General features: G+C 46.1%; 3 protein-coding genes, 2 long non-coding RNA genes and 1 pseudogene across 14 annotated transcripts; 4 read left to right on the top strand and 2 right to left on the bottom strand.

The window, feature by feature from the left end:
• Positions 1-51725: 51725 nt before the first annotated feature.
• On the bottom strand, positions 51726-86115 carry LOC148135515 (uncharacterized). Its single transcript, XR_015755298.1, has 3 exons — positions 85979-86115; positions 66738-66848; positions 51726-52811 (listed from the first exon to the last, which is right to left on the bottom strand). It is a non-coding gene; the product is annotated as an uncharacterized LOC148135515 (long non-coding RNA).
• Positions 86005-117046, top strand: LOC148135514 (uncharacterized). Of its 10 annotated transcripts, none has more exons than XR_015755293.1 (6): positions 86005-86145; positions 94365-94453; positions 98421-98533; positions 102041-102122; positions 107427-107502; positions 114250-116222. XR_015755293.1 is itself a non-coding variant. In XM_087984895.1 (6 exons), the coding sequence occupies exons 3-6, from the start codon at positions 98437-98439 to the stop codon at positions 116263-116265; spliced, it is 318 nt and encodes a 105-aa protein (XP_087841021.1). In that variant the 5' UTR covers positions 86006-86145; positions 94365-94453; positions 98421-98436; the 3' UTR covers positions 116266-117046. The 10 variants fall into 10 exon arrangements, 3 of the variants coding, with proteins under 3 accessions (XP_087841021.1, XP_087841019.1, XP_087841020.1); XM_087984895.1 differs by lacking the exon at positions 114250-116222 and adding an exon at positions 116229-117046 and having other exon boundaries at positions 86006-86145; positions 107401-107502; XR_015755290.1 differs by having other exon boundaries at positions 86007-86145; positions 107401-107502.
• A 180-nt stretch (positions 117047-117226) lies between these two features.
• On the top strand, positions 117227-119247 carry LOC148135513 (histone H2B 1/2-like). The gene has a single exon (XM_087984896.1). The coding sequence runs from the start codon at positions 118193-118195 to the stop codon at positions 118571-118573; it is 381 nt and encodes a 126-aa protein (XP_087841022.1). The 5' UTR covers positions 117227-118192; the 3' UTR covers positions 118574-119247.
• Positions 119248-119465: 218 nt separating this feature from the next.
• LOC122548160 (histone H2A-like) lies at positions 119466-120264 on the top strand (annotated as a pseudogene).
• Positions 120265-121020: 756 nt separating this feature from the next.
• On the bottom strand, positions 121021-122086 carry LOC148135512 (histone H4). The gene has a single exon (XM_087984539.1). The coding sequence runs from the start codon at positions 122084-122086 to the stop codon at positions 121775-121777; it is 312 nt and encodes a 103-aa protein (XP_087840665.1). The 3' UTR covers positions 121021-121774.
• A 3419-nt stretch (positions 122087-125505) lies between these two features.
• Positions 125506-142265, top strand: LOC122544651 (uncharacterized). The gene is made up of 4 exons (XR_015755195.1): positions 125506-125675; positions 127672-127755; positions 133952-134033; positions 140599-142265. It is a non-coding gene; the product is annotated as an uncharacterized LOC122544651 (long non-coding RNA).
• Positions 142266-143145: the final 880 nt, after the last annotated feature.

Raw genomic sequence — 143145 nt, 5'->3', positions numbered from 1 at the left:
TTAGTGTGAGGCCCAGTTTGGAATGTGTCCCAGTTTAGGGTGAGGCTCAGTTTGGAATGTCGCCCAGTTTAGGGTGAGGCCCAGTTTGGAATGTGGCGCTGTTTAGGCTGAGACCCAGTTTGGAATGTGGCCCAGTTAAGGGTGAGGCCCAGTTTGGAATGTCACCCAGTAAAGGGTGAGGCCAAGTTTGGAATATGGCCCAGTTTAGGGTGAGGCGCAGCTGGGAATGTGTCCCAGTTTAGAGTGAGCCACAGTTTGGAATGTGGCCAAGTTTAGGGTGAGGCCCAGTTTGGAATGTGGCCCAGTTTACAGTGAGCCACATTTTGGAATGTTACCCAGTTTAGGGTGAGGTCCAGTTTGGAATGTGGCCCAATTTAGAGTGAGGCCCAGTTTGGAATGTGACCCAGTTTCGGGTGAAGTCCAGTTTGAAATGTGTCTCAGTTTAGTGTGAGGCCCAGTTTGGAATGTGTCCCAGTTTCGGGTGAGGCCCAGTTTGGAATGTAGCCCAGTTTAGGGTGAAGCCCAGTTTGGAATGTGGCGCTGTTTTGGCTGAGACCCAGTTTGGAATGTGGCCCAGTTATGGGTGAGGCCCAGTTTGGAATGACACCCAGTAAAGGGTGAGGCCAAGTTTGGAATATGGCCCAGTTTAGGGTGAGGCGCAGCTGGGAATGTGTCCCAGTTTAGAGTGAGCCACAGTTTGGAATGTGGCCACCGTAGGGTGAGGCCCAGTTTGGAATGTGGCCCAGTTTACGGTGAGCCACGTTTTGGAATGTCACCCAGTTTAGGGTGAGGCCCAGTTTGGAATGTGGCCCAGTTAAGGGTGAGCCACGTTTTGGAATGTCACCCAGTTTAGGGTGAGGCCCAGTTTGGAATGTGTCCCAGTTTAGGGTGAGGCCCAGTTTGGAATGTGTCCCAGTTTCGGATGAGTTCCAGTTTGGAATGTGTCCCTGTTTAGGGTGAGCCCCAGTTTGGAATGTGGCCCAGTTTAGGGTGAGGCTCAGTTTGGAATGTGACCCAGTTTAGGGTGAGGCCCAGTTTGGAATGTGACCCTGTTTCGGGTGTGGTCCAGTTTGGAATGTGACCCTGTTTAGGGTGAGGCACAGTTTGGAATGTGTCCCAGTTTAGGGTGAGGCTCAGTTTGTAATGTCGCCCAATTTAGGGTGAGGCCCAGTTTGGAATGTGACCCAGTTTCGGGTGAGGTCCAGTTTGGAATGTGTCCCTGTTTAAGGTGAGGCCCAGTTTGGAATGTGTCCCAGTTTAGGGTGAGGCCCAGTTTGGAATATGACCCAGTTTAGGGTGAGGCCCAGTTTGGAATGTGACTCAGTTTCGCTTGAGGCCCAGTTTGGTATGTGACCCAGTTTCGGATGAGATCCAATTTGGAATGTGGCCCAGTTTAGGATGAGGCCCAGTTAGGAATGTTACCCAGTTTAGGGTGAGGCCCAGTTTGGAATGTGACCCTGTTTCGGGTGAGGTCCAGTTTGGATAGTCGCCCAGATTAGGGTGAGGCTCAGTTTGGAATGTGTCCCAGTTTAGGGTGAGGCCCAGTTTGGAATGTGTCCCAGTTTAGGGTGAGGCCCAGTTTGGAATGTGTCCCAGTTTCGGGTGAGGTCCAGTTTGGAATGTGTCCCTGTTTAGGGTGAGCCCCAGTTTAGAATGTGGCCCAGTTTAGGGTGAGCCCCAGTTTAGAATGTGGCCCAGTTTAGGGTGAGGCCCATTTTGGAATGTGGCCCAGTTTAGGGTGAGGCCCATTTTGGAATGTGGCCCAGTTAAGGGTGAGGCCCAGTTTGGAATGTCACCCAGTAAAGGGTGAGGCCAAGTTTGGAATATGGCCCAGTTTAGGGTGCGGCGCAACTGGGAATGTGTCCCAGTTTAGAGTGAGCCACAGTTTGGAATGTGGCCAAGCTTCGGATGATGTCCAGTTTGGAATGTGACCCAGTTTAGATTACTTTACAGTGTGGAAACAGGCCCTTCGGCCCAACAAGTCCACACCGACCCGCCGAAGCGCAACCCATCCATACCCCTACATTTACCCCTCACCTAACACTACGGACAATTTAACATGGCCAATTCACCTGACCTGCACATCTTTGGACTGTGGGAGGAAACCGGAGCACCCGGAGGAAACCCACGCAGACACGGGGAGAATGTGCAAACTCCACACAGTCAGTCGCCTGAGGCGGGAATTGAACCCGGGTCTCTGGCGCTGCAAGGCAGCAGTGCTAACCACTGTGCCACCGTGCCGCCCACCCGTTCAGGGTGAGGCCCAGTTTGGAATGTGACCCTGTTTCGGGTGAGGTCCAGTTTGGAATGTGACCCTGTTTAGGGTGAGGCACAGTTTGGAATGTGTCCCAGTTTAGGGTGAGGCTCAGTTTGGAATGTCGCCCAATTTAGGGTGAGGCCCAGTTTGGAATGTGACCCAGTTTCGGGTGAGGTCCAGTTTGGAATGTGTCACTGTTTAAGGTGAGGCCCAATTTGGAATGTGTCCCAGTTTCGGGTGAGGCCCATTTTGGAATGTCGCCCAGTTTAGGGTGAGGCTCAGTTTGGAATTTGTCCCAGTTTAGGGTGCGCCCCAGTTTGGAATGTGTCCCAGTTTAGGGTGAGGCCCAGTTTGGAATGTGTCCCAGTTTCGGGTGAGGTCCAGTTTGGAATGTGTCCCTGTTTAGGGTGAGCCCCAGTTTGGAATATGGCCCAGTTTAGGGTGTGGCTCAGTTTGGAATGTGTCGCAGTTTAGGGTGAGGCTCAGTTTGGAATGTGGCCCAGTTTAGGGTGAGGCTCAGTTTGGAATGTGGCGCAGTTAAGGGTGAGGCCCAGTTTGGAATGTGGCCTAGTTTAGGGTGAGGCCCATTTTGGAATGTGGCCCAGTTTAGGGTGAGGCCCAGTTTGGAATGTGGCGCTGTTTAGGCTGAGACCCAGTTTGGAATGTGGCCCAGTTAAAGGTGAGGCCCAGTTTGGAATGTCACCCAGTAAAGGGTGAGGCCAAGTTTGGAATATAGCCCAGTTTAGGGTGAGGCGCAGCTGGGAATGTGTCCCAGTTTACGGTGAGCCGCATTTGGGAATGTCACCCAGTTTAGGGAGAGGCCCAGTTTGGAATGTGGCCCAATTTAGAGTGAGGCCCAGTTTGGAATGTCGCCCAGTTAATGGTGAGGCCCAGTTTGAAATGTGGCCCAATTTGGAGTGAGGCCCAGTTTGGAATGTGGCCCAGTTTAGGGTGAGGCCCAGTTTGCAATGTGTCCCAGTTTCAGGTGAGATCCAGTTTGGAATGTGACCCAGTTTCGGAAGAGGTCCAGTTTGGAATGTGACCCAGTTTAGGGTGAGGCCCAGTTTGGAATGTCGCCCAGTTAATGGTGAGGCCCAGTTTGAAATGTGGCCCAATTTGGAGTGAGGCCCGGTTTGGAATGTGGCCCAGTTTAGGGTGAGGCCCAGTTTGGAATGTGGCCCAGTTTAGGGTGAGGCCCAGTTTGCAATGTGTCCCAGTTTCAGGTGAGATCTAGTTTGGAATGTGACCCAATTTCGGATGATGTCCAGTTTGGAATGTGACCCAGTTTAGGGTTTGGGCCAGTTTGGAATATGACCCAGTTTAGGGTGAGGCCCAGTTTGGAATGTGACCCAGTTTCGCGTGAGGCCAAGTTTGGTATGTGACCCAGTTTCGGATGAGATCCAATTTGGAATGTGGCCCAGTTTAGGATGAGGCCCAGTTAGGAATGTTACCCAGTTTAGGGTGAGGCCCAGTTTGGAATGTGAACCTGTTTCGTGTGAGGTCCAGTTTGGAATGTGAACCTGTTTCGGGTGAGGCCCAGTTTAGAATGTGTCCCAGTTTCGGGTGAGGCCCAGTTTGGATAGTCGCCCAGTTTAGAGTGAGGCTCAGTTTGGAATGTGTCCCAGTTTAGGGTGAGGCCCAGTTTGGAATGTGTCCCAGTTTAGGGTGAGGCTCAGTTTGGAATGTGTCCCAGTTTAGGGTGAGGCTCAGTTTGGAATGTGTCCCTGTTTAGGGTGAGCCCCAGTTTAGAATGTGGCCCAGTTTAGGGTGAGCCCCAGTTTAGAATGTGGCCCAGTTTAGGGTGAGGCCCAGTTTGGAATGTGGCGCTGTTTAGGCTGAGACCCAGTTTGGAATGTGGCCCAGTTAAAGGTGAGGCCCAGTTTGGAATGTCACCCAGTAAAGGGTGAGGCCAAGTTTGGAATATAGCCCAGTTTAGGGTGAGGCGCAGCTGGGAATGTGTCCCAGTTTACGGTGAGCCGCATTTGGGAATGTCACCCAGTTTAGGGAGAGGCCCAGTTTGGAATGTGGCCCAATTTAGAGTGAGGCCCAGTTTGGAATGTCGCCCAGTTACTGGTGAGGCCCAGTTTGAAATGTGGCCCAATTTGGAGTGAGGCCCAGTTTGGAATGTGGCCCAGTTTAGGGTGAGGCCCAGTTTGGAATGTGGCCCAGTTTAGGGTGAGGCCCAGTTTGCAATGTGTCCCACTTTCAGGTGAGATCCAGTTTGGAATGTGACCCAGTTTCGGAAGAGGTCCAGTTTGGAATGTGACCCAGTTTAGGGTGAGGCCCAGTTTGGAATGTCGCCCAGTTAATGGTGAGGCCCAGTTTGAAATGTGGCCCAATTTGGAGCGAGGCCCGGTTTGGAATGTGGCCCAGTTTAGGGTGAGGCCCAGTTTGGAATGTGGCCCAGTTTAGGGTGAGGCCCAGTTTGCAATGTGTCCCACTTTCAGGTGAGATCCAGTTTGGAATGTGACCCAGTTTAGGGTTTGGGCCAGTTTGGAATATGACCCAGTTTAGGGTGAGGCCCAGTTTGGAATGTGACCCAGTTTCGCGTGAGGCCCAGTTTGGTATGTGACCCAGTTTCGGATGAGATCCAATTTGGAATGTGGCCCAGTTTAGGATGAGGCCCAGTTAGAAATGTGACCCAGTTTAGGGTGAGGCCCAGTTTGGAATGTGAACCTGATTCGTGTGAGGTCCAGTTTGGAATGTGAACCTGTTTAGGGTGAGGCCCAGTTTAGAATGTGTCCCAGTTTCGGGTGAGGCCCAGTTTGGATAGTCGCCCAGTTTAGGGTGAGGCTCAGTTTGGAATGTGTCCCAGTTTAGGGTGAGGCCCAGTTTGGAATGTGTCCCAGTTTAGGGTGAGGCTCAGTTTGGAATGTGTCCCAGTTTAGGGTGAGGCTCAGTTTGGAATGTGTCCCTGTTTAGGGTGAGCCCCAGTTTTGAATGTGGCCCAGTTTAGGGTGAGCCCCAGTTTAGAATGTGGCCCAGTTTAGGGTGAGGCTCAGTTTGGAATGTGTCCCAGTTTAGGGTGAGGCCCAGTTTTGAATGTGTCCCAGTTTAGGGTGAGGCCCAGTTTGGAATGTGTCCCAGTTTCGGGTGAGACCCAATTTGGAATGTGGCCCAGTTAAGGGTGAGGCCCAGTTTGGAATATGGCCCAGTTTAGGGTGAGGCGCAGCTGGGAATGTGTCCCAGTTTAGAGTGAGCCACAGTTTGGAATGTGGCCAAGTTTAGGGTGAGGCCCAGTTTGGAACGTGGCCCAGTTTCCGGCGAGCCACATTTTGGAATGTTACCCAGTTTGGGGTGAGGTCCAGTTTGGAATGTGGCCCAATTTCGAGTGAGGCCCAGTTTGGAATGTGACCCAGTTTCGGGTGAGGTCCAGTTTGAAATGTGTCTCAGTTTAGTGTGAGGCCCAGTTTGGAATGTGTCCCAGTTTAGGGTGAGGCTCAGTTTGGAATGTCGCCCAGTTTAGGGTGAGGCCCAGTTTGGAATGTGGCGCTGTTTAGGCTGAGACCCAGTTTGGAATGTGGCCCAGTTAAGGGTGAGGCCCAGTTTGGAATGTCACCCAGTAAAGGGTGAGGCCAAGTTTGGAATATGGCCCAGTTTAGGGTGAGGCGCAGCTGGGAATGTGTCCCAGTTTAGAGTGAGCCACAGTTTGGAATGTGGCCAAGTTTAGGGTGAGGCCCAGTTTGGAATGTGGCCCAGTTTACAGTGAGCCACATTTTGGAATGTTACCCAGTTTAGGGTGAGGTCCAGTTTGGAATGTGGCCCAATTTAGAGTGAGGCCCAGTTTGGAATGTGACCCAGTTTCGGGTGAAGTCCAGTTTGAAATGTGTCTCAGTTTAGTGTGAGGCCCAGTTTGGAATGTGTCCCAGTTTCGGGTGAGGCCCAGTTTGGAATGTAGCCCAGTTTAGGGTGAAGCCCAGTTTGGAATGTGGCGCTGTTTTGGCTGAGACCCAGTTTGGAATGTGGCCCAGTTATGGGTGAGGCCCAGTTTGGAATGACACCCAGTAAAGGGTGAGGCCAAGTTTGGAATATGGCCCAGTTTAGGGTGAGGCGCAGCTGGGAATGTGTCCCAGTTTAGAGTGAGCCACAGTTTGGAATGTGGCCACCGTAGGGTGAGGCCCAGTTTGGAATGTGGCCCAGTTTACGGTGAGCCACGTTTTGGAATGTCACCCAGTTTAGGGTGAGGCCCAGTTTGGAATGTGGCCCAGTTAAGGGTGAGCCACGTTTTGGAATGTCACCCAGTTTAGGGTGAGGCCCAGTTTGGAATGTGTCCCAGTTTAGGGTGAGGCCCAGTTTGGAATGTGTCCCAGTTTCGGATGAGTTCCAGTTTGGAATGTGTCCCTGTTTAGGGTGAGCCCCAGTTTGGAATGTGGCCCAGTTTAGGGTGAGGCTCAGTTTGGAATGTGACCCAGTTTAGGGTGAGGCCCAGTTTGGAATGTGACCCTGTTTCGGGTGTGGTCCAGTTTGGAATGTGACCCTGTTTAGGGTGAGGCACAGTTTGGAATGTGTCCCAGTTTAGGGTGAGGCTCAGTTTGTAATGTCGCCCAATTTAGGGTGAGGCCCAGTTTGGAATGTGACCCAGTTTCGGGTGAGGTCCAGTTTGGAATGTGTCCCTGTTTAAGGTGAGGCCCAGTTTGGAATGTGTCCCAGTTTAGGGTGAGGCCCAGTTTGGAATATGACCCAGTTTAGGGTGAGGCCCAGTTTGGAATGTGACTCAGTTTCGCTTGAGGCCCAGTTTGGTATGTGACCCAGTTTCGGATGAGATCCAATTTGGAATGTGGCCCAGTTTAGGATGAGGCCCAGTTAGGAATGTTACCCAGTTTAGGGTGAGGCCCAGTTTGGAATGTGACCCTGTTTCGGGTGAGGTCCAGTTTGGATAGTCGCCCAGATTAGGGTGAGGCTCAGTTTGGAATGTGTCCCAGTTTAGGGTGAGGCCCAGTTTGGAATGTGTCCCAGTTTAGGGTGAGGCCCAGTTTGGAATGTGTCCCAGTTTCGGGTGAGGTCCAGTTTGGAATGTGTCCCTGTTTAGGGTGAGCCCCAGTTTAGAATGTGGCCCAGTTTAGGGTGAGCCCCAGTTTAGAATGTGGCCCAGTTTAGGGTGAGGCCCATTTTGGAATGTGGCCCAGTTTAGGGTGAGGCCCATTTTGGAATGTGGCCCAGTTAAGGGTGAGGCCCAGTTTGGAATGTCACCCAGTAAAGGGTGAGGCCAAGTTTGGAATATGGCCCAGTTTAGGGTGCGGCGCAACTGGGAATGTGTCCCAGTTTAGAGTGAGCCACAGTTTGGAATGTGGCCAAGCTTCGGATGATGTCCAGTTTGGAATGTGACCCAGTTTAGATTACTTTACAGTGTGGAAACAGGCCCTTCGGCCCAACAAGTCCACACCGACCCGCCGAAGCGCAACCCATCCATACCCCTACATTTACCCCTCACCTAACACTACGGACAATTTAACATGGCCAATTCACCTGACCTGCACATCTTTGGACTGTGGGAGGAAACCGGAGCACCCGGAGGAAACCCACGCAGACACGGGGAGAATGTGCAAACTCCACACAGTCAGTCGCCTGAGGCGGGAATTGAACCCGGGTCTCTGGCGCTGCAAGGCAGCAGTGCTAACCACTGTGCCACCGTGCCGCCCACCCGTTCAGGGTGAGGCCCAGTTTGGAATGTGACCCTGTTTCGGGTGAGGTCCAGTTTGGAATGTGACCCTGTTTAGGGTGAGGCACAGTTTGGAATGTGTCCCAGTTTAGGGTGAGGCTCAGTTTGGAATGTCGCCCAATTTAGGGTGAGGCCCAGTTTGGAATGTGACCCAGTTTCGGGTGAGGTCCAGTTTGGAATGTGTCACTGTTTAAGGTGAGGCCCAATTTGGAATGTGTCCCAGTTTCGGGTGAGGCCCATTTTGGAATGTCGCCCAGTTTAGGGTGAGGCTCAGTTTGGAATTTGTCCCAGTTTAGGGTGCGCCCCAGTTTGGAATGTGTCCCAGTTTAGGGTGAGGCCCAGTTTGGAATGTGTCCCAGTTTCGGGTGAGGTCCAGTTTGGAATGTGTCCCTGTTTAGGGTGAGCCCCAGTTTGGAATATGGCCCAGTTTAGGGTGTGGCTCAGTTTGGAATGTGTCGCAGTTTAGGGTGAGGCTCAGTTTGGAATGTGGCCCAGTTTAGGGTGAGGCTCAGTTTGGAATGTGGCGCAGTTAAGGGTGAGGCCCAGTTTGGAATGTGGCCTAGTTTAGGGTGAGGCCCATTTTGGAATGTGGCCCAGTTTAGGGTGAGGCCCAGTTTGGAATGTGGCGCTGTTTAGGCTGAGACCCAGTTTGGAATGTGGCCCAGTTAAAGGTGAGGCCCAGTTTGGAATGTCACCCAGTAAAGGGTGAGGCCAAGTTTGGAATATAGCCCAGTTTAGGGTGAGGCGCAGCTGGGAATGTGTCCCAGTTTACGGTGAGCCGCATTTGGGAATGTCACCCAGTTTAGGGAGAGGCCCAGTTTGGAATGTGGCCCAATTTAGAGTGAGGCCCAGTTTGGAATGTCGCCCAGTTAATGGTGAGGCCCAGTTTGAAATGTGGCCCAATTTGGAGTGAGGCCCAGTTTGGAATGTGGCCCAGTTTAGGGTGAGGCCCAGTTTGCAATGTGTCCCAGTTTCAGGTGAGATCCAGTTTGGAATGTGACCCAGTTTCGGAAGAGGTCCAGTTTGGAATGTGACCCAGTTTAGGGTGAGGCCCAGTTTGGAATGTCGCCCAGTTAATGGTGAGGCCCAGTTTGAAATGTGGCCCAATTTGGAGTGAGGCCCGGTTTGGAATGTGGCCCAGTTTAGGGTGAGGCCCAGTTTGGAATGTGGCCCAGTTTAGGGTGAGGCCCAGTTTGCAATGTGTCCCAGTTTCAGGTGAGATCTAGTTTGGAATGTGACCCAATTTCGGATGATGTCCAGTTTGGAATGTGACCCAGTTTAGGGTTTGGGCCAGTTTGGAATATGACCCAGTTTAGGGTGAGGCCCAGTTTGGAATGTGACCCAGTTTCGCGTGAGGCCAAGTTTGGTATGTGACCCAGTTTCGGATGAGATCCAATTTGGAATGTGGCCCAGTTTAGGATGAGGCCCAGTTAGGAATGTTACCCAGTTTAGGGTGAGGCCCAGTTTGGAATGTGAACCTGTTTCGTGTGAGGTCCAGTTTGGAATGTGAACCTGTTTCGGGTGAGGCCCAGTTTAGAATGTGTCCCAGTTTCGGGTGAGGCCCAGTTTGGATAGTCGCCCAGTTTAGGGTGAGGCTCAGTTTGGAATGTGTCCCAGTTTAGGGTGAGGCCCAGTTTGGAATGTGTCCCAGTTTAGGGTGAGGCTCAGTTTGGAATGTGTCCCAGTTTAGGGTGAGGCTCAGTTTGGAATGTGTCCCTGTTTAGGGTGAGCCCCAGTTTAGAATGTGGCCCAGTTTAGGGTGAGCCCCAGTTTAGAATGTGGCCCAGTTTAGGGTGAGGCCCAGTTTGGAATGTGGCGCTGTTTAGGCTGAGACCCAGTTTGGAATGTGGCCCAGTTAAAGGTGAGGCCCAGTTTGGAATGTCACCCAGTAAAGGGTGAGGCCAAGTTTGGAATATAGCCCAGTTTAGGGTGAGGCGCAGCTGGGAATGTGTCCCAGTTTACGGTGAGCCGCATTTGGGAATGTCACCCAGTTTAGGGAGAGGCCCAGTTTGGAATGTGGCCCAATTTAGAGTGAGGCCCAGTTTGGAATGTCGCCCAGTTACTGGTGAGGCCCAGTTTGAAATGTGGCCCAATTTGGAGTGAGGCCCAGTTTGGAATGTGGCCCAGTTTAGGGTGAGGCCCAGTTTGGAATGTGGCCCAGTTTAGGGTGAGGCCCAGTTTGCAATGTGTCCCACTTTCAGGTGAGATCCAGTTTGGAATGTGACCCAGTTTCGGAAGAGGTCCAGTTTGGAATGTGACCCAGTTTAGGGTGAGGCCCAGTTTGGAATGTCGCCCAGTTAATGGTGAGGCCCAGTTTGAAATGTGGCCCAATTTGGAGCGAGGCCCGGTTTGGAATGTGGCCCAGTTTAGGGTGAGGCCCAGTTTGGAATGTGGCCCAGTTTAGGGTGAGGCCCAGTTTGCAATGTGTCCCACTTTCAGGTGAGATCCAGTTTGGAATGTGACCCAGTTTAGGGTTTGGGCCAGTTTGGAATATGACCCAGTTTAGGGTGAGGCCCAGTTTGGAATGTGACCCAGTTTCGCGTGAGGCCCAGTTTGGTATGTGACCCAGTTTCGGATGAGATCCAATTTGGAATGTGGCCCAGTTTAGGATGAGGCCCAGTTAGAAATGTTACCCAGTTTAGGGTGAGGCCCAGTTTGGAATGTGAACCTGATTCGTGTGAGGTCCAGTTTGGAATGTGAACCTGTTTAGGGTGAGGCCCAGTTTAGAATGTGTCCCAGTTTCGGGTGAGGCCCAGTTTGGATAGTCGCCCAGTTTAGGGTGAGGTTCAGTTTGGAATGTGTCCCAGTTTAGGGTGAGGCCCAGTTTGGAATGTGTCCCAGTTTAGGGTGAGGCTCAGTTTGGAATGTGTCCCAGTTTAGGGTGAGGCTCAGTTTGGAATGTGTCCCTGTTTAGGGTGAGCCCCAGTTTAGAATGTGGCCCAGTTTAGGGTGAGCCCCAGTTTAGAATGTGGCCCAGTTTAGGGTGAGGCTCAGTTTGGAATGTGTCCCAGTTTAGGGTGAGGCCCAGTTTTGAATGTGTCCCAGTTTAGGGTGAGGCCCAGTTTGGAATGTGTCCCAGTTTCGGGTGATACCCAATTTGGAATGTGGCCCAGTTAAGGGTGAGGCCCAGTTTGGAATATGGCCCAGTTTAGGGTGAGGCGCAGCTGGGAATGTGTCCCAGTTTAGAGTGAGCCACAGTTTGGAATGTGGCCAAGTTTAGGGTGAGGCCCAGTTTGGAACGTGGCCCAGTTTCCGGCGAGCCACATTTTGGAATGTTACCCAGTTTGGGGTGAGGTCCAGTTTGGAATGTGGCCCAATTTCGAGTGAGGCCCAGTTTGGAATGTGACCCAGTTTCGGGTGAGGTCCAGTTTGAAATGTGTCTCAGTTTAGTGTGAGGCCCAGTTTGGAATGTGTCCCAGTTTAGGGTGAGGCTCAGTTTGGAATGTGGCCCAGTTTAGGGTGAGGCCCAGTTTGGAATGTGGCGCTGTTTAGGCTGAGACCCAGTTTGGAATGTGGACCAGTTAAGGGTGAGGCCCAGTTTGGAATGTCACCCAGTAAAGGGTGAGGCCAAGTTTGGAATATGGCCCAGTTTAGGGTGAGGCGCAGCTGGGAATGTGTCCCAGTTTAGAGTGAGCCACAGTTTGGAATGTGGCCAAGTTTAGGGTGAGGCCCAGTTTGGAATGTGGCCCAGTTTACAGTGAGCCACATTTTGGAATGTTACCCAGTTTAGGCTGAGGTCCAGTTTGGAATGTGGCCCAATTTAGAGTGAGGCCCAGTTTGGAATGTGACCCAATTTCGGGTGAAGTCCAGTTTGAAATGTGTCTCAGTTTAGTGTGAGGCCCAGTTTGGAATGTAGCCCAGTTTAGGGTGAAGCCCAGTTTGGAATGTGGCGCTGTTTTGGCTGAGACCCAGTTTGGAATGTGGCCCAGTTATGGGTGAGGCCCAGTTTGGAATGACACCCAGTAAAGGGTGAGGCCAAGTTTGGAATATGGCCCAGTTTAGGGTGAGGCGCAGCTGGGAATGTGTCCCAGTTTAGAGTGAGCCACAGTTTGGAATGTGGCCAAGCGTAGGGTGAGGCCCAGTTTGGAATGTATCCCAGTTTACGGTGAGCCACGTTTTGGAATGTCACCCAGTTTAGGGTGAGGCCCAGTTTGGAATGTGGCCCAGTTAAGGGTGAGGCCCAGTTTGGAATGTCACCCAGTAAAGGGTGAGGCCAAGTTTGGAATATGGCCCAGTTTAGGGTGAGGCGCAGCTGGGAATGTGTCCCAGTTTAGAGTGAGCCACAGTTTGGAATGTGGCCAAGCTTAGGGTGAGGCCCAGTTTGGAATGTGGCCCAGTTTACGGTGAGCCACATTTTGGAATGTCACCCAGTTTAGGGTGAGGCCCAGTTTGGAATGTGGCCCAATTTAGAGTGAGGCCCAGTTTGGAATGTCACCCAGTTTCGGTTGAGACCCAGTTTGGAATGTGACCCAGTTTCGGATGAGGTTCAGTTTGAAATGTGTCTCAGTTTAGTGTGAGGCCCAGTTTGGAATGTGTCCCAGTTTAGGGTGAGGCTCAGTTTGGAATGTCGCCCAGTTTAGGGTGTGGCCCAGTTTGGAATGCGTCCCAGTTTTGGGTGAGGCCCAGTTTGGAATGTGGCCCAATTTAGAGTGAGGCCCAGTTTGGAATGTCACCCAGTTTCGGTTGAGACCCAGTTTGGAATGTGACCCAGTTTCGGATGAGGTCCAGTTTGAAATGTGTCTCAGTTTAGTGTGAGGCCCAGTTTGGAATGTGTCCCAGTTTAGGGTGAGGCTCAGTTTGGAATGTCGCCCAGTTTAGGGTGAGGCCCAGTTTGGAATGCGTCCCAGTTTTGGGTGAGGCCCAGTTTGGAATGTGACCCAGTTTCGGGTGAGGTCCAGTTTGGAATGTGGCCCAGTTTAGGGTAAGGCCCATTTTGGAATGTGACCCAGTTTAGGGTGAGGCCCAGTTTGGAATGTGGCGCTGTTTAGGCTGAGACCCAGTTTGGAATGTGGCCCAGTTAAGGGTGAGGATCAGTTTGGAATTTGGCCCAGTTTAGGGTAAGGCCCATTTTGGAATGTGTCCCAGGTAGGGTGAGGCCAAGTTTGGAGTATGGCCCAGTTTAGGGTGAGGCGCAGCTGGGAATGTGTCCCAGTTTACGGTGAGCCGCATTTGGGAATGTCACCTAGTTTGGGGTGAGGCCCAGTTTGGAATGTGGCCCAATTTAGAGTGAGCCACAGTTTGGTATGTCGCCCAGTTAATGGTGAGGCCCAGTTTGAAATATGGCCCAATTTGGAGTGAGGCCCAGTTTGGAATGTGGCCCAGTTTAGGGTGAGGCCCAGTTTGGAATGTGGCCCAGTTTAGGGTGAGGCCCAGTTTGCAATGTGTCCCAGTTTCAGGTGAGATCCAGTTTGGAATGTGACCCAGTTTCGGAAGAGGTCCAGTTTGGAATGTGACCCAGTTTAGGGTGAGGCCCAGTTTGGAATGTGACCCGGTTTCGTGTGAGGTCCAGTTTGGAATGTGACCCTGTTTAGGGTGTGGCCCAGTTTGGAATGTGACCCAGTTTCGGGTGAGGTCCAGTTTGGAATGTGTCTCTGTTTAGGGTGAGCCCCAGTTTGGAATGTGGCCCAATTTAGGGTGAGGCTCAGTTTGGAATGTGGCCCAGTTTACGGTGAGCCACATTTTGGAATGTCACCCAGTTTAGGGTGAGGCCCAGTTTGGAATGTGGCCCAGTTAAGGGTGAGGCCCAGTTTGGAATGTCACCCAGTAAAGGGTGAGGCCAAGTTTGGAATGTGTCCCAGTTTAGGGTGAGGCGCAGCTGGGAATGTGTCCCAGTTTAGAGTGAGCCACAGTTTGGAATGTGGCCAAGCTTAGGGTGAGGCCCAGTTTGGAATGTGGCCCAGTTTACGGTGAGCCACATTTTGGAATGTCACCCAGTTTAGGGTGAGGCCCAGTTTGGAATGTGACCCAATTTAGAGTGAGGCCCAGTTTGGAATGTCACCCAGTTTCGGTTGAGACCCAGTTTGGAATGTGACCCAGTTTCGGATGAGGTCCAGTTTGAAATGTGTCTCAGTTTAGTGTGAGGCCCAGTTTGGAATGTGTCCCAGTTTCGGGTGAGGCTCAGTTTGGAATGTCGCCCAGTTTAGGGTGAGGCCTAGTTTGGAATGCGTCCCAGTTTTGGGTGAAGCCCAGTTTGGAATGTGACCCAGTTTCGGGTGAGGTCCAGTTTGGAATGTGGCCCAGTTTAGGTTAAGGCCCATTTTGGAATGTGGCCCAGTTTAGGGTGAGGCCCAGTTTGGAATGTGGCGCTGTTTAGTCTGAGACCCAGTTTGGAATGTGGCCCAGTTAAGGGTGAGGATCAGTTTGGAATGTCACCCAGTAAAGGGTGAGGCCAAGTTTGGAATATGGCCCAGTTTAGGGTGAGGCCCAGTTTGGAATGTGTCCCTGTTTAGGGTGAGCCCCAGTTTAGAATGTGGCCCAGTTTAGGGTGAGCCCCAGTTTAGAATGTGGCCCAGTTTAGGGTGAGGCTCAGTTTGGAATGTGTCCCAGTTTAGGGTGAGGCCCAGTTTGGAATGTGACCCTGTTTCAGGTGAGATCCAGTTTGGAATGTGACCCTGTTTAGGGTGAGGCCCAGTTTGGAATGTGTCCCAGTTTCGGGTGAGGCCCAGTTTGGATAGTCGCCCAGTTTCGGGTGAGGCTCAGTTTGGAATGTGTCCCAGTTTAGGGTGAGGCCCAGTTTGGAATGTGTCCCAGTTTAGGGTGAGCCCCAGTTTAGAATGTGGCCCAGTTTATGGTGAGCCCCAGTTTAGAATGTGGCCCAGTTTAGGGTGAGGCTCAGTTTGGAATGTGGCCCAGTTTAGGGTGAGGCCCAGTTTGGAATGTGGCGCTGTTTAGGCTGAGACCCAGTTTGAAATGTGGCCCAGTTAATGGTGAGGCCCAGTTTGGATAGTCGCCCAGTTTCGGGTGAGGCTCAGTTTGGAATGTGTCCCAGTTTAGGGTGAGGCCCAGTTTGGAATGTGTCCCAGTTTAGGGTGAGGTCCAGTTTGGAATGTGTCCCTGTTTAGGGTGAGCCCCAGTTTAGAATGTGGCTCAGTTTAGTGTGAGGCCCAGTTTGGAATGTGTCCCAGTTTAGGGTGAGGCTCAGTTTGGAATGTCGCCCAGTTTAGGGTGAGGCCCAGTTTGGAATGTGGCGCTGTTTAGGCTGAGACCCAGTTTGGAATGTGGACCAGTTAAGGGTGAGGCCCAGTTTGGAATGTCACCCAGTAAAGGGTGAGGCCAAGGTTGGAATATGGCCCAGTTTAGGGTGAGGCGCAGCTGGGAATGTGTCCCAGTTTAGAGTGAGCCACAGTTTGGAATGTGGCCAAGTTTAGGGTGAGGCCCAGTTTGGAATGTGGCCCAGTTTACAGTGAGCCACATTTTGGAATGTTACCCAGTTTAGGGTGAGTCCAGTTTGGAATGTGGCCCAATTTAGAGTGAGGCCCAGTTTGGAATGTGACCCAGTTTCGGGTGAGGTCCAGTTTGAAATGTGTCTCAGTTTAGTGTGAGGCCCAGTTTGGAATGTGTCCCAGTTTCGGGTGAGGCCCAGTTTGGAATGTCGCCCAGTTTAGGGTGAGGCCCAGTTTGGAATGTGGCGCTGTTTAGGCTGAGACCCAGTTTGGAATGTGGCCCAGTTAAGGGTGAGGCCCAGTTTGGAATGTCACCCAGTAAAGGGTGAGGCCAAGTTTGGAATATGGCCCAGTTTAGGGTGAGGCGCAGCTGGGAATGTGTCCCAGTTTAGAGTGAGCCACAGTTTGGAATGTGGCCAAGCTTAGGGTGAGGCCCAGTTTGGAATGTGGCCCAGTTTACGGTGAGCCACATTTTGAAATGTCACCCAGTTTAGGGTGAGGCCCAGTTTGGAATGTGGCCCAATTTAGAGTGAGGCCCAGTTTGGAATGTCACCCAGTTTCGGTTGAGACCCAGTTTGGAATGTGACCCAGTTTCGGATGAGGTCCAGTTTGAAATGTGTCTCAGTTTAGTGTGAGGCCCAGTTTGGAATGTGTCCCAGTTTAGGGTGAGGCTCAGTTTGGAATGTTGCCCATTTAGGGTGAGGCCCAGTTTGGAATGCGTCCCAGTTTTGGGTGAGGCCCAGTTTGGAATGTGACCCAGTTTCGGGTGAGGTCCAGTTTGGAATGTGGCCCAGTTTAGTGTAAGGCCCATTTTGGAATGTGACCCAGTTTAGGGTGAGGCCCAGTTTGGAATGTGGCGCTGTTTAGGCTGAGACCCAGTTTGGAATGTGGCCCAGTTAAGGGTGAGGATCAGTTTGGAATTTGGCCCAGTTTAGGGTAAGGCCCATTTTGGAATGTGTTCCAGTTTAGGGTGAGGCCAAGTTTGGAATATGGCCCAGTTTAGGGTGAGGCGCAGCTGGGAATGTGTCCCAGTTTACGGTGAGCCGCATTTTGGAATGCCACCTAGTTTGGGGTGAGGCCCAGTTTGGAATGTGGCCCAATTTAGAGTGAGGCCCAGTTTGGAATGTGGCCCAGTTTAGGGTGAGGCCCAGTTTGGAATGTGGCCCAGTTTAGGGTGAGGCCCAGTTTGCAATGTGTCCCAGTTTCAGGTGAGATCCAGTTTGGAATGTGACCCAGTTTCGGAAGAGGTCCAGTTTGGAATGTGACCCAGTTTAGGGTGAGGCCTAGTTTGGAATGTGACCCAGTTTCAGGTGAGATCCAGTTTGGAATGTGACCCAGTTTCGGATGATGTCCAGTTTGGAATGTGACCCAGTTTAGGGTGAGGCCCAGTTTGGAATGTGACCCAGTTTAGGGTGAGGCCCAGTTTGGAATGTGACCCAGTTTCGGGTGAGGCCCAGTTTGGTATGTGACACAGTTTCGGATGAGGTCCAATTTGGAATGTGGCCCAGTTTAGGATGAGGCCCAATTTGGAATGTGACCCAGTTTAGGGTGAGGCCCAGTTTGGAATGTGACCCGGTTTCGGGTGAGGTCTAGTTTGGAATGTGACCCTGTTTAGGGTGAGGCCCAGTTTGGAATGTGTCCCAGTTTAGGGTGAGGCTCACTTTGGAATGTCGCCCAATTTAGGGTGAGGCCCAGTTTGGAATGTGACCCAGTTTCGGGTGAGGTCCAGTTTGGAATGTGTCCCTGCTTAAGGTGAGGCCCAGTTTGGAATGTGTCCCAGTTTCGGGTGAGGCCCAGTTTGGAATGTCGCCCAGTTTAGGGTGAGGCTCAGTTTGGAATGTGTCTCAGTTTAGGGTGCGCACCAGTTTGGAATGTGTCCCAGTTTAGGGTGAGGCCCAGTTTGGAATGTTTCCCAGTTTCAGGTGTGGCCCAGTTTGGAATGTGACCCAGTTTCGGGTGAGGTCCAGTTTGGAATGTGTCTATGTTTAGGGTGAGCCCCAGTTTGGAATGTGGCCCAATTTAGGGTGAGGCTCAGTTTGGAATGTGTCCCAGTTTAGTGTAAGGCCCATTTTGGAATGTGACCCAGTTTAGGGTGAGGCCCAGTTTGGAATGTGGCGCTGTTTAGGCTGAGACCCAGTTTGGAATGTGGCCCAGTTAAGGGTGAGGATCAGTTTGGAATTTGGCCCAGTTTAGGGTAAGGCCCATTTTGGAATGTGTCCCAGTTTAGGGTGAGGCCAAGTTTGGAATATGGCCCAGTTTAGGGTGAGGCGCAGCTGGGAATGTGTCCCAGTTTACGGTGAGCCGCATTTTGGAATGCCACCTAGTTTGGGGTGAGGCCCAGTTTGGAATGTGGCCCAATTTAGAGTGAGGCCCAGTTTGGAATGTGGCCCAGTTTAGGGTGAGGCCCAGTTTGGAATGTGCCCCGTTTAGGGTGAGGCCCAGTTTGCAATGTGTCCCAGTTTCAGGTGAGATCCAGTTTGGAATGTGACCCAGTTTCGGAAGAGGTCCAGTTTGGAATGTGACCCAGTTTAGGGTGAGGCCTAGTTTGGAATGTGACCCAGTTTCAGGTGAGATCCAGTTTTGAATGTGACCCAGTTTCGGATGATGTCCAGTTTGGAATGTGACCCAGTTTAGGGTGAGGCCCAGTTTGGAATGTGACCCAGTTTAGGGTGAGGCCCAGTTTGGAATGTGACCCAGTTTCGGGTGAGGCCCAGTTTGGTATGTGACACAGTTTCGGATGAGGTCCAATTTGGAATGTGGCCCAGTTTAGGATGAGGCCCAATTTGGAATGTGACCCAGTTTAGGGTGAGGCCCAGTTTGGAATGTGACCCGGTTTCGGGTGAGGTCCAGTTTGGAATGTGACCCTGTTTAGGGTGAGGCCCAGTTTGGAATGTGTCCCAGTTTCGGGTGAGGCCCAGTTTGGAATGTCGCCCAGTTTAGGGTGAGGCTCAGTTTGGAATGTGTCTCAGTTTAGGGTGCGCACCAGTTTGGAATGTGTCCCAGTTTAGGGTGAGGCCCAGTTTGGAATGTTTCCCAGTTTCAGGTGTGGCCCAGTTTGGAATGTGACCCAGTTTCGGGTGAGGTCCAGTTTGGAATGTGTCTATGTTTAGGGTGAGCCCCAGTTTGGAATGTGGCCCAATTTAGGGTGAGGCTCAGTTTGGAATGTGTCCCAGTTTAGGGTGAGCCCCAGTTTGGAATGTGACCCAGTTTCGGATGAGATCCAATTTGGAATGTGGCCCAGTTTAGGATGAGGCCCAGTTAGGAATGTTACCCAGTTTAGGGTGAGGCCCAGTTTGGAATGTGACCCTGTTTCAGGTGAGGTCCCGTTTGGAATGTGACCCTGTTTCGGGTGAGGCCCAGTTTGGAATGTGTCCCAGGTTCGGGTGAGGCCCAGTTTGGATAGTCGCCCAGTTTCGGGTGAGGCTCAGTTTGGAATGTGTCCCAATTTAGGGTGAGGCCCAGTTTGGAATGTGTCCCAGTTTAGGGTGAGGCCCAGTTTGGAATGTATCCCAGTTTCGGGTGAGGTCCAGTTTGGAATGTGTCCCTGTTTAGTGTGAGCCCCAGTTTAGAATGTGGCCCAGTTTAGGGTGAGCCCCAGTTTATAATGTGGCCCAGTTTAGGGTGAGGCTCAGTTTGGAATGTGGCCCAGTTTAGGGTGAGGCCCATTTTGGAATGTGGCCCAGTTTAGGGTGAGGCCCAGTTTGGAATGTGGCGCTGTTTAGGCTGAGACCCAGTTTGGAATGTGGCCCAGTTAAGGGTGAGGCCCAGTTTGGAAAGTCACCCAGTAAAGGGTGAGGCAAAGTTTGGAATATGGCCCAGTTTAGGGTGAGGCGCAGCTGGGAATGTGACCCAGTTTAGAGTGAGCCACAGTTTGGAATGTGGCCAAGTTTACGGTGAGCCACATTTTGGAATGTTACCCAGTTTAGGGTGAGGTCCAGTTTGGAATGTGGCCCAATTTAGAGTGAGGCCCAGTTTGGAATGTGACCCATTTTCGGGTGAGGTCCAGATTGAAATGTGTCTCAGTTTAGTGTGAGGCCCAGTTTGGAATGTGTCCCAGTTTAGGGTGAGGCTCAGTTTGGAATGTCGTCCAGTTTAGGGTGAGGTCCAGTTTGGAATGTGGACCAGTTAAGGGTGAGGCCCAGTTTGGAATGTCACCCAGAAAAGGGTGAGGCCAAGTTTGGAATATGGCCCAGTTTAGGGTGAGGTGCAGCTGGGAATGTGTCCCAGTTTAGAGTGAGCCACAATTTGGAATGTGGCCAAGCTTAGGGTGAGGCCCAGTTTGGAATGTGGCCCAGTTTACGGTGAGCCACATTTTGGAATGTCACCCAGTTTAGGGTGAGGCATAGTTTGGAATGTGGCCCACTTTAGGGTGAGGCCCAGTTTGCAATGTGTCCCAGTTTCAGGTGAGATCCAGTTTGGAATGTGACCCAGTTTCGGAAGAGGTCCAGTTTGGAATGTGAACCAGTTTAGGGTGAGGCCCAGTTTGGAATGTCACCCAGTTTCAGGTGAGATCCAGTTTGGAATGTGACCCAGTTTCGGATGATGTCCATTTTGGAATGTGACCCAGTTTAGATTACTTTACAGTGTGGAAACAGGCCCTTCAGCCCAACAAGTCCACACCGACCCGCCGAAGCGCAACCCACCCATACCCCTACATTTAACCCTTACCTAACACTACGGACAATTTAACATGGCCAATTCACCTGACCTGCACATCTTTGGACTGTGGGAGGAAACCGGAGCACCCGGAGGAAACCCACGCAGACACGGCGAGAATGTGCAAACTCCACACAGTCAGTCGCCTGAGGCGGGAATTGAACCCGGGTCTCTGGCGCTGCGAGGCAGCAGTGCTAACCACTGTGCCACCGTGCCGCCCACCCGTTTAGGGTGACGCCCACTTTGGAATATGACCCAGTTTAGGGTGAGGCCCAATTTGGAATGTGACCCAGTTTAGGGTGAGGCCCAGTTTGGAATGTGACCCGGTTTCGGGTGAGGTCCAGTTTGGAATGTGACCCTGTTTAGGGTGAGGCCCAGTTTGGAATGTGTCCCAGTTTAGGGTGAGGCTCACTTTGGAATGTCGCCCAATTTAGGGTGAGGCCCAGTTTGGAATGTGACCCAGTTTCGGGTGAGGTCCAGTTTGGAATGTGTCCCTGCTTAAGGTGAGGCCCAGTTTGGAATGTGTCCCAGTTTCGGGTGAGGCCCAGTTTGGAATGTCGCCCAGTTTAGGGTGAGGCTCAGTTTGGAATGTGTCTCAGTTTAGGGTGCGCACCAGTTTGGAATGTGTCCCAGTTTAGGGTGAGGCCCAGTTTGGAATGTTTCCCAGTTTCAGGTGTGGCCCAGTTTGGAATGTGACCCAGTTTCGGGTGAGGTCCAGTTTGGAATGTGTCTATGTTTAGGGTGAGCCCCAGTTTGGAATGTGGCCCAATTTAGGGTGAGGCTCAGTTTGGAATGTGTCCCAGTTTAGGGTGAGCCCCAGTTTGGAATGTGACCCAGTTTCGGATGAGATCCAATTTGGAATGTGGCCCAGTTTAGGATGAGGCCCAGTTAGGAATGTTACCCAGTTTAGGGTGAGGCCCAGTTTGGAATGTGACCCTGTTTCAGGTGAGGTCCAGTTTGGAATGTGACCCTGTTTAGGGTGAGGCCCAGTTTGGAATGTGTCCCAGGTTCGGGTGAGGCCCAGTTTGGATAGTCGCCCAGTTTCGGGTGAGGCTCAGTTTGGAATGTGTCCCAATTTAGGGTGAGGCCCAGTTTGGAATGTGTCCCAGTTTAGGGTGAGGCCCAGTTTGGAATGTATCCCAGTTTCGGGTGAGGTCCAGTTTGGAATGTGTCCCTGTTTAGAGTGAGCCCCAGTTTAGAATGTGGCCCAGTTTAGGGTGAGCCCCAGTTTATAATGTGGCCCAGTTTAGGGTGAGGCTCAGTTTGGAATGTGGCCCAGTTTAGGGTGAGGCCCATTTTGGAATGTGGCCCAGTTTAGGGTGAGGCCCAGTTTGGAATGTGGCGCTGTTCAGGCTGAGACCCAGTTTGGAATGTGGCCCAGTTAAGGGTGAGGCCCAGTTTGGAAAGTCACCCAGTAAAGGGTGAGGCAAAGTTTGGAATATGGCCCAGTTTAGGGTGAGGCGCAGCTGGGAATGTGACCCAGTTTAGAGTGAGCCACAGTTTGGAATGTGGCCAAGTTTACTGTGAGCCACATTTTGGAATGTTACCCAGTTTAGGGTGAGGTCCAGTTTGGAATGTGGCCCAATTTAGAGTGAGGCCCAGTTTGGAATGTGACCCAGTTTCGGATGAGGTCCAGATTGAAATGTGTCTCAGTTTAGTGTGAGGCCCAGTTTGGAATGTGTCCCAGTTTAGGGTGAGGCTCAGTTTGGAATGTCGTCCAGTTTAGGGTGAGGTCCAGTTTGGAATGTGGACCAGTTAAGGGTGAGGCCCAGTTTGGAATGTCACCCAGAAAAGGGTGAGGCCAAGTTTGGAATATGGCCCAGTTTAGGGTGAGGTGCAGCTGGGAATGTGTCCCAGTTTAGAGTGAGCCACAATTTGGAATGTGGCCAAGCTTAGGGTGAGGCCCAGTTTGGAATGTGGCCCAGTTTACGGTGAGCCACATTTTGGAATGTCACCCAGTTTAGGGTGAGGCATAGTTTGGAATGTGGCCCACTTTAGGGTGAGGCCCAGTTTGCAATGTGTCCCAGTTTCAGGTGAGATCCAGTTTGGAATGTGACCCAGTTTCGGAAGAGGTCCAGTTTGGAATGTGAACCAGTTTAGGGTGAGGCCCAGTTTGGAATGTCACCCAGTTTCAGGTGAGATCCAGTTTGGAATGTGACCCAGTTTCGGATGATGTCCATTTTGGAATGTGACCCAGTTTAGATTACTTTACAGTGTGGAAACAGGCCCTTCAGCCCAACAAGTCCACACCGACCCGCCGAAGCGCAACCCACCCATACCCCTACATTTAACCCTTACCTAACACTACGGACAATTTAACATGGCCAATTCACCTGACCTGCACATCTTTGGACTGTGGGAGGAAACCGGAGCACCCGGAGGAAACCCACGCAGACACGGCGAGAATGTGCAAACTCCACACAGTCAGTCGCCTGAGGCGGGAATTGAACCCGGGTCTCTGGCGCTGCGAGGCAGCAGTGCTAACCACTGTGCCACCGTGCCGCCCACCCGTTTACGGTGACGCCCACTTTGGAATATGACCCAGTTTAGGGTGAGGCCCAGTTTGGAATGTGACCCAGTTTCGGGTGAGGCCCAGTTTGGTATGTGACCCAGTTTCGGATGAGATCCAATTTGGAATGTGGCCCAGTTTAGGATGAGGCCCAGTTTGGAATGTGATCCAGTTTAGGGTGAGGCCCAGTTTGGAATGGGACCCTGTTTCGGGTGAGGTCCAGTTTGGAATGTGACCCTGTTTAGGGTGAGGCACAGTTTGGAATGTGTCCCAGTTTAGGGTGAGGCTCAGTTTGGAATGTCGCCCAATTTAGGGTGAGGCCCAGTTTGGAATGTGACCCAGTTTCGGGTGAGGTCCAGTTTGGAATGCGTCCCTGTTTAAGGTGAGGCCCAGTTTGGAATGTGTCCCAGTTTCGGGTGAGGCCCAGTTTGGAATGTCGCCCAGTTTAGGGTGAGGCTCAGTTTGGAATTTGTCCCAGTTTAGGGTGCGCCCCAGTTTGGAATGTGTCCCAGTTTAGGGTGAGGCCCAGTTTGGAATGTGTCCCAGTTTCGGGTGAGGTCCAGTTTGGAATGTTTCCCTGTTTAGGGTGAGCCCCAGTTTGGAATGTGGCCCAGTTTAGGGTGAGGCTCAGTTTGGAATGTGTCCCAGTTTAGGGTGAGGCTCAGTTTGGAATGTGGCCCAGTTTAGGGTGAGGCCCAGTTTGGAATGTGGCGCAGTTTAGTCTGAGACCCAGTTTGGAATGTTGCCCAGTTAAGGGTGAGGCCCAGTTTCGAATGTGGCCCAGTTTAGGGTGAGGCCCATTTTGGAATGTGGCCCAGTTTAGGGTGAGGCCCAGTTTGGAATGTGACCCAGTAAAGGGTGATGCCAAGTTTGGAATGTGACCCGGTTTCGGGTGAGGTCCAGTTTGGAATGTGACCCTGTTTAGGGTGAGGCCCAGTTTGGAATGTGTCCCAGTTTAGGGTGAGGCTCAGTTTGGAATGTCGCCCAATTTAGGGTGAAGCCCAGTTTGGAATGTGACCCAGTTTCGGGTGAGGTCCAGTTTGGAATGTGTCCCTGTTTAAGGTGAGGCACAGTTTGGAATGTGTCCCAGTTTCGGGTGAGGCCCAGTTTGGAATGTAGCCCAGTTTAGGGTGAGGCTCAGTTTGGAATGTGTCTCAGTTTAGGGTGCGCACCAGTTTGGAATGTGTCCCAGTTTAGGGTGAGGCCCAGTTTGGAATGTGTCCCAGTGTCAGGTGTGGCCCAGTTTGGAATGTGACCCAGTTTCGGGTGAGGTCCAGTTTGGAATGTGTCTCTGTTTAGGCTGAGCCCCAGTTTGGAATGTGGCCCAATTTAGGGTGAGGTTCAGTTTGAAATGTGTCCCAGTTTAGGGTGAGGCTCAGTTTGGAATGTGGCCTAGTTTAGGATGAGGCCCAGTTTGGAATGTGGCGCTGTTTAGGCTGAGACCCAGTTTGGAATGTGGCCCAGTTAAGGGTGAGGCCCAGTTTGGAATGTGGCCCAGTTTAGGGTGAGGCCCATTTTGGAATGTGGCCCAGTTTAGGGTGAGGCCCAGTTTGGAATGTGGCGCTGTTTAGGCTGAGACCCAGTTTGGAATGTGGCCCAGTTAAGGGTGAGGCCCAGTTTGGAATGTCACCCAGTAAAGGGTGAGGCCAAGTTTGGAATATAGCCCAGTTTAGGGTGAGGCGCAGCTGGGAATGTGTCCCAGTTTACGGTGAGCCGCAGTTGGGAATGTCACCCAGTTTAGGGAGAGGCCCAGTTTGGAATGTGGCCCAATTTAGAGTGAGGCCCAGTTTGGAATATGGCCCAGTTGAGGGTGAGGCGCAGCTGGGAATGTGTCTCAGTTTAGAGTGAGCCACAATTTGGAATGTGGCCCAATTTAGAGTGAGGCCCAGTTTGGAATGTGGTCCAGTTTAGGGTGAGGCCCAGTTTGGAATGTTACCCAGTTTGAGCTGAGATCCAGTTTGGAATGTGACCCAGTTTCGGATGAGGACCAGTTTGGAATGTGACCCAGTTTACGGTGAGGCCCAGTGTGGAATGTGACCCAGTTTCGGGTGAGGCCCAGTTTGGAATGTGACCCAGTTTAGGGTGAGGCCCAGTTTGGAATGTGTCCCAGTTTAGGGTGAGGCTCAGTTTGGAATGTGACCCAGTTTCGCGTGAGGCCCAGTTTGGTATGTGACCCCGTTTCGGATGAGATCCAATTTGGAATGTGGCCCTGTTTAGGATGAGGCCCAGTTTGGAATGTGGCCCAGTTTAGGATGAGGCCCAGTTTGGAATGTGACCCAGTTTAGGGTGAGGCACAGTTTGAAATGTGACCCTGTTTCGGGTGAGGTCCAGTTTGGAATGTGACCCTGTTTGGGTGAGGCACAGTTTGGAATGTGTCCCACTTTAGGGTGAGGCTCAGTTTGGAATGTCGCCCAATTTAGGGTGAGACCCAGTTTGGAATGTGACCCAGTTTCGGGTGAGGTCCAGTTTGGAATGTGTCCCTGTTTAAGGTGAGGCCCAGTTTGGAATGTGTCCCACTTTCGGGTGAGGCCCAGTTTGCAAGGTCGCCCAGTTTAGGGTGAGGCTCAGTTTGGAATTTGTCCCAGTTTAGGGTGCGCCCCAGTTTGGAATGTGTCCCAGTTTAGGGTGAGGCCCAGTTTGGAATGTGTCCCAGTTTCGGGTGAGGTCCAGTTTGGAATGTGTCCCTGTTTAGGGTGAGCCCCAGTTTGGAATGTGGCCCAGTTTAGGGTGAGGCTCAGTTTGGAATGTGTCCCAGTTTAGGGTGAGGCTCAGTTTGGAATGTGGCCCAGTTTAGGGTGAGGCCCAGTTTGGAATGTGGCGCAGTTTAGTCTGAGACCCAGTTTGGATTGTTGCCCAGTTAAGGGTGAGGCCCAGTTTGGAATGTGGCCCAGTTTAGGGTGAGGCCCATTTTGGAATGTGGCCCAGTTTAGGGTGAGGCCCAGTTTGGAATATGGCGCTGTTTAGGCTGAGACCCAGTTTGGAATGTGGCCCAGTTAAAGGTGAGACCCAGTTTGGAATGTCACCCAGTAAAGGGTGAGGCCAAGTTTGGAATATGGCCCAGTTTAGGGTGAGGCGCAGCTGGGAATGTGTCCCAGTTTACGGTGAGCTGCATTTGGGAATGTCACCCAGTTTAGGGAGAGCCCCAGTTTGGAATGTGGCCCAATTTAGAGTGAGGCCCAGTTTGGAATGTCGCCCAGTTAATGGTGAGGCCCAGTTTGAAATGTGGCCCAATTTGGAGTGAGGCCCAGTTTGGAATGTGGCCCAGATTAGGGTGAGGCCCAGTTTGGAATGTGGCCCAGTTTAGGGTGAGGCCCAGTTTGCAATGTGTCCCAGTTTCAGGTGAGATCCAGTTTGGAATGTGACCCAGTTTCGGAAGAGGTCCAGTTTGGAATGTGACCCAGTTTAGGGTGAGGCCCAGTTTGGAATGTGGCGCTGTTTAGGCTGAGATCCAGTTTGGAATGTGACCCAGTTTCGGAGGATGTCCAGTTTGGAATGTGACCCAGTTTAGGGTGAGGCCCAGTTTGGAATATGACCCAGTTTAGGTTGAGGCCCCGTTTGGAATGTGACCCAGTTTCGCGTGAGGCCCAGTTTGGTATGTGACCCAGTTTCGGATGAGATCCAATTTGGAATGTGGCCCAGTTTAGGATGAGGCCCAGTTAGGAATGTTACCCAGTTTAGGGTGAGGCCCAGTTTGGAATGGGACCCTGTTTCGGGTGAGGTCCAGTTTGGAATGTGACCCTGTTTAGGGTGAGGCCCAATTTGGAATGTGTCCCAGTTTCGGGTGAGGCCCAGTTTGGATAGTCGCCCAGTTTCGGGTGAGGCTCAGTTTGGAATGTGTCCCAGTTTAGGGTGAGGCCCAGTTTGGAATGTGTCCCAGTTTAGGGTGAGGCCCAGTTTGGAATGTGTCCCAGTTTCGGGTGAGGTCCAGTTTGGAATGTGTCCCTGTTTAGGATGAGACCCAGTTTAGAATGTGGCCCAGTTTAGGGTGAGCTCCAGTTTAGAATGTGGCCCAGTTTAGGGTGAGGCTCAGTTTGGAATGTGGCCCAGTTTAGTGTGAGGCCCATTTTGGAATGTGGCCCAGTTTAGGGTGAGGCCCAGTTTGGAATGTGGCGCTGTTTAGGCTGAGACCCAGTTTGGAATGTGGTCCAGTTAAGGGTGAGGCCCAGTTTGGAATGTCACCCAGTAAATGGTGAGGCCAAGTTTGGAATATGGCCCAGTTTAGGGTGAGGCGCAGCTGGGAATGTGACCCAGTTTAGAGTGAGCCACAGTTTGGAATGTGGCCAAGTTTAGGGTGAGGCCCAGTTTGGAATGTGGCCCAGTTTACGGTGAGCCACATTTTGGAATGTTACCCAGTTTAGGGTGAGGTCCAGTTTGGAATGTGGCCCAATTTAGAGTGAGGCCCAGTTTGGAATGTAACCCAGTTTAGGGTCCGGTCCAGTTTGAAATGTGTCTCAGTTTAGTGTGAGGCCCAGTTTGGAATGTGTCCCAGTTTAGGGTGATGCTCCGTTTGGAATGTCGCCCAGTTTAGGGTGAGGCCCAGTTTGGAATGTGGCGCTGTTTAGGCTGAGACCCAGTTTGGAATGTGGCCCAGTTAAGGGTGAGGCCCAGTTTGGAATGTCACCCAGTAAAGGGTGAGGCCAAGTTTGGAATATGGCCCAGTTTAGGGTGAGGCACAGCTGGGAATGTGTCCCAGTTTAGAGTGAGCCACAGTTTGGAATGTGGCCAAGCTTCGGGTGAGGCCCAGTTTGGAATGTGGCCCAGTTTACGGTGAGCCACATTTTGGAATGTCACCCAGTTTAGGGTGAGGCCCAGTTTGGAATGTGGCCCAGTTTAGGGTGAGGCCCAGTTTGGAATGTGTCCCAGTTTCGGGTGAGGTCCAGTTTGGAATGTGTCCCTGTTTAGGATGAGACCCAGTTTAGAATGTGGCCCAGTTTAGGGTGAGCTCCAGTTTAGAATGTGGCCCAGTTTAGGGTGAGGCTCAGTTTGGAATGTGGCCCAGTTTAGGGTGAGGCCCATTTTGGAATGTGGCCCAGTTTAGGGTGAGGCCCAGTTTGGAATGTGGCGCTGTTTAGGCTGAGACCCAGTTTGGAATGTGGTCCAGTTAAGGGTGAGGCCCAGTTTGGAATGTCACCCAGTAAATGGTGAGGCCAGGTTTGGAATATGGCCCAGTTTAGGGTGAGGCGCAGCTGGGAATGTGACCCAGTTTAGAGTGAGCCACAGTTTGGAATGTGGCCAAGTTTAGGGTGAGGCCCAGTTTGGAATGTGGCCCAGTTTACGGTGAGCCACATTTTGGAATGTTACCCAGTTTAGGGTGAGGTCCAGTTTGGAATGTGGCCCAATTTAGAGTGAGGCCCAGTTTGGAATGTAACCCAGTTTAGGGTCCGGTCCAGTTTGAAATGTGTCTCAGTTTAGTGTGAGGCCCAGTTTGGAATGTGTCCCAGTTTAGGGTGAGGCTCAGTTTGGAATGTGGCGCTGTTTAGGGTGAGACCCAGTTTGGAATGTGGCCCAGTTAAGGGTGAGGCCCAGTTTGGAATGTCACCCAGGAAAGGGTGAGGCCAAGTTTGGAATATGGCCCAGTTTAGGGTGAGGCGCAGCTGGGAATGTGTCCCAGTTTAGAGTGAGCCACAGTTTGGAATGTGGCCAAGCTTCGGGTGAGGCCCAGTTTGGAATGTGGCCCAGTTTACGGTGAGCCACATTTTGGAATGTCACCCAGTTTAGGGTGAGGCCCAGTTTGGAATGTGGCCCAGTTTAGGGTGAGGCCCAGTTTGCAATGTGTCCCAGTTTCAGGTGAGATCCAGTTTGGAATGTGACCCAGTTTCGGAAGAGGTCCAGTTTGGAATGTGAACCAGTTTAGAGTGAGGCCCAGTTTGGAATGTCACCCAGTTTCAGGTGAGATCCAGTTTGGAATGTGACCCAGTTTTGGATGATGTCCAGTTTGGAATGTGACCCAGTTTAGATTACTTTACAGTGTGGAAACAGGCCCTTCGGCCCAACAAGTCCACACCGACCCGCCGAAGCGCAACCCACCCATACCCCTACATTTACCCCTTACCTAACACTACGGACAATTTAACATGGCCAATTCACCTGACCTGCACATCTTTGGACTGTGGGAGGAAAACGGAGCACCCGGAGGAAATCCACGCAGACACGGGGAGAATGTGCAAACTCCACACAGTCAGTCGCCTGAGGCGGGAATTGAACCCGGGTCTCTGGCGCTGCGAGGCAGCAGTGCTAACCACTGTGCCACCGTGCCGCCCACCCGTTTCGGGTGACGCCCACTTTGGAATATGACCCAGTTTCGGGTGAGGCCCAGTTTGGTATGTGACCCAGTTTCGGATGAGATCCAATTTGGAATGTGGCCCAGTTTAGGATGAGGCCCAGTTTGGAATGTGACCCAGTTTAGGGTGAGGCCCAGTTTGGAATGGGACCCTGTTTTGGGTGAGGTCCAGTTTGGAATGTGACCCTGTTTAGGGTGAGGCACAGTTTGGAATGTGTCCCAGTTTAGGGTGAGGCTCAGTTTGGAATGTCGCCCAATTTAGGGTGAGGCCCAGTTTGGAATGTGACCCAGTTTCGGGTGAGGTCCAGTTTGGAATGTGTCCCTGTTTAAGGTGAGGCCCAGTTTGGAATGTGTCCCAGTTTCGGGTGAGGCCCAGTTTGGAATGTCGCCCAGTTTAGGGTGAGGCTCAGTTTGGAATTTGTCCCAGTTTAGGGTGCGCCCCAGTTTGGAATGTGTCCCAGTTTAGGATGAGGCCCAGTTTGGAATGTGACCCAGTTTAGGGTGAGGCCCAGTTTGGAATGGGACCCTGTTTTGGGTGAGGTCCAGTTTGGAATGTGACCCTGTTTAGGGTGAGGCACAGTTTGGAATGTGTCCCAGTTTAGGGTGAAGCTCAGTTTGGAATGTCGCCCAATTTAGGGTGAGGCCCAGTTTGGAATGTGACCCAGTTTCGGGTGAGGTCCAGTTTGGAATGTGTCCCTGTTTAAGGTGAGGCCCAGTTTGGAATGTGTCCCAGTTTCGGGTGAGGCCCAGTTTGGAATGTCGCCCAGTTTAGGGTGAGGCTCAGTTTGGAATTTGTCCCAGTTTAGGGTGCGCCCCAGTTTGGAATGTGTCCCAGTTTAGGGTGAGGCCCAGTTTGGAATGTGTCCCAGTTTCGGGTGAGGTCCAGTTTGGAATGTGTCCCTGTTTAGGGTGAGCCCCAGTTTGGAATGTGGCCCAGTTTAGGGTGAGGCTCAGTTTGGAATGTGTCCCAGTTTAGGGTGAGGCTCAGTTTGGAATGTGGCCCAGTTTCGGGTGAGGCCCAGTTTGGAATGTGGCGCAGTTTAGTCTGAGACCCAGTTTGGAATGTTGCCCAGTTAAGGGTGAGGCACAGTTTGGAATGTGGCCCAGTTTAGGGTGAGGCCCATTTTGGAATGTGGCCCAGTTTAGGGTGAGGCCCAGTTTGGAATGTGGCGCTGTTTAGGCTGAGACCCAGTTTGGAATGTGGCCCAGTTAAGGGTGAGGCCCAGTTTGGAATGTCACCCAGTAAAGGGTGAGGCCAAGGTTGGAATATAGCCCAGTTTAGGGTGAGGCGCAGCTGGGAATGTGTCCCAGTTTACGGTGAGCCGCATTTGGGAATGTCACCCAGTTTAGGGAGAGGCCCAGTTTGGAATGTGGCCCAATTTAGAGTGAGGCCCAGTTTGGAATGTCGCCCAGTTAATGGTGAGGCCCAGTTTGAAATGTGGCCCAATTTGGAATGAGGCCCAGTTTGGAATGTGACCCAGTTTAGGGTGAGGCCCAGTTTGGAATATGACCCAGTTTAGGGTGAGGCCCAGTTTGGAATGTGACCCAGTTTCGCGTGAGGCCCAGTTTGGTATGTGACCCAGTTTCGGATGAGATCCAATTTGGAATGTGGCCCAGTTTAGGATGAGGCCCAGTTAGGAATGTTACCCAGTTTAGGGTGAGGCCCAGTTTGGAATGTGACCCTGTTTCGTGTGAGGTCCAGTTTGGAATGTGACCCTGTTTAGGGTGAGGCCCAGTTTGGATAGTCGCCCAGTTTAGGGTGAGGCTCAGTTTGGAATGTGTCCCAGTTTAGGGTGAGGCCCAGTTTTGAATGTGTCACAGTTTAGGGTGAGCCTCAGTTTGGAATGTGTCCCAGTTTAGGGTGAGGCTCAGTTTGGAATGTGTCCCTGTTTAGGGTGAGCCCCAGTTTAGAATGTGGCCCAGTTTAGGGTGAGCCCCAGTTTAGAATGTGTCCCAGTTTAGGGTGAGGCCCAGTTTGGAATGTGTCCCAGTTTCGGGTCAGGTCCAGTTTGGAATGTGTCCCTGTTTAGGGTGAGCCCCAGTTTAGAATGTGGCCCAGTTTAGGGTGAGCCCCAGTTTAGAATGTGGCCCAGTTAAGGGTGAGGCTCAGTTTGGAATGTGGCCCAGTTTAGGGTGAGGCCCATTTTGGAATGTGGCCAAGTTTAGGGTGAGGCCCAGTTTGGAATGTGGCGCTGTTTAGGCTGAGACCCAGTTTGGAATGTGGCCCAGTTAAGGGTGAGGCCCAGTTTGGAATGTCACCCAGTAAAGGGTGAGGCCAAGTTTGGAATATGGCCCAGTTTAGGGTGAGGCGCAGCTGGGAATGTGTCCCAGTTTAGAGTGAGCCACAGTTTGGAATGTGGCCAAGTTAAGGGTGAGGCCCAGTTTGGAATGTGGCCCAGTTTACGGTGAGCCACATTTTGGAATGTTACCCAGTTTAGGGTGAGGTCCAGTTTGGAATGTGGCCCAATTTAGAGTGAGGCCCAGTTTGGAATGTGACCCAGTTTCGGGTGAGGTCCAGTTTGAAATGTGTCTCAGTTTAGTGTGAGGCCCAGTTTGGAATGTGTCCCAGTTTAGGGTGAGGCTCAGTTTGGAATGTCGCCCAGTTTAGGGTGAGGCCCAGTTTGGAATGTGGCGCTGTTTAGGCTGAGACCCAGTTTGGAATGTGGCCCAGTTAAGGGTGAGGCCCAGTTTGCAATGTGTCCCAGTTTCAGGTGAGATCCAGTTTGGAATGTGACCCAGTTTCGGAAGAGGTCCAGTTTGGAATGTGACCCAGTTTAGGGTGAGGCCCAGTTTGGAATGTGACCCAGTTTCAGGTGAGATCCAGTTTGGAATGTGACCCAGTTTCGGATGATGTCCAGTTTGGAATGTGACCCAGTTTAGATTACTTTACAGTGTGGAAACAGGCCCTTCGGCCCAACAAGTCCACACCGACCCGCCCATACCCCTACATTTACCCCTTACCTAACACTACGGACAATTTAACATGGCCAATTCACCTGACCTGCACATCTTTGGACTGTGGGAGGAAACCGGAGCACCCGGAGGAAACCCACGCAGACACGGGGAGAATGTGCAAACTCCACACAGTCAGTCGCCTGAGGCGGGAATTGAACCCGGGTCTCTGGCGCTGCGAGGCAGCAGTGCTAACCACTGTGCCACCGTGCCGCCCACCCGTTTAGGGTGACGCCCACTTTGGAATATGACCCAGTTTAGGGTGAGGCCCAGTTTGGAATGTGACCCAGTTTCGGGTGAGGCCCAGTTTGGTATGTGACCCAGTTTCGGATGAGATCCAATTTGGAATGTGGCCCAGTTTAGGATGAGGCCCAGTTTGGAATATGACCCATTTTAGGCTGAGGCCCAGTTTGGAATGTGACCCAGTTTCGGGTGAGGCCCAGTTTGGTATGTGACCCAGTTTCGGATGAGATCCAATTTGGAATGTGGCCCAGTTTAGGAAGAGGCCCAGTTTGAAATGTGACCCAGTTTAGGGTGAGGCCCAGTTTGGAATGGGACCCTGTTTCGGGTGAGGTCCAGTTTGGAATGTGACCCTGTTTAGGGTGAGGCACAGTTTGGAATGTGTACCAGTTTAGGGTGAGGCTCAATTTGGAATGTCGCCCAATTTACGGTGAGGCCCAGTTTGGAATGTGACCCAGTTTCGGGTGAGGTCCAGTTTGGAATGTGTCCCTGTTTAAGGTGAGGCTCAGTTTGGAATGTGTCCCAGTTTCGGGTGAGGCCCAGTTTGGAATGTCGCCCAGTTTAGGGTGAGGCTCAGTTTGGAATTTGTCCCAGTTTAGGGTGCGCCCCAGTTTGGAATGTGTCCCAGTTTAGGGTGAGGCCCAGTTTGGAATGTGGCTCAGTTTTGGGGTGAGGCCCAGTTAGGAATGTGGCGCTGTTTAGGCTGAGACCCAGTTTGGAATGTGGCCCAGTTAAAGGTGAGGCCCAGTTTTGAATGTCACCCAGTAAAGGGTGAGGCCAAGTTTGGAATATAGCCCAGTTTAGGGTGAGGCGCAGCTGGGAATGTCACCCAGTTTAGGGAGAGGCCCAGTTTGGAATGTGTCCCAGTTTAGGGTGAGGCTCAGTTTGGAATGTAGCCCAGTTTAGGGTGAGGCTCAGTTTGGAATGTCACCCAGTAAAGGGTGAGGACCCATTTGGAATGTGTCCCAGTTTAGGGTGAGGCCAAGTTTGGAATATAGCCCAGTTTAGGGTGAGGCGCAGCTGGGAACGTGTCCCAGTTTACGGTGAGCCGCATTTTGGAATGTCACCTAGTTTGGGGTGAGGCCCAGTTTGGAATGTGGCCCAATTTAGAGTGAGGCCCAGTTTGAAATGTCGCCCAGTTAATGGTGAGGCCCAGTTTGCAATGTGTCCCAGTTTCAGGTGAGGCCCAGTTTGGAATGTGACCCAGTTTCGGAAGAGGTCCAGTTTGGAATGTGACCCAGTTTAGGGTGAGGCCCAGTTTGGAATGTGACCCAGTTTCAGGTGAGATCCAGTGTGGAATGTGACCCAGTTTCGGATGATGTCCAGTTTGGAATGTGACCCAGTTTAGGGTGAGGCCCAGTTTGGAATGTGACCCAGTTTAGGGTGAGGCCCAGTTTGGAATGTGACCCAGTTTCGGGTGAGGCCCAGTTTGGTATGTGACACAGTTTCGGATGAGGTCCAGTTTGGAATGTGTCTCTGTTTAGGGTGAGGCCCAGTTTGGAATGTGTCCCAGTTTAGGGTGAGGCTCAGTTTGGAATGTCGCCCAATTTAGGGTGAGGCCCAGTTTGGAATGTGACCCAGTTTCGGGTGAGGTCCAGTTTGGAATGTCGCCCAGTTTAGGGTGAGGCCCAGTTTGGAATGTGGCGCTGTTTAGGCTGAGACCCAGTTTGGAATGTGGCCCAGTTAACGGTGAGGCCCATTTTGGAATGTGGCCCAGTTTAGGGTGAGGCCCAGTTTGGAATGTGGCGACGTTTAGGCTGAGACTCAGTTTGGAATGTGGCCCAGTTAAGGGTGAGGCCCAGTTTGGAATGTCACCCAGTAAAGGGTGAGGCCAAATTTGGAATATTGCCCAGTTTAGGGTGAGGCGCAGCTGGGAATGTGTCCCAGTTAAGAGTGAGCCACAGTTTGGAATGTGGCCAAGTTTAGGGTGAGGCCCAGTTTGGAATGTGGCCCAGTTTACGGTGAGCCACATTTTGGAATGTCACCCAGTTTAGGGTGAGGCCCAGTTTGGAATGTGGCCCAATTTAGAGTGAGGCCCAGTTTGGAATGAGGCCCAGTTTAGGGTGAGGCCCAGTTTGGAATGTTACCCAGTTTGAGCTGAGATCCAGTTTGGAATGTGACCCAGTTTAGGGTGAGGCCCAGTTTGGAATATGACCCAGTTTAGGGTGAGGCCCAGTTTGGAATGTGACCCAGTTTCGCGTGAGGCCCAGATTGGTATGTGACCCAGTTTCGGATGAGATCCAATTTGGAATGTGGCCCAGTTTAGGATGAGGCCCAGTTAGGAATGTTACCCAGTTTAGGATGAGGCCCAGTTTGGAATGTGACCCTGTTTCTGGTGAGGTCCAGTTTGGAATGTGACCCTGTTTAGGGTGAGGCCCAGTTTGGATTGTGTCCCAGTTTCGGGTGAGGCTCAGTTTAGATAGTTGCCCAGTTTAGGGTGAGGCTCAGTTTGGAATTTGTCCCAGTTTAGGGTGAGGCCCAGTTTGGAATGTGTCCCAGTTTAGGGTGAGGCCCAGTTTGGAATGTGTCCCAGTTTCGGGTCAGGTCCAGTTTGGAATGTGTCCCTGTTTAGGGTGAGCCCCAGTTTAGAATGTGGCCCAGTTTAGGGTGAGCCCCAGTTTAGAATGTGGCCCAGTTAAGGGTGAGGCTCAGTTTGGAATCTGGCCCAGTTTAGGGTGAGGCCCATTTTGGAATGTGGCCCAGTTTAGGGTGAGGCCCAGTTTGGAATGTGGCGCTGTTTAGGCTGAGACCCAGTTTGGAATGTGGCCCAGTTAAGGGTGAGGCCCAGTTTGGAATGTCACCCAGTAAAGGGTGAGGCCAAGTTTGGAATTTGGCCCAGTTTAGGGTGAGGCGCAGCTGGGAATGTGTCCCAGTTTAGAGTGAGCCACAGTTTGGAATGTGGCCAAGTTAAGGGTGAGGCCCAGTTTGGAATGTGGCCCAGTTTCAGGTGAGATCCAGTTTGGAATGTGACCCAGTTTCGGAAAAGGTCCAGTTTGGAATGTGACCCAGTTTAGGGTGAGGCCCAGTTTGGAATGTGACCCAGTTTCAGGTGAGATCCAGTTTGGAATGTGACCCAGTTTCGGATGATGTCCAGTTTGGAATGTGACCCAGTTTAGGGTGAGGCCCAGTTTGGAATGTGACCCAGTTTAGGGTGAGGCCCAGTTTGGAATGTGACCCAGTTTCGGGTGAGGCCCAGTTTGGTATGTGACACAGTTTCGGATGAGATCCAATTTGGAATGTGGCCCAGTTTAGGATGAGGCCCAATTTGGAATGTGACCCAGTTTAGGGTGAGGCCCAGTTTGGAATGTGACCCGGTTTTGGGTGAGGTCCAGTTTGGAATTTGACCCTGTTTAGGGTGAGGCCCAGTTTGGAATGTCGCCCAATTTAGGGTGAGGCCCAGTTTGGAATGTGACCCAGTTTCGGGTGAGGTCCAGTTTGGAATGTGGCCCAGTTTCGGGTGAGGCCCAGTTTGGAATGTGTCTCAGTTTAGGGTGCGCACCAGTTTGGAATGTGTCCCTGTTTAGCATGAGGCCCAGTTTGGAATGTGTCCCAGTTTAGGGTGAGCCCCAGTTTGGAATGTGACCCAGTTTCGGGTGAGGCCCAGTTTGGAATGTGTCCCAGTTTCTGGTGGGGCCCAGTTTGGAATGTGTCCCAGTTTAGAGCGTGGCCCAGGCTGGAATGTCACCCAGTTTAGGGTGAGGCACAGTATGGAATGTGTCCCAGTTTAGGGTGAGCCCCAGTTTGGAATGTGTCCCACTTTAGGCTGAGGCCCAGTTTGGAATGTCGCCCAGTTTAGGGTGAGGCTCAGTTTGGAATGTGTCTCAGTTTAGGGTGCGCACCAGTTTGGAATGTGTCCCAGTTTAGGGTGAGGCCCAGTTTAGAATGTGACAGTTTCAGGTGTGGCCCAGTTTGGAATGTGACCCAGTTTCGGGTGAGGTCCAGTTTGGAATGTGTCCATGTTTAGGGTGAGCCCCAGTTTGGAATGTGGCCCAATTTAGGGTGAGGCTCAGTTTGGAATGTGTCCCACTTTAGGGTGAGGCTCAGTTTGGAATGTGGCCCAGTTTAGGGTGAGGCCCAGTTTGGAATGTGGCGCTGTTTAGGCTGAGACCCAGTTTTGAATGTGTCCCAGTTTAGGGTGAGGCCAAGTTTGGAATATAGCCCAGTTTAGGGTGAGGCGCAGCTGGGAATGTGTCCCAGTTTACGGTGAGCCGCATTTTGGAATGTCACCTAGTTTGGGGTGAGGCCCAGTTTGGAATGTGGCCCAATTTAGAGTGAGGCCCAGTTTGGAATGTCGCCCAGTTAATGGTGAGGCCCAGTTTGAAATATGGCCCAATTTGGAGTGAGGCCCAGTTTGGAATGTGGCCCAGTTTAGGGTGAGGCCCAGTTTGGAATGTGGCCCAGTTTAGGGTGAGGCCCAGTTTGCAATGTGTCCCAGTTTCAGGTGAGATCCAGTTTGGAATGTGACCCAGTTTCGGAAAAGGTCCAGTTTGGAATGTGACCCAGTTTAGGGTGAGGCCCAGTTTGGAATGTGACCCAGTTTCAGGTGAGATCCAGTTTGGAATGTGACCCAGTTTCGGATGATGTCCAGTTTGGAATGTGACCCAGTTTAGGGTGAGGCCCAGTTTGGAATGTGACCCAGTTTAGGGTGAGGCCCAGTTTGGAATGTGACCCAGTTTCGGGTGAGGCCCAGTTTGGTATGTGACACAGTTTCGGATGAGATCCAATTTGGAATGTGGCCCAGTTTAGGATGAGGCCCAATTTGGAATGTGTCCCAGTTTAGGGTGAGGCCCAGTTTGGAATGTGACCCGGTTTTGGGTGAGGTCCAGTTTGGAATTTGACCCTGTTTAGGGTGAGGCCCAGTTTGGAATGTCGCCCAATTTAGGGTGAGGCCCAGTTTGGAATGTGACCCAGTTTCGGGTGAGGTCCAGTTTGGAATGTGGCCCAGTTTCGGTTGAGGCCCAGTTTGGAATGTCGCCCAGTTTAGGGTGAGGCTCAGTTTGGAATGTGTCTCAGTTTAGGGTGCGCACCAGTTTGGAATGTGTCCCAGTTTAGGGTGAGGCCCAGTTTAGAATGTGACAGTTTCAGATGTGGCCCAGTTTGGAATGTGACCCAGTTTCGGGTGAGGTCCAGTTTGGAATGTGTCTCTGTTTAGGGTGAGCCCCAGTTTGGAATGTGGCCCAATTTAGGGTGAGGCTCAGTTTGGAATGTGTCCCAGTTTAGGGTGAGGCTCAGTTTGGAATGTGGCCCAGTTTAGGGTGAGGCCCAGTTTGGAATGTGGCGCTGTTTAGGCTGAGACCCAGTTTTGAATGTGGCCCAGTATAGGGTGAGGCCCATTTTGGAATGTGGCCCAGTTTAGGGTGAGGCCCAGTTTGGAATGTGGCGACGTTTAGGCTGAGACTCAGTTTGGAATGTGGCCCAGTTAAGGGTGAGGCCCAGTTTGGAATGTCACCCAGTAAAGGGTGAGGCCAAATTTGGAATGTGTCCCAGTTTAGGGTGAGGCTCAGTTTGGCATGTCGCCCAGTTTAGGGTGAGGCCCAGTTTGGAATGTGACCCAGTTTCGGGTGAGGCCCAGTTTGGAATGTGTCCCAGATTCTGGTGGGGCTCAGTATGGAATGTGTCCCAGTTTAGAACGAGGCCCAGGTTGGAATGTCGCCCAGTTTAGGGTGAGGCTCAGTTTGGAATGTGTCCCAGTTTAGGGTGAGCCCCAGTTTGGAATGTGTCCCACTTTAGGGTGAGGCCCAGTTTGGAATGTGTCCCTGTTTAGGGTGAGGCCCAGTTTGGAATGTGTCCCAGTTTAGGGTGAGCCCCAGTTTGGAATGTGACCCAGTTTCGGGTGAGGCCCAGTTTGGAATGTGTCCCAGTTTCTGGTGGGGCCCAGTTTGGAATGTGTCCCAGTTTAGAGCGTGGCCCAGGCTGGAATGTCACCCAGTTTAGGGTGAGGCACAGTATGGAATGTGTCCCAGTTTAGGGTGAGCCCCAGTTTGGAATGTGTCCCACTTTAGGGTGAGGCCCAGTTTGGAATGCGTCCCAGTTTAGGGTGAGCCCCAGTTTGGAATGTGTCCCAGTTGAGGGTGAGGCCCAGTTTGGAATGTGTCCCAGTTTAGGATGAGCCCCAGTTTGGAATGTCTCCCAGTTTAGGGTGAGGCCCAGTTTGGAATGTGTCCCAGTTTAGGGTGAGGCCCAGTTTGGAAAGCGTCCCAGTTTAGGGTGAGCCCCACTTTGGAATGGGTCCCAGTTTAGGGTGAGGCCCAGTTTGGAATGTGTCCCAGTTTAGGGTGAGCCCCAGTTTGGAATGTGTCCCAATTTTGGGTGAGGCCCAGTTTGGAATGTGTCTCAGTTTTGGGTGAGGCCCAGTTTGGAATGTGACCCAGTTTCGGTTGAGGTCCAGTTTGAAATGTGTCCCTGTTTAGGGTGAGCCCCAGTTTGGAATGTGGCCCAGTTTAGGGTGAGGCCCAGTTTTGAATGTGACCCAGTTTCGTGTGAGGCCCAGTTTTGAATGTGACCCAGTTTCGGTTGAGGTCCAGTTTGGAATGTGTCCCAGTTTAGGGTGAGGCCCAGTTTGGAATGTGGCCCAGTTTAGGGTGAGCCCCAGTTTGGAATGTTTCCCAGTTAAGGGTGAGACCCAGTTTGGAATGTGGCCCAGTTTACATAGAACATAGAACAATACAGCGCAGTACAGGCCCTTTGGCCCTCGATGTTGCGCCGATCCAAGCCCACCTAACCTATACTAACCCACTATCCTCCATATACCTATCCAATGCCCGCTTAAATGCCCATAAACAGGGAGAGTCCACCACTGCTACTGGCAGGGCATTCCATGAACTTACAACTCGCTGAGTGAAGAACCTACCCCTAACTTCAGTCCTATATCTACCCCCCCTTAATTTAAAGCTATGCCCCCTTGTAATACCCGACTCCATACGCGGGAAAAGGTTCACACTGTCAACCCTATCTAACCCCCTAATCATCTTGTACACCTCAATCAAGTCACCCCTAAACCTTCTTTTCTCTCATGAAAACAGCCCCAAGTGTCTCAGTCTTTCCTCATACGATCTTCCTTCCATACCAGGCAACATCCTGGTAAACCTCCTCTGCACCCGTTCCAGTGCCTCCACATCCTTCCTATAGTATGGCGACCAAAACTGCACACAATATTCCAGATGCGGCCGCACCAGAGTCTTATACAACTGCATCATGACCTCAGGACTCCGGAACTCAATTCCTCTACCAATAGAAGCCAGTACGCCATATGCCTTCCTCACCGCACTATTTACCTGGGTGGCAACTTTCAGAGATCTGTGTACATGGACACCAAGATCCCTCTGCTCATCCACACTACCAAGTATCCAACCATTAGCCCAGTACCCCATCTTTTTGTTATTCTTCCCAAAGTGAATCACCTCACACTTAGCTACATTGAATTCCATTTGCCACCTTTCTGCCCAGCTCTGCAGCTTCTCTATATCCTGCTGTAACCTGCCACATCCTTCCTCACTGTCAACAACTCCTCCGACTTTCGTATCATCCGCAAACTTGCTCACCCAACCTTCTAACCCCTCTTCCAGGTCATTTATAAAAATGACAAACAGCAATGGTCCCAAAACAGATCCTTGCGGAACACCGCTAGTGACGGCACTCCATGAAGAAACTTTGCCATCAACTACTACCCTCTGTCTTCTTCCATCCAGCCAATTCCTAATCCAAACCTCCAACTCACCCTCAATGCCATATCTCCGTATTTTCTGCAGTAGCCTACCATGGGGAACCTTATCGAACACCTTACTAAAATCCATATATACCACATCTACCGCTTTCCCCTCATCAACCTCCTTCGTCACCTTTTCAAAGAATTCAATAAGGTTTGTGAGGGCACGACCTGCCCTTCACAAAACCATGCTGACTATCCTTGATCACATTATTCCTATCCAGATGTGCATAAATCCTATCCCTTACAATTCTCTCTAAGACTTTGCCCACAACATAAGTGAGACTCACCGGCCTATAGTTACTAGGGTTATCCCTACTCCCGTTTTTGAACAAGGGAACCACATTTGCTATCCTCCAGTCTTCTGGCACTACTCCTGTAGACAAAGAGGACATAAAAATCAAGGCTAATGGCTCTGCAATCTCTTCCCTTGCTTCCCAGAGAATCCTAGGATAAATGCCATCAGGCCCAGGGGACTTATCTATTTTCACCTTTTCCAGGATTTCCAACACCTCTTCTCTACATACCTCAAAGCCATCCATTCTACTTATTTGTGTTTAGGGTGACACCCAGTTTGGAATGTGGCCCAGTTTCGGGTGAGGCCCAGTTTGGAATGTGACCCAGTTTCGGGTGAGGTTCAGTTTGGAATTTGGCCCAGTTTAGGGTGAGGCCCAGTTTGGAATGTGTCCCAGTTTAGGGTGAGGCCCAGTTTGGAATGTGACCCAGTTTAGGGTGAGACCCAGTTTGGAATGTGTCCCAGTTTCGGGTGAGGTCCAGTTTGGAATGTGTCCCAGTTTCGGGTGAGGCCCAGTTTGGAATGTGACCCAGTTTCGGGTGAGGTCCAGTTTGGAATGTGGCCCAGTTTAGGGTGAGCCCCCGTTTGGAATGTGTCCCAGTTTAGTGTGAGGCCCAGTTTGGAATGTGTCCCAGTTTCGGGTGAGGTCCAGTTTGGAATGTGGCCCAGTTTAGTGTGAGGTCCAGTTTGGAATGTGGCCCAGTTTCGGGTGAGGCCCAGTTTGGAATGTGACCCAGTTTCGGGTGAGGTCCAGTTTGGAATGTGGCCCAGTTTAGGGTGAGGCCCAGTTTGGAATGCGTCCCAGTTTAGGGTGAGCCCCCGTTTGGAATGTGTCTCATTTTAGGGTGAGGCCTAATTTGGATTGTGACCCAGTTTCGGGTGAGGCCCAGTTTGGAATGTGACCCAGTTTCGGTTGAGGTCCAGTTTGGAATGTGTCCCAGTTTAGATGAGGCCCAGTTTGGAATGTGTCCCAGTTTACGGTGAGGCCTAGTTTGGAATCTGTCCCAGTTTAGAGTGAGGCCCAGTTTGGAATGTGTCCCAGTTTAGATGAGGCCCAGTTTGGAATGTGTCCCAGTTTAGGGTGAGGCCCAGTTTGGAATGTCGCCCAGTTTAGGGTGATGCCCAATTTAGAATGTGTCCCAGTTTAGGGTGAGCCCCAGTTTGGAATGTGTCCCAGTTTAGGGTGAGGTCCAGTTTGGAATGTCTCCCAGTTTAGGGTGAGGCTCAGTTTGGAATGTCGCCCAGTTTAGGGTGATGCCCAGCCTTGTAACCAATGCGGGTAATCTTTCTGCATCCGTTGTGTCCTGAAACCCATTCACAGATTAGTTGTTTAACTGACTGAAATGTGGACCGGATCAAAGGACTGAATGGCCTTTTTTTTTCAATATCTTCTGGTCCTGATGGCAGCATTAAAATCTGGGAAGCCCGAGAATTCCCTTCCTTCGTGCATTGCAGTGTGCATCGTCATGCCCCTTGGGACTTGATGAATCGATGAGCGTGGAGTACGATATATTGTGTGGTCTCTCTGCAAAAGGAATTTTGTTCGACACAGAGTACATCCATCAACATTTATGTACCAATGGTCACCATGTCCAATGGCTGACATGAAAAAGCATTCCCAATTTGTCACTTGTATAATCCCTCAGTTTTACTGCCAACTCTTCCATTAAAGTTGTAAGATTTAATCTTGTAAAGTTGTTCTTTTACCAGGAAGCCTTTATAAATCTGTTGTTGCACTGACACTTCAGAGTGAACCACTCCCCTTCTTTGCTGACACCATCCCTGGGATTAGTTATGATGACCTCTGCAGATTGGCCTGCAGAACAACAATAACAGTCGTTTCTAATGAGTGAAACTTCACTGAAGCCTTTCACTCTTAATCATAGTTCAGGCCTTTGGTTTTTGTGCCCGATGCAAAATCTGCATTTGGTAGTTTAATCAATGTTTCTCCTCCCCAAAGCCTGAACATCATTGATAAAGCACAACTCAGGAGCCAGGGGAATACTCCCCACTTGCCTGGATGGGTGCAGCTCCAACAATATTCGAAACACTAAACACCATCCAGGGAAAAAGCAGTTCCCACACCACATCCATGAACATCCATTGCCTCCTCCACTGATACTCAGTAGCAACAGCATGTACCATTGACAAGGTGTACTGCAGAAATTCACCCAAGATCCTGAGACAGCACCTTCCAAACCCATAGCAACTTCCATCCAGAAGGATACAGTATACAGATACATGGGAACACCATCCCCTGCAAATACCCATCTGAGCCACTCACTATTCTGACTTGGAAATACATCAGCTGATCGTTCAGTGTCGCTGGGTCAAAATCATAGAATACCCTCTTTAAGGGAATTGTGGGTCCATCTATAGCACTGTGAACTGTGGTGGTTAAAGAAGACAGCTCACCATCACCTTCTCAAGGGGGCAACCAGGGAAGGGAACAATAAATGATGTGCCCAGCCAGTGACACCCATATCCCATTAGCAGAAATGATTTTCAATGGGACTCCATTTCCACAAGGACTGTGCAGGGGTCATTCTTACCAATATGGTCAGGGGCAGATGCATCTACAACTGGAAGGTTGGTAAGGATGAGGTCACGTTGTTATTCCCTCTTGTTGGTTCCCACACCACCTGCTGCAGACCCAGTCTTTAAGACCCAACCAGTTCGATCAGTAATGCTTCTGCCGAGCCACTCGTAGTGGTGGACACAGAAATCCTCCACCCAAGTTAGATTTTGTGCCCTTGCCATCCTCAGAAATTCCTTAAAGTGTTGTTTATCTGGAGGAATACCGATTCATCAGCTGAGGGAGGATGATATGTGGCATTCAGCAGGAGGTTTCCTTGCCCATGTTTAACCTGAAGCCATGAGACCTCATGTTGTCCAGAGTCAATGTTGAGGACTCGCCGTGTAACTCCCTCCGGACTGTATCCCATTGTGCAGCCACCTCTGCTGGGTGTGTCCCACTGCGAGACAGGACATATCCAGGGATGGTGCTGGTGGTGTCTGGGACATTGTCTGTAAGGTATGATTAAGTGAGTACAATGATGACTCTCCCAGTTCTAGTACTAGCCCCCAGATGTTAGTGAGGAGCTCTCTGCAGGGTCGATAGGGTTGTATCTGCCATTGTCTTTTCCTGTTTCCAGGTTGATACTGGGTGATCCGTCTGATTTCATTTCATTGTTGATACTTCAGAGCGATGAATACAACTAAATGGTTGGCTCAGCCATTTCAAAGGGCAGTTAAAGGTCAACTGATAAACGGTTACAGGACTCAACATCTAAATGCTGTTTTTTTCTCTCTCTCTCCACAGATACTGTCAGACCTACTGAGTTCCTCCAGTACTTTCTGTGTTTATAACCTGTATCATTAACTTTTCTCTCTCTCTCCAAAGATGCCGCGAGACCTGCAGAGTTTCTCTAGTATATTCTATATTTATAATCTGTAACGTTAGCTCTGTCTTTTTCTCTCTCTCTCTCCATAGATGATGCTGGACCTGCTGAGTTCCTCCAGTATTTTCTGTGTTTAGAAACTGTAACTTTAAATCTATTCCACTTTCTTTGGCCCCTATCCCGTTAATAACTTAGCAAATTTCTCTTAGATTGAAAACTAACATCTGTGGTTTGTTGGTGAGAGTTCCAAACATCTCCCTCCCTTTGTGTGTAAATCGTGCAACGTGACATTTTAAACATACCGTGTACCTCCAGATGTGAAACCCTTCTTACTGTTAAAAGAAACGAGAGAGAATTGGCCGTCACGCCGACAAAAGTTCTCATTTTCAATTTTAAACTCTGTGAGATGATGCACATACCCGTGCGATCATGTGTCATTTGCTTAGAGAGGAATCTGCTGTTTGAAATCCTGCAGCCATGGGTTTTGGGGCAGCATTCCTGTTTATCAAAGGGATACACCGTGTGTTTTTACCCTGAGTTTGTACGTTTGCATTGGAAGCACCACAGCCCGTGAGAAAATGATGCATTCTATTTCAGGGACTCCACAGACTGATGTCCAAATGGAAAGCTGAGACCAGAATGTCAGAATGGAGCCGGGGAGTACTTTATAATGGAGAATAGAAGAGGAAGTGGGAGAGTTCAGCCAAGAAGTGGTAGGGAAGGGTCCTGGGGACACTGCTTCTTTGAATGGAGATCTCTGTTCAGTCTGCTCAGATGGAGAGCTCAGGGCATCTCACAATAGAGTCATAGGATCACCCAGCACAGAAACAGGCACTTCAGCCCAACGTGTCCATGCCAACCAGGTTTCCCAAATTAAAGTAGTCCCATCTGCCTGCAGTTTGGCCCATAACGCTCTAAACCGTTCCAATCCATGTCCTTGTCCAAATATCTTTTAAATGTAGTAGTTGTATCCATCTCTGCCAATTCCCCCAGCAGGTTGCTCCTTATACAAACCACCCTCTGTTTGAAAAAGTTCCTCCTCAGGTACCTTTTAACCATTTGCCCTCTCACCCTAAACTGATGCCCTTTAGTTTTGGAGAAAGGCAACATAGAAATCTGAGTGACAGTATGTGATAAGGAATGTACATCTTAATGCGATTGACTCTGACAGTAAAGGAGAAGCCCATCGACACATCCAGACTGTACCTGCCAACACTAAAGGATGTTTCCAATCACCGGGTGGAGGTAACCAGAACCAGGGGGTCACAGTTTAAAGGAGACAGGGCAGCACTGAGATGGGGAGAAATGTCTTCATCCAGAGAGTGGGGAATTCTCTGCCACAGAAAGCAGTCAGGGCCAGATATCTCTCTCTCTGTCTCTATCTATCTCTCTCTTTCTATCTATCTAACTCTTTCTATCTAGCTCTCTCTTTCTATCTCTCTCTTTCTCTCTCTCTCTTAATCCTGCCCCCACACTCTTTCTCTCCCCTCCCTCAATCCTGCCCAAACACTCTTTCTCTCTCTCTCTCTCTCTCTCACTCACTCTCTCAATCCTGCCCCCACACTCATCCTCTCCCAATCCTGCCCCCACGCTCTTTCTCTCCCCTCCCTCAATCCTGCCCCCATAACCACTTACAGAAAACAAGCAGGCAAAACACCTTCATATGCATCATCGAATAGAATCCAAACACAAAGTCGACCTCTCTCTCTCTGGGAGGGTAAATACTTCAGGGAGGCTAATCATTTCTCCTGTGGCCTTCCTGAATAAAAGAAATAAATGAGTATGTGGCTTCATTGAGCAGGGAATGAGGTCACTCGATCCACCTAGCAGCAGTGGAAACTTGTAATCTGTGACTATCTGTCTCCCTGAGTGGGTTACAAACTGGTTTCTCCCCACCTACCCCTTTTTCCATAATTTTCTCCCTTAAACTGCGGTGAGTAAAGGGAACTCAGCAAACGTAGAGTCATACAGCACAGAAATAGGCTCTTCGGCCCAACTCGTCCATGCTGACCAGGATTCCCAAACTGAACTAGCCCCCTATCCTGCTCAACCTGTCCAATCGAATCCAAACCAATCCAGTACCAATGTCTTTTAAATGTTGCAATTTTAGCTATCACTATCACTTTCTCTGGCAGCTCATTCCAATATTGCACCATCATGTTTGAGAAAACGATACCCCTCAGATCCCTTATAAATCTTTCCCAGCTCACCTAAAACATATGCCCTCCAGCTTTGGACTCCCCTCCCCTGAGGTAAAGACTTTGGCTATTCACCCTATCCATGTCCCTCATGATCTTACAAACTTTTATACATTTGTAAGGTTACCCTTCAGCCTCCTACACTCCAGTGTTAGAAAGCCCCAGCCTATCCAGCCTCTACCTCCAACTCAAATTCTCCAGTCCTTGTCAATCTTTATTGCACCCTTACCAGTTTAATGACATCCTTCCTGTAGCATCTCAGGCATTGCTATTTCATTCCCTGGAGACTTCTCACCAGGATCAATCTCTCCAATGGATTCTTCAAAGAGAGCGAATTGCCTCCAGTTTTCCCTCCCCTTTCTCTCCCATCAGTAAGCCGGACAAACATGTCTGACAAACATGCACAGCCTTTCCAATGGGTACATGACCCTGGAGGGATTGAGCGCCACATCTCCCACCCCAGGAACCAGGGGAGACAATCTAAAGGGGGAGATCAGGATCTGGCTTCTGCAGATCAGTCTGCAGTTCTGAATCATCAGCTGTGGGGTCACAGGGAAACTCTAGCAGTGTCTGTGGGATGACCTTGGGTTAGAGAGAACAGGAACTTTTACTAACCACCCAGACACAAGTCTAATGGACTGCCTGCAACTGATACACAAAAAAGGGAAGTAAGCCTCAGCAGTTGACAGCGAGCTCCTTATCTGACAGAAGCACTTGCCAACAAGGCAAGCAGATTGATGTGAGTCAACAGACTCAAAATGAAATTCTCTCTCTTTGCACAAATGTTGCCATACAGGTTACAAGATGCCACCAGAACTGCTGAGTTTCTCCAGTGCTCTGTGTTGGTTTCAGATCTCGAGAATCCTGCACTATGTTGTTTTTGGAACCTGACAAAGTGTATTCTTTGTATCAGACGACAATGGCCCCACTCCTGGTGAAAGTGTGTCCGCTGATGTTCAAGCAAAGAAGAAAGAAGGGGGTGACACATTTCAAAATAACTTTGCATCGCTCTGTCAGAATAGAAACACAGGATTACCTAACTACACCCTTTGTGAATCGGATCCATACAACTATAGGACTAGGTGTAGGCCATTTAGCCCATCGAGTCTATTCTGCCATTCAAAGAGATAGTGACTGATCTGATCACCCTCAACTCCACTTTGCCACCTTTCCCCTATAACTCTCGATTCCCTTTCTATTTAAAAACCTCTCTGTCTCAGCTTTGAATATCCTGAAAGAGGAGAAAGTGAGGTCTGCAGATGCTGGAGATCAAAGTTGAAACTTTATTGCTGGAACAGCACAGCAGGTCAGGCAGCATCCAGGGAACAGGAGATTCGACGTTTTGGGCACAGGCCTGAAGAAGGGCCTGTGCCCGAAACGTCGAATCTCCTGTTCCCTGGATGCTGCCTGATATCCTGAAAGACCCAGCCTTGACAGCCCTCTGTCATAAAGAATTTCACAGATTCAATCCCTTCTGAACGAACAAATTCCTCTTTATCTCCGTCTTCAATTGGCGACCACTCCTTTATTCTTAGATGATATCTCTCTGGTCCCATGTGCTCCCTCACAAGGGGAAACAACCTCTCTCCACATCTCCCCTGTCAAATCCCTCTAAGAACTTGCAATAAGCTTCAAAGAATACCTCTCATTCTTCTAAACTCCAATGAGGACAGGCCCAATCTACCCAACCTCTCCTCGTCAGACAGTCCCTCCATACTCCGGAACAGCTGAGTGAAACTTCTCTGGACTGCCTCCAATGCCCAGATCCATCTTTCAGATAGGAATCCCCAAAACTATTCACAGTCTCTTAGCTGTGGTCTGACAAGTGTCTTGTATAGTCTTTAAACAAAACGTCTGAATGTTTATCCACCATTCCCTTTGAAATAAAGACTGCTTGGCCTCCCTATGACCAGCTGAACAGTGGTGCTCTTGTTTGTTGTTCACTGACAATGTCTTCCCGATCCCCCTGACAAGGACATTCTCAATGGGAGTGTGTTCCATTCGGCCCAACACGTCCACACCGACCCTTCAAAGAGCTAACCACCCAGACCCATTCCCCTGCATTTACCCCTTCACCTAACACCACGGGCAATTTAGCATGGCCAATTCACCTAACCTGCACATCTTTGCAATGTGGGAGGAAACCCACGCAGACACGGGGCGAATGTACAAACTCCACACAGACAATTACCCGAGGCAGGAATTGAACCTGGGTCCCTGGTGCTGTGAGGCAGCAATGCTAGCCTCTGTGCCACTGTGAAGTTGCTTCCGCCTCTGTAATCCAACCTACACCTGCATCGTAAGAACTAGTTTCCTCAACTGCTTGAGGACCTCGAAGTGCAGTTGGTGTTTTTGAAGGCGTTCCTCATGTACCACAACATCAGACAGCATTGCAGAGTGTCACGGTATGATTTGGGATCTCCAGTGGGCAGATCTTATGTTAATTCTACGCAGTGAGCGATATCTTCTCCCTGAGGAACAAGATAATCTATTCCCTCCCCTCTGTAAATCAGCATTCACCACAAATCTGCATTAGCTGTCCCCTCTTTCTATCCCTAATCTGTCCCTGCCTCGATTCAATTCTCCTTTTCTATTTATGTTCAAAACAAACAAAACATTTGCTCTTCCCTTTTCTGTTGACTTGTTAAAAGTTTTGCTAATCTGTTCATCACACTCTTTGCAACTTATCCATTTGGCTGTTACTTTAGCCCTCTGTTTTCTGTACTTGGGCAGTTTAACAGTTGACTGCACAGCAAGTCAATTTTCACCCTCATTTCCAGTGGTTGTATCTCCAGCTGGCTTGTTTCTGATAAAAGATTTGAAATGCCTTTGTGAATGAATAGGACGTGTGAGAGAGAGGGTGTGCGAGAAAGAGTGGTGGGAGATAGATCACAGACTTCTGAGAGAGGGTGTGTGTGAGTGTGTGTGTATGTGTGTGTGTGTGTGTGAGAGAGAGAGAGAGTTTGTTGTTGAGGGAGTGTGTGAGACAGAGTCTCTGTGTGAGAGTGTATGTGAGACAGAAAGAGAGAGTTGATGAAAGTGTGTGCGTGTGAGGGTGAGAGGGAGACTGTGGTGGGAGAAAAGAGTGTGTGTGGGAGAGAGAGAGAGCGTTTGTGTGGGTGAGAAAGAGTCTGTGTGTGTGTGACAGTGTGTGTGTATATGGGTGAGAGAGTGTGCGTGACAGAGCGAGAGAGAGACTGTTTGTGTGATAGGGAGAGATAGTGGGTGACAATATGTGTGTGTGAGAGAGTGTGGGTGAGAGACAGTGTGAGTGTGAGACAGAGTGTGTGTGAGACAGTGTGTGTGAGAGTGGCTGTGTTTGTGTGGATGTGAGAGAGTGTGTGAGACAGTGTGTGTGACAGTGTGTGTGAGAGAGTGTGTGAGACAGTGTGTGTGAGTGAGTGTGTGTGAGACAGAATGAGAATGTGTGCGAGAGAGTCTATGTGAAAGAGTGTGTGTGTGAGAGAGTGCTTGTGAGACACAGTGTGTGTCTGTGTGAAAGTGTGTGAGAGACAGAAAGAGGGAGACAGTTGATGAGAGTAAGTGTGTGTGTGTACACGTGTGAGAGTGAGAGGAAAAGTGTGGGAGAGACGAAAAAGTGTGTGTGTGTTTGAGAGACAGTTTATGTGTGAAAGAGAGAACGTGTGTGAGACGGTGTGTGTTTATGTGAGTGTGAGTATGTGAAAGAGACAGTGTGTGTGTTTGAAACAGTGTGAGAGCGAGATTGTGTGTGTGTGTGAGAGAGAGAATGCGCGAGAGTAGAGACAGTGTCAAACATTTCTACAGTATGGAAACAGTCCATCTGGGCCAACATATCAGTGGTGCCCGGTTTTCACAATTAAAACTAGTCCCATGTGTTTGTGTTTGATCCGTATCCTTCCATACCAATCCTATCCATGTACCTGCTTAAACGTTTCTGAAATTACAAAACTGTACAGTCTTCCTTCACTACCTCGGGCAGCCGGTTCCAGACATTCAACACCCTTTGTGTGAAAATTTGCACCACCGGACTCTTTTGTATCTCTCCCCTCCCACCTTGCTGAAACCCTCACAAACCTGAAGAAGGTTGTAGGTGTGCACTTGTGATGACAAGGCTATGTGCCAAGTGCTGGGGAAATGGGATTAGACAATAGTGAGGTGGTTACTTTTGACCAGCGCAGACGCAATGTGCTGATGGATTTTTATTCTGTGCTGTGGACTCTCTGCCATTGACTCTTAACTGTCCTCTGGGGCAATTAGGAATTGGGGCAATAAACGCTAACCCAGTCAGTGAGCCCACATCACATGAGCGAATGTAAAAAATTGTGATTTTTTTAAACATGAATTGAGTTGATGACCACATTCTCGTGGTTGCAAAGGATTTGGCCTTTGGAGTGGTGGAGAAGGGAAAACATGGAACGAGGCCCTTCAGCCCAATGCCTCTGTGCCTGACAGTTTTGAGTGACAGTTCAATCTTGACTGATCGATCTCTGCTTTGATTCATCTGGGTGAGCTCCTCCCCTTACAGTAACCGGCGTGCTGTGAAATATGTGAGCGACAGCCGGGTTAAGCTGAACTCTAAAGGCACCGTGTGATGTGAGGCAGCTTGGTGTGGAAATGACGGTGGGTAATGTCACCAAATTGCTTCCCAGTCACGGGTTAACCTGGTGGGTGTTGTGGGTATGTGCACGCTAACCAGTCTGTGGGGTATGAGACTACACAACGGAATTCCCATATTCTCTCCATCACAGCCACAACGCCAAAGTAATGGGGAACAGGAATGTTGTTTCTGTGTAAAGTTACCTCACCTGGCCGCAAGAAATTACAGACACATCACAAGTAGGAGCAGGAGTAGTCCCTTTCATCCTGCTCCCCTCCCGTCCCACATTCAACAGGTTCGAATCCGGGTCCCTGACGCTGTACGGCAGCAGTGCTAACCATTGATCCACCGTGCTGCCCACAAATAGACGATAGAGTGGGGTGTAGGGGAAACGGGAGCGGGTAGAGCGGGGCTCAACAGTAATGGGAAAATGATAGAGATGGGAGGAGAGGAAATTGGAGAGGGCAATAGAGTAGGGGGGGGAGCAAGGTTCAGAGGTTGGTTAATGAGGAGAAATGTGGGAGGGGAATAGAGTTGCGGGAGATCGAGGGGACATGGGGTGGAGAGAGATGGAATGAGGGGGGGATAGATTGTCCCTCTTCCCTGTTTCCTGTTCACCCCACTCTATAGCACCCTCCCCTGTTTGCCCTGCCATCACCATATCCCCCTCCCCTGTTAACCTGGTCCCCATTTTATTTCACTCCCTTGCTCCCCCTGTCCCCTTACTCTATCTCCCTCTCCCACTACATTTATGTGAAATGTAACTGTCACCATTGTTAAGCCTCCATGATTATTCCTGGAGCATAGTTGGGAAGTCACGTACTCTACTTGATGCAGAGTTGAACCGCAGGAGGTGGCAGAATTTGAGGTGTGAATTGTAGAAGGTAATTTTCTCATTTACTGACTAGCAGCAGAAACACTGCCGCTAAGCATGATAATGTCGCTTTAAAAGGATTATACATTAAAATTCATAGAGTAACATATGAATTCAATAATTTCAAATAGGGGGGTACTTTCAAACAGCTATTGTCACATAAGTAACAGTGGATCTTCACTGTCACGTTGATACCGAGTGACAAATTCCTCATTCTAAATGGGCAATAAACAATAAAACAATAAAAAAAATGCTGGCAATTCATGGGCAAATGTGCAATTTGTGGAATTCAATGCGATTAGACAAGAGCAGATAGTACCATTAACGTGAACAACTTAGTTATGTGAAGAAACCATGTACAGAAGAGTTGGCGTCATGCTGGTAAAGGGAGAACATGTGACACTAAGAAGAAAAAGCAGTAAAAACTGATACAGTAAAAGTAGGAAGTACGTCAACTCAAAGACGAGTACGTGACTGTTTTTCTTTTAAAAGATAAGCTGTCGCTTTAAAATGAAACAAACATATGCGGCAGTGAGTCAGTAAAACTGTGATTACCTCAAACAGTGACCAACTGCTTTGATTTACCTGGAAGTCCAATCACTGCAACCATAGGATAGTAAATAGCAGACACGAGGTATTCCGAGTATTTCTTCAGAAATGTGAGCTCTGCAGTTCATGGAAATATTGCAACATATATACTGAATGCCAAACACAAGGGAGATTTTTTTTCAACATGAATGATTCTAATTGAATCAAACATATTTATGAAGTTGCTGACAATTTCATGATTATTGTTTTGAAAAAAAAAACATTTGGCTTTTAAAAAGTCGCGCGTGCATTTACGACAGAGGCTGATAGTCCATCCCATGGCATCAGATACGTTTCGTTAATATTTATAATATAAGAACAAAAAATGATTGGTTCAACTAGCATTTGTTCAATACAAACTTATTAACATAAGGACCTTCCTGCTGAGTTAAGTGGTTTGAGCATAATGTGTAACTGACCAGAGATATCTGGTTGCTCAATGAAAGACGGTCTTTCCTGAAGAAGGGCCTGTGCCCGAAACGTCGAATCTCCTGTTCCCTGGATGCTGCCTGACCTGCTGTGCTGTTCCAGCAATAAAGTTTCAACGAAAGACGGTCTTTGCTGACATCCGAAACGCTGCGTGCGCACTCATTCAGGGATGTCCTTGAACAGAGCTCCATTCCCGCTAAGTGACGGGAAATTTCGATGAAGATACACAAAAGAGGAACTACACAACTGCCGAGAAGTTGCGATGTCACTGAGCAAGTCATCCAAAACCTTGACTTGATGATGCTGTACTGGTTTGTGTCTAAACGCTATCATGAGAAGTAGGGAAATTTGAATTCAATAAAAATCCAAAGTCGAAAGCCAGCAGAACGTTGATTTTCTTTTAAATAAATCTGATTCACTCATGTATTTCCAGGAAAGATTTTTTTGTTGTTGTTCTGATCACTGATTTTTACATGCAAGAAGATGTAATCGAGGTTTGCATCCGTAACTCCCACTGCTTTGTCGACCATCTAGATGAAATGTTAATTCATGACCTATACTTCCTGTTCACCTCCAAGGAAAAGTCCGTCTGGTACAATAAACAGCGTAAAATCAGAATATCCAATCAACAACATGGATTTTGTCTTCTTTGTTTGCAAACTGTTTCTCACGGTTTCCAGCACTATAACAATGATATAATTTCAAAACTGTCTCATTGACAGCAAAGATCTATGTAGCACCGATAGCTGTGAAAGGTGCAATGCCCTCGCGGCAACTTCTCATTCTTTCTTCCTTGATTATCATTGCCTATAAAATAATAGTGTAACACCAGTTTATCAGCGAGTGTTACATCATTCTCTGCCACAATCTCCACCAATATTCAAATCATTCATTCCACAAATGCTAATCGAATAACGACACTTTTCTTTTAAAAAAAAGTTGGAAAGCAAATACTAGCACTGCGTTAATTTCGTGTACTTCAGACAAAGCAATTTGTTGAATTTGCAGAAAAGAATATTGGGCGTTGAGTTGAATTGCTTTCAAGGAAGCACCTATTGGGAGACAACAAGATAATCCAGAATCCACCTGCTACCATCAGTACTTTTTGGCACTGACAGTAAGAGCCAATTCAGATTATTAAACCGGTTGTTTTCTTGGTTCAGTTATTGTTTGTTTTTTTCTTCCCCATTGTTTCATGAAATTGTAGGTTCTCAGTTTAATTACTGATCGAGACGTCACAAGGTACTGTTGTAAATTGTTGTTACAGAAATACTCAGTTGAAATAGAAGTCTGTTCAGAAAAAGGCATGAGCCATATCACTCACTCATGTTATGGATCAGGCCAGAACACGTCAAAACATTTCAAGAAAGTAGCTTAGGCTCTAACTTTGCTCGTTGTTTTAAGCAGGTGTAGTGTGGGTGTTCCTGGAGTGATGCAGCTGGCCAAACCATTTAGTTTCAAATGAATCAGAATGTATTTGCACATTTATCGAAAGAAACACAGACACAAGAGAACAGGACATAGACTAACTCAACTATTTAAAAACTCAACAGACTATCCCAATTTATTGATGTTGTTCCGAATTCCTGCAACAATCCCCATTAGCACCCCTCAGCAAGAAAGGTTAAACCAAACATAGGGTATTTCAGGAGAGTGAGATGTCAAAGCGATTCAGCATGGAACACCTTCCATGTAACAGTTTCTTTTGGATTCAAAGCTAACAAGTGACCAATAGTTCTGAACAGTCAGATTGCTAAAGAAAAATTAAATCAATCCAAACCAGGGAAAAGCTGAGCTAGGAGAACTTAAAACTGAAAGGCTTCTTCAAGTAGACAATCCCAGACATTTCAGAATCTATGCGTTTACGATCCCTCTAAACAAAAGGACAACGTAAGATTGTTAACACAGCAGCATGGTCGCACTGAGAACATACAGCATTGAACATGCCCGATAAAAGAGTAATTTCTGCAACTAGTCATCAAAGCCGAGCAACTTTAGTTTTGAAAACAAAAACAGCTTCCCAGAAAAAGACCACATTCGAAACATTTCATAAAATGAAGCATACGAAGAATGGTACAAACATATAAAATAATGGATTATGGCTGATGCCTGTTCCAATTAAAAAAATTGTCTATGTGACAAAACAAAAGGTTATGTATGCCCCTGGTCGGATAGGGCGGTACACATGATTGGATATTATCACACAGTTTCCAGGGGAAATAAAAGTTCACTGGCTCGAGGACATGACGCATCAAGAAAGAGGAAAAAGTGTGCGCATTAGAATAACATACAGGCGTGGAGTCCGCATGATAAACAAATAGGGACCAGTTGTCATTTTATTTGACATGATGAGGTGGCATGTTATCATCATACTCTGGCTCGTTATAAAGATTTCCCCGCTACAATTGTAAAGACAAACGTTCAAAACGTTACATAGTAGCCATGGGGGTTTACACTCAAGTAATAAAATTAGTTGTTCCTCTCTGAAATACGAACAAAAAGCTATCGCCAATTACTGTGAAGCACAATTCTGGCCCATGAATGCTCTATCATCAAGGCAACCTGCCATGCACAATTCTGGCTCATGAATGCTCTATCATCAAGGCAACCTGCCATGCTTACATCTTCTGTGTGCAAATGATTGCTGACCAACGTCAACTTAATTGAAGGTAATCATTCATATGAAAAGGCTTAGGAAAGCATTGAGTCGATGGGCAATTAGATATGGAAAATAATCCTAACTTTAACAGCGACACCGACATAGGAGGAAAAAGTGAGGAAAACAATTAGAGGGAAAGTTGATAAGAAAATACCCATCGTGACAAAAATCGTGTTTTGTGTTTTATTTTATCAGAAACAAACTAATTCAGATATAGCGACATTAATTATTTAACAGCCGTTTGAATACTTAATTAGTTGTGGATTAGAAACAATAAATGTAAAACATCCGGCTAATACCTGCTAAGGCTATTAACTTTGTTGACTGTTCAGAAACAATTAGTCCCTTCCATGACGGCATTCCTGCGAATGCAGTCTCCATCCTTTTCCGGCCCACGCCAACGAAGTTAGATGACGCGCAATTACCTTGTCCACGTTTTTTCCAAATGGGTCATCCGAATGAGTAACAGAAACCGCCTTTGACACTTCTCAATATATCCTGCAAGGTTGTCATGTTTTCTACTTAAAGACAAGATTGTACTTTGCATTGAAAATCTGGCGTGAGACCAAAGGAACATATCCGTATGTGTTTCTCTCTGAAAGAGACAGATGAGATGGGGATTGTGACCTTGTCTTGGATTGCGGCAGTGTGGTGAGAAATTGGATTTAATTATCGGGGGAGAGACTGCATGTTGATCTGGAGTGCACTGCTTTTGTCTCCAACAGATGCTTTGAAAAATCTGTTAATTTGTGAGATGCGTGCATCGCTGCTTTGCAGTCCCCACTTTCACGGTAATGTCTAACAGTCATTGGATGGCAATCCATCGGGACCGCAACGACTTTCTGTTCTGATTCTGTGAGACGGAGTAAAGTATTTTGGTTCCTGTTTCAATATGTTTTCAGCATCAGTAGGACTGGATGAGGGAGCCGAATGTTGCAGCGCACTGAGTGTGGAGCCTGAAACAGTTATATGGCCTTGAAACAGGAATTCACGACGTGCGGGGCCTGTACACAAGTCAGTGTGCAGCTGATGCTACTACCATGGAGAAACCCGAGGAATGTCACCCCGTGGACAAACCTTGGAAGTGTGGCAACTTGCATGCCCCGTCTGCCTTGGAGACTTATGGTTGCAATCACACGAGGGAGAGACCGTTCTCCTGCACCGAGTGTGGGAAGAGCTTTCCCCAAGCCTCCCACCTGGTTTACCACTGGCAGGTCCACAGCAGGTACTGGCGGTCTACATGCCCCGTGTGCAGGAAGGGCTTTACTCAAGCCTCCTACTTGCTGTCCCACCAGCAGGCCCACACTGGGACTGGTGGCCCACCTGCTCCATGTGCAGGAAGGGCTTTACCCAAGCCTCCTACTTGCTTTACCACCAGCAGTTCCACACTGGGACTGGCGATACACCTGCTCCATGTGCAGAAAGGACTTTACCCACTGCTCCCACCTGCTAGATCACTGGCTGTTCCACACTGGTGAGCGGCCGTTCACCCACTCGATGTGTGGCAATAGCCTGAACTACTCTGCCCACCTTGTGGCCCACCAGCGGGTCCACACCGGGAAATGACATTTCTCATGCTCGAGATGCAGCAAGGGCTTCACTCAGGCCTTCCACCTCCAGATGCCCTGCTGTGTCCACAAGGGGGAGAGCCTGTTCTTGTGCCCCAAGTGCTGGAGAAGCTTCACTCTCTCTTCCCACTTGCTGATCCACCGGTGACTCCACATTGGGGAGAGGTCCTTCAGCTGTCCCGAGTATGGAAAGAGTTGACCCACTCCTACCACCTGCTGATCCATTGGCGGGTCCATGTTGGCGAGAGGCTGTTCGCCTGCCTCGAGTATTGGCATATGTTAACTTCCAGAGGCACCAAGAGGGGCACTAGGGCTCCCAACAATCAGATTCCACCGGTGTCGCTGCTGTGGGTCTCTCCAAGGATTGAAATTTCTGCCCATTCTGACAGTGGGTGCAGTGTGAGAGTTGGTGGGCATTTTGTTTTGTTTTCTGTAAGACCCCATGGTGCTCAGGGTGGCAGAGTGACTCAATGGTTGGCACTGCTGTCTCACAGTGTCAGGGACGCAGTTCGATTCCACCCTCAGGCTGAATGTCTATGTGGAGTTTGCATGTTCTCCCTCAGTGTCTGCGTGGCTTTCTTTTGGGTGCACTGTTTTCCTCCCATAGACCACAGAGGCATAGGTTAGGGTGAACTGGCCAAGTCAAATTGCCCACAGTATTCAGGGATGCGCAGGTGTGGTGCATCATTCAGGGGCAAATGTCGGGTAATAGGGTAGGAGAATGGGTCTGGGTGGGTTAATGTTCGGACAGTCAGTGTAGACATGTTGGGCCAAAGGGCCTGTTTCCACACTGTCAGAATTCTATGATTCTATGTATTTTGCTTTCAGTTGGCGCTGCTGCTCGTTGACCCCAGGACTGCATGTCCCCGCTGAAACTATCTGCAGAAACTTGAGACCACAAGACCATCAGAGCAGAAGTTAGGACATTAGGCCCATCGAATCTGCTCTGTCATTCATTGGAGACGAAAAGAAAACTGCAGATGTTGGAATCCAAAATAGGCAGGTGGGAGGCTGGGAGAACACAGCAAGCCAGGCAGCACAAGCAGGTGGAGAAGTCAGAGTTTCCAGTATGAACCATTTTTCAGGACTGAAGGAGGGTTCTACCAGAAACGTTGACTTTTCTATCAGCAAAGATTTACCACGATGTTGCCGGGGACAGGAGGGTTTGAGCTAGAGGGAGAGGTTGAATAGGTTGGGGCTTTTTTCACTGGAGTGTCAGAAGCTGAGAGTTGACATTATGGAGGTTTATGAAATCATGAGGGGCATGGGTAGGGCAAATAGACAAGGGTAGGAGACATCCAGAACTAGAGAGAATAGACTTCTGGTGAGAGGGATGAGATTTAAAAGAGATTTAAGGCACAACATTTTCAAGCAAAGAGTGGTGTATGTATGGAATGAACTGCCAGAGGAAGTGGTGGATGCTGGTATAATTACAACGTTTAAAAGGCATATGAGTAGGAAGAGATGGGAGGGATATGGTCCAACTGCTGACAAATGGAACTAGATGAGGTTAGGATATCGGTTCGGGAGGGGTGAGTTGGACCAAAAGGTCTGTTACCGTGCTAAACATCTCCCTGACTCTATGACCCTACCACCATTCAATCATAGCTGATAATTTCTCAACCCCAGCATCCTGCTTTCTCCTTGTAACCTTGGATCCAGAATCAAGAACGTGGGCGGCACGGTGGCACAGTGGTTAGCACTGCTGCCTCACCGCGCCAGTGAGGGTGCTCTAGTTAGTTCAGTTATCGAGTTTAACCTTTCCCTAGTAAATTTGCAGTATTTACTATTGCCAAAAGGGTTCAATTCCTGCCTTAGGGCGACTGACTGTATGGAGTTTGCACATTCTCCCCGTGTCTGCGTAGGTTTGCTCTGGTTTCCTCCCACAGTCCAAAAATGTGCAGGTTAGGTGACTTGGCCTTGCTAAATTGCCCGTAGTGTTAGGTGAAGGGGTAAATGTAGGGGAATGGGTTTGGGTGGGTTGCGCTTCGGCGGGTCGGTGTGGACTTGTTGGGCCGAAGGGCCTGTTTCCTCACTGTAAGTAATCTAATCTAATCTATCCGCCTCCACCTTCAATGTACTCAATGTGACTTATCCAGGGCTGGCAGCTAGTTGTTTTTTGGGCTTTTGCCCGATACGTTGATTTTCAGATTCTGCCTGACCTGCTGTGCTTTTCCAGCAGCACTCTAATCTCCAGCATCTGCAGTCCCCACCTCCACTTTGTTGACTTGGTCAGTCGAGAGAGGACTGTTTTTAAACAGCTAGTCACAGAGACTGTTAATTCTCTTTTTAAACAAAGAGAGGAAAATTGCTGCTGACCGGCTGCTGATTTTGGAAGCTCTGGCAACCGCTGTTTGACTCGAGTATTTTTCTATCCGTTAAAGAATTATTGTCTCTTTCTGGGAATGAGTCCCAGGTTGTAAGAAATAGGTGAATACTTCGAGGCATCCATTCACATTCAGCAATGACTTCGGAGTTTGATATAGAGTTATGTGCCTGTAAAAACTCATCATCCAAGAATTGCCAAAAGGGTTGGCAATCCATTGTTGGAAACTGTTTCATTGAATGGGTAATTCTGTTTTTATTTTCTCTTTTAATTTGCCCCTTGAGTCTCTGTCTATGAGACCATGGGGGCCATGATCAAAAAGCTGAACCTGTTGCTATTAATTCAGTTATCTAGTTTAAACTTGCCCAAGTAAATTTGCGGTATTTACTATTGTTAATTTTTGTTCAAATTACAATTTTTGTGTGCAATATCTGTTTGTCATCAAGTCTGGTTTGGAATAGTTGAAAAATTTTGAGGGATATTGCATGTTTTAATTTCACTGTGTTGTGAATCAGGTGACAGTGACACTTATTCACGTTGGCTTGCTTCCCCTTGGTTGTAATGCCTTTCACCCCGACCACTCACTGTGGTAGTGATTTCCACACACTCACCACACGCTGAGGTTTCTCATGCAATTCTCAGTACAGACTTGGAAGGGAAAATGTTGACCAGGTCAGAACATAAGGAGCTAACTGCAAAAAGCCAGGAAGACATGTGACAAACGAAACCTTGACGATGTGAGACAAATAAGGAACTTCGACAACAATGAAGAGGTCACAAGTCCGTGTTCAAGTTCATAAAAAAGTACTATGTAGACATTGAATGTTGTAATTAGGCAAGTGTCTAGATGCTGTGGTCGGTTGAATATGACCAGATAAGACAAATGAAATAACCAAATTCATCAATTGTAATTGAGTGTTGGTAACCTTAAAACAAGTGCATACTATTGATTGGTATATGCAAACTGCTCTTCAATTTACACAACTTTATATAAAACTGATATATTTTATGATTTTGGGGAGCTTGTTGCCATCTTATGGAAATGTTTTGCAAGCTTGAATAAAAGAGTGTAAGAAGAAAGTGCCCACGTGTCACCTGGTCAGTCACAGACACCAGGCAGTTCCCGAATCCCTACAGAGTGCAAGCAGGCCATTCAGCCCGTCGAGTTGACACTGACTGACTGACGGCCCCACCCCAATATCCCATCCCTGTAACCCTACATCTCCGACAGCCAATCCACCGTAACCCACATATTTTTTGGAATATGAGAGGAAGCCAGAGCCCCCGGAGAAAACCCATACAGACACAGGGAAGCAGAATGCGCAAATACCACATAGACAGTCGCCCAAGGCTGAAATCGTACCCAAGTCACTGATGCTGTGAGACAGCAGTGCTAACGACAGTGCCACCACCCCACGCTATTCACTGAAGAAGTGAATTCCAAAGACTCAGGAACTCCTGAGAGAAAAGCAAAACTCTCCTACATTAAATGAGAGGACACCTATTTGTTAACTGTGTCCACTCATTTCTCGTGTCTGGCACAAGGGGATTTATACATTCACATTGTTTAGACCTCTCGGGATGTTGCACACCTCTATCAGATCGTTTGATTCTTCTAAGCTCTAACTGATGTAAGCCCAACCCGGCATCTCCTTGTCCCCAATTGTAAGTTGAGTAAATCAGCTCTGAACCACTTTGAATGTACTTACATCCTTTCTTAAGTGAAGAGACCAAGTCTGGTGGTCTTCCCAAAACCACTGACAAATGGAGGAAAACATCCTGACTTTATGTTCCACTCCCTTACCACAAACGACAGTATTTTATTTTCTGCCTTAATCCCTTGCCTTTATGCCTTTATGCTAACTTTATCATCTGCCTGAATCCTTCTGTACTTCTGGGATTTTGCAGCCTCTCTCCGTGCTGCTTTTCCATTGATCCTACTAAGTTGGACAGGTTTTCCTTCATTAAACTCCTACCGAGCATGTTCCCAACCTGCTTGACCTGTCAATGACACTTTACAGATTCCTTATGCCCTGTTTGTACTTGAGTTTCCTACCCAGTTTTGGGCCACCACCAAATTTAAAACTTTTACATATGCTTCCTTCATCAAGGCTGTGAACAGATATTGAAAAACAAAACGGAAGCACTTGCATTGTATCCCATTCATCACCTCTTGACAATTTTAAACGTTTTGACGACTTTCTTTCCTGTTCATTCAATAATGCTGTTAATGTTAATTCAACATTAATATTGTTAAATGATCTGAACATTTGAAATGATGACTATCAATGTGGGACAATCCGACTTCTGGAATAGAAGGGCAACCATGGGTTCCTCCATTCCATAAGAACTAGGAGCAATTGTGGGCGGTCTGGCCCTTCGAGCCAATTTTACCATTCAAATTGTTGTGGCTGATCCTTTCATGGCCTAAGCTCCACTTGCGCACCCTCTCGCCATAACCCTTCATTCCATCATTGTTTTAAAACGTATCTATCTTAGCTTTAAAAACAGTTACTGAGGAAGTCTCAAGTACTTCACTGGGCAAGGAATTCCACAGATTCACAACCCTCTGGGCAAAGAAGTTCTTTCTCATTTCTGTCATAAACCTGCTACCCCTAATTTTGAGGCTATGCACTCTTGTCCCAGTTTCACCCACAAGTGGCAAAATCCTCTCTACGCCTGTCTTATCTATTCCCTTCATAACTTTATATGTTTCTATAAGATCCTACCTCAAACTTCTAAACTCCCAATGAATATAATCACTGTCTACTCAGATTTCTTCATCAGCCAACTACCTCAACCCTGGAATCAACTAGTGATCCTCCTCTGCACACCCTCCAGTTTCAGCACATGCTTTCTTCAGCAAGGAGACTAAAACTGCACGCAGTACTCGGGTGAAAGTGAGGACTGCAGATGCTGGAGATCAGAGCCCTCCGCTTCTTCCTTTCCCGCCGTACCAACCAGTACCCTTCCACTGACACCCTCCTTCGACTGACTGAACTGGTCCTCACCCTGAACAACTTCTCTTTCCAATCCTCCCACTTCCTCCAAACCAAAGGAGTAGCCATGGGCACCCGCATGGGCCCCAGCTGTGCCTGCCTCTTCGTAGGATATGTGGAACAGTCCATCTTCCGCAGCTACACTGGCACCACCCCCCACCTTTTCCTCTGCTACATCGATGACTGTATCAGCGCTGCCTCGTGCTCCCACGAGGAGATTGAACAGTTCATCCACTTTACCAACACCTTCCACCCTGACCTCAAATTTATCTGGACCGTCTCAGACTCCTCCCTCCCCTTCCTAGACCTTTCCATTTCTATCTCGGGCGACCGAATCAACACGGACATTTACTATAAACCGACCGACTCCCACAGCTACCTAGACTACACCTCCTCCCACCCTGCCCCCTGTAAAAACGCCATCCCATATTCCCAATTCCTTCGTCTCCACAGCATCTGCTCCCAGGAGGACCAGTTCCAAATCCGTACTACCTAGATGGCCTCCTTCTTCAAGGACCGTAAATTCCCCCCAGACGTGATCGACGATGCCCTCCACCGCATCTCTTCCACTTCCCGCTCCTCCGCCCTTGAGCCCCGCCCCTCCAACCGCCACCAGGACAGAACCCCACTGGTCCTCACCTACCACCCCACCAACCTCCATGTACAGCGGATCATCCACCGTAATTTCCGCCACCTCCAAATGGACCCCACCACCAGGGATATATTTCTCTTCCCTCCCCTATTAGCGTTCCGAAAAGACCACTCCCTCCGTGACTCCCTCGTCAGGTCCACACCCTCCACCAACCCATCCTCCACTCCCGGCACCTTCCCCTGCAACCGCAAGAAATACAAAACTTGCGCCCACACCTCCCCCCTTACTTCCCTCCAAGGCTCCAAAGGATACTTCCATATCCGCCACAAATTCACTTGCACCTCCACACACATCATCTATTGCATCCATTGCACCCAATGTGGCCTCCTCTATATTGGGGAGACAGGCCGCCTACTTGCGGAACAGTTCAGAGAACACCTTCAACTCCCCCTCCCACTCCACCAAGGACATGCAGGTCCTTGGACTCCTCCATCGCCAGACCATAGCAACACGACGGTTGGATGAAGAGCGCCTCATCTTTCGCCTAGGAACCCTCCAACCACAAGGGATGAACTCAGATTTCTCCAGTTTTCTAATTTCCCCTCACCCCACCTTGTCTCAGTCAAATCCCTCGAAATCAGCACCGCCTTCCTAACCTGCAATCTTCTTCCTGACCTCTCGCCCCCACCCCACTCCGGCCTATCACCCTCACCTTGACCTCCTTCCACCTATCGCATTTGCACAGCCCCTCCCCCAAGTCCCTCCTCCCTACCTTTTATCTTAGCCTGCTGGGCACACTTTCCTCATTCCTGAAGAAGGGCTTATGCCCGAAACGTCGATTCTCCTGCTCCTTGGATGCTGCCTGACCTGCTGCGCTTTTCGAGCAACACATTTTCAGTACTGAGGGGTGGCCGAGCTAGCAGCCTATACAGCTATAACATACCCTCCCTGCTTCTAAACTTTATCCCTTTCGCAACGAATGACAACATTCTATTTGCCTTCTTAATTACCTTTTGTACCTGCATACCAACCTTCTGTGATTCATGCACAAGGATACCCAGGTCCCTCTACACACTAGCATGCTACAATTTTTTACCGTTCAAGTAATTGTCCTTTTTACTCTTATTCCTACTTAAATGGATGACTTCACATTTATTAACATTGTACTCCAAATGTCAGACCTTCGATCACTCACTTATCCTAGCTCAGGAGGCTAAGGAGGTTCAGCATATCTGTAAAGACTCTTCCGAATTTAAAAGATGCACCGAAGAAAGAATTCTATCCAGATATCGTGGCTTAGTATGGCAACTGCTGTGCCGAGGACCATAAGAAACTACAGAGAGTTCTAAACACAGCCCAGTCCATCACACAAGCCAAGCTGCCATCCATTGACTCAACGTGTACTTCCTGCTGCCTCAGGAAAGCAGCCAACATTATCAAAAACCCCTCCCACCCCGGTTATCATCTCTTTCATCGGGCAGAAGATACAGAAGCGTAAACAGATGGACCGATAGATTCATGAACACCTTTTTCCGTTTTGCTATTGAACTTCAGAATGGACACTTCAAATTTCAAATTTAATATCGATCTCACCCTTTCTGGACCCTCTCTGCAGCCTTAACATTCATTCTTCACTCTGTTCTATTACCCTAATGCATATTGTATTACATAACCTGCCTGCACTTTCACTGTACAGAGGTACACGCAACAAGAATAAAGCAAAACAAATCAAATTGAATGATTCACGTTATTTTTTTTATCAAAATAAAACTCCCATTAAGTGGGTCTCTTTCGCAAAGCAATGTCGACTCTGCCTGATTGGAACTGGATTTTATTAGTGTCACATTTGTCTTCCTTCACGACTGATCGCAGCATTTTCCCCCGTGACTGATGTTAAACCAAGCAGCCTATACAACCCTGCCTTTTTTATCTCTGCTTCCATGAAGAGAGGAATATCCTGCAGTTTGCTGTGGCCATTTTGAAAGATTAAAACTCGTGATCCGGCTACTTCCTTTTTGAAGATGGGATGATGAACTCTCTTGTAGCATTGCATGACTCACAGAAAGAACATGCACATTTCGGGCAGGTGGATCACCTCACACTGTGTGACATTCCACTGCAAAGGCTCTTCCTTCACCTCAGTAGTCAGAGTGCAATGTGTGGACACGCAGTCAGCCTCAAATCATGTTATACTCATGTGATGCATCAATAAGCACAGAACTCACATGTGTCTCAGCCTGAGGTCTTGCAATATTGAGTGTTGTTAATAAACTTCAAGACATCTGTCTCAACAACATCACAGGCTGCATGCTATTGGGACAATTCTGCCTCTGTAGCAGTGTTATGTTGTCCCTGTTTTATTTTTTTCAAAAGGGTTTGTAAAGACAGTGGTGCCGAAATAGTGAATAGACACAGCCATTCCCTATAGTCTGCATGGACTATATGATTCTCTCTTGAGAAATGATTGCCCAAAGTCTGCTGTGACAGGAGTGGATTCCAGTTCATGGGACTCTGACACCAGTCCTGAAGAAGGTGGGATTTGTGCTGTCTCTCCCCCCACCCTCTGTCCACCCCCATCTATTCTGTCTCTCCTCACACTCTGCACACTGCATTATCTCTCTCTGCTTCACCATTCTCTTCCCCCACCATCAGTCCCCCCAGTATTTCTCTTTCCCTCATCCTCTGTTCCCCTGTCCATTTTCTCTCTTTCCCCCACCATCCTTTTTCATTCCTCAAGCCCTCGTTGATCACTGTATCAAGTCCTTCTAAGAAGAGAGAGAGAATGGACTGGTGATGACTCTACCTGGGAGACTGGGGTGCATGAGAAATGGCTGATATTTAAAATTGAGAATACTTAAAATGTATTCAGAAGCATCATTAAAGTCTGAAAGCGTGTTCAATTCCTTTAAAAAAGCTGTAGGCATCTTTCTGAAACTTGTATTGAAATATGCACAGTTAGGCCACAATTAAGGACAGGCTGTAAGGGGTGAATGGCCTATTCCTCGTCTTGTGAAATTGGTTCCTACTATGTAGGAATAGTGTCATTGGGTTGAAAAGAATGGAAGCAAACATTTTGATCTGTGCCAATCAGATATCCTAAATTAATCTACTCCCATTTGCCTAAATTTGGTCCATATCCCTCTAAGTCCTTCTTATTCAGATATGCATCCTGACGCCTTTTAAATGTTGGAATTGTATCAACCTCCACCACTTCCTCTGGCAGCTCATTCCAAACACCTACCACCCTCTGTGTGAAAAAGTTACCCCTTAGGTTTTTTTTAAAGTTTTCCCCTTTCTTTCTCAACCTATGCCCCTCCAGTTTTAGACTTCCTCTAACTTGGGGAAAAGAGCTACAAAAGTTGAGCAAGAGACAAAGTGCAAAATGAGTAAAATATCGACCCACAAGGGGAGATTAATTGTGGGTCCAACCATTCTTTTTCTGCTATTGGCATTTGGACACTTAAATCTGTCAGGAACACTAGCATCGTCACATCACCCTTTCTTTAGCTTTGACAAAGGGTCAGTTAGACTCGAAACGTCAGCTCTTTTCTCTCCTTACAGATGCTGCCGGACCTGCTGAGACTTTCCAGCATTTTCTCTTTTCGTCACATCACATATTGCGCATGCTTCTCGGTGTCAGGAAGCACTGCGCAAGTTCACCGGTGTCAACAAAATAGTACGCACACTCACTCTCAGCTGAAATGTCCCGAGACCTTCTCTCTCTGGACCAATGGGAAGATTTGGACGACCGGAAGGAATCTGGTCCTGACAATCAGAGACACCCCATAGTACATGAATGTGGAAGTTCGCCATAAGCTTGGAAAGTTGCTGCTCCTGTCTCTGAATGAAGATTGAGTTTCAGCAGATTGCAGCTTCCTTCCTCTGTCTAAACATCTGTGAGTACAGCAGTCTATTTTCAATTTATTTATTTTCATTCTGGGGTTCGGTTGTTAACTTGCAGCAACTGAAAGGAAAGAGAGTGAATCCAGGGAGGGAACAGATTGGAAAAGTTGGTCCAGGTCTGTGTCTCAATTGGCAAACACATGGCAATTGAAGTTCCACTGTGAGAACTTGTTTCCTTTGCTGTAGAAAACAAAAGGCAGAACGGAGGTGTATTGTTTAAATGGTGATACATTGGGATGTGGAGAAAGTGAGGACGGCAGATCAGAGTCAAAAAGTGTGGTTCTGGAAAGCGCAGCATATCAGGCAGCATCTGAGGAGCAGGCGAGTCAACGTTTCGGGCATGAGCATTTCATCAGGAATGATGTGTGGGTGTACAAATGTGCCTCAGCATCCTGCTACTCCAGTCAGTCAGTTGTCAGACAGGTGGAGCAAGCAATGAGCGAGGCAAGAGGAATTGAGTTCAGAAGTGGAGATGTCTTCCTGCAGTTATGGGGTTATTGAATGTATTCAAGGCTGAGTTAATCAGATTTTCGAACAATAACGAAGTGGATGGTTCGAGGGGAAGGCAAGACAATGATTTTAAGACCCGTACAGAACAGTTACACAGTCATACATCACAGAAACAGACAATTTGTTGCAACTTGTCCATGCTGACTATGTTCTCAGGCTAATCTAGTCCGACTTACCAGTGTTTGACTCATATCCCTCTGAGTACTTATCCAATGTCTTTTAAATGTTGTAACTGTATCTGCATCCACCACTTCCTCTGGACATTCATTGCACACACCAACCACTTTCTGTGTAAAAAGAAAAAAACTGGTGCTTAAAATCTTTCTCCTCTCACCTTCAAAATTTGCTGCTTAATCTTGAAACCCCCACCTTAGGGAAAGGACACCCACTGTTCAACTCACCTATAATCCTCATAATTTTATAGACTTCTGTAAGGTCACTGCTCAACCTCCTATTCTCCAGTGAAAAGAGTCCCAGTGTATTCACCTAAATGTAGGTATATTCATATCCAATAATGATGTGTTCAATGCTGGTGAAGGCTTGAAAGACCAAATGGCTCATTCCCATTTCCAATTTCTAATACTATGACCAGGACAGCAAGAGACCATAAGACATAGGAGCATAAATTAGGCCATTCTGCCCATTACGTCTGCTCCACCATTCAATCATAGCTGATGAGTTTCTCAACTCCATTCTCTCGATTTCTCCCTATAACCCTCGATCCCCTTGACACTCAAGAACCTGTCTCAGTCTTAAATATACTCAGTGACTGGCCTCCAAAGCCTTTTGTGGCAATGAATTCCATAGATTCACCACTGTCTGGCTGAAGAAGATACCCCTTGTCTCTGTTCTGAAAGGTCTTCACTTTACTCTAAGACTGTGCTCTTGGGTCCTAGTGTCTCCTACCAATGGAAACATTTTCCCAATGTCCATTCTGTTGAGGCCATTCAGTATTCAGTCAGTTTCAATTAGCTCCCTCCTGAGAGTGGACCTGTTAATGAGCATGAACCAGAGCCTTCAGGATGAGATATAGCAGGGATTAGGTGAGCAAGTTGAGAATGGAGGCAGTGTGTGTGGGATGGAGATTTTCAGCATTTAGGCAATGGTAGAGGAAAGAACGTTTGATTATATATTAGAATTGATCAGATGGCTGAGGAATGGCAGATGAGTTTAGTTTAGATAAATATGAGGTTTTGTGTTTTGGTAAGGCAGGGCTTTCCAGTTAATGGGGAATGTTGCAGAACAAAGAGACCTTGCAATGCATATTCATAGTTCCTTGAAAGTGGAAGCACTGTTAAACAGGATAGTGAAGAAGGTGTTTGGTATGCTTGCCTTTATTGGTTAGTGCATTCAGTACAGTGGTTGGGAGGTCATGTTACGACTGTACAGGGCATTGATTAGGCCACTTTTGGAATACTGCTTTCAGTTCTGGTCTTTCTGAAGCAGGAAGGATGTTGCGAAACATTGAAAGGATTAAGAAAGATGTACAAGGCTGTTGCCAGCATTGGAAGCTTTAAGCTGTAGGGAGAGGCTGAATAAGCTGAGACTGCTCTCCCTGGAGTATTAGAGGCTGAGGGGTAGGGAGCTTACTGAAGTTCATAAGGGGCAGGGATGGGATAAGTAGCCAAGATCTTTTCCCCAGGGTAGGAGAGTTCAAAACTAGAGGGCACAGGTTTGAGGTGAGAGGGGAACGATTTAAAAGGAACCTGAGGGGCAACTCTTTTATGCAGAGGATGGTGCATGTATGGAATCAGCTGCCAGAGGAAGTGGTGGAGGCTGGTACAATCATAACATTTTAAAAGACATCTGGGGACGTAAACAGAAAGGGTTTAGAGGGCCAAATGCTGGCAAATGGGACTGGACTAATTTAGGATATCGTTTTGTCACTGACAAGTTGGACCAAAGGATCTGTTTCTGTGCTGTCTGACTCTAATTGTCTTCGGTGAAAGAAGTGTCATTGTGAAGACTGGACTTGCAGAGCAGCTTTCAAAGATGTTTTGCCCGACCTGGGAGCAGAAAAAGCTACAATGAAATCTTTTGTTTGAGACAGCAACTGCGTGAATGAGTAGATCTGGGATTTTGGTGAAAAGTAGGAATTCATTACACTATAGGGATGAAGTGCTTTCAGATTTAGCGGCAGTAAGTGAAGTTTTAGGTGGGTTTTTGTTTTAAAATGCTAATTTCTTTCAGCCTGCGACGTTGTATTTCCAATGCTATGCAGCAGAAGAAGCAGTGAATCAATAACTGGTATTGTTAAAAGAGTTATGATTTTCAATACTGCAGGTATTGCATTGTTTCATCAGCATTGTAAAGTTTACTGGCAGCAGCGGGAGGTGTGGGCTGTATTCACTAGAAACGATTAAGCAGTTAGGTAACACAAAAATGAGAGGGCAGGGTGGGATTGTCTTTTGATTTGCAGACGGTGGGAGGTTCTGGGTGCTATGACCCAGAGCAAACACAACTGCAGTAAATTATAGAAGCCATACAGTGTGGAATCAGGCCACTTGGCACATCAAGTCTACACTGACTCCTACAAAGAAAATGCCAAGCTCACCGTTTCCTACTCTATCCAATTGTTTCTGCTGGTGGGCGAGACTGTTCCAGGACACATGGCCTCAAGGTAAGGGGGAACAGATTTAGGATAAAGATGGGGAGGAACTGCTTTTCCCAGGCAGCAGTGAATCTATGGAATCCTCTGCTCAAGGAAGCAATATAGGCAGCTTCATTAAGTATATTCAAGACACAGTTGGATGGGTTTTTGCTTGGTAGAGGAATCAAGGATAGTCGGGATAATGCCGGTAGGAGGAGCTGAGACTATGGATAGATCAGCCATGATCTTAATGAATGGCTGAGCAGGCTCGACAGGTCAAATGGCCTACTCCTGCATCGATTATTATGAAACTATAACCCTGCATTTCCCATGGCTAACCCCTGCACATCCCTGGATAGTATTGGCAATTTAGCATGGCCAATCCAATTCAAGGCAGGTGAGCGAGTAGTGATGTGGAAAATAAACGTCAGAGAAAGATAGACAGGGACAAGGAGAATAAATGTACCAGGAATCAAAGCTGGATTCAAAAGGTTACGAAAATTGAAATTAAAAGCTGTATTGTCACACAAGTGAGTGAATTGACTGCACCCATTAAAGAGAATAGTTTTGATCTGAGACTCCTTACAGAGACATGGCTTCAGGATGACACGGATTGAATTCTGAATATCGAATGGGTATATGGCATTCAGGTTGAATGAGAAGCTCAGGATTGGCACTAATAATCAAAGCACTGATAACATAGTGGTCTGCTATTGGCTCAGATTTCAGGTGCTGTTTTCTCTGTCCTCTGTTGATCTGCCTATTCCCACAAAGTGAGATGGTGTCAGTTCTCAGCTCTGCTGAATCTTTGACCCCCTTTTACACCTTCTGATTCAAGGCCCAACCCACAATCTTCCAGCCTGTCAAAACATCCAGACATAGAATGTCATCATAGCAGGGAATAAAACAAGAAAAGTGAGGAAAAAAAAAATGTACAGTTGGTGCTTGTAGTTAATGTTTGTTCATTAGAAAGTAAACCAGAAATAGGGGACTCCAGGATTCTTATAGTGCCCTTCTTGAGGAATTCTGTCTCCCTTATATTTAAATATTAGTACCTTGCTCTGATTTGTAACAATACTCACGTCAACTGAAATAAAGCATCTGTTATCAAATAGACATAGATGTACAGCACGGAAAAAAAACATCTTTTCGATCCAACACGCCCGTGCTGACAAGATATCCGATGCAACTCTAGTTCCATTTGCCAGCATTTGGCCCATATCGCTCCAACCCCTTCCTATTCATATACCCATCCAGATTCCTTTTAAATGTTGTAATTGTGTCTGCCTCCATCACTTTCGCTGGCAGCTCACTCCATACACACACCACCCACTGCGTGACCTTCAGGTCCCTTTTAAATCTTTCCCTTCACTCTAAACCTTTTGTACCCCCACGCTGGGGAAAATGACTTTCCAATTTTCCCTACCATGCCCCTCATGATTTTAAAAACCTCTATGAGGTCACCCATCAGCCTCCACTCCAGGGAAAACTGCAACAGCATATTCAGCCTCTCCCTGTAGGTCAAATCCTCTAACCATGGCAACATCCTTGTAAATCTATTCTGAACACTTTCAAGTTTTACTACAACTTTCCTGTCCTATAGCAGGGAGACAAGAATTGAATGCACTGACCAATAAGACAAGCATACCAAACACCACCTTCAGTATCCTATCTACCTCTGACTCCATTTTCATGGAACTATAAACCTGTTATCGAGTTAAACAGCATGGTAAACAGACCTTTGCTGCAAACCAGTCCATGCTGACTATAATCCCAAATTTGGGACCATAATCCTAAATAGTCTGTCCTGCTTGCTCCTGGCCTTGTACCCCTCCAAATCTTTCCTATTCATGTAATTATCCAAATGTTTTAATTGTCCTTGCATCCAAAACTTCCTCAGGAAGTTCATTTCACACATGAACCACCTCTGTGCTCGGCCCCACTCTGCACCCTCCCCCCCCCCTTGTAGCAACTGGAGTGAATCCAGGGAGGAAGCAGGCTCTGCAAAGGTGCTCCGTGCTCTCTGTCCCACTTAAAAAGTATTTTCATTGCGTATCCCCTTGGTTTATCACTAGAAAAGGATTGCTTCTTTCCTCATGTTTGCAATTAAAAGGATAGTTTCTCATCAAACTGAGCAGGATTTAAGGATTTGCCGCATTGGTACAAAATTTAGATGTATGTTGCTTTGTATGGTGAAAAGCTGATATTATTGGCTTTGTCAAAGCTATTTCGCAATTATCTTCACCCTCTAATGGAGTTACGTCCTGTATTTCTTGTTTTTTTTTTAATTTAATAGGACAGCAGGAAGTCATTCAGTAAATGTACTGGCTTTCTTTTCTCAAGCACCCTTGACCTTTAATTTTCATGTCTTTGATTCAGCTCCATCTCCAGCACCTTTGTTCCAGGTCCTAGTCACCTAAATGAAGTTTTCCTCCATACACACTTAAGGCTATCTGGCTACATACGGGCCTTCAGGTTTCTGTGTCCTTGATAATATGTTATCAGCAGGCATCTGGCAATCTACCAGAATTGCCACCTATGTTATGTTTATTTAACTGTACTGAAAGTGATCAATCATTTTGTGAATTTATTTTTGCAGGAAGACATGCGGAAAGAAATCTGAAAGCACATGATACATCAACTTCTGACAGAACCACTTGATTCATTAGGACTTGAATATCAGCAGCTATTCAAATCGAGAAGAAATGTTTGCTTTTGTCTGCTTGAGAGGTTTTGGACACTGGTATGGCAGGACGAATACGGAGTGAGGGAGATTCAGTGCGCTGTCTGTAAAATGTGCTTCAAACTGTTTACTCAGCTTAGGGGATCAAACTGACATCACTCACGGTGGGGAGAAACTGTGTACACATTTTGTTTGTAATTTCAAACTCAGAGCGACACAAGGGAAGCTCCCCCAATGGGGAAACTGTGGAAATGTGCGGACTGTGGGAAAGGATTCCCGTCCCCATCAGTGCAGGAAACCCACAGACACATTCACACTGAGGAGAGAACTTCACTTGCTCTGTGTGTGGGCGGGCATTCAGTCAGATGGGTCATCTGCAGAAGCACCAGTGGGTCCACACAGGAGAGATGCTGTTCACTTACCCCATGTGTGGGAAGGCATTTGCTCAATCATCTGCACTACTGATCCATAAGTGTCCACACCAGGGAGAGGCCATTCACCCGCTCTCAGTGCGGGAAGGGTTTTGTGAATTCTTCCAAACTGCGGACTCACCAGCAGGTCCACACCGGAGAGAGGCCATATACGTGCTTGGTTCGTGGGAAAGGGTTCGCTTATTCATCTGCACTGCTGATCCACTAGCGGATCCACACTGGGGAGAGGCCATTCACCTGCTCAGAGTGTGGGCCATCTGCAGACACACCAGTGGATCCACACGGGAGAGAAGCCGTTCATGTGCCCAGTATGTGGGAAGGGGTTCACTGAGTCATCTAAACTCCTGATCCACCAGCAGGTCCGTACCGGGGAGAAGCCTTCCATCTGCTCAGTGTGCAGGAAGAGATTCAGTCAGATGGGACATCTGCAAAGGCACCAGCGGGTTCACGTGGGAGAAAAGCCATTGACGTGCCCCGTGTGCGGGAGGGAGGTTCACTGAGTCATCTACACTGCTGACCCACCAGCGGGTCCACACACAAGAGAAGCCTTTCACCTGCTCAGAGTGCGGGAAGGGATTCAGTCAGTTGGGTGACCTGCAGATGCATCAGCGGGTCCACACCGGGGAGCGGCCATTCACTTGTCCCGAATGCAGGAAGGCATTCAGTCATGTTAGTAACTTGCGGACACACCAGTGGGTCCACACGGGAGAGAAGCCATTCACCTGCCCGAGCACGGGAAGGGATTAATCGATTCCTCCGGCCCGCGGATGAACAAGCGGGTCCACACTGGGGACAGCCCGCTCACCATCTCAGATGGTGGGTGGGTAGTGTGTGCGCTTTGATCTTGAGCCATTTTTAAAAAAACAGCTACATTTTGCACACCTTTTTGTTGGGGAGATCTGAAGCAGTGACAAAGCTGGGTCGCAATAAAGGTTACTTGAACTTTCCGTCGTACTCGGACCTTGAAATCTATGCAATCTTGCAGGCTTTTGTTTCAAAGCTGCTCGTTTCTTTCAGCCTCCAGCACTAAGTTTCTGCTGTCATGTATCAGAAGAAGCAGTGAATGAGTCGTTAGTATCATCAGAAATTGTAATTTTTTTCAGGAGTGCATACTCCATTGCTTTATTGTCATTGTAAAGTTTACTAGCAGCACCGGGGGAGGTGTGAGCTGTGTTCACTGGAAATTATGTGGAAGAGCCCGTGTTGGACTGGGGTGTACAAAGTTAAAAATCACACAACACCAGGTTATAGTCCAACAGGTTTATTTGGAAGCACCATCTCTTGGATCACTGCTCCTTCATCGGGTAGCTATGGAGCAGGATCACGAGAAGCAGAATTTATAGCAAAAGATTAGTGTCATGCAACTGATAACAGTATTCTAGGTTTGTTCATTATATGGTAAGTCTTTCATCTTTTAGAATGAGTTGCAGGTTTTGGTTCATTTAATATATTAATCCCAGAGCTTCCTTCAAGTAATATTCTTGACATACCTCATTTTTTAAAACCGGAAGTTAACATCTCAGCTCAGAAAATGCATGAAAGTTGAGGTTAGAGTCTGTCTATATCCCAATCTTGAGTGAGACTGGTTCTAATTTCCAAAGTAGGAATTTATAAAATATTATATGGACTGACTGCCTGCAGATTTTGCTCAAAAAGTGCACAATAGAATGTATCTGCAAAAGTAATTTCACAAATGAAAATTCACCCGAAAGACTTGTATGTGTTTGTGCGTCCATCAGAGACTGTTTGCGTGTGCACATGTGTGTGTGTGCACGTGAGTGTGCGTGCATGCTTGGTAAAATGTGTGATGGAGAAAAAGCCTTTGAGAGGGTGTGTGTGTGGGGAGAGTATGTCTGTGTTTCTGGGAGAGAGCAAGTGTATGAGAAAGAGTGTCTGCATGAGTGTGTGTATATGTGCTTATGTGAGAGTGTACAGTACAGTGGATGTAAACCCAAGGTCCCAGTTGAGGCTATCCTCATGAATACCGAACTTGGCTATCAGTCTCTGCTCATTCACGAGAAATAATTAAGCAGTTACAAAACACACATTGGAGAAGGTTGGGTGGGACTTGTCTTTCAATTTGCTGGGAGGATCTGGATGCTGTTTTCCAGGGCAAACGCATGTTGGAGGACCTTCGGCTCAGAGAGATAGAGCTAGAAGCCAGGCTCCAGACATGTTGGAGGAAATGGGTAAAGTTAACCGGACACTTTATTCCTGGAAATGGTCTTCCCCTCCAGATAGTCTTCCAATTGGGTCAGTGGACAGGGTCAGGAGAGTGCGAGTGCGAGTCAGACAGGTAAAGGAGATCTGAGAGAGGGCTGCTGGCTGGAGGAGTGAACTGGCTGGGTGGTGGTTGGTGACAGTAAGGACAACGCTGGGGAGTGGGAGGTGGTGGTAATGGACAGAATAGTGACAGGCATTGTCTCCGTTCTCTGCAACTGGCAGCAGGAGGCCAGATGGCATCAGTGTCTGTCTGGCAGGACGATTCAGGAACAGAAGTGGGAAAGGGAGGTTGCAGCGGGTATGATTCAACAATGTCGGGAGGAGAGATCCTCTGCTGTAGGCTCACGAGAAGTTAGAAGCTACAAAGACAAAGCAGAACCTCAAAGCTCTGGGTGGCATGGCTCAGCGGTTAGTACCACTGCCTCATGACCCCAGGGACCCAGGTTCGATTCCACCCTCAGGGGACTGTCTGTGGACTATGGCACGTTCTCCACCTTGTGTCTGTGTGAGTTACCTCTGGATGCTCAGGTTTCTTCCCACAGTTCAAAAATTTGCAGTTCAGGGTGGATTGGCCATGCTAAAGTGTCCAGACATGTGCAGGTTTTGGTGTATTAGCAATGGGGAACTGCAGGGCTGTAGGGTAAGTGGGGTGGGTCTATGTTTGGTGCTGTTCAGAAGTTCGTTTGTTGTGGAGGAATGGGTTCCAATTCGTAGGACACTTGACATCAGTCCTGGCGAAGATGGGATTTGTGCTGTCTCTCCCTCCACCCTCTATCCCCCTGTCCATTCTCTCCACTCCCACCTACCCCCCCACCCATTCTCTCTCTCCCACACTCATACCCCCCCACTCTGTCTCACTCCAAACCCTCTGTTGCCGTTCTGTCTTTCTCTCTCCCCCATTCTCTTACGCACCACCATCCCTTCTCTTTCCCCCACCCTGTTGTCCCCAGTCTCTCTTCAGCCCGACCCTCTATCCCTCTGTCCATTTTCTCTGTCTCCCCACACCCTCTGCGCCCCCCATCTAGTCTCTCTCTCCCTTCCCACTCCCATCCTTTCTCATGCCTCAAGTCCTCTTTGATCACTGAATCAAGCTCTTCAAGAACACAGGGAGAATGGATGGTGATGACTCTATCTGGGAGATGTGAGTGCATGAGAAATGGCTGGCCTTTAAAATTGAGAATAGCTAAAATTATATCTTTAGAAACATCATAAAAGTCTGAAAGCATGTTCTTTTTTTAAAAAAAAGCTTAAGAATTCTTTGACAAAATTGCTTGAAATATGCACAGTTAGGCCACAGCTAAGGACAGGCTGGAAGGGGTGGATGGTCTATTCCAAGTCTTGTGCAATTGGTTCCGACTATGTAGAAATCGAGCCATGGATTTATGGAGCGTTGAAACAAACCTTTTGATCCACACTGACAAGATATCCTAAATTAATATAGTGACCTATTTGCCAGCATTTGGTCCATATCCCACTCACCTCTTCCCATTCATATACCCATCCAGATGCCTCTTAAATGTTATCATTGTAGCAGCTTCTACCAGTTTCTCGGGCAGCTCATTCAATTCACACACCACCCTTTGCATGAAAAGGTTACCCCTCAAGTCCCTTTTAAATCTTCACCCTCTCACCCTAAAGCTATGCCCCATTAGATTTGGACAGTATGCTACCCTGGGGAAAACACATACAAAGGTTGAGCACTCGGACAAAATGTAAACAGAATAAAATAAAATATCGAGCCACAGTAGGGAATGAAAATAGTGACTGCAAACCTTTTTTAAACAATTGGCATTTAGGCACTTTAAATTTGTCAGTAACACTAGCATCTTTGCACTGCATACTGCGCATGTTCCTTGGAGTCAGCAAGCACTGTGAATGTTCACCGGTGTCAGCAAAATAATGCGCATGCTCCTCGCTCACCGCAGAAACGGCCTGCGACATTTTTTAATGGACCAATGAGGAGCCCTGGACAACCGGAATGAGTGTGGTCCTCCTGCCAGTCACAACCCTCCTTTTGTCTGAATGCAGACATTGGACCATGAGCTTCGGAAGGTGCTGCTCCTCTCTCTGAATGAAGATTGGGTTTCACCCCAGACTGCAACTTCCTTCCTCTGTTCAACATCTGTGTGTACAGCACTCTCTTTTCTCACCCTGTTTTCCATTTCTTTGTTTCATTCTGGGATTCATTTGTTGACTTGCAGGAACTGAAAGGAAAGGGAGTGAATTCAGGGAGGGGACAGACTCTGGAAAAGTCATCCAGGTCAGGGTCTCAATTGGCAAACACATGACAAATGCAGGACCATAGTATGAAGTTATAGCCTTTGCTGCAAAAAAAAAAAGCAGAAAAGAGGTGTATAGTTTAAATGGTGATATATTGGGATGTGGAGAAAGTGAGGACTGCAGATGCTGGAGATTAGAGTCAGAAAGTTTGGCGCTGGAAAAGCACAGTAGGTCAGGCAACATCTAAGGACAGGAGAAATGATGTATCGGGCTTGAGCCTTTCGTCAGGAATGACGTGTGGATGTGCAAAGGCGCCTCTGTGTCCTTCTACACCAGTCAATGTCAGTTGTCAAACAGGTGCAGCAAGCAATGAGATTGGCAAGTGATATTGAGGAATGGAGTTCAGAAGTGGGGATGTCTTCCTGCAGTTAGGGGGCCATTGAATATATTCAAGGCTGAGTTCATCTGATTTTTGAACAACAAAGTAGTGGATGGTTCCATACTGTGGGATTGGCTGCCTCTAATATAACTTTGCATCAAAATGTAGAAGTCTGTACCTCCCATTCTGCAATATCCTCGCTTACCTCTAAACGTCCTCCACTCAGAATCTGCTTCTCTCCTTAAATACTGCTCTCACATTAACCCGGTTACATTCCTACTGGAAGAACATCTTGAACTGCCTGATCCTCCCCATGATTGTGTTCTCATAAATTAACTTGTTACTAAACCACATCCAGATCTTATCGATCAGGCTCTAGTTAACCCAGACCTTACACTTTATGTCGGTGGTTCTTTTTCTGTCTCTCCAGAGGGCAAACGTATGTCAGAATATGCGATTGTCACTTTTTCCCAGACACTAAAAGGTTACTCGGCTGACCCATCCTGTTCCGCCCAGCAAGCTGAACTCCTTACTCTCACCTGTGCCTGTATACTTGCTAAATGAAAGTCAGCTAATATCTATACTGATTCCCATTACGCCTTTAGATGCGCTATAATTTTGTTCAACATTGGCAACAGCGCGGCTTCCTTAGCTCATCAGGAATCCCGACCCTTAATGTTGCCTGTGATGCTAATCTCCTCATTGCTGTTCAATTTCCCCCTCAATTGGCAATTATCAAACATTCTGCTCACTCTTCTGATACTTCCGATGTCATTAAAAGCAGCAGCTGCATCAGCAGAATTGTTAAGAAAGCAGCTCTTGAGCAAAAAGACATGGTTACTCAAATGACGAATAGGAAACCAAAGAGAGAATCTCCTATTTCCTCTTCTGACACCCTGACCATGCCTGAAAGAGAGCAAATACGGATCCATCGGGGGACGCCTCTGATGAGGAAAGACGAAAATAGATGAACCATGGTTGTTATGTAAGTAGTTATAAGAAGTTTTGGGTTACGCCGGTAAGACAGATACATCTGCCCGACTCACTTTTGCCTATTCTAGTTGATTATGTTCATACGCATGTGTATGTAGGTGGACAGAATTCTCCAAACTTGGTGGAATTCCCACCTGCAAGAAAAAGCAAAACAAGCAACTGCAAATTGCCTAATTCGTCAAAAGTATAATCCCGGGAAAGGAATAAAGTATCCACCAGGTGAAACTCCCTTGCTAAGTGCACCTTTTGATATTATCCAGTTAGATTTTATAGTTACCTAGATGTCATGGTTATAAGTATTGCTTAGTGATAATCGATGTATTTAGTAACGGATTGAAGCTTATCCCTGTACTGACTGCACAGCAACAACGACTTGTAAAATTCTGTTAAGGGAAATCATACCCAGATTTGGAATACCAGTAACGGTCTCTTCTGATAATGGCCCCCACTTCTGTGTGGAGCTAAACAAGGAACTATGTAAGAGCTTGAATATGAATGAAAAATTCCATTGTGCCAACCATCCCAAAGCAGGGGGAATTGTAGAAAGAGCCAATGGTACCCTAAAAGGTCAGCTAAGCAAATTGGTAGAAGAAGCAGGCCTTAAATTGGCTGCAAGTACTTCCAATCACCCTTTTTAATATGAGATCCATGACACAGAAAAAGACAGGATTCTCGGTGGCTGAACTAATATATGGAAAGCCCCCGAGGACTCCCTGGTCTGCACCATTAACTGCCCAACACATTGTTGATGTGTGTTTCATGGCAGAATAGATGCACAGGTACCTGATTAAGCTAACCAAAGCACTGCAATCTTATCATCAACAGGTCAAATAAGCTTATCGGATATCAGGGAAGAAAGAAGAAAGAGTTCCAATGTGTAAAGACATTAACCCTGGTGACTACATACTATTGAAAGACTTTAATTATGGAAAATTGGGACCCCCTGGAAAAGTCCTTATCAAGTTCTTCTAACAACTGAAACTGCAGTAAAGGTAGAAGGATGCTCAACATGGGTCTACAAAGGCCATTGCAAGCTTGTAGCCCCCTCACAGTTCTAGTGTTAGTACTGATACAGGCATTCGATGAAAGCCCAACCCAAGTACATGTGCACAAATGTAACCAACCCTTCTGTGATAACTCAGACCAGCTAAAACTCCAATGTGTCTGTATGTATGATACCTGTACTAATACCATTGGAAGTTATGAATGCAGCTGCCCAGCTGAAACTCATTTAAACTACTCACATTGCATATCCAAACATGACTCTCGACCTTATTGTCATCCTTGCAACACTTCTATGCCAGTCATTGTGAGATGGCACAATTCCATAACCTCGTCCATTCTGTCAACTGAAAATTGCTACCTTGAGATGCTCGTCTGTTCCCTTTTCAAAATGAACCGTACAGATTGCAGTATTGAGCACATAGTACACAAATCACCAAACCCTAAGGCACCTACTGCCATGAGACTGATCACTTATACCTTCTTGACGGAATCCTATCCTATCCAACCTACTGCCACCGACAGAAATACCTTTATAAGTTTCCTGTATTCAGTAGCTACAGTAATTAACAAGACAAGCTGGAAAGATGAAGAAAGACCAAAAATACTATGCACTCCCAAACCTCCTCCTGTTACTAATGGTTTCTTTATTCAAGCTAAGCCCCCTGACCCATGTGTTATCTGCTCACTTTTCCATCATTCTAATGTCCTCACCACTTTTCACCCCCCCCCCCCCTCCACCGTGAGATGCCTGAAGTAGATGATGAATGGAACACCCACCAGCAGGTGAATCAGTATGAAACAGCAAGTAGAGGAAAAACAAAACGGGATTTACAGAATGTCTTTCATCAACAAACCTGGTGGTCCAGGTTGCTGGGAGGCCTTATTCCTGGCTGGGATATTGAGATGGCCCTAGATTAGATAAGTGATCTTGCGCAGGATATCAAAACACCTGCTAACTCGACTGCCCATGCTTTGAAACTGGTGAACAAAGAGTTACAAGAGACTCAGATGATGATGCTTCAGAATCAACTAGCGCTAGATTTCCCCCTTGCTAAAGGAGGAGACATTTGTTCAGTCATTGGCCCGCAATGTTGCACCTCCATCGATGATTTCTTGAAAGACATTTTGGATGATACAGATGTTATCAACAAAACAGGTTAAGACGCAGGGAAGGTACCTGCCCCACAGTCATCCAATTTACGTGGATGGAGTTTTACTTGCTGGCTATGGTCGCTGTACGGATGGATCCCGTGGGACGTACTGATAATCCTTGGTCTCATCCTAGGAATATACATTGTCGTCCACTTATGCATGAAATGGACCGTACATTGCTTTTCACCTAAGCCAAAGAGGAATCTGATTAATTGACCCATGTCTCCCCCTCTACCTCCAAGTCTGAACTTCCATGCTGAAATCCAGTATTTTTCAGCTCTGCTCCGCCATACGATGACTCGCCAGAGGAGGCACTTGACTTATTAAGAATACCAACTGACTGAATGGACTAAGTATTCTTGTATAAGCCAAGTAGTTGTCATGAAATATCAAAACAAGGGAATGAGAAAGTCTATAGCCTTAACGCCTGTCTTTAAACATTTAGACTAAAATATAATGCTGTGGTTCTGTTCGCCGAGCTGGAAGTTTTTGTTGCAAACATTTTGTCCCCTGTCTAGGTGACATCCTTAGTGCTTGGGAACCTCCTGTGAAGCGCTTCTATGGTGTTTCCTCCGGCATTTATAGTGGCCTGTCCCTGCCGCTTCCGGTTGTCAGTTTCAGCTGTCCGCTGTAGTGGCCGGTATATTGGGTCCAAGTCGATGTGTTTGTTGATGGAGTTTGTGGATGAGTGCCATGCTTCTAGGAATTCCCTGGCTGTTCTTTGTTTGGCTTGTCCTATAATGGAAGTGTTGTCCCAGTCAAATTCATGTTGCTTGTCGTCTGCGTGTGTGGCAACTAGGGATAGCTGGTCGTGTCGTTTCGTGGCTAGTTGATGTTCGTGGATGCGGATCGTTAGCTGTCTTCCTGTTTGTCCTATATAGTGTTTTGTGCAGTCCTTGCATGGGATTTTGTACACTACATTAGTTTTGCTCATACTGGGTATCGAGTCCTTCGTTCTGGTGACTTGTTGTCTGAGTGTGGCTGTTGGTTTGTGTGCTGTTATAAGTCCAGTGGTCGCAGTAGTCTGGCTGTCATTTCAGAGATGTTCTTGATGTATGGTAGTGTGGCTCGTCCTTTGGGTTGCGGCATGTCCTTGTTCCGTTGTCTTTCCCTTAGGCATCTGTTGATGAAATTGCGAGGATATCTGTTTTTGGCGAATACCTTGTATAGGTGTTCCTCTTCCTGTTTTTGCAGTTCTGGTGTGCTGCAGTGTGTTGTGGTCCTTTTGAATGGTGTCTTGATGCAACTTTGTTTGTGTGTATTGGGGTGGTTGCTTTCATAGTTCAGGACTTGGTCTGTGTGTGTGGCTTTCCTGTGTACCTTTGTGGTGAATTCTCCGTTTGGTGTTCTCTGTACCCTCACGTCTAGGAATGGGAGTTGGTTGTCCTTTTCTTCCTCTCTAGTGAATCGGATTCCTGTGAGTGTGGAGTTGATGATCCGGTGTGTTGATGATCCGACCACTACAGCGCACAGCTGAAACTGACAACCGGAAGCGGCAGGGACAGACCACTATAAATGCCGGAGGAAACACCACAGAAGCGCTTCACAGGAGGTTCCCAAGCACTGAGGATGTCACCTAGACAGGGGACGAAACATTTGCAACAAAAACTTCCAGCTCGACGAACCGAACCACAGCAACGAGCATCCGAGCTACAAATCTTCTCACAAACTTTGAACTAAAATATAATGCTGAATTATAGAACACATTTACTGCACTAGAAAATAGACAGGCAGGAAGGCTCAGAAAAAGGGGGGGATCTCAAGGAATGCAGAAGATAGCAACATCTGGGCTCATCAAATGATAACAGGATGCTGTAAGGCAATTAAGAACATTTGCATCGGTGAATCTGTGTGAACAGGACACCAAGTGATAACATTCACAGCCGTTCCCTTGTGAAATTAATGAGAGTGTTTGATTCTGACCCTGAAACGGAACTCGGTACTATCAAAAGATTTGTAATTAACGGCAGGCTGCTGCCAATTAGAATGGATTCTTATTAACCCTTGCAAGCGGGCAGACAGAGAGAAAAAAATCTTTGCTGACTTGAGAGTTCAAAAGGACACGAGAGGGAGAGGCCATTTTAGTGCTGAGGCTATTGGAGCCTGTAGAAAATTAATACTTAGTGCTTATCTGCTATGGATTGAATTTAACTGCATTTTGGGTCTCTATGATGCTATTGAGTAGCCATTACCAGTTATTAAATACAAACTCTGCAAGTGGTAATATTAATGAAGCTTTAACTAACTTGCTGTTCTTGCACACCACTCTACAGATCTTACAGACTGCCCCAAATATCAATTTTAACTAGTCAGATCTTATGTCTTATTTGAATTTGAATCACAATCTTGCAAAGAGTGTTAATTCGAGACTAATTATTCATTTTAAATACAACCTTGCAGTAACATTTCAGCCTCAGGTACAGAATGATTCTGTGCTTAAGATATAAAGCAGGAATCTGCTCCTAGCTTAAAATTATTCTAAACCTAACATTGAAGAGATTCTGACACAATCTGTCAGGAAGCCATTTTATGGTCAAAAATTTGCCTTCTTTGCTAAGAAGCCATTTTGTAAAACAATGATATCAGACATGTGAGCTGTACAAGGTTACCTTATGACATCTCCCACTTAATTTAGACTGGTACTTCTTTATAGGGACTTATTTCACGAGCAGATGTTTAACTCAGCTAGGTATGTTTTTCCTATCTGATGGATAGTTCAAGGCCTGTAGGAGTGATCAGTCAAGCACACACACATCTGTCAATTAATTTTACTTTCTTACGAATTATTGTCTTGCACTGTTATCTGTCTAATTAAGAACTGCAATGTTTTTGTAAACTTTTGTATAAAAGCAGACACTTTGTGACAGTACATTGGAATAGCCTGCTGGGGCACTTGAAGAGATGGTACCCCACTCTCCTAGGTTATTAGAACTCGTTAGTTTAGCTTATAGGTATCAGTGTTATGTTGTAACAGTGATGCTATTATTGAATAAAGGGGATGACTAAAATTAAACTAAACTGTGCATAAGAGGTTTTTATTCCAGACTTCCAAAGAGTACGATCTCCAGGATGAACCAAAAGACAGGCTTTACAGGTCGAAGTCCACAAGGGATTCCCTGGGCTGTCTCAAATCTGTACATTAACATAACCACCTGAAGCCTGGAGGAAGAACACCTGGTGCTACTGAAATATCTGTCAGGGCCCCAGCTCTTTCCTCTCTTGCCTCCCTTAGCAACCTGGGATAAATCCCATCCGGTTCTGGTGATTTGTCCACCTTAATAACCTGTAGTCTACCCAACACATCTTCCTACTGATTTCAACATGATCCAGAGTAATCAAGCTTCTACCTCTAATCTCAATAGTCATCATGTTCCTCTCCTCCGTGAACACTGATGCAAATGTGTGATTCAGAATCTCCCCCATTTTCTCAGGTTTGATACAATGCCTTCCTTCCTTATCCTTTCGTGGACCAATCCTTTCTCTCGTTACCCACTTGCTTATTATATAAGAATAAAAGGCTTTTGGATTCTCCATATTCTGCTCGCTGAAGCAATGTCATGACCCTTTTTAGTCTGCTTGATTCCTCGTTTAAGACTGGTCCAACTCTCCTGATATTCCTCCAGGGCTCGTTCTGTTCTTACCTGCCTGGACCTTATGTATGCTTCCCTTTTCCCCATGGCTACTCGTACAATTTCTCCTGTCATCCATGGTTCACGATTCTTGTTTTCCCTATCCCTTGCTTTCAACGGGACATGACTATCCTGCACTATCATCAACCTATCCTTGAAAGCCTCCCACATATCAAATCTGGACTTCCTATCAAATAGCTGTGTCCAATCCCCATTTCACAGCTCCTGCCTTATTTTGAGATAATTGGTCTTGGCCCATTTTAGTACACTTCCCTTAAGACCACTCTCATCTTTGTCTAAGAGTATACTAAAACTTACAGAATTGTGGTCACTGTTCCCAAAGGAATCCCCACCGCAACTTCTACCACCTAGTCTGGCTCATTCTCCAACACCAGGTTCAATATGGCCCCTTCCCTCATTGGACTATTGACATACTGCTCTAGAAAACTGTCCTGGATGCTTCTTACAAATTCTGCCCCATCCAGACCTCTGGCACTAAGTGTATCCCAGTCAATGTTGGGAAAATTAAACACAGGTGAGGTGCCAGAGGACTGCAGGGTTGCTCATGTTGTCCCCCTGTACAAGAAGGGTAGTAGGGATATTCCGGGTAACTACAGACCAGTGAGCCTGATGTCAGTGGTGGGAAAGTTGCTGAAGAAGGTACTGAAGGATAAAATCTATTTATATTTGGAAAAGAATGGGCTGATCGGTGATAGGCAACATGATTTTGTGCAGGGGAGTTCGTGCCTTACCAATTTAATAGAGTTCTTTGAGGAAGTGACCAAGTTGTTAGATGAAGGAAAAGCTGTACATGTCATACACATGGACTTTAGTAAGGCGTTTGATAAGGTTCCAAGGTAAATTAATGGAGAAAGTGAAGTGACATGGTGTGCAGGGTGTTCGAGCCAGGTGGAAAAAGAACTGGTTGAGCAGGAGACAGGAACAGGAGACAGAGTAGTACTGGAAGAGAGTTTCTTGAAAAGGAGAAAGGTGACCAGTCGTGTTCCACAGGTATCAGTGCCGAAGCCACTAATCAGCAAGTTTTCAGATGACACAAAGATTGGTGGAGTAGCAGAAAGCATAGGGGACTGTCAAAGAACACAGGAGAATATAGATAGACTGGACAGTTGGGTGGCAAAGTGGCAGATGGAGTTCAATCCAGGTAAATGTGAGGTGATGCATTTTGGGAAGTCTAATTCTAGAGCGAATTATACAGTAAATGAAAGAGTCTTGGGAAAAGTTGATGAGCAGAGAGGTCTGGGAGTTCAGGTTCATTGTACCCTGAAGGTTGCTGCACAGGTGGGTAGAGTGGTCAAGAAGGCATACGGTATGTTTGCCTTCATTGGATGGGTATTGAGTATAAGATCTGGCAGGTATATTTAAATTCTACAAGACATTGGTTCGGCCACATTTCGAATACTGTGTCCAGTTCTGGTCACCACATTACCAAAAGGATGTGGACTCATTGGATAGGGTGCAGAGAAAGTTTAAGCAGACGTTGCCTGATATGGAAGGTGCTAGCTATGAAGGGAAGCTGAGTAGGTTAGGATTGTTTTCATTAGAAACTAGAAGATTGAGGGGGGACCTGATTGAAGTCTACAAAATCATGAAGTTTTTCCCAGGGTGACGTGTTCAAGGTGAGAGATGAAAAGTTTAAGGTGGATATACGTGACAATTACTCAACACAGAGTGATAGGTGCCTAAAACGCATTGCCAGTAGAGGCAGGCAGGTAGATTCATTTAAGATGCCTCTGGACAGATGTATGAGTAGGTGGGGAGCAGAGGGATACAGATGCTGAGGAATTGACCGACAGGTTTAGACAGTGGATTTGGATCAGCTCAGGCCTGGAGGGCCAAAGGGCCTGTTCCTGGGCTATAAGTTTTCTTTGTTCTTTATTATATTGCCTTCCTAACTGCCAACTGAACCTGCCTGTTAACCTGAAGAGAATCCTGAACTCGGACTTCCAAGTCCCTTTATGCTTCAGATTTCCGAAACCTTTCCCCATTTAGGAAACAGTCTCCGCCTCTATTCTTCTAATCCCATTGCATACCCTCCCACACTGTCATCCATCTGCCAACCGAACCTTAACAGGATCCTGAACTCGGACTCACCCCCGAGGACCTTGTTTGTGCTTCAGGCCTGGCAGCATCTGTTCAGAGACAGACAGAGAGAAAGCGGAGTTAACGTTTCGAGTCCGGGGCAGCCGTCCTTCGGGAGAGTGGCCTTTGGTCTTGATGTGCCGCCGCACAATTTCTTGTTCACTCCCACCTCTCTGTCTGTGAGTGTATTTGTCATTATTATTGAGTTTGGCGAGTCCCGGAGCCGGCCCTGTTGTTTCTCTCTCCTGAAAGGGTTGTCCCTTTAAAGAGCCTTTCCCCTGAAGCAGCTGCTAACGGTCACTTGGGGCACGAGGCGGCCGTTAACCGCCATCTCGCGCGGGGCCTGAAGCTAAAATGGCGCCGGGGCCACGCGGGAAGGAAAAGCGCCGAGGGAGAGCGGACTGTGTCAACATGTCCCGTTCCCGAGGGTCAGGATGGTGGTTATTGGGGGGTGGAGGGGGACAGGAGAGATCCCCCCCCGGTGAGGTATATTGTACAGACCGCGAGGTCTCCGTCTCTATACATTTATCTCTCTCTGTAACTGTCTGATTATGTCGATTGTTCTTGTACAAAAGAGGTCTCTTTCTTTATGTATCTCCGTGTCTCTGTCTCTATCTGTTTGCCTGTCTATGACTTGCTTTAACTCTGTCGATTAATCTCGATGACACTGTGATTTTGTGCCTCTTTCTGACTCTGTTTGACTGTGTTTCTTTAAAACTTTATGTCCCTGTGTGTGTCTATGTCTCTCTCTGTTTCTCCCTCCCTCTCTGTGACCCTCTGACTATCAGTGACGCTGCAACTCTCTCTGACTGTATGGTGGGAGTACTGTTTGTTGCTGAACACAACAACAACTCCTGCCTTAGAAAAATGCCGAACAGTTTGGTTTAATCACAGGCATCCCTGTGTCAGTCCTAGAGCTGAGTGTCCACACTGGAAATGAGGTAGTGGAGGGAGACAGCACCTCGTTAAACCGCTCGGTTCGACCCCAGTTGAATATATTTTCTGTAAGGACGGTGAAGAGGTTTAATGGGAATACTCCAACCACTGCAGAACCGTACACACAATCATCAACATCAGCAAACGTCAAGGGGACAATAAGCACTGTGCTGTTTCTAACCAGCAGGCAGGGTCTCTCCTGAACAGCAAATATATCGCCATTTCAGTGAGTTTTTAAGCACCTCTACACAAATTGACATGATCAGAGCAATGTGATGGCACTGGAGAAGCATGCAGAGGGAGATTTACCAGGATGTTGCTTTGGGGGCTGGAGAGTTTCAGTGATGGAGAGAGATTGGACAGACTGGGGTTGTTTTCCTTAGAGCAGAGCAGATTGAGTGTGGGGACATGATTGAGATGTATAAAATGATGAGGGGCGTAGACAGGAAGAAACCACCCCCACCCCTTTGAAGGAGGGATCAATGACTGGTGGGAGGGGCATAGATTGAAGGTAAGGGACAGGAGCTTCAGAGGGAGATGTGAGGGAAAACATTTTTACTCAAAGGATGGTAGGAAATTTGGAACCCACTGCCTGTAAGGGTGAGAGAGGCAGAAATCCTCATCACATTGAAGAACGATTTAGATGTGCACTTCCAATCCAAGGCTAGAGTCAGATTAAGTGGTCCTTGATGTTTCATATGTATATTGTTGCAGAAATAGGGGTTTGGATAAGGTGAGTAGCCAAGGTCTTTTTTTCCCCAGGGCAGGGAGTCCAAATCTAGAGGGCAGTGGTTTAGGGTGAGAGGGGAAAGATTTAAAAGTGACCTGAGGGTTAACTTTTTCACACATTTTATTAATGACTTGGATGAGGGGATTGAAGGATGGGTCAGCAAGTTTGCAGACAACACAAAGGTTGGAGGTGTCATTGACAGTACAGAGGGCTGTTGTAGGCTGCAGCGGGACATTGACAGGATGCAGAGATGGGCTGAGAGGTGGCAGATGGAGTTCAACCTGGATAAATGCGAGGTGATGCATTTTGGAAGGTCGAAATTGAAAGCTGTGTAGAGGATTAAGGATAGGATTCTTGGCAGTATGGAGGAACAGAGGGATCTTGGTGTGCAGGTACATAGATCTCTTAAAATGGCCACCCAAGTGGACGCCTCCTAGCAGAGCGCTTTAGGGAACATCTCCGGGACACCCGCACCAATCAACCATACCGCCCTGTGGCTCAACATTTTCAACTCCCCCTCCCACTCCGCCGAGGACATGGAGGTCCTGGGCCTCCTTCACTGCCGCTCCCTCACCACCCGATGCCTGGAGGAAGAACGCCTCATCTTCTGCCTTGGAACACTTCAACCCCAGGGCATCAACGTGAACTTCAACAGTTTCCTCATTTCCCCTTCCCCTTCCCCCAGCTCAGCACTGTCCCCTAGACTTGTCCTGACTTGTCCTACCTGTCTATCTTCTTTTCAACCTATCCTCTCCACCCTTCCCCCCCCCCCCGACCTATCACCTTTATCCCCTCCCCCACTCACCTATTGTACTCTATGCTACTTTCTCCCCACCCCTCTCACTTATCTATCCACGCTTCAGGCTCTCTGCCCGTATTCCTGATGAAGGGCTTTTGCCCGAAACCTCGATTTTACTGCTCCTCGGATGCTGCCTGAACTGCTGTGCTCTTCCAACACCACTAATCCAAATAACAGTGAAAGACAATAATTTGTAAGGAAGAAAAGTTAATTGACAGGTCTGTGTACGCTTGACTAATCACTCTTATAGGCCCTAAGCCATTCATCAGGTGGGAAAAAACATACCCAGCCTGCTAGCGAGATAAGCTCCTATCATAAAAATATACCAGTTCGAGTAATTGGAGAGTCCGTAAGGTAACTTTGCACAGCTCACATGTCTGATACAATTGTTTTACGAAATGGCTTCTTAACAAGGAGGGCAAACCATTGATCATAAAATGTCTTCCTGACAGATTGTGTCAGAATCTCTTCAATGTTAGGTTTAGAATAATTTTAAGCTGGGAGCAGATTCCTGCTTTTTATCTTGAACACAGAATAATTCTATACCTGAGGCTGAAATGTTACTGCAAGGTTGTATCTAAAATGATTAATTAATCTCAAGTTAAACATGCCTTCTTTTCAAGATTGTGATTCAAATTCAAATAAGACATAAGATCTGACTAGTTAGAATTGACAGTGGGGCAGTCTGTAAGGTCTGTAGAGTGGTCTGCAAGAACAGCAAGTAAGTTAGGGCTTCATCAATATTACCTTTTACAGAGTTTGTATTTAATAACTGGTATTGGCTACTCAATACCATGATAAAGTCCCAAAATGCAATTAAAATCAATCCATAGCAGATAAGCACTAAGAGTTAATTTTCTACTGGCACCAACAGCCTCAGCACTAAAATCGTCTCTCTTTGTAGTGTCCTTTTGAACTCTCAAGTCAGCAAAGTTTTTTTTCTCTGTGTCTGCCCCGCTTGCAAGAGGTAAGAAGAATCCATTAAAGTTGGTAGCATCTAATAGTTAATTACAAAGCTTTTGATCGTACCGAGTTTCATTTCAGGGTCAGAATCATGGGCGGCACAGTGGTCAGCACTGCTGCTTCACAGCGCCAGAGACCCGGGTTCTAGTTAGAAACTGATATTTCAGATCAATAATCAGACTCAACTACTGTCAGGTAGAGACCGAAGGTGACACTTTCATTCGCAGAGATAAAAGAAAATCTGACAGATACATAACGATAACTAAAATTACATTCAGATATCAGAAATTGACATGGACAGATTGGTAAACACACATTCACCTTTACACAATAGTAACTGTCCTAGAAAGATTAACAAGTGCACTCTCATGTTCACAATGCAGAACCTGACAGGAGCAAATTAGAGTCATAGAGATGTACAGCATGGAAACAGACCCTTCAGTCAGAACCCATCCATGCCGACCAGATATCCCAACCCACCTGCCAGCACCGGCCAATATCCCTCCAAACCCTTCCTACTTATATACCAATCTAAATGCTTTTTAAATGTTGCAATTGTATCAGCCACCACCACTTCCTCTGGCTGCTCATTCCATACACATACCACCCTCCGTGTGAAAAAGTCGCCCCTTAGGTCTCTTTCTTATCTTTCCCCTCTCACCCTAAACCTATGCCCTCCAGTTCTGGACTCCTGGCCCCAGGGAAAAAACTTTGTCTATATATCGTATCCATGCCCCTCATGATTTTGTAAACCTCTATAAGGTCACCCCTCAACCTAAAATGATCCAGGGAAAACAGCCCCAGCCTGTTCAGCCTCTCTCTATAGCTCAAATTCTCCAACCCTGGCAACATCCTTGTAAATCTTTTCTGAACTCTTTCAAGATTCACAACATCTTTCCGATAGAAAGGAGACCACAATTGCACGCAATATTCTAGCAATGGCCTAACCAATGTCCTGTGCAGCTGCAACATGACCTCCCAACTCCTGTATTCAATACTCTGACAAATAAAAGAGAGCATAACAAACTCATTCTTCACTATCCTATCTACCTGTGACTCCACTTTCAAGGAGCTATAAACCTGCACTCCAAGGTCTCTTGGTTCAGCAACACTCCTTTGGACCTTATCATTAAGTGTATAAGATTTGCTTTCCCAAAATGCAGTACCTCCCATTTATGTGAATTAAACGCCACCTGCTACTTCTCAGACCATTGGCCCATCTGGTCAAGATCCTGTTGTAATCTGAGGTAACATTCTTCACTGTCCCCTACACCTTCAATTTTGGTGTCATCTACAAACTTACCAACTGTTCCTCTTATGCTGACATCCAAATCATTTATGTAAATGACAAAAAGCAGTGGACCCAGTACCGATCCTTGTGGCACTCCACTGGTCACAGGCCTCCAGTCTGAAAAACAACTCTCCACCAACACCCTCTGTTTTCTACCTTTGAGCAGTTCTTATCCTCCCTGTATTCCATGAGATCTAACCTTGCGAACCAATCTCCCATGGGGAACCTTGTCGAACGCCTTACTGAAGTCCATATAGATCACATCTACTGCTCTTCCCTCATCAATCCTGTTTGTTACTTCTTCAAAAAACTCAATCAAGTTTGTGAGACATGATTTCCCACCCACAAAGCCATGTTGACTATCCCTAATCAGTCCTTGTCTCTCCAAATACATGTACCTCTGTCCCTCAGGATTCCCTTCAACAACTTGCCCACCACCAACATCAGGTTCACTGGTCTATAGTTCCCTGGCTTGTCCTTACCACCCTTCTTAAACAGTGGCACCATGTTTGCCAACCTTCAGACTTCTGGCACCATACCTGTGACTATTGATGATACAAATATCTCAGCAAGAGGCCCAGCAATCACTCCTCTAGCTTCCCACAAAGTTCTAGGTTACACCTGATCAGGTCCTGGGTATTTATCCACCTTTATGCGTTTCAAGATATCCAGCACTTCCTCCTCTGTAATGTGGACATTTTTCAAGATGTCACCATTTATTTCCTTACATTCTATATCTTCCATGTCCTTTTCCACAGTAAATACTGCTGCAAAATACTCATTTAGTATTCTCCCCCATTTTCTGCAGCTCCACACAAAAGCCGCCTTGCAGATCTTTGAGGGACCCTATTCTCTCCCTCGTTACCCTTTTGTCCTTAATGTATTTGTAAAAACCCTTTGGATTCTCCTTACTCGTATTTCCCAAAGCTATCTCATGTCCCCTTTTTGCCCTTCTGATTTCCCTCGTAAGTGTACTCTTACTGCCTTTATACTCTTCTAAGGATTCATTTGATCTATCCTGTGTTACCTGACATATGCTTCCTTCTTTTTCTTAACCAAACCCTCAATTTCTTTTGTCATCCAGCATCCCCTATACCTACCAGCCTTTCCTTTCACCCTAACAGGAATATACTTTCTCTGGACTCTCGTTATCTCATTTCTGAAGGCTTCCCATTTTCCAGCTCTCCCTTTACCTGCAAACATCTACGCCCAATCAGCTTTTGAAAGTTCTTGCCTGATACAATCAAAATTGGCCTTTCTCCAATTTAGAACTTCAACTTTTAGATCTGGTCTATCCTTTTTCATCACTATTTTAAATCTAGTGGAATTATGGTCGCTGGCTCCAAAGTGCTCTCTCAGTGACACCTCAGTCACCTGCCCTGCCTTATTTCCCAAGAGTAGGTCAAGCTTTTCACCTTATCTAGTAGGTACATCCACGTACTGAATCAGAAAATTTTCTTGTACACACTTCACAAATTCCTCTCCAGCTAAACCCTTAACACTATGGCAGTCCCAACCTATGTTTGGAATGTTAAAATCCCCTACCATAACCACCCTACTATTCTTACAGATAGCTGAGATCACCTTACAAGTTTGTTGCTGAATTTCCCTCTGACTATTAGGTGGTGTATAATACAATCCCAATAAGGTGATCATTCCTTTCTTATTTCTCAGTTCCACCCAAATAACTTTCCTGGATGTATTTTCAGAAATATCATCCGTCAGCACTGCTGTAAAGCTATCCCATAAGACCTTCCTGAAGAAGTGCTTAGGCCCGAAACGTCAATTCTCCTGTTCCCTGGATGCTGCCTGACCTGCTGCACTTTTTCAGCATAAGACCATAAGACATAGGAGTGGAAGTAAGGCCATTCGGCCCATTGAGTCCACTCCGCCATTCAATCATGGCTGATGGGCATTTCAACTCAACTTACCCGCATTCGCCCCATAGCCCTTAATTCCTTGTGACATCAAGAATTTATCAATCTCTGCCTTGAAGACATTTAGCGTCCTGGCCTCCACTGCACTCTGCGGCAATGAATTCCACAGGCCCACCATTATCTGGCTGAAGAACTGTCTCCGCATTTCTGTTCTGAATTTACCCCCTCTAATTCTAAGGCTGTGTCCACGGGTCCTAGTCTCCTCACCTAACGGAAACAATTTCCTAGCGTCCACCCTTTCCAATCCATGTATTATCTTGTTAGTTTCTATTAGATCTCCCCTTAATCTTCTAAACTCCAATGAATACAATCTCAGGATCCTCAGCCGTTCCTCATATGTTAGACCTACCATTCCAGGGATCATCCGTGTGACTCTCCACTGGACACGCTCCAGTGCCAGTATGTCCATCCTGAGGTCTGGGAACCAAAACTGGACACAGTACTCCAAATGGGGCCTAACCAGAGCTTTATAAAGTCTCAGTAGCATAACGATGTTTTTATATTCCAACCCTCTGGAGATAAATGACAACATTGCATTCGCTTTCTTAATCACAGACTCAACCTGCATGTTTACCTTTAGAGAATCCTCGACTAGCACTCCCAGATCCCTTTGTACTTTGGCTTTATGAATTTTCTCACCATTTAGAAAGTAGTCCATGCTTGTATTCTTTTTTCCAAAGTGCAAGACCTCGCATTTGCTCACATTGAATTCCATCAGCCATTTCCTGGACCACTCTCCCAAACAGTCTAGATCCTTCTGCAGCCTCCCCACTTCCTCAGTACTACCTGCCTGTCCACCTAACTTTGTATCATCGGCAAACTTCACTAGAATGCCCCCAGTCCCTTCATCCAGATCATATATAACGTGAACAGCTGCGGCCCCAACACTGAACCCTGCGGGACACTGCTTGTCACCGGCTGCCATTCCGAAAAAGAACCTTTCATCCCAACTCTCTGCCTTCGGTCAGACAGCCAATCCTCAATCCATACCAGTAGCTCACCATGGGCCCTCACCTTGCTCAGCAGCCTCCCGTGTGGCACCTTATCAAAGGCCTTTTGGAAGTCTGGATAGACCACATCCACTGGGATTCCCTGGTCTAACTTATCAAAAATGCCACTCCCCCTCCTCTCTTGCCTCCCTTTCTGTCCTTCCTTTGATAATACTGCCATTTCGCAGAACATGAACTGACAGGTACACTTTGATACTTATTCACAGAACAAAATCTGTTAGCCATATATTGACACTCACACCTTGCAGAAACTGACAGATACAGGTTGATAACTAAACTCACATTCATACAGCAGAAACTGAGGGGATAGATTTATAATGACAGTCACACGCTTGAATTGCAATAACTGCCAAGGACAATTAATGACAACATTTACATGTTCATTTGGCAAGAATGGACAGGTACAGGTCGATAAATGAATTTTCATATTCACAATGCAGGAAGTGAGAGATGGATACCGTGTGATGATATTGTGGCTTGAAGAGGTTTATTTTGTCCTTTTGTTCTTGAAGAGCAATTTTAAGGCAGAGACACTGAGCCACTAGACAAACAGTTTGAGGCCTATCGGGCATCTTTACGGAAACCTGAAGACTCATCAACAGACGTATTTCATGTTTGAGAAGGACACCTTGCATCTATTGTTTTAGGATAAATTTAAGAACAAAACTTACATACTGTTTAGATGAAGCTTATTATTGCAGCCATTCAATTTGCAAATTACATACATGGCAGGATGACAGAACCTCATTGCCAAGGTGCCGTCACGACTTTGATGAAAAAAGATGGAAGCATTTCTTAGCAGGAAAAAGTGGACTGTCGCAGTGAGTATTTGCATGCTTCAAGTCAATGAAATGTATATGTATTGTTTACTAATAGTGTAAAAATTAGGCCATCTCTGTATATTGATGGATTCTTTTTTAGAGGGGTGGAAGGTTTGATGATCTGCTAAAAAGTGAAGATGGTATTCTTGAATCTGACAACCCAAAGGCTCTTTTAAGAGCCACTCACAGCATCTGTGAAAGGAATTATACACTCCCGTCTGTCGGATTGAATTACCTTCCTTTAACTGATATCGGTTTCGGTCCCTGCCTTATTCGATACTGTACTTTCCTCAGGGCTGTTCACCGTTTGAGCCGTAGCATAAGGACCGTGAAATGTTTATCATGGAATATTGATGCAACGCAACCTGAACAGTGTTCGGAGTATATTATTTTTATTCCTTGTAGATGTGAGTGGTCCCGTTTCTTTAATTATTATCTTATAAATGAATCACTCTGTCCCTGTACTACCCGCTCACACAGTTTCACGTTATCTTGAACTGCATTTAGGAAGAGCTGCTCCAGTGCCGCGAGTAAGCTTATAATGAGTGGTCGCTGACCCTCGGTGTTTTATTCTCGGATGAGTTCCTGTGTAGGGTCCTTTCCCTGGCCATGGACAGGGATGGTAATGGGGGCAACAGTCATTTTTCAGTTGGTCAAGTTGCTGTTTAATACTGGACCAGTTCGGGAGCTACCCGCCCCTGTGGGGTATGACCCTGATTTTGATCTCTGGCAAACAGAAGAAGCGAGTCAACATTAGAGTGGTGCTGGAAAAGCGCAGCAGGAAAGGCTTTTGCCCGAAACATCGATTTTCATGCTTCTCGGATGCTGCCTGAAGCTGTACTTTTGAAGCACCACTCTAATCTGCAGCATCTGCAATACCCATCTCTGCCAAACAGCAGTACCCTATCTTTGAATTCCACCGATTCATTTTACAGTTAAATTTCCATACACCGATGCTGTTGCTTGATTGCACAGTGCTCTGAATGAGACTTTCTGCTGTCGTTTAGAAGCTTTCAAAATGAACTGAGATCAAACCAGGACAGTTGCCTCACTGCAAGGGTCAGTCAAATAGCACAGAAATAGATCCTACTGTCCAACCAATCCATACCCAATATAATCTCAAACTAGACAAGTCCCACCTGCCTGTTCTTGGCCCATAACCCTCCAAAATCTGAACAATGATATACTTATCCAAATGTCTTCAACATTGTGACTGTGTCCATATGCATCACCCCCTTTCAAAGTTAATTCCACACAATCTATACTCTTTTTAAAAAAACTTACTTTTAAAATCTTTTTCATTTTACCTTAAAAATGTGTCTCATCGTCTTGCAGTCTCTTACCATAAAAAAATATACCTACCATTCCCCTTACGTTTAGCCCGCATGATTGTCAAAACTCAATCACCCATCAAGATCTTAGGCTCCAGAGAACAGAAGTCCCAGCCTATTCTTACAACGGAATCTTCCATTCCCATCAACATTCTAGTAAACCTTTTCTGAACCCTTTCCAGCGCAATAGTATACTCAAAGTTTGCGAGAAGATTTGTAGCTCGGGTGCTCGTTGTTGTAGTTCTGTTCGCCGAGCTGGGAATTTGTGTTGCAAAATGTCTGCAACACAAATTCCCAGCTCGGCGAACAGAACCACATCAATAGTATACTTTTGATAACAGGGTGACAAGAACTTGGTACAGTAATCGAGAAGAGGACTCATCAACACCTATGCAACCTCAATATGACCTTCCAACTCCTGTACTCGAAGGTCTGAGCAATGAAGGCAAGCACGCTAGATGTTTTCTTCACCACATTGACTACATGTGAAGCAAACTTCAAAAATATGCAGCTGGCCAACTAGGTCTCTCTGTTCAGCAGCACTACCCAAAGCCCTACTTGTAATTGTATAAGTCCTACCCTTGTTTGTTTTATAAATATGCAATGCCTCAATAATTCCATCTGCCAATCCTCACACCATTGACTGGTTTAATCAAGATTTGTTTCTAATCTGAGATACCCTTCACTGTCCACTATACCACCAATTTTGATGACATCTGCAAAATTACTAACCATGCCTTCTGTATTCTCATCTAAATCATTTACATAAAAAAAACAAACAAAAGCAGTCCCAGTACCGATTGGGGTGGAACATCATTGGTAACTTGCATCCAGTCTAATAAGCAACTGTCCACCTCCTCTCCATCTCCTGCTGTTATGCCAATTTTATATTCAGTTGGCACGCTCAACCTGAATCCCATGTAATCTAACCTTGCTATTTAGTCTACCACGCAGAATCTTGTAAAAGGCTTTACCAAACTTCAAGTTGATTATGTTTACAATCGTGCCCTCAATCTTCTTGAATCCTATCTTTTAGAATCACCTCCAACAATGTACCCATCACACAAGTCAGACTCACAGGTCTATACTTCCCAGGCTTCTCCTTACATCTCTTCTTAAAATAATGGCAAAATATTACCCAATATCCGATCATCCAGCACCTCACCATAGTTACAGATGATACAAATATTTCTGCAAGGGGCACCACAACGTCCTGGGATACACTCGATCAGGTCTCTGAGATTATCCAACTTTGTGTTCAAAGACCTCCAGCATTTCCTCTTCTGTAATGTGAACTCTTTTCAAAACATCAATATTCATTTCCTTGCGTTTGCCTGCTTCCCAGTAAAAAAATGATGTGAAAATTCATTTTTTGCCTCTCGCATCTTCTGAAATTCAAACAGAACTGCAGAGGTGAACTGGATCTGCTGGTAACAAAATGGCCCATGTCTACTCACCCAAAATGGCTGACAAATGTCTCCCTTAGTACATTGTCATGAATGGCTGTGAGTAATCTATTTTGTCCAGGGCAAATCAGGGTACTTCTGAAAACTGACTAACTTTCACACATAGGCATAAATGTTTTGGTTCCATGTATCTATGCTGGAAGTCTTTGAAAACAGACCTAAACCTAACTAACCAGAACAGAAAGCATTCTTACAAATCTTAAAGCAACTAGTTAAAACTAAATGTCTTTGGTATTTTTAACACATAATTAGGACAATGGGAAATATAAGAGGAAAAACAGAATTTTGTAAAGAAAGCACATGAGATACAATGAATAACAGAATTCAAACTGACTCACAGTAAAGCCAGCCTGAGAGGCCTGAAGGAGTCCAGCAATTAACTTTGGAATATGAATGAAGAGGATGCATAGAAAGATGGCAAGGATGAGTGATTAAAGTGTCTGTTCAATGCCATGAGGTCATGGGAAGCTGAGGCCTATTAAAGGAATGCCTGTCATTGATTCGGTGTCTTATAGGATTGGGTTTACAAAGTATGAGGGAGGATCAAAGTGATCAAGTTGTATGCGATTGTTATCAGCAAATTTATAAAAATACCGCTTTATGTCATTAATTCAGAGTATGTCATGATCTCCCTTTCAGGGCTGGCCTCTGGAGAGAATCCTTTGCCCCTGCTTTAACTGGGTTTTGCATGAATAAACCTCCACTTGCCTGAGTTCTGCCTGTCTGCTGAGTTTGCATTCCCTTTCAGTGGGAAAAGGCTCCAACAACAACTACCTCTTTGATCTTTAAGGTGCCCTACTCTCTTTCTCTCCCTCATTGTTAACTTGCTTTGAATGATCTTGTAGAATCTCATTGAATTATGCTTAACCTTATCTGCCAAGACTATCTGGTATCCCCCTCTTTAATTTCCTAATCTCCCTCTCAAGAATGCCCTTTCTATTTGCATAATGTTCAAGAGATGCTTTCACCCCAGTTGTCTATTCTAATATATGATTTATTTGTATTTGCAAATAAAACATTGACTTTGTTGCTCCTCTGATGCTGTGCTTTTCCAGTTTCATTTTTATCAATTTTGACTGTCCTTACTAAGAACCTTACATTTATCCACAATATATTGCTTTTGCCCATTGACTTCTCCTCAACATAATCACAATGCATCTTCTTTCACAGCTCACCATAGGGTGGCATGGTGGCTCACAGCACTAGGATCCCAGGTTCAATCCAGCCTTGGGCAACTATCTGTGCTCTGGTTTCCTCCCACATTCCAAAGATGTGCAGGTCAGGTGAGTTGGCCATGGTAAATTGCCCATAGTGTTAGATGCATTAATCAGAGGGAAACGGGTCTGGGTAGGTTACTCTTCAGAGGAGAAAGTGAGGTCTGCAGATGCTGGAGATCAGAGCTGAAAATGTGTTGCTGGAAAAGCGCAGCAGGTCAGGCAGCATCCAAGGAACAGGAGAATCGACGTTTCGGGTATAAGCCCTTCTTCAGGAAGAGGGTCAGTGTGGATTAGTTGGGCTGAAGGGCCTGTTTCCACACTGTAGGGAATCTAATCTAAAAAAAAACCAGTTATCTGGAGATATTATATTTAGTTTCCTCTTCTAAATCATTGTGACTATATTGTGAAGTGTAGGATTCTAATAATGATTCTTGCCATGACTCCTAGTCACTGCTTGCCATCGAAAAAATGATCCATTTATTCCCTCTTTCGGTCAACCAGTTTTTTAAAATCCATCTCAGCACCATGTTCTTTATTTTCTTTTTTGTGGGATTTTGTAAAAGGAAACATCCGAATGACGCCATCTGCTTATCACCTCAATCCCAGCAGATTTGCCAAGCTGAGAACATAGAACATTGTGATACAGGAACAGGCCCTTCGAATCCATGCTGACTTTGTTTGGTCCCAATCTTTTTTTTCTGCAGATACTCTGCAAGTATTTTTTTCCGACAGGCTGAATGGCCTATAATACCCAGATTATCTCTAACTTGCTTTTCAAATAGATTGGTTACATTAGTTAATTCACAATCTGTGGAAAATATTGCAATGTCTATGGAATCTTGGAACATGACCATTCACTATTTCTGTGACTACTATGTTAATACTCTGGGATGTGGATGACCAGGCCCTGCTGTTTCCCAGCTTCAATCCTATCCATTGTCCCAACACAATATTCCAAACAATATTGATGAGTTTCAGTTTTTCCCTCTCACTGAACTCTGTGTTCCCCAACATTCCTGGTGTATCATTTGTGTCGTCCTTTGTGATCAGAGAACAACAGTTACATATTTGGATGGATAGCCATTTTTGCTCCCTAATATAGACTTCCTCCTTTTGATCGTAAGAGACCTATCTTTGTGTTCACCAACCTATGTTTTCTTCCATTTCCCCTTTACACATTTATCAATACTTTAACAGTTAGTTTCTTTTTCAAAACAGCTTGCTCCAGTCCTCATTTTCTCTTTCTTAATTGATGCCCTTTATCTAATTGTTTGCTGAATTCTAAATTGTGGCGAAAGTGAGGACTGCAGATGGTGGAGATCAGAGTCAAGATTAGTGTATTGTTGGAAAAGCACAGCAGGTCAGGCAGCATCCGAGGAGCAGGAAAATTGATGTTTCGGGCAAAGGCCTTTCATCAGAAATGAGGCTGGGAACCTCCAGCTTGGAGAGATAAATGGAAGCGGGGTGGGGCTGGGGAGAAGGTAGCTAAGAGTATAATAGGTGGATGGAGGTAGGGATGAAGGTGATAAGTCAGAGAGGAGGGTGGAGCGGATAGATGTGAAGGAAGATTGGCAGGTAGGACAGGTCATGAGGATGCTGCTGAGCTGGCAGGTTGGAACTGATGTAAGGTGGGGGGAGAGGAAATGAGGAAACTGGTGAAGTCCACAAAGTTGATTCTAAACTTACTGCAAATCCTCTTGTAAGGATGCTACCTTGAAGAAGTTCTCCTCCTCTTTCGACAAATATCTCAGTGAGGTTCTCTTTTACTGCAACCCCCAGGTCATCTCTGCTCTGAATTCTAAATTGTTCCCAGGCTTTATGTTTGTCTGTTTATTTTCTTCCCAATTTGTATGCCTATTCTTCGGATCAAATAATATCTCACAGAGCCCTAAAGTTTTGTTAAGTTTACAAAAGTAATACTAAAGCTTTGTAAATTGTAAAACTTTCCAAATTCAGGGCAACCTCCATCAGAAAAGTTAAATGCACTTGATGTTGGGAGGCATCAACTAGATAAAAGGCAAGTTTCTCTCTTAGCCACACACCATAATCACTTGGAAATATATCCCCTTTCCTTCACTGTCGCTTGATCAAGACCCTGGAATTCCCTGTTCATGGCATTGTAGGCAGGACATGGACAACAGCTGTTCCAGAAGATGGCTCACCACCGCCTGCTCAAAGGGGAATAAATGCGAAGCTCAGCCAGCGACGTCCACGTCCCCAGAGTGAATAAACAGAAACATCTGGGGTCTCTCGTTGTGGGATACAATACATCACAAGGTTTCTGTCTGCAGCATACCTGACACGAACATCTGTTGTCCGCTATACACTCAATCGAGGCCCAGAGACGTTATTGCACACCCCTGCTCCAGGTCTGATTTTTGCACACGCCTCCTGAACCAGAAACAGGGACTAACACTGTGATGCAAGACTCTCTCCAACAGTTACATTCTGCCTTAGTAAGAGTGATCCACTTATTTCATTTGTGTTACTATTTTCCACTTATGTTACTTACTTAAAGGAATTAATATTTGTGTATGAGTTTCAGCATAATTACATACCATAGTTAAAATAAGATCAGACGTGATGTTATTGAATGGTGGGCACAGGGGATGGGCCGAGTGGCCGCCAGCTTCCCCGCCCCCTGATCAGATTGTGAGAGAGCCGGAGGGAGGAGTTATTAACATGACCCGGGGATGAGCTCAATAGAGCTTCATAAAGAGACAATGTCCCAGCTTGAAACCTTCTCTGCCCTTTCCCCCACAGCCTCAGTTCCTTTGGTCAAACTGGGAGAAAAGGGAATTGGGGAAATGACCAATTGATGTTTGTTTCTGGGAAGCATTAGGAAAAGCAGCGCATGCGCGATGATTGATCCTGAGCAGAGGAGCGCATGCGTGAGGCCCACCCCCAGCGCTGCCATTGAGGAGCATTTACTCAGTGAGTGCAAGAGGTTTGTTTGAAACAGACCGCAATGGAGAGATCAGCGCCCAGGGAAGCGAGGGAACAGCAGGCTCCTTCCAGCAGCACATCGGGATGGGAGCCTGGGACACAGAGGGGGCTCCGAGACCGGGATTGATTCGGGGTGAGTTCAGGGAGAACCGGGGGCTGTTTGTAAGAGGCCGAGCGGAGCAGGAACTGGTCCCGGAACTTGGAGTGAGCGGGCTGGGGGGAAGAGAGAGGCCTTTCTCGGGCTGTGTGTGGGCCTGCTGGGCTTCTGTTTCCCACTTTTTGTTGCGAATAGACTTTGAATTGTTGGGGAATAAAGGGCAGTGTATCTAAATGTGATAGTAGTGCCAGCTGTTCTTCCTTCAACATTGTGTTTATTTGGGAGCTGAATATTGAACTGTGTAATCATTCTATTTTTGGAGCTGTGCATATGTTGGTTAGTTTTCTTTCATCTGAGTAAACTGTTTCAGAATTTCGCAAACAGAAAAAGACTGGCAGCAGATCAGTGTTGCTTTGTATCCAGACCTTGCTCTGTTTAAAAACAGAAGTATCATGATCATGACGTGAATGTTGCGTTGATCAGTTGATGTCTTTCTACTCAAAAATGATATCTCTCTTTTCTTCCTCCAGGCAAATGTTTGATGGACCAAGATAATTTAATATTCCCTCAGTACAAAGCCAAGTGTGACCATCTTCTTCCGCCAACCAGCAGGTATGTTACAGTTGTCAGATTGGAGAACATCCTTTCCAGTCAGAGTGGATTGAGTCAGATACACATTGAGCTCAATTTCCAGAAGGATGCATTCAATCCAAGAGTCAGGCACAACTAATGAAATATTTTTAAAAATTTCTCTTAATGCACAACATGTCAGTTCCAATAAATTCCATTATGCATAGCCAGTTATCACTTGCAATATCAGAAGAGGAATAGACTGTAACCTCATGAAATATACATTCAGGAATTACATTAAAATTGCCTTTACTACATGTGGATTAAAGTTACAATCAAGGTGAACAAACAAGTCATGCTGTTACATTGTTACAACAAGGATATATGAAGAAGATATTGAGTGCGGATGCAGAAGGAAACTTTGATATTTTCAGTACCTGAGAAAGTCAAAATTACATTTTTGGTAAATCATTGTCCTGGAAAAGACACAACAATTAAACTATATAAATTCCAAATGAATCTCTGGGCCAAAGCCCGATGTCGAGGGAGTGCTCATCATGTGTGTACACACCCACAACCACTATCTCCATCCCACCCCCATGTGTGTGTTTGCGCGCGCACACACCATTCTATCTCCCACAGAGCTACTGACTGATTAACAATAGTTGCAAATTCGTACACCATCCTGAAATACACGTTACAACATCTAACAGTGATGAAGATCCATATACACTGAAACTAGGAGAAAACGTTTCATCAAACTGATTTCTACTCCGATGTCAAGTCAAAGAGATCGACAGCACAGAATACGTATATTCAAATTGTTAAGTCAGCACTGATCAAAAACAGTCTATAACAACACAGCTGATTGAAAGGGATTAGAATTGGTAACTCAATGAGTATTCCATTTCCATAGATTTTTCATGGCAGCAGAGAAGTTGTCATCCCTATCTGTGTCATACCACCATTCTCCATCATTTTGTAGGATTTTTTTTTCAGTCCAGAAAGAGAGTTTTTCTTCTTATTCTGTCTTTCAAAATTTGTTTCAAGAAATCTATGAAGAACCCTGCATTCATCTTGACTATCTCTTCATTAAACTACAAAATAAAATCAAGGAATCAGGATATAGTTTTGCCAAGGAGTCAATAGAATCAGATGATTACTATTTACACTAGTGCAGAAAGAAAGATAAAGCTAAAATTGATAGGTTTGTCAAGCTGCTCCTTTATTTTAACCACCAAGAGTTGATCGTTCAATAAATTGAATTTGACTGTTTAAATATTCTTCACTGCCAATTGAAAATAAAAGACCTTTTGTTTTCCCCTGCCCTACCAGAGAGCAATGCAAGAATACTGCTAATGGTTTGCACCAGATCCTGTCCAGATTGGTAAATAAAATAGAATTGACCAATTCTCTTTTCTGCACAAGGAGCATTGTCTTCAGTCAGCTGCAATGCAGTTGAAGTGTTCACTTAGTTGCAAATTGATTCGGTTAATACTGATCATTAATTCATTGGTAAAGTATGTCACAATGCAAACATTGATAGCATCCTGAAAACCAGACCTTGATATCCCCACTGTTCCTGGTTAGACTCTGCACTATAGGAATTACAAAAGACTATTGTTTTTCTCCCCTTGATTCTGAAGAAAAGCACAGATGCTTTTCTGTTGTAATGTGTTGCTTGTTCACCTATCCATGGGTCCTATGGGCTCTAAAACTAAAGCACATAGGCTCTGGACATTATCCAACTACATATGGAATGAGCAGCCAGAGGAAGTGGTGGAGGCTGGTACAATTGCAACATCTAAGAATATCTACATTCTATCCAGAAAAAAATTGTCCCTGAGCTTCAGTAGTATGCCACTTAACAGACCACCCAGTTCCCTGGCCAACAGCTCTATCTCAGCCTTTCTGCAGTGCTCCAGCAAAGTTCATTGCTAGCTGGAAGAACAGCACTTCATTTTGTGCTTGGAAACTTGACAGCCTTCTGGACTCAATATTGAATTCTACAACTTTAGAGCTAGAGCTCTCCAGTATCATTACCCAAAACCTCTCTCACCACACAGTGTTATCACAGGCTCTTCTATTGTACCCCAAAACTCACTAACAGTCTCTATTAATACCTATTACCATCCTCGTCTGACTGTGATCCACTAGTTTATCTGTTCAACTGTTCTTCCCTCTCTTTGGATTCTATATCCATCCACCATTTACTCCCTTACCCTTCAACACACCCTGTCCTCTGCAGAAAATCTAATATTTTCCTGGCTACCATCTCTTCACAGGAAGGGTAACTAGACTGGAAATTTTAACGATGATTTCTGTCCACAGACTCTGTCAGACCTGCTGAGCTTTTCCAGCAATTTGTTTTAGTTTCTGATTTCCAGCATCTGCAGTTCTTTTGGTTTTCATTTAGAGATTAATAACTACATTTTCATATTCACAGAGCAGAAACTACCAGGGAAAATTGATAACCACATTCACATGTTCACAAAAGAAATTCTGTCCGGCAAACATTGATAAATGCACTCACATTTACATTACAGAGCCTGACCGGGAAGGGTTCTTAACTAAACAAAACATTCGTGAAGCAAAAACTGACCAACTGTTAAAAAGTAAATTCTCATATTCACATAGCAGAACCTGGCAGACTTAGATTGACAATTACCCAAACACATTCAGTATTGAGTACAGTTGTTGGGAGGTCATCTTGCAGCTGTACAGGACATTGGCTAGGCCACTGTTGGAATATTGCATGCAATTCTGGTCTCCTTCCTATAGGAATGATATTGTGAATCTTGAAAGGGTTCCGAAACAATTTACAAGGAGGTTGCCAGGTTTGGAGGATTTGAGCTATCAGGAGAGGTTGAATAGGCTAGGGCTATTTTCCCTGGAGCATTAGAGGCTGAGGGGTGACATTAGAGAGGTTTATAAAATCATGAGGGGTGTGGAAAGAATAAATAAACAAAGTCTTTTCCCTGGGGTGGGGGAGTCCAGAACTAGAGGGCATAGGTTTAGGGTGAAAGGGGAAAGAAATAAAAGAAACCTAAGGAGCACGTTTTCATGCAGAGTGTGGTACTTGTGTGGAATGACCTGCCAGAAGGAAGTGGTGGAGGCTAGTACAATTGCAGCATTTAAAAGACATCTGGATGTGTATATGAATAGGAAGTATTTGGATGGATATGGGCCGGGTGCTGCCAGGTGGGACTAGATTGGGTTGGGATATCTAGTTGGCATGGAAAAGGTGGACTGAAGGGTCTGTTTCCGTGCTGTACATCTCTATGACTATGATTCTATGACATTCATCAAGCAGATTTCCTCAGATGGCTAAGGGAATTCAGCATGTCCATAAAGACACTTGCAAACTTTTATAGATGCACCACCGAAAGCATCCTATTTGGATGTGTCACAGCATAGTATGGCTTCTGTTCTGCCCAACACCACAAGAAACTACAGAGAGTTGTGACTCAGACCAGTCCATCACTGAAAGCAGCCTTCCATCTAAAGGCTTCATTTCCACTTCCCCCTGTCTCGGGAAAGCAACCAACAACATGAAAGACCCATCCAACCCTAGTTATACGCTCCTCCACCCTGATCTGTCAGGGGGAAAATACAGAAGTTTGAATACACCATCGAACAGATTCAAGAACAGCTACTCTGCTATTGTTAGATTTTGAATGGACCTCTAAATTTTGATGCTAATCTCTGTCTGCACCTTCTCTGCAGCTTTAACACTGTATCCTGGATTCTGTTCTAATTACCTTGATGAACTTTGAATGAGATGATCTACCTGTAAGGTGCACAAAACAATACTTTTCAATTTATCTCAGGACATGTGATAACAATGATCAAATTAAATGAATAACTGCAGTCTTATGTTCACATAGCAGAATCTGAGGGGTACAGGCTGATAACTACAGTCACACAAACTGACCAGAAAAAAATGAATAAATACACTCAAAACACTGGAATTACAGAGCCTGACAGGGAAAGATTGATCACTAAACTCTATTGATCACTAATCAGAAGCTGATAGCAACAGATGAAAACTCAGCTCACACATTCACATAGTAGGGATAGATTGACAATTACACAAACATATTCACCAAGCAGAAATTGACAGCTGCAGATTGATAACTATATTTATGTATTCACGCAGCAGAGTCTGAAAGGTACAGATTGAGTTACACTCACTTTGACAAAGAAGATAACTGTACTCCCACATTCACATAGCTGAAACTGACAGCTCCAGTTTGATTAATGCATCTACATTCACAGAGCAGAAGCTGATGATTACTGATCAGTAACTGTATTCACATATTGACCGGGAAGAAACTGACAGGGACAGGTTGGTATCGACTCTCTCAAATTGACGTGGTAGAAACAGGTTGACAAAGACACTCTGGTGTCAAATAGCAAAACCTGACAGGTACTGTTTGATAACTGCATTCACACATAGCTAAAGCAGACAAATACAGATCAATATCTACATTCACACAGAAGAAACTGATGGATACAATTTGATGACTGCATATAATATTCATACAGCAGAAACTGACAGGTAGATACTGATAATGACACTTGCGTTCTCATAGCTGAAACTGACAGGTTCAGGTTGATAACTACACTATCAGATACACAGAAACTGTTCAGGACAGATTGGTATGTAAACTCTCACATTCACAGGGCAGAAACTGACAGGTACATATTGATGACTAAACCCTCACATCCCTATCAGTGAAACACATAGGGACTGATTTTATTTATTTAAAATATATTTAACAACCAGTCCTGCAAGTTTATTCTGTGTGGATATATGAGTTTAGTTATCAATCCATACCTGTCAGTTAATGCTATGTGAATGTGTGAGTGTATTTATTAATCTGTCCCTGTCAGTCTCTGCAATGCCAAAATGTAAATATATTTACCAGATTGTGACAGGGACAGATTGATAACTACATTCACTCTCACATTTGCACAGCTTATACTGATGGTACAGGTTGACAGTTGAACTCCCACATTCACCTCGCAGGAACTGACAGGTATGGATTGATAAGGAAACTCTCAGATCCAGATACGCACTTGTATTGGGGTAGCCCAATTATAGAGCTGTGGAGGTGTTGGTTAGTATCTGGTTCTCAGTGAATTGGTATAGATATTTTTATTATAATCACCAGACAAAGAGCAGCTCAGGCCAAGAATAGAATCAGACCTGTTGTTCTGTTGGACTTGCTGGTTTGAAAGAAAAACGGCTTAATGATTATTAAATGAATGTTACATTCAAAGGTTTGATACTGTCAAATTTAATGTTGATTTACAGGAGATGTCTCTTCTGTCTTCCTCCAGACAAATACTTGAAGGACCAAGACACATTCCCTCGGGGCGAAGCCAAGTGTGATCAGTTCTTTCTAACAAACAGCAGGTATGTTACCGTTTTCAGACCAAAGAACACCCTTTCCACAGTCACAGAGCAGTTTGAATTCGATGCACATTCAGCTCAATTTCAAACAGAGTCAAATACCACCAAGGAATTGCAATTTTTAAAAAATCTCTCTCCATTCTCCATGCACATCACCCCGTTTCCAATAAATGTTATTATTCACAGTCATAGATTTATACAGCACAGAAACAGACACTTCGGCTGTACTCATCCATGCCAACCAGATAGCGGGTGGCACGGTGGCACAGTGGTTAGCACTGCGGCCTCACAGCACCAGAGACCCGGGTTCAATTCCCGCCTCAGGCAACTGACTGTGTGGAGTTGCACAATTTCCCCGTGTCTGCGTGGATTTTCTCCGGGTGCTCCGGTTTCCTCCCACGGTCCAAAAATGTGGAGTTTAGGTGAATTGGCCATGCTAAATTGCCTGTAGGAGAAAGTGAGGTCTGCAGATGCTGGAGATCAAAGTTGAAACTTTATTGCTGGAACAGCACAGCAGGTCAGGCAGCATCAAGGGAACAGGAGATTCGACGTTTCGGGCACAGGCCCTTCTTCCTTCGACGTTTCGGGCACAGGCCCTTCTTCCTTCGACGTTTCGGGCACAGGCCCTTCTTCCTTCGACGTTTCGGGCACAGGCCCTTCTTCTTCGACGTTTCGGGCACAGGCCCTTCTTCCAAAGGCTAAATTGCCTGTAGTGTTAGTGAAGAGGTAAATATAGGGAATGGGTCCGGGTGGGTTATGCTTCGGCGGGTTGGTGTGGATTTGTTGGGTCGAAGGGCCTGTTTCCACACTGTAAGTAATCTGTTAAAAAAAAAAATCCTGAACTAATCCAGTCTCATTTGCCAGCACGTGGCCCAGTTCAGTTTACTGGAACAGAAAATCCCTTATTTTACAGTTATTATTATTGTATCCATCCAAGTGCCTCTTAAATGATGTACATGTACCAGTCTCCACCAATTTCTCTGGCAGCTCATTCTATACACACAGTATGCCACATTGAAAAAATTGCCCTCCAGATCCCTTTTAAATCTTCCCCTCTAACCCTAAGCCTGTGCCCTCTCGCTCTGGACTCCCCTGCCCCAGGGAATAAATGTTGTCTATTTATCCTACCCATAGCTCTCATGATTTTATAAACCTCTATTAGGTTACCCCTCCAAAAACAACCTTACGCCTATTCAATCTCTCCCGATACCTCAAATACTCCAACCCTGGCAACATCCTTGTAAATCTTTTCTGAACCCCTTCAAGTTTCACAATATCCTTCCGACAGGTTGGAGACTAGAATTGCATGCAATATTCCAACAGTGGCCTAACCAATATCCTGTACATGATCTCCCAACTCCCGTAATCAATTCACTGACCAATAAAGGAAAGCATACCAAACGCCGCCTTCACTATCCTTTCCACCTGCAACTCCACTTTCAAGGAGCCATGAACCTGCACTCCAAGGTCTCTTTGTTCAGCAACACTCCCTAGGACCTTATCATTAAGTGTATAAGTCTTGCTAAGATTTGCTTTCCCAAAATGCAGCACCTCGCATTTTTCTAAATTAAACTCCATCTGCTACTTCTCAGCCCATTGGCCCATCTGAGCAAGATCCTGTTGTAATCTGAGGTAATCTTCTTTGCTGTCCATTACACTCCAGTTTTGGTGTCATCTGCATACTTACTAACTATACCTCTTGTCAGGTGGGTCAGTGGGCTGAGGAGTGGCAGTTGTAGTTTAGTTTACATACATTTTGAGAAGGCAAACCAAGGCACGAATTCCACACTAATGGTAGGGCATTGGGGAGTGTTGCTGAACGAAGAAACCTCAGTGTGCCGGTGAAGATTTCCTTGAATGTACTCCAACAGGTTTATTTGGAAGCACTAGCTTTCAAAGCACTGCTCCTTCTTCAACCACCTGATGAAGGTGCAGTGCTTCAAAAGCTAGTGTTTCCAAATAAACCCGTTGGACAAAAACCTTGTGTTGTTATTTTTCACTTTGTCCACCCGAGTCCAACACTGGCACCTCCAAGTCCATGAAAGTAGTTGCAGATAGACAGGTGGTGAAGAAGGCATTTGGCGTGCTTGCCTTCATTGTTCAGAACACTGACTGTTGGAGTTGGGAGGTCATCTGGTGGCTGTGCAGGATATTGGTGAATCCATTTTTAGGAAGTTAAAAATCACACAACATCAGGTTATAGTCCAACAGGTTTAATTGGAAGCACACTAGCTTTCGGAGTGACGCTCCTTCATCACCGAAAGCTAGTGTGCTTCCAATTAAACCTGTTGGACTATAACCTGGTGTTGTGTGATTTTTAACTTTGTACACCCCAGTCCAACACCAGCATCTCCGAACCATTTTTAGGAGATTGTGTATAATTCTCATCAACCTGCTACAGGAAGGATGTTGTTAAACTTGAGGTGGTACAGTAAAGATTTACAAGCATGTTATAGAGATATAGAGTCATACAGCAAAGAAACAAACCCTTTGCCCCACCATGTCCATGATGTTCAACAAACACCAAACTGCATTCGTCCAATTTACCTGCACTTGGCCACTAGCTGACTATACCCTGACTTTTTAAAGGCACGTCCAGATGCTGCTTAAATGCTGTGCGAGTACCCAACCACCCTCTCAGGCAGAACGTTCCAAACTTCACTCACCCTCTGGGTCAAAATATTTTTCTCACATTTCCTCTAAGCTGTTTTCTCCTCAACATCAACTTGTGCCATCTGGACTTGGACACATCGGTCATGGGGAGAAAGATTTTCTCAATCTGCTCTGCCTACATTTCTGATAATCTGGTATTCTTTAGTCAGATCCTCCCTGAGTCTTCTCTGCTCCAAGAAACCAAAACTCAGCCTATCCAGTCTTGCCTCATAACGGTGACTTTCCAACCCACTGCACCCTCTCCAGTACAATCACATCCTTCTGATAGGGTGGCAGTCAGACCTGCACACAGTATTCCATCTGTGGCCTAATCAATGTTCTATAAAGTTATCGTAAGCATGCCTTGCTTTTAAATTGTACAGCTCAGGTAATAAAGGCCAGCATTCTGTATGCCTCCTTCAGCAGCCTGTCCACCTGTGTTGTTTCCTTCTGGGATCTATAGACTTGTATACCAAGGTCCCTTTGTTCCTCAGTACTTCCTCAGGACTTGCCCTTCATTGTGTAATTCTTTTGCTTATTAGACCTCCTAAAATACATTATCTCACACTTATCAGGAATATCAGAGCCATTGTTCTGCCGGCTGTACTCATAGCCTGAGACCATCCCCCTCACTGTCAACAGTGCTGCCAAGTTTCATGTCGAAGAAGAAAGAACAGTACAGCACAGTCACATGCCCTTTGCCCTCTGCCCTCCAAGCCTGCACCAACACATTTTGCACTTCCACACTAAAATCTCATCTACAAACATAGTAATTGTACTTTCTGCATTCACATCCAAGTCGTTAATGTACATAATGAACAGCAAGTGGCCCAGCACTGATCCCAGTGGGACACCGCTGGTCACAGGCTTCCAATCACAAACACAACCCATCACCATCACACTTTGCATCCTGTCTGCAAGCTAATTTCAGATCCAGTTTGCTTAAGACTCCAAGAGCTGGAAAAGCGCAGCAGGTCAGGCAGCATCCAAGGAACAGGAGAATCGACGTTTCGGACATAAGCCCTTCTTCAGGAGTCCTTAAGACTCCACAAGCCAATCTTCGACCAGTCTTTTATATGGGACTTTGTCAAAGGCTATCGGGGTGGCCTGTACCTGCCAGAATAGAGTGGCCCATATCTGTTAACACAAACTGACCGATAAGTGGAAAGTAGAATTAAACAGCAGGACATGAAACACAATGGCAGAAACGAAGCACATCAGCCTGTTCACACACAGTAAGACATAATGATACCATTGAACAAGCCACACAGAGGACAGTAAAAAGGACCCACCCTGTTCCTATTCGAAACAGTTCTGACCAGCAGACCTAAGGTCTGAGAAACGAGTAACTCCAGCCACATTAAATGAAAGGGAAATGTGCCAGTAAATGAACAGGCATCAGATGTTAGATACAGCCCATTAATCCCCTAAAACAACTGAGGGGGCAACAGCTAAAGTTATCTTATACTACTCAGTTTCATAACTGTGTGATTTTACACATTTGAACTAACTTTATAACAGAAATTAAAATTACAAATTTTTAGCAAATAGTGCAAAATTAACTGTTTTCTGTTTTTTCTTCATATGTAATAAGGATTTTGGGGGTAAGAGAAGCATTGGATTAAAATTAAATACAATGAATAACAGCATTCAGGATGTCCCACAAGATAAGCTAGACTGACAGAAACCTGAAGGAGTACAGCAAGTAACTCTGGAATGTGAACAAATAGAATACGTAGAAAGATCCCAAGGCCGAGCGATTACAGTATCTGCTAATCACCTTGAGATCATGTGAACCTGGAGCTGTCCAATGGATGCCCATCATTGATTAGGTGTCTCATAGGATAGGGTTTGCAAAGTAAGAGGGAAGAACATAGTAATCACATTGTTTGTGATTGTTCACAGAATGTGAACAATAAATACTGCTTTTTTTTTATTGTAAAATCAGAGTGTGCCTTGGATCTCTCTCCTGAGGCCAGTCTCAGGGGAAGATCCTTTGGCCCTCTCCCTGCATTAACCGGTTTCTTCTTGAATAAACACCTGCCACTTGCCTGAATCCTGCCTGCCTCCTGAGTCTTTCATCTCTGGTCAGGGATTATGCTCCTACAGAGGTCTTACTATTGTCCATGTAAACTACATCAACTATATTTTGTTGCCAGGACTAGAGGATTTGAGTTATGGAGAGAGGCCGAATAGGCAGTTTTTTTTCCCCCGGACTGTCTGAGGCTGAGGTATGACCTTACTGAGGTTAATAAAATCATGAGTGACATTGAGAGGGTGAATACGCAAGATTTCTTCTTCTAATGTTGGGGAGACCAAAAATAGAGGGCATAGGTTTACGGTGAGAGGGAAACAATTTAAAAAGCACGTGTGGGGTTACTTTATCATTGCAGAGGCTGGTGCTTGCATGGAATGAGCTACCAGAGGAAGTGGAGGTGGTGGGTACAATTACAACCTTATGTAGGCACCTGGATCGGTACATGAATAGGAAAAGTTTAGAGGGAGACAGACCAAATGCTGGTAAATGGGACTTGGTCAGATATGGATCTCTGGTCAGCATTAACAACTTGGACCAAAGGACCTGTTTCTGTGCTGTATAACTGTATGACACTCTGAAGGCCAGACTTTGATATCACTACTCCCAGTTAGATTCCGCGCTATCAGAGTTGCAAAAGTCCATTGCTTTTCCCACCTGGACTTTTAAGGACAACACAGACTCATTTCTGTGGCAATGTGTTACAGTTTTACTTGTCTGTGAATCCTACAGATACAAACAATTACAGAAAATAAGATCTTTCCCATTCACTTCAGGAAACATGAACTGAGAACTCTCTCCTGTCCCACTCTACTAACTGGCTGTCCACTTTACAGCAAACATTTAAACTGTTCAGTAACACAATGCAGGAAGACTGAAGCAGGGTCAAGTGAGTATGGGCATCCTCCCTGTGTCATAACTGTTCCTTTCAAAACTCTTTTTTTTATCTATAAAATCTGTGTATACACAATGGAGAACAGCCTGAGTAGTCAACATTAAAGTTTAGTGTCTAAGTTCTTCACGAGACAACGTGGCTCTATTCTGTGGCGGCCTGTCACATCTGAGCAGAGTTTTGAAGGACCAGTCCCATTGAATAGCACAGACTGACTGGTAGATAGTAATTCCCAAGTACACAAGCCGTACAAGTGAATAGAAGGGCAGAGCAAACAGTTGCTGACTGTGCCAGTTATTGTCCTTATTCATGTAATGAAGGGTGTGAAGGCAACTGATTTCTGGACATAACAAAGAATGAGATAGTGCCAATACACAGTAAGTCTAGAATAACTTGCAAAGCACATAAGTATTGCCAGGTTAGTAGGTCCACAGGCAAAAATAGAAAAATCATGCCTGCAAGGATCACATGGTTGGGAGAGCTAGCATTTCATTAATTAAGTTAAACAGGACAGGGTAAGAGTGAAATATGTCTGTCCCAGTGTACAAGTGAACGTCTAATCAAATTTAAATGCATGGTATCACATTGGTCAAAAAGTAAATTCCACTTGTTTATTCAGAAATACTGAACCCCCCCCTATTGCATGGTCACAATATATTCCATTTATGTAGGGAAAGAAGTAAATAAACATTCAGATTAAGTATTCATCCAATTATCTCACCATGGTTCAAACTTGCCGTCTGACTCTATGATGTATGTAATTCATGTATCAATTTTGTTTGTCCAGACTGGAGGAATTAGATAGCAGGCCAAGTGTCAGATTGAAACAAACATCGCAATTTAATTTGCTTCCACAAAGTGAAAACAGAACACATCGCTTACAAAATGACTGAATAAGTACTTTGTTTTCAAGTGGTCCAAAGGGAAATGAAATATTGACCCGAAAAGGTACACATTCAGACAGATACCCAGAGATTATTGGACACAATGAAAATGCTCTCCTAAAGTGTTCTTGCTCTAAACATGTGAACAATAAATTCAAAATGCAAATTCCGAATATAACTTACAATCATAAACCGTACCATAGAATAAAAGTTGTGGAAATTGTCCAAACTGCTCTACACTGTCAGAGACTGACCATGGTATTAAAAAGTCTCACCTTCATTTACAGTACATAGAATTTCTCCAGTGCAGATAGAGGTCATTTGGCCCATCCCTCTACAACAACTCTCCAAAGCGGATCCCACCCAGATGTCGACCCCACCCAATCCCCATAACTCCACGTTTACCATAGTTAACCCACTGATACTGCACATCCTCGAAGACTACATGACAATTTACCATCCAGCAAACCTGCACATGTTTGGACTATGCAGAAAAACAAGAGCACCCAGAGGAAACCCATGGAGACACGGGCAGAACGTGTAAACTGCACAGAGATAATGAAGCATGGTTGGAATTGAATCTGTGTCCCTGGCACCACTGTGCCACCATGCCATCCTGATATGGATGGCAATTGATGAAGTCTTATTCATGTTGAGCAACAGAGATTTGAAGTAAATAGAGCTCCTGCAGTTTCTGCAAGTGTCATGTTAAACAGAGGCAAATGTGTAAGTACACTTACTTATTCACAGAACACAAAATCAGGTACAGATACTTTCAGGTACAGATGCACTCACCCATTCATATGGTTGAAGCTGTCAGGAATAGATTGATGATTGCACAAACGCATTCACATTGCAGAAACAGACAAGTACAATTTGATAATACACTCACATGATCCCAGAGGAAAGTCTGACAGGTATATATTGATAACTACATTTTTACATTCACCTAGAACCTAATGAGGCAGATTGATAACTAAAATCACATTGACATAGCAAAAGCTGACAGGTAGAGACTGGTAATGACATTCTCATATTCACACAGCAGAATCTGACAGGGGCAGATATATAATTGGACTATCATCTTCACATCACAGAAACTGACAGGGAGAGATAGATAACTAGACAGTCATATTCAAATTACAGAAACTGATGGACAGATCAATAACTACACTTCCATATTCACAGATCAGAAACTGACAGGTACAAATGGATAGGCAAAGGTGAGGACTGCAGATGCTGGAGATTAGAGTCTGGAGTGTGGTGCTGGAAAAGCACAGCAGGTCAGGAAGCATCCAAGGAGCAGGAGAATCGACGTTTTGTTTAAAAGCCCTTCATCAGTACAGATTGATAACTACACCAATACATTCACATTGAAGAAACTCACAGGAAAAGAATGATAACTAAACTCATGTATTACTGTCGCTGAAAGCAACAGGTACATTTCAATATGGACCCCCACATGTTCACTTTGCAGAAGATGGCAGGTTGACATTGATAACTACATTCACATTTTAACAATGCAGAAACTGACAGAGACGATTGATTAAACTATCCCATTTACAAACTAGAAACTGTCATATTCACACAGTAGAAACCAACAGGTATAGGGTGATAACTTCACTCAAGTATGCACAAAGCAGAATCTCACTGGGAGAGGGTGATACCTGTACTCATATATTCAAATAGCAGAAGCTTAGAGCTGCAGATTGATACATAAGCTCTCATTGTACATATAAAATGGTTGGGTATATTCTTATTGGAGTTTTGAAGAACAATGTATGACCTTCAGAGGGAAAAAAAAAGATCTGAATGGAGTTGACAGAGTTGATGCTGGGAGTATGTCAATGCTCATAGAGAATCCCGAGTAAGGGACACAGTTTTGAACAGGAAGCCTTCTGTCTAAGAAAGCAATGCAGAACATTCTCCCCTTGTTCAGTTCCACAGAAAGCAGTTCGGGTTGAGTTACCAGCTTAATTTATGCTAATGTAGCTATATATCTTTTTTGATACATTAGGAAGACTTGGTTATGGGCACTAAACATCAAAATGAGATGAAGACCATAACTAAAGTCTTTGTGATCTGTTCTCATGACAGAGTACACACAGACAGATAGAAATGTCACAGAATTCTCATGCTTCTTATGGTCTTCTGCTTTGAGATATTTAAAGTGATACAAGATTGAAAGAAATTAATAACTACTGCATATACACTGTATCTGCTGCATCATTCACCATACACTTTACTGATATTTGTGTGCTCACAGATCGCATACTGATCGATTCAGTTATAAGTTACCCTGATGTATCAAGGATGGAGTGGAAAAAAGGATTAACCTTCCATTTCATCAGAAACTTTGAGATGTTGAGATATTTGCTCTCTGTCATGCCAGTGATTGACTGAAACTGAGTAAATACAAGATTAGAAACAATAAACTGGAAGTTACAGAATGAAATACTGAGTCAGTTGCAAAGCAATACATTGTTAAGATATAATACAACTATAGATTAGCTATAAACTGGCATAAACAATGTAACATCTGCAGTGACATTGCAGATATTGTCAGTAACAATGTACAAAGTATTATCCTTTATCAAAATGCTGCAGTTATAAATACAAACCCAACTTCACTTTGCAGAAGCTAATATTCGTAGGGTTTGGAAGTGGAGAATAGTGAGTCCTACCTGAGTCTGTCCAAAGTGGTACCTGGTACTTTCAAAATTGACACTGACAGAGTAAAGCAACAAGGTACACTTCAGAAGGTTTGAGTTACAGTCCAGTAACATACTGACATGTTAAGACTGTGAAATAGAGTTTACAAGAATACATCCCAGAAACAGACGGGCACAGATTGGAGTCGAGAGTGTGGTGCTGGAAAAATACAGCAGGTCAGGCAGCATCCGAGGAGCAGGAGAATCGATGTTTGAAGCATCTCGACGTTTTGGGCATAAGCCTCTGACCCCCAGGTTCTGCAGAGATCACTTTCTCCTGGGGGCACACATTGGAGGAATATTTCCAAGTGGCTGGCAAATAGTGTAACGTTTTACCGCTCACATCAGTGTTTGATGTTAAAAATCACGCAACACCAGGTTATAGTCCAACAAGTTTAATTGGAAGCACACTAGCTTTCGGAGCGACGCCCTTCATCAGGTGATTCACCATCACAATAACCTGATGAAGGAGTGTCGCTCCGAAAGCGAGGGTGCTTCCAATTAAACCAGTTGGACTATAATCTGATTTTTAACTTTGTACACCCCAGTCCAACACCGGCATCTCCGAATAGCGTTTGATGGTTACGGAAAAAAACCTGTCTTGAAATAACACTGACTATTAGATGGAGGACCAGAACCTCATTGGACTGATGTTGAGTTAATGCAAAATGTGTAAATTAGGACATGACAGATATAAAGTTAAACTGACGCATATATATATAGCATGCTGACAGTTGCTGGTTAACAGGCATTCGCGTAAGACTGAGAAATGTTGTAAATCCCTGCATGAAACTGCAAGACGCCTAATTGAAATGTGCAGCAACGTGATTCAGTTACACTGCACGTACTTTCAAAGCAAACAGTTATCGATACGTGTCTGGGCCCACAGTTATCAGTCAAGGTCTCAGAAATATATTCATCCCACAGTCAAAACGTGACTCAACTCGTGACTCAAGAAAGGTATTACATAGAAACTTTTTCTTATCATTTCTGTTCAACTCCGTGCAATTGAGAACGAGATGCATCAACCCCAAGTGTAGAAAACTTTCTCAGACAGGTTCCAGTGGTACGTATAACTTGACAAAAAAATGTAATCGCAATTTCAAATGGATGAGAGCTTTTTTTTTCACATAGTGACAAGTTCTGTGTTAATTCCAGCCTATACAGAGGAATAGAAACAGACATGCGGAGCTAGAAACACATCAGCACAACAACAAGCAAAAGGAAACCGAGCCAATACGACAATCAATTTCTGTATCACAGACACGAAACAAATCTCCCTCAGTCAGACTGACAGGAACACAATCACCATCCACTTTGCATTTCGTTGCAGATCCACATGGGATCTCACACTAACCAATCAGAGAGACTCAATGTTTGGGCATGACTCTGTGTAAACTACCCAATCAGGAGCCAGGCTTTCTTCCATTCTTCATTAGCATTGCTGACCTCGTCAGTCTATAAAAAGGGAGCTCCGAGATCCCTTTCCCTTATTCTGTGTCTGAAAGTGAGCGGCGCTATGGCTGATGAGAAGAAAGCACAGCAAGCTTCCAAGAAGGGCGCGAAGAAAATCATAAAGAAGACGCCAACGAAGGGAGGCAAGAAGAGGAAGAGGACCAGGAAAGAAAGTTATGCCATCTACATCTACAAAGTGATGAAGCAGGTTCACCCCGACACCGGCATCTCCTCCAAGGCCATGAGCATCATGAATTCGTTCGTCAACGATATTTTTGAGCGCATCGCGGGGGAGGCTTCCCGCCTGGCCCATTACAACAAGCGCAGCACCATCAGCTCCCGGGAGATCCAGACCGCCGTGCGGCTGCTGCTGCCCGGGGAGCTGGCCAAGCACGCCGTGTCGGAGGGCACAAAGGCGGTGACCAAGTACACCAGCTCCAAGTGAGGGACCGCATTGCACTGAAGCATACACACACCCACAACCCAAAGGCTCTTATAAGAGCCACTTACAACTTCCTGAGACAGCTGAACCATTTCTTAGAGTTCTTTATTTTAGTTTCCATGTGATTTTTTGATAAGGCGTTTCAACTTCTAGTGCTATATGTTTTTGTATTAGTAAGTACTTTGCAAATTATTCGCGAGTGGGGAGGGAGAGAGTGCAGATCAAGCGCCAATGAGTCATTTTTCATCTTGCTTGTTCACCCCTGGCAGACAAATGCCGACGTCTTTCCGTCTCACGGTTCATGCATTTTTTCTTTTGATTTACTTTACATGTCCAATGCACGGGTTTGATCCGATTTTTCGCAATGCAAAATAAATCTTCCTGCTGTCGGTGAGAGACTTTCAAACAGAACCGAGAGAACTCCAACACAGTTACCGGGCTAAAGCGTGGAGCTTTCGCTGAACCTGATCGTGAGCGATAAGGGAGAACAGCTTTAAAATATCGTCTGAAAAAACGTGTTCGCCCTCGATGCTCAGCCGGAAGAATGCTGTGTGCTGCTTTATCATCATATCGGGGTGGTACTGAAATGTGTAAAGAAAAGACAGGTTGCAGACTGCAATGTTTCGCCTGTTTTGTTTCAGCTTCTTCTCAAGTTTTAGAAAATAACCCACTCTCAAGATCAGATACAGATCGGCAAAAGAAGGCGAGTAAGACCGTGTGAATTATACGTTTGTAAACTAAAAGTAAATTTACATGAGTGTTAATGTTTTTTGAACTTCCACAGATTTTTGTACTTCATTATTCAGGTAAAAAATACTCCTTTGTTTGGAAATTGGCGGGCTTTTCAATTTTGAAAGAAAGCGGTTGATGAATTGGCGCCCATCGTTTCCGCCCTCCTCCCCGTGCCCTCTCCGGATTGGGGAATGAGGCAGATATCTGATTGGGAATTGAAACAACATTAGGAGGGGCTGGACAATGGGACCAATCAGAAATAGCCGCCCCACCATTCCTCCCGAAGGTATAAGAGGCGGCATTGTGGGCGGAGTGCAGCATTCTCTGTGAAAGTGCTTGTGAGATTGTGACCATGTCCGGAAGAGGAAAGGGCGGTGGGAAAGGTCGCGCCAAGGCGAAGTCTCGGTCGTCCCGAGCTGGCCTGCAGTTCCCGGTGGGCCGTGTTCACAGGCTCCTGAGAAAGGGTAACTATGCTGAGCGTGTGGGTGCCGGAGCGCCGGTCTATCTGGCTGCGGTGCTGGAGTATCTGACGGCTGAGATCCTGGAGCTGGCCGGCAACGCGGCCCGGGACAACAAGAAGACCCGCATCATCCCCAGGCACCTGCAGCTGGCCGTGCGCAACGACGAGGAGCTCAACAAGCTGCTGGGAGGGGTGACCATCGCTCAGGGCGGGGTGCTGCCTAATATCCAGGCCGTGCTGCTGCCCAAGAAAACGTCCGCTGCTGGATCCGCTAAAAAGTGAAGTGACCATCCATGAATCTGACAACCCAAAGGCTCTTTTAAGAGCCACTCACAGCATCTGTGAAAGGAGCTGAATCGTCTGTCAGATTTAATTGCTTTCCTTTTAATGTGTAGAGCCCTGGCTGTTGTACTTAACATCGCTACATTTCTATCTCCTTTTTATTGGATATTGTTACTGCCTGTGGCAGCAGAGGAATATTATATCATAGAATACGATTGTCAGGGTGTCCGAAAATACATTATTTCTCATTACACGGTCACTGCCTGAGTGACCAATGTTCTATGAGTTTAGAATAGTGTCACGGGTGTTCCCGATCGGGTTTGGCTTCACATTTCCTTTAACTGCGTCAGTAAGAGCTGAATCCTCCCACTGTCTCTGTAGCATATACCTCTGCAATTTATTCTCTGCTCGGTTCATATCCCCTTTTATTTTCGCCAGCCTCTGGACAGAGAGCGTGTTCAACAGCAGGCAATCATTTTTCAGCTGGAAAAGGAGGGAATGTGATAAAGTGAGATTGTGTGAAGTTTAGTTTCGTAATCGAAAAACCAATCAACGTGTACGTAGTCGTGCATCCTCCTGCGTGATGGTGGGCATTTTCAAATTTGAAAATAAGCCGTTTTTTCCCGTTTCTCTCCTGCCTCCACCTCACCAAGCCATGTTAACGCAAAGGGAGTGAATGAGGAGATGGGTTTTTTCCTGAAATATCTAACCCCACACCAAAATTTGACGTGAACATCACTCATCTGATTACTATATTTCCGCAATCTCTGAATGAAGATCTCATTAGTTGCAAATTCACTGCCGCTGCCTTTTGTCTTTAACTGAATTCCAAGAGAAATACTGTACTAATGTCCCCTATCGCTTCCTGCGCTCCCTAGATGAGCAACCGAACTTGTATCCGCCTTGAATCAATCGAAAAACCGCCGATGTAAACATCTTAAAAACTAAAACAGTGTACACCGGTAAAATTACAGAACCACACTATCAATATTTTTTATTTCATCCAAATTATTACTTGCCCGAAGACAATTTGTTATCGCTGCCTGAGCGGGCAGGTGGAAAGAACGCGCCACATAACACATCTGCAGGCTCCCAGTAACAAAACTGAGCTGAGTGTTATGCCGGGGAAATATAAATACTCTAATATGTAACATTAACGTCTGGGTTCCACAATAAATAAAAACAAATTATCATGTATGGCATGGACAGCCAAGTACACAATGATATCATTACTGAGATGGGCAGGTATTCATGAAAATAAGAGTATCGAAGGTTACGGGAAATTTGAGAAATATCAGCCATGATCGAATAGCAGAACAAGCTGGACGGGCAAAATGGCCTCATGCTGCTGCTACATCCTACTATTACAAAGTTACGATGCGATTCTTTAGATGGAATAACCAGATTGCACAGTAGAGTATCGATTGGCCGAATAGCCTCTTATCTACACTGTAGGAATACTTGCAATTTTAAAATCATTCGCCACGGAAAACAGCAACAAAGTGAACCGTCCACTCCGAATGCTCTCTGCCGTACCGCAGAACACGGTATTAGTACATTTTCGGAACGGAAATAATTTAAAAATTACGATATATGAAATAACCGGCAACACTACACTCGATTCTCCGTATGAGCTGCCTTCCCCATCCTCAGGTCTCCGCTCTCTATCGGAGGGTTTGGGTGGCTCTGAAAAGAGCCTTTGGGTTCGCTGGAAAAGTGTCGCTTTATCCTCAGCCGCCGAATCCATAGAGAGTGCGGCCCTGGCGTTTCAGAGCGTACACCACATCCATGGCGGTGACTGTCTTGCGCTTGGCGTGCTCAGTGTAGGTGACCGCATCCCTGATCACATTCTCCAGGAAAACCTTCAGCACCCCGCGGGTCTCCTCGTAGATCAAGCCCGAGATGCGCTTGACCCCGCCACGGCGAGCCAGGCGCCGGATGGCTGGTTTGGTGATGCCCTGGATGTTATCACGGAGCACTTTGCGGTGCCGCTTTGCTCCGCCTTTTCCCAGGCCTTTGCCTCCTTTGCCTCTTCCCGACATCACGCTTCGTCACTCCAATCGCTGCTGAATGAGAGCCGAGCTGCCTCCCCTTCCTTTTTTATGCAGCCCGGTCCGACCTGGCTGAGAAAGAGCTGACAGAGAGTGAGAGGCGGGTCCGGAGAGCAAACTGAGTGACAGACAGAGCAGGGGAATGGCTTTGATCATCCAGCTCCACCTTCAGCTCACTCCAGCACCAACTGTATCTGGGACTGAACCTTTTCTCCCCAACATTGTCAGACAAGGCGACAAAACTACACCACATACGTGCACGCCAAGATCAAAAAACTGGATTCTCACCAGTAATAGCAAAGCCCACCCTGGAACCACAGTCAACAACATAATCACTGCGGGGAAGTCTATTATCAACTTATCGGACCACACCCTTAGACCGGAAGAGATTGAAGTCATGAGTAGGGGTCTCAACTTCTGCCCCACTGCCAAAATGAACCCGTTGGTTTTGGCAGTAGACACGGAGGAGTTCATCAGATGAATGAGACTCTGGGAATTCTTTCAAGGTGCCAGCAGTGATCCCAATGAGCCCACTGATGAACTCAAACAGTCATCACAGAGATCTGTAGAGGAGCGACCAAAGAAGGTGTCAACTTGAATCCCACCAGAGGGCCGCTGCCCTGGGATTGACATGTATGCTCAAACCGTCAGGAAATATATAAATGCAAGATTCATCAGCCATACCAAAAGGTAGAGCAAAACATCACCGGTTCAGAATGCAATGCCATCCAGGCTCTCAAAACCAATCTCAACATTGTCATCAAAGCAGCAGGTAAAGGAGGAGCCATTGTCATTCAGAATAGAACAGATCACTGCAAGGAAGTGTACCAACAACTGAACAACCAGGAACACTACAGGCAACTACCAGCTGATCCGACCAAAGCACACTGATCAGAACTTTGGATCCAGTCCTTCAGCGTTCCCCACGCGCCCTCATCCCACGTACGTCTTGTGTAGGTGACTTCTACTGCCTTCCAAAGGTACACAAAGCCAACACACCAGAACGCCAACACATCAGAACAGGAGTGTTCCCTCCCAGTTGGAGAACACTTCAGTGGCCCAGGACATTCGTCCTTGGACCTTCGGGTGACCATCCACCAAGGTGGACTTCAGGTCCAAGGTGGAAACGTGGTCGAGCAGAGGCTGATAGCTAAATTCGGTACCCATACGGAGGGCCTCAACTGGGACCTTGAGTTCATGACACATTACAGGTGATGTGTCGGGCAATGGGACCCTATGTGAGAATCTCTCTGGCTGTGTGGAAGGCATCTTGAAACCTATTGTACAGTGGATCTCCAGCTTCTGTCACGACACTACAGATTTCTTACAGAAACTCAGCATCCATGGACCCGTCAAACAATGGACGTTTCAGCACTCTACACCAGCATCCCCCGCAATGATGGCATCGTGGCAACAGCCTTAGTACTCAGCACCAACAACTGCCAATCTCCAAATACCATCCTACAACTCATCCGCTTTATGCTCGATCATAACATCTTCACCTTTGACAACCAATTCTTCATACAGACACATGGAACAGCCATTGGGACCAAATGTGCACCCCAATATGACAACATTTTTATGCACAGGTTCGAACAAGACTTCTTCTCTATGCAGGATCTCCAACCAAAATTGTACACCAGGTACATTGACAACATTTTCTTCCTCTGGACCCATGGCGAGGAGTCACTGATAAAACTACACCGTGACATCAACAAGTTTCATCCCACCATGCATCTTAGACACATGCATCTCCATCAAGGATGGACACCTCAGCACCACACTCTACCGCAAAACCACAGACAACCTCACAATGATACACTTCTCCAGCTTCCACCCTAAACATATTAAAACAGCCATCCTCTATGGACAAACCCTATGTGTACATCGGATCTGCTCAGATGAGGAGAAACGTGATAGAAACCTGGAAGTACTCAGGGATGCCCTCACAAGAACGGGGTATGATTCCCAACTCATCAACCGCCAGTTCCGACATGCCACAGCAATGAACCGTAATGACCTCCTCAGGAGACAGACACGTGCTGCAACTGACAGGGTATCCTTCGTTGTTCAGTATTTCCCAGGAGCTGAAAAACTACGCCATGTTCTTCGTGACCTGCAACACATTATCAATGAGGATGAGCACCTCACCAAGATTTTCTCCACACTTCCACTACTTACCTTTAAACAACCGCCGAGCCTCAAACAGATCGTTGTTAATAACAAGCTGTCCGGCTCTCAGGACAACTCCATACAACCCTGTCACGGTAGGCGCTGCAAAACGTGTCAGAGTGTGGACATAGATACCACCTTGTACGTGGCAGGTACTCATGTGACTCAGCCAACATTGGTCTATCTTATACGTTGCAGGCAAGGACGCCCGGAGGCCTGGTACATTGGGGAAACCGAGCAAAGGCTCCAACAACGGGTGAATGGGCACCGCACAACAATCAACAGAAAGGAGTGTTCCCTCCCAGTTGGAGAACACTTCAGTGGCCCAGGACATTCGTCCTTGGACCTTCGGGTGACCATCATCCAAGGTGGACTTCGGGACAGGCAGCAGTAAAACGTGGTCGAGCAGAGGCTGATAGCTAAGTTCCGTACCCATAGGGAGGGCCTCAACCGGCACCTTGGGTTCATGTCACATTACAGGTGACCACCATTGTATTATACACACACACAGATGCTCCTACACACAGAGGCACTCCTATTCAGACACACACATGGACACACATATACACAGATGTGCATACAGACACCAACACACACCCTTACAGACATACACACTCATACATGCACGCCCTCACAGACTTAAGACACTCTGCACTCACTACCCCCAACCCAGACAGACAGACACACACACACACACAGACAAAGACCCACATGCACACACATATTTTGTGGGGTGAATTTGTACTTGTAGAGTTAAATTGTACTTTACTCAAAAACTGCATGCATTCATGTAGAATTCTGAGCTCAAAAACTGCATGAATTCAGGTAAAACTCCGTTATCTCACTTTTTAGATTAGAATCAATCTAAACATCATGGCATAGACAGAGAACACGGGGCTAACACCTTCATATTGTGTATCACTATTGTAACAGCTAACCTGAGAATGCAACATTTTAAAAATAGGTTTCTGATTTACACATGAAAGAAGTGAAACTATCATGATATTCTAACAGATGAAAGGCATAACAGAAAATTAATTTTTCACTGTATAATTTCAGTTACATCACACTGTAAATTCTGTGTGTTAGGATTGAGCCCTCCACTACCACCTGATGAAGGAGCGACGCTCCGAAAGCTAGTGTGATTCCAATTCAACCTGTTGTGTGATTTTTAACTTTTCTCCCCAAAGCTGACTGTTCCTGAGCAGAGGAGCGCATGCGTGAGGCCCTCCCCCAGCTCTGCCATTGAGGAGCATTTACTCAGTGAGTGCAAGAGGTTTGTTTGAAACAGACCGCAATGGAGAGATCAGCGCCCAGGGAAGCGAGGGAACAGCAGGCTCCTTCCAGCAGCACATCGGGATGGGAGCCTGGGACACAGAGGGGGCTCCGAGACCGGGATTGATTCGGGGTGAGTTCAGGGAGAACCGGGAGCTGTTTGTAAGAGGCCGAGCGGAGCAGGAACTGGTCCCGGAACTTGGAGTGAGCGGGCTGGGGGGAAGAGAGAGGCCTTTCTCAGGCTGTGTGTGGGCCTGCTGTGGGAGGCAGAGCGGGAAGAAGCTGCTGTGGTTTACAATCCTCTGAACCCTGTTTTACTTTTAATCTGTTTCCCGCTCTTTCTTGAGGAAGTGTGGACCAACTGTAGGAATGGGATACTCTTGTAAAAGGACATACACTGGGGTCTTGGTAAAAACATTAGAAATAGTGCCGTTTTTCCTATTTCCAACAGGTAGTTGGGGAGTTGGATGTTGAACTGTGGAGGCATCCTGGTGGTTGAGTATTCCCATTTATGGCGCTGCGCATTTGTTGCTCAGTTTCTGGATCTCACTCCACTGATATCAGGGTAAAAATCACACAACACCAGGTTCTCGTCCAACAGTTTTTTTGGAAGCACTTGATGTGGAACATTGTGCACCCCAGTCCAACACTAACATCTCCAAATCAACTGGTGTCGGATGACATGAAAAACAATCCCCAGACAAGGAGCAGCTCAGGGCAACAATGGAATCAGATCCGTGGTTCTGGTTAATTTGTTGGCTTTAAAGAATAACAAAACACATCCTAATGAAGATGCAATGAATGTGACAATGATCAGTTCAATATTGCCAGACTAGCCTCATGTTGATTTACAGGTGGTATCCTTGTGTCTTCCTCCAGAAAAACACCTGAGGGACTAAGACACTGTAATACTTCCTCAGTTCAAAGCGAAGAGTGACCAGCTGCCTCTAACAAACAGAGGGTATGTAGCCCATTGACGTTTACACACCAATGTTGAAGATAGATAAACTGAATCCTCATCCAAAATAGACATTCAGGAACAACATTAAAATCTGCAATTATTAAGAGCATTTTCAAAGTTACAATGAAGATAGACAAATAGGCCACATTGTTGCATTGTTTCAACAACCATCCGTGAAGGAGGGGTTAAGTACAGAGATGGAGGGAAACTGTGCTCACTGACAGGGCAAGAGTTACCGAAGAGTCATCGAGTCATAGAGACGTATAGCATGGAAACAGACCCTTCGGTCCAACTTGTCCATGCTGACCAGATATCTTAACCTAATCTGGTCCCTTTTGGCAGCACTTAGCCCATCTCTCTCTAAACCCTTCCTATTCATATTGTTAAAGTACTGAATTGGGACAGCCGAGGGAATCTCTTGTGGACTCCGATCTATAAGCCTCTCTTGGTGTGTCCTGGAGATCATACACTTTGGTAGTCTGGAATAAAAACCTCTTACAAACAGTTTAGTTTAACTTTAGCCTTCCCCTTTATTTACCAATAATATCAATCAGTATTACAACATAACATTGACACCTATAAGCCAGGCTGGCTGAGGTTTTAAAACCTTAGGAAAGTAGGATACCAGAGCCCTCGCAGACTACTCCACGCTTCTGTCTCAAACAGGCTTCCTTTTTACAAAACTTTACAAAAATCACTGCATGTTCTTAATTAGACAGACAGTGGAAAGGCAACAATTCGTAAGGAAGAGAAGTTAATTAACAGGTCTGTAAGCGCTTCACTGATCACTCCTGTAGGCCCGAAGCCATCCATCAGGTGGGAAAAACAGATCCAGCCGAGTCACTGCCTGTTGGTGAGGTAAGTCCCTGTCATAAAGAAGTATCAGTCTCAACTAAATGGGAGAGGTCATAAGGTAACCTCGAACAGCTTGCATATCAGAGATCATTGTTTTATAAAATGGCATCTTAGCGAGGAGGGCAAACTGACCATAAAATGGCTTCCTGACAGATTGTGTCAGAATCTCTTCAATGTTAGGTTTAGAATAGTTTTTAAGCTCGGAGCAGACTCCTGCTTTTTATCTTAAACACAAAATCATCCTGTAACTGAGGCTGAAAGGTTACATTTTAAATGATTCATTAGTCTCAAATTAAACATGCTTTCTTTTCAGGGTTGTGTTTCAAATTCAAAGACGACAGAAGATCTGACGAGTTAGAATTGACAGTGGGTCAGTCGAGGTGTATAGGAACACCAAGTAAGTTCAAGATTAGATTAGATTATTTATTTACAGCGTGGAAACAGGCCCTTTGGCCCAACAAGTGCTTCTCAATATTACATTTTAGAGTTTATATTTCATAATCAGTAATGGCTACTCAAAATCATCATAAAGTCCCAAAATGCAAATACATTCCAAACATTTACCTCTCTCTGTCTCACACACACACTCTCACTCACACACACACACTCTCACTCACACACACACACACTCTCACTCACACTCACGCACTCACACACTGTCACTCACACACACACAATAAGAATCCATTATAATTGATAGGACCTGACCGTTTATTACAAGGCCTTTGACATGCTTCTGAGATGATACAAAGTTTCCGAGATCACAATCAAACACTGTCACTAAATTCATAAGTTAACAACTGTGAATGTTATCACTCTGTGTCTTTTTATAACATAGATTAATTGATGTTAAGGCAAATATTCTTAATTGCTTTAGAGCATCCTTTTATCACTTGGCGAGAACAGATTTTTTTTTATCTTCTGCACATCCCAGGTTCCCCCTTTTGTGGCCTGATGCCTCCCTGCCTGCCCTGTTTATTTTCTTGTGTTCTATAATTCAACATTACATTTAGTCTAAGTATTTAAGGGCAAGTTTTGAGGCTTTCTCATTATACTCACTCAGATGCCATTTAAGTGTTATAATTGTACCAGGCTCCACCACTTCTCCATGTGCCGTATGATTTTATAAACTTCTATCAGGTCACTCTCCAGGGAAAACAGTTCCAGCCTGTTCAGCCTCTGCACACAGCTCAAATTCTCCAACCGGGATGAAGCATATTTACATGAAGTTTGTGTGACTGAGAAGGACAAAATTAATCCTTCACTGAATACTTGTCACATACTGAGATGACAATTAAATAATGTGAATTTCAAACAGACAATCTATACAGGTAGCTCGTGTGCTATACTCGCAACATGTCCTTTGTATAACCCACTGGCAATACAACTTGATAACTGTCTGCCCGTTTCTCATCTGCCTGAATGTGATGTTCTCCATTTCCTCATTAAAACATCATTATTAAGATAATAACAATCAGGGATACATTTGGATTCATTTTGTGTATGCCTTTTGATACAATTGCTTTAAATTTTCATCTTTTTGCTGTAACTCAGTTAGTTTACCTGAGCTAAACACGTCTTATTTGACATCTCTGTTCCTGGTTTGTCTCAACTGAATCCATTTGCAACTAAGTGACAAACAAACAATTCAACTGCATTGGAGCTGACTGACCTTGTGCGGAAAAGACAATTGGCTAATTCACTTCTATTTTCTAATGTAGACAGAACGTTACCCTGCTCTGTAGTGTGATGATGCACCATTAGCAGTAGTCTTATTTTGCTCTATAGTGGGGAGGACGAAAGGAAAAGGACTTGTCTTATTTTTTGTCATGCAGTGCAGAATATGTAAACTGTCAAAGTAAATTTATGGAATAATCAACACTATTCAACTCTGCTTGAAAATAAAATGTGCAATTCTACAAGCCTATCAATTTTGGATTTTTTTCCCCCCCTTTTCTCCACTGCTTTGAAGGGTGGTTATTAGATTCCACTGATATATTGTGAAAATTGCAGCCAGATTTCATGCTTTTTTGGTGATACATCCCTAGGGAGGGGGAAGGAGGAGTGCAGAGCTCTTTGTAGAAAATTGCAACAATTTTGAAAGAAGTACATAAATATCTGAAAAAAAAAGTTTCTGGATGGACTGAAACAGACAAAACAAAGTCTTCTACTGCAATATGAAGAAATGCAGAATGATGTTGTGAGAAAGATGGGGATGATAAGCTCCTCTGCTACCATGATCCATTTATGCAAATAGATGCTAACTGATCAGGATGAAAATTGTTAGGTGGTTGTTTCTGATCAGTGAAGACTCAAAAGTTTCAAAGGGCCTGATTCTGTGCCATAGGCCTCTCTGACAAAGGATCTGTGGGTAGAAATCATTTTGAACATAACATTTTGTGTTACTTGCAATGTCAATGGAACTGTATAGCTGTTAGATATTGTATTGTGTGTCAGGATGGTGTATGTTTTTGAAACTTATCATAAGTCAAAGAGTCAGAGAGACTGTGTGTGTGTGTGTGTGTGTGTGTGTGTGTGTGTGTGTGTGTGTGTGTGTGTGTGTGTGTGTGTGTGTGTGTGTTGGGGAGGGGGGTGGGGGAAAACATTTGGTTACGTATCTACACATTAATCATTCTATGTAAGGCTTTGACACAGATGTGCATTTGGAATTCATATTATTTGATTGCTGTGTCTATGTAAGTGACAAAAGATTAATTGTCCTTCACAATTACTGATAGCTGAAATGTATCCTTCAATTCAATTTGGACTCAATATGTACTTTACATATGGTTGCTCAAAGTAATTGCATCAGCTATTTGTTCACCTTGATTGTAACATTAAAATTATCGTTACTAAATCCAGACAGTATAAAGATTGGTGAACTTGTGGGGAGTGTAGAAGTATGTCAAAGGATACAGCAGGATATAGATCACTTTCAGATATGGGTGGAGAAATGACAGATTGAGTTTAATTCAGTAAGGTGTAAGATGCTGGACTTTGGGAGATCAATTGTTAAGGAAAGGTATACAGTTAATGCTGGACTCTGAACAACATTGGGGTTCAAGTCTATAGCTCTCTGAAAGTGGCCATGCAAGTAGATAGGGTGGTAACTAGAAGGCGGCATATGGCATGCTTGCCTTATTGGTTGACTTTTCTTGGGCCATACTTAGAGTATTGTGACAAAAGATTAATTCTGTCCTTCTCAGTTACTGATAGCTGAAATGTTTCCTTCAATGTGCTCACTATCTACCTCACATATAACTACAAATGAACAGCATCGTCTATTTGTTCACCTCGATTGTCACATTAAAAGTATCCTGACTAAAGTTCAGAACCTGTGAGAACAACCTCAATCGGGACCTTGGGTTCCTGTCACACTACACACTCACAGACACACTCATGCAGACGCTCTCTCGTCCATACGCTTTCCCTCATACACACATACATGCACTCCCCACACTCACACCCATGCACACACTCTCTCACAGGCTTATCCTCTATCATACTCATACATACACTTTACCAAGCAAATATACTGCTCTTGCTCGCTTTCTCTCTCTCATGCACGTGCACACACATCTAAGTCTCTGGGGTGAATTTACAGTTGCAGAATTATATTTGTGGATACATTCTATTTTGCTCAAAAAGAGCACAATCTGCAGGCAGTCAATCCATGTAATATTTTATATATTGCTACTTTGGCAATAGAACCAGTCTGACTCAAGATTGGGATACAGACAGACTCTAACTTCACACCTTTAATACATTGTCTGAGTTGAGATGTCACCCTTTTTTAAATAAAATCTGAAGTCATGTTTGGAATGTGACTTAAAAGAAGATTTGATATGTATATACTAATGAACTGAAACCTGCAACCCTTTCTAAAAGATGAAACACTGAACAGCAATCTAGGTTTCTTCAAAATATCATTTCAGTTGCATGACACTATAATCTTTTGCAATAGATTCTGTCTCTCATGATCCTGTTTCACAGCTACCTAATGAAGGAGCAGCGCTCTGAAAGCTAGTACTTCCAAATGAACCTGCTGGACTATAATCTGGTGTTGCGTGATTTTTCAATTGTGGTTGCCACATTACAGGAAGGACGTGGAGGATTTAGAGAGGGTGCAGAAGAGGTCTGCCAGAATGTTGTCTCGCAGATATAAGCTAAAAAGAGAAGCTAGAAAAGCCCAAATAGTTTTCTTCTGAGCAGCAGAGACTGAGGGCAGACTTAATAGAAGTCTATAACATTTTGAGAAGAGTTGTAGCTCAGGTCGAGGTTCTGGATCTAACTTTGCTCGCTGAGCTGAAAGGTTCTTTTTCAGATGTTTTGTCACCATACTAGGTACCATCGGTAAGCCTCCGGATGAAGCACTGGTGGTCTGGCCCATTTTCTATTTATGAGTCCACTACATTGGGCAAACAGGCAGAAAACTAGCCACTGAGATACATTGACATCAACTCGCCACAAAAAGACGTGACCCACTCTCACTAGTATCCTTACATACAGATGAGGAAGGACACCAGTTTGACTGGGACAACACATCCATCCGAGGAAATGCCAAACAGAGATGTGCACAAGAATGCCGAGAAGCATGGTATTCCAAATGGAAACCTAAAAACAAACACATTGACTTGAATTCTATTTTCAATGCCAGAGAAAATGAACACTAAGTGACATCACCACAGAAAATGACATCACCAACCCAAGGAAATCTAAACACACAAATACCACCAGTGCTTCATCCTGAGGCTCACTGATGATGTTACCTAGTATGGTGACAGAATGTCTGAAAACAAACCTTCCAGCTCAGTGAGCAAATCTATATCCAGAAATGCAGTGCACACTTATCCCTCTCCATCACTAGAGTAAAAGTCACCAAATTGTGGTCACTGTCCCCAAAGTGCCCACCTACCTCTAATTCTAACACCTGGCCTGGTTTGTTACCCAGAACCAAATCCAGTATGGCCTCACCTCTTGTTGGCCTATCTACATATTGTGTCAGGAAACACTCTTGCACACATTGGACAAACAGCGACCCATCTAACGAACTAGAGCTATAGCTTTCCCAATCAATATCAGGAAAGTTAAAGTCCCCCATAACAACCACCCTATTACTTTCACTCTTCTCCTGAATCATCCTCGCAATCCTTTCTTCTACGTTTCTAGGACTATTAGGAGGCCTGTAAAAAAACTCCTAACAGGGTGACCTCACCTTTCCTATTCCTAACCTCAGCCCAAACTACCTCAGATGGCGAGTCTTCATCCATCGTCCTTTCCACCGCTGTAATACGATCTTTGACAAGCAATGCCACACCTCCCCCTCTTTTACCCCCACCTCTGACCCTACTAAAACATTTAAACCCTGGCACCTGCAACAGCCAATCCTGTCCCTGTTCTACCCATGTCTCTGTAATAGCCACAACATCGAAGTCCCAGGTACCAACCCATGCTGCAAGTTCACCTACCTTATTTCGTATACTTCTTGCATTGAAGTATACACACTTCAAGCCACTTTCCTGTTTACAGGTACAGTTATTGCGGTTTCACTTACCCGCGGTTGACAGTAGTCTGAGCATATAAAAGGAAATGTTCCAGAACCAGGGACCAGGAGAATGCCGGAAGGTATATTTCCCATTTAAATTAATGGTTTTGCACTGAACTGCGGTTTTGCGTTTCCGCTGTAGGTTGTCTGGAACATATACCCCATGGGTACTGGGGTCTACAGTACTAAATAGTGAACTACCTGGTGAAGGAGCAGCACTCTGAAAGCGTGCACTTCCATATAAACCTGTTGAACTATAACCTGTTGTTGTCTGATTTTTAACTGACGAGAGAGAGGGAGACATTAGACAGGAGGAACCTGTTTCCTTTAGCAGAGAGTCCAAAAACCAGGGATCACGGATTCAAATTAAGTGGCTGTAGGATTAGAATTTATGAGCAAAAATGTTTTTTATGCAGAGAGTGGTGGGTATTTGGAATTCGTTGCCTGATTTGGTGGTGCAGGCAGAGACCTTACATATTTTTAAACAAAATTTCCCTGGAACTGAACCTCAAGTGTTGTAAACTGCAAGGTTACAGGCAGTGCCAAGATGGTGGGATGAGAAAGGGCATGTAGGCATGGACAAGATGGGCTGAATGACCACCCCCCGACCCCAAAGCTGTATTATTTTTATGATTCTCCAGTTATCAATGAGACCAGACCAGTCAATGCTGTGTGAATATGTAAATATATTTACCATATACCGAAAGTTACAGTTTCATAACTACACCCACACATTCTCCAAACAGGAACTGACAGGCAGAGATCAATAACTAAACTCACATATCAACATACCCACTTGGTCAGGTGGCCCCATTCATGGAGCTGTATGGGTATTGTTTAGTTTCTGAATCTCATTCAACTGGTTTAGAATTTTAAGAAAAAATGGACAAGGAGCAGCTCAGCAGAAGTGAAATCAGACCCGTGGTCCTGTTTAAATTGCTGGCTTTAAATAAAAAAATCCTAGTGATGATTAACTGAATGTTACATTGATGTTGCCAATCACAACTGATGTTGATTTACAGGAGGTATCTCTTCTGTCTTCCTCCAGGCAAGTACTCAAAGGACCAAGATAATGTAATATTCCCTCTGTACAGAGCCAAGTGTGACCAGCTGCTTCGAACAAACAGCAGGTATGTTACTGCCGTCAGAGCGAAGAACATCCTTTCAATAGACAATAGGTGCAGGAGTAGGCCATTCTGCCCTTCGAGCCAGCACCACCGTTCATTATGATCATGGCTGATCATCCTCAATCAGTATCCTGTTCCTGCCTTATCCCCATAACCCTTGGTTCCAATATCCTTAAGAGCTCTATCCAACTCTTTCTTGAAAGTATCCAGAGAGTTGGCCTCCACAGACTTCTGGGGCAGAGCATTCCACATACCCACCACTCTATGGGTGAAGAAGTTTATCCTCAACTCTGTTCTAAGTGGCCTACCACTTATTTTTAAACTGTGTCCTCTGGTTCAGGATTCGTGCATCAGTGGAAACATGCTTCCTGCCTCCAGAGTGTCCAATTCTTTAATAATCTGATACATCTCAATCAGATCCCCTCTCAGCCTTCTAAATTCAAGTGAAAACAAGCCCAGTTGCTCCAATCTTTCAGCGTAAGATAGTCCTGCCAATCTGGAAATTGACCTTGTGAACCTATGCTGCACTCCCTCAAGAGCCAGAATGTCTTTCCTCAAATTTGGAGACCAAAGCTGCGCACAATATTCCAGCTGCGATCTCACCAGGGCCCTGTACAGCTGCAGAAGGACCTCTGCTTCTATACTCAATTCCTCTTGTTATGAAGGCCAGCATGTTATTAGCTTTCTTCACTACCTGCTGTACCTGCATGCTTGCTTTCATTGACTGATGTACAAGACCTGAAAATGTGTTGCTGGAAAAGGGCAGCAGGTCAGACAGCATCCAAGGAACTGGAGAATCGACGTTTCGGGCATAAGCCCTTCTTCAGGAATGAGGAAAGTGTGTCCAGCAGGCTAAGATAAAAGGTAGGGAGGAGGGACTTGGGGAGGGGCTTTGGAAATGCGATAGGTGGAGGGAGGTCAAGGTGAGGGTGATAGGCCGGAGTGGGGTGGGGGCGGAGAGGTCAGGAAGATGATTGCAGGTTAGGAAGGCGGTGCTGAGTTCGAGGGATTTGACTGAGACAAGGTGGGGGGAGGGAAAATGAGGAAACTGGAGAAATGTGAGTTCATCCCTTGTGGTTGGAGGGTTCCCAGGCAGAAGATGAGGCGCTCTTCCTCCAACCGTCGTGTTGCCATGGTCTGGCGATGGAGGAGTCCAAGGACCTGCATGTCCTTGGTGGAGTGGGAGGGGGAGTTAAAATGTTGAGCCACGGGGTGGTTGGGTTGGTTGGTCCGGGTGTCCCAGAGGTGTTCTCTGAAACGTTCCGCAAGTAGGCGGCCTGTCTCCCCAATATAGAGGAGGCCACATCGGGTGCAGCGGATGCAATAGATGATGTGTGTGGAGGTGCAGGTGAATTTGTAGTGGATATGGAAGTGTCCCTTGGGGCCTTGGAGGGAAGTAAGGGGGGAGGTGTGGGCGCAAGTTTTGCATTTCTTGCGGTTGTAGGGGAAGGTGCCGGGAGTGGAGGTTGGGTTGGTGGAGGGTGTGGACCTGACGAGGGAGTCGTGGAGTGCTTTTTGGAACTCTGATCGGGGAGGGGAGGGAAATATATCACTGGTGGTGGGGTCCGTTTGGAGGTGGAGGAAATGGCGGCGGATGATACGTTGTACATGGAGGTTGATGGGGTGGTAGGTGAGGACCGGTGGGGTTCTGTCCTGGTGGCGGTTGAAGGGGTGGGGCTCAAGGGCAGAGGAGCGGGAAGTGGAAGAGATGCGGTGGAGGGCATTGTTGACTATGTCTGGTGGGAAATTGCGGTCCTTGAAGGAGGAGGCCATCTGGGTTGTACGGTTTTGGAACTGGTCCTCCTGGGATGCGGCGGAGATGAAGGAATTTGGAATATGGGATGGCATTTTTACAGTGGGCCGGGTGGGAGGAGGTGTAGTCTCGGTAGCTGTGGGAGTCGGTCGGTTTATAGTAAATGTCCGTGTCGATTCGGTCACCCGAAATAGAAATGGAAAGCTGAAAATGTGTTGCTGGAAAAGCGCAGCAGGTCAGACAGCATCCAGGGAACAGGAGAATCGACGTTTTGGGCATAAGCCCTTCTTCAGGATGGGATTATGCCCGAAGCATCGATTCTCCTGTTCCCTGGATGCTGCCTGACCTGCTGAGCTTTTCCAGCAACACATTTTCAGCTCTGATCTCCAGCATCTGCAGTCCTCACTTTCTCCTCATAGAAATGGAAAGGTCTAGGAAGGGGAGGGAGGAGTCTGAGACGGTCCTGGTCAATTTGAGGTCGGGGTGGAAGGTGTTGGTAAAGTGGATGAACTGTTCAACCTCCTCGTGGGAGCACGATGCAGCGCCGATACAGTCATCGATGTAGCGGAGGAAAAAGAACGCCGACATCTCGTTGTACTCAACGTTTGTGAGATTTGTAGCTCGGGTGCTCGTTGTTGTGGTTCTGTTCACCGAGCTGGGAATTTGTGTTGCAGACGTTTTCGTCCCTTGTCTAGGTGACATCCTCAGTGCTTGGGGAGCCTCCTGTGAAGCGCTTCTCTGATCTTTCCTCCGGCATTTGTAGTGGTTTGAAACTGCTGCTTCCGGTTGTCAGTTCCAGCTGTGTGCTGCAGTGGTCGGTATATTGGGTCCAGGTCGATGTGCTTATTGATTGATTGAATCTCTGGATTCCTAGAGGCATGGCACTCATCCACAGATTCAATCAATAAGCACATCGACCTGGACCCACTATACCGACCACTGCAGCAGAGAGCTGGAACTGACAACTGCAAGCGGCAGATTCAAACCACTACAAATGCCGGAGGAAAGATCACAGAAGCGCTTCACAGGAGGCTCCCAAGCACTGAGGATGTCACCTAGACAGGGACGAAACGTCTGCAACACAAATTCCCAGCTCATTGTACTGCCCCTTTATCTAACTTGACTCCATTTAGGTAGTAATCTGCCTTCCTGTTCTTGCCACCAAAGTGGATAACCACACATTTCTCCACATTAAACTACATCTGTCCACTCTCTGAGCCTGTCCAGGCCACCCTGTATTCTCCTAACATCCTCTTCAGATTTCACCCTGCCACACAGCTTTGTGTCATCAGCAAATTTGCTAATATTACCTTTAATACCTTAATCTATATCATTAATGTACATAGTAAAAAGCTGCAGTCCCAGCACTGATCCCTGCGGCACACCACTGATCACTGCCTGCCATTCCGAAAGGGAGCCATTTATCACTACTCTTGGTTTCCTGTCAGCCAACCAATTTTCAATCCATGTCAGTATTTTGCCCCTAATACCATGATCCCTAATTTTGCTCATAACCTCCTGTGTGCGACTTCATCAAAGGCTTTCTGAAAGTCCAGGTTTACTACATCCACTGGATCTCCCTTGTCCATCTTCAGAGTTACATCCTTAAAAATTCCAGAAGATTAGTCAAGCAAGATCAAAGTTTGTGAGAAGATTTGTAGCTTGGGTGCTCATTGTTGTGGTTCTGTTCGCCGAGCTGGAAATTTGTGTTGCAGACGTTTTGTCCCCTGTTTAGGTGACATCCTCAGTGCTTGGCGCTTCTGTGTTGTTGTTCTGGCATTTATAGTGGTCAAGCAAGATTTCCCCTTCATCAATCCATGCTGACTCTGACCTATCCTGTAACTGCTAGCCAGATGTGTTGTAATTTCATCCTTTATAATTGACTCCAGCATTTTTCCCACCACTGAGAACAGACTACCTGGTCTATAATTCTCTGTTTTCTCTCGCCCTCCTTTCTAAAAAAGTGGGACAACATTAGCCACCATCCAATCGCAGGAATTGATCCTGAATCAGTAGAACATTGGAAAATGATCACCAATGGCTCCACGATTTCCAGAGCCACCACCTTCAGTATTCTTGGATGCAAACCATCAGGTCCCAGGACTTATCAGCCTTCAGACCTAACAGTCTCTCCAACACCATTTCCTGCCTAATATAAATTCGCTTCAGTTCAGGTCCTTCAGCCACTATTCCATCTGGGAGATTGCTTGTGTCTTCCCCAGTGAAGACAGACCTAAAGTACCAATTCAACTCTTCTGCCATTTCTTTGTTCCCTGTAATAAATTCACCCGTTTCTGTGTTCATGGGCCCAATTTTAGTCTTAACCATTTGTTTTCTTTTCACATACCTAAAAAAGCCTTTACTATTCTCCTTTATATTTTTGGCCAGTTTACCTTCATACCTTATTTTTTTCTTTGCGTATTATCTTTTTAGTTATCCTCTGTTGTTCTTTAAAAGCCTTCCAATCCTCCGATTTCCCACTCATCTTTGTTATGTTATACTTTTTCCCTTTTGTCTTTATATGGTCCTTAATTTCCCTCGTCAGCCACGGCCAGCCCTGCCTCCACTTAGGATCTTCTTTTTTGGAATGAACTGATCCTGCATCTTCTGCATTATACTCAGAAATATCTGCCATTATTGTTCCACTGCCGTCCTTGCTAGGGTATTGCACCATTGAACTGTGGCCAGCTCCTCCCTCATAGCTCCATAGTTCCCCTTAATCAACTGAAATATTGTCACTACCGATTCTACCCTCTCCCTTTCAAATTGCAGACTAAAGCTTATTGTATTGTGGTCACTACCTCCAAATGGTTTCTTTACTTTGAGGCCCCTGATCAAATCCGGTTCGTTGCACAACACCAGATCCAGAATTGCTTTCTCCCTGCTGGGCTCCAGCACAAGTTGTTCTAAGAATCCACCTCGGAGGCACTCCACAAACCCCCTTTCTTGGGGTGCAGTACCATCCAGATTCTCCCAGTTGACCTGCATGTTGAAATCCCCCATAACAACTGTAGTAATATCTTTGCGATAAGCTAATTTCAGCTCCTTATTCAACTCAAACACTACATCCAGGCTACTGTTTGGGGGCCTGTAGATAACTCCCATTAGGGGCTTTCTAACCTTAGAATTTCTCCGCTCTATCCATACTGACTCTACATCTCCTGATTCTAGCCCCCCCCACACCCCCCGTGCAATGGTCTGAATATCATTCCTTACCAACAGGGCCACCCCACCCTCTCTGCCAGTCAGTCTCTCCTTACGATAGCACGTATAGCCTTGAATATTCATTTCTCAGGCAATGTCCACTTGAAATCATGTCTCAGTTATCCCCACAACATCGTAACTGCCAATTTCCAAATGAGCCTCAAGCTCATCCACCTTATATGAATGCACGAAGCATTAGAAATATAATATTTTTAATTTGTTACGCCCCTCACCCTTCCTATCAATCCCTATTTCACTTGACCTTAAGGCATGATCCTTTTTTGAGTTTTCTGCTCCATTGATTCTGTTGTCTTCCTTGACTTCTCTTGGTCTAACTTTCCCTTTAACTTCCTTCTTAAACTTCCAGTTTGTCCCCTCCCCCCTGCTATTTAGTTTAAATGCAGCTGTGTTGCAGTGGCAAACCTACCTGCCAGAATGCTGGTCCCCCACCTATTAAAGTGCAACCCATCCCTCTTGTATAATTTATCCTTACTGCTAAACATACCCCAGTGATCCAAGAATTTAAATCCTTGCTTCCTGCACCAGTTCCCCAGCCACACATTCAAGCCCATTATCTCCCTGTTCCTGTCCTCTCCAGTCCGAAGAACTAGAAGCAAACCAGAGATAACCACCCTGGATGTCCTGCTTTTCAGCCTTCTTCCCAGTTCTCCGAAGTCTCGCTGTAGAATGTGTCTCCTCTTCTTTCCACAGTCACAGAGTGGATTGAGTCAGGTTCATATTGAGCTCCATTTCCAGAGAGATATGTTCAAACCAAGAGTCAAACACCACCAAGGAAATAGAAGTTTATATTTTTTAAATCTATATTCTCAAAGCATGCTACCCAGTTCCAATCAATTTGAATGAATCCTCATCCAAAATATACATTGCATTAAATCTGAACATAGAACGGTACAGCACAGGAATGGGTCCTTCAGCCCACGATGTTTTGCTGAACATGGCGCCGAATGAAATTTAATCCCTTCTGCCTACACATGGTCCATATCCCTCCATTTCTTGCATATTAATTTGCTTATTTTAAAGTCCCTCCAATACCTATATCTTATCTACCTCCATCACCACCCCTGGCAGTGTGTTCCACTCCTATCACTCTCTACTTTAAATAAAAACTGCACCTTAGGTCTCCTTTGAACTTTCCCCCCTTACCTTATATGCATGCCTCTTAGTTTTAGACATTTCAACTGTTGGATAAAGATTCTAACCATCAGCTTTAACCATGCATATTATAATTTTATAGATTTCTGGATATAGATTTGCTCGCTGAGCTGGAAGGTTTGTTTTCAGACATTTTGTCACCATATTAGGTAACATCATCAGTGAGCCTCAGGTTGAAGCACTGGTGGTATTTGTGTGTTTAGGTTTCCTTGGGTTGGTGATGTCATTTTCTGTGGTGATGTCATTTAGTGTTCATTTTCCGCACAAGGTCAGTCAGCTCCAATGCAGTTGAATTGTTCGTTTGTCACTTAGTTGCAAATGGATTCAGTTTACACTGATTATTACTTCACCAGTATTCATAAAAGAACATCACAATGCACTGAAACAAAAACGGATGGCTTTCTGAGACCAACATTTTATATCATTACTCTCTATTAGATTCCACACGATCCAAGATACGAAAGGTCCCTTGTGTTTCCTACCTTGACTCTGAAGAACAGCACAGAATCCTTTCTGTTGCAGTGTGTTACACTTTCACTTGCACGTGATTCCGACAGGCACTAACAATTAAAGAACTTCGGCTGTTTCCCATTCCCTACAGGAGAAATGACCTGAGATACAGACTGGCAGCACAAGAGCAAACTCACTCTCACTCAGCCACTGGATGCTGAAAGGAAAAGAATACAATTTGGCCTCAATTATTTCCAGATTTGAATTGACTCTCAACATCATTTATCACTGCTGAGGATAGACAGTGCCCAGCAGCGCCTGATAAAGTCTACTATACATGCAATCACACACAATGTAAAAATAAACAGACTGAAATGCAACACAATTAAGCATCATCGAAAAGAGTTTATTTACAGAGTTTGTGCTAAATGCAGACAAAACCACAACTGAACATAGGTGAATGAGATCCAATAAATCTTCAATGACCCCTCTCCAGAGCTTGAGGATCGTTCCTTAAATAAGTTGCCCAGAACAGAACACAAATGTGATCTGATCAATCAAGGACTACAGTTATTAAAAGTCAGATGTCTGCAGAACTGATGTCAAATTGTCCTTGCCATATAAGACACTGACAATGTGTGGATGAAGTTCACATTCCCAACAATTACTGCAGAACTGATGCATCAGAGAATGTCCCAGTACAGGCACAATGGGCTGAATGGTCTGTTTCTGTGCTGTACCACATCAGTAATTCTGATTTTGGTGAGAAAGGAGATGACATGCTGTTGTGTTGCATATTGGTATAAAAAATATAATTCACTTATTGACATGTGCATTCACATATTGACATAGGAGAAAATGACAAATACAGATTAATATCAACATTCTCAAATCACAGCAGAGATAGATCAATAAATACACTCTCATTCACATCGGCAATGGGCAAATACAGGTCAACATTGATAGTCTCAATTCACAGAGCAGGAACAGACTGGTAATTACATTCACATCGGGGAAACGGACAGGTAGAACTGATAGTTACGTGCACATAGAAGAAACTGACACGTACGCATTGATAACTACATGGCTCTATAAATGATTCAGAGTTGGGTGTTGAGGACATAATCTGTAAATTCGCAGTTGACACTAACCTAGGGAAAGTAGTGAATTGTGAGGATGATGCTGAGTGACTTCACAGGGCAATTCACAAGTTGGCCAAATGGGCAGAAATCTGACAGATGAATAGCCACGCAGACAAATGTAATGAAATGCATTTTGCTAATAGAAACACACGGCAACAATGCAGGGTCACTAGTACATCTTTGAGGGGAGCACTGGAGCCAAGGGACCTCCGAGTTCACGTGTGTCATTCTCTGAAAGTGGCCAGGCAAGCCTAAACCATTGTGAAGAAGGTTTATAGGATCCTTGCGGTTATAAATAAAGGCATTGAGAATAAAACTGAAGAAGTGATGCTATACCTCGACAAATCATTGGTCAGACCACATTTGTGTTCAGTTCTATTTAAGGAAGGATCTTCAAGCTCTGGAGAGGGTCCATTGGAGATTTACAAGAATGATAGCAGGAATGAAGGATTTTACATACAAGGAAAAATTAGTGACACCAGACTTTTTCTATTTGGAGCAGAGAAGATTAAGAGGGGGAATTTATGGAGGTATTCAAAACTATGAAGAATTTTGACAGTGGGAAGAAGAATATTTTGTTACCATTACGTGGTATGTTAGTAACTAAGGGTCACAATTTCAACACCGTCAGCAAGAGAGCTAGGTGTGAGATGAAGAGAAATGTCTTTACTCAGAGTTGTTTGGATTTGGAATTGTGCAACCTGGGATAGTGATGGAGGTAGATTCCATATGAGGTATGAAAATAAAGCTGGATATGTATTTTAAGTAATGAAGTTGGAGGGCAATGAAGATAGGGCTGGTGAATGATCCTGTCTTGAATTATTTCCAGCTCAGCACAATTTAAATAAAAGATGCGCAGAGTACGTTCAATTCATTGTCGAGTCTGCCTCGACCCATTCACCAGGAAGTCAAATGGATGCTCAAGTTAGGAAAGGACACCATAAAATCTCAAATCCCTGCCATCAACAGATCGAAGATTGTACAGCGGTATAAATTGACCCACCGAGAGTTTTGGGAGAGACCATATTTCAGATGATTTCTCAAAACAAGTCCATCTTTCGAACTGATATCTTGCTGAGTGAATTGAGACAAAGTTTAGCCGAGTCGCAGAAACATGGCAGTGATACACCTTCTCTTCCTTGTCCTCCTTATTTGCTGAAAGATAGATTTGCTGTTGATCGATTTGTGAAAGTTCACAGGCTTTCTTCTGCACTGTCTCACAATGTCCATGGAAGGCTAACATAAACGTTTCCCTTTTCGTCTTGAGCTGTTTCCTCATCCCCTCCTGTATCTGTGTGCCTGAGGGTGGCTTATGTGATGCAGGGTGGTTACTGTTCTGCTTGGTCAGCCTGAAAACAGATCAACAAGAAATGTAGTGGGAGCAGAACCAAAA

Source organism: Chiloscyllium plagiosum, unplaced genomic scaffold (assembly GCF_037043375.1).
Source record: "Chiloscyllium plagiosum isolate Xiang-an unplaced genomic scaffold, Cpla_swu_hap1 HiC_scaffold_49, whole genome shotgun sequence".
Lineage (NCBI taxonomy): Eukaryota > Metazoa > Chordata > Chondrichthyes > Orectolobiformes > Hemiscylliidae > Chiloscyllium > Chiloscyllium plagiosum.
This window is presented reverse-complemented; position numbering and strand designations above follow the sequence as displayed.

Excerpts from the sequence above, each read along its gene's own strand:
- LOC148135514 (XM_087984893.1), top strand. The coding sequence starts at position 98,437 with ATGGTGGCTCACAGCACTAGGATCCCAGGTTCAATCCAGCCTTGGGCA. Across the intron at positions 98,534-102,040 it reads TCCAAAGATGTGCAGGTCAG|GCAAATGTTTGATGGACCAA; the intron begins GTGAGTTGGCCA and ends TTCTTCCTCCAG. Across the intron at positions 102,123-107,400 it reads CTTCTTCCGCCAACCAGCAG|GAGATGTCTCTTCTGTCTTC; the intron begins GTATGTTACAGT and ends GTTGATTTACAG.
- LOC148135513 (XM_087984896.1), top strand. The coding sequence starts at position 118,193 with ATGGCTGATGAGAAGAAAGCACAGCAAGCTTCCAAGAAGGGCGCGAAG.
- LOC148135512 (XM_087984539.1), bottom strand. The coding sequence starts at position 122,086 with ATGTCGGGAAGAGGCAAAGGAGGCAAAGGCCTGGGAAAAGGCGGAGCA.